We start from the raw sequence: 144,179 nt of genomic DNA on the forward strand, positions 1-144,179 counted from the left end.
AAAATTCAACATTAAAGATTTAGGAGACCTTAAATATTTCCATAGTTTTGAAATATGAGGATCATCCATGTGTTATCGTTATGCAAAAGAACAATATTGTTTAGATCTTTTGCAGGACACGAGTTTATTGGCAGCAAAACCAGCCTTAACACCAATGGATACACCACACAAGTTATATTATGATTATGCAAATTTCCTTCCCAACCCAACTCAATTTAGAAAATTAATTGATAACTTAATTTTTCTCACTCATTCTTTACTTGACATCAACTACTTTTTATGCAGGCTAAGCCAATTCATGTCTAAGCCAACAACAACACTTCCAAGAATTCTTCTGTAACTGTCCTCCTCTTCAAATGAAAAAAGCATTAAGTTGTCTCATGTTCATTCAAAAAGAGATGTGAACCAGTTTTGTCTTTAGCAAAACAGTGAGGGAAAATCAAATCATGTGTGTCGACCAAAATATGTTAGCAAGCTAATTTAAATCTTGTTGGCTGGATATTCCGCATTATTCATCACCCTGTAATACCCCAAAATTTACCCTTCATTTTTCCTGGAAGCATGGGATTATGTTTTACACTTCATTAGCATCATGTTAGGTCATACTCATTGCATACTGCATTAGTGACATGGAGATCAGGTTTTGATCGACCACTCCTTAACAGAAGGAGCCCACACAAAGCAAGATTGAGAATTTGACTTCATTTTCTAAGTATACAAGTCTCAAGGGTCTCAGGGGGGTCCAAGTATCTTATTATGGTCCTCAGTTCATCAGTGAAGGATTCAAAGCTATCAGAGTGTTCATCTGGATTTAATCAGAAATTAGGGTTTCATGGCTACCTGCAACAGGCAATGTTTGGTTGGAATTAGAGGATCTCATCCATGTCATGATTAGAGAGGCATCTTGGCCTAGGAAGATTCACAATTATCTCAGAAAGATCCATTGGTAATCAGTGCAATCAGTTCCTGATCATTTTGCCCTAAAACTAGGGTTTGGTATAAAATCAATTTATTTCTGATTCTTTGGGTGAAACTCTTTTCCATGGCCCTCCATATGTCCACAAGGGTCTACATACAAAAAATCAGCTCTTTATTTGAGCTAGAAGTGCTTCAATTGATCAATGGAATCAGGAATCAGATAGTTTGTGAAAAGTCAACTGTGGGGCCAGAAAAGTCAACTCCTGACATTTTGAGAGTGGAATCTCAAAATCCATTCCTAGGGGATCCTACATGTGAAACTTGATCAAGGTTGGATCATGGATTCATCATTTAATCAGGAATTGGAAAAGTTACTTAATTTGGAAATGGTTGACTTTCCATTTAGGGCAAGTTTTCATGATCGTTGCACTCACTTTAAGCCCATTTTGCATCAAGATAAAAGCTCCATTTGAAAATTTCTCCAACATGAAAGTTGTTCCTCTTGTTCCAAGCTTTCTAGAGATATAAAGTTTTCTCCATTTGGATTAGAATTGATAAAGTTATGCTTAGTCAAAGTGAGACATTTTTTTAGGACACTTAGAAAAATTTCTAAGTCCAAAATCTTCAAAATTTGTCAAGACTTCTTGGCCAGTTTTCTTGCACTTCAAGGCATTATTTAAAAATACTTTCTTCATAACAATTGTACCTTGCCATGTCCTCTTTCACATCCTTTTGGAATCATCTCATTTAGATCCATGGTTTGAGAGATACATTCATTTAAAGTGGGCACCATGACTTGATTTTCTAGGCAGATTTTGGGCCTTGCTGGCCCAATCAGATTTTCTAAGCATGCTGCACAAACCAGTCAAGTTTTTTTTACCTCTTTTGGCCATGCATTGGACATCCATTCACTTAAGTTTGACCTAAAATAACAACATTTTACACCTCACTTCACACTTTTATTCTTATGGATAAATCACTTATTAAAAAGCCCATGAGAACACCTAATCCACCCTATTTAAGAAGCTGAAACCCTAACCCTAAAAGAGCATTGGAATTTCGTGGCAAGGAGGCAAAGCTTCATCACATATCAGATTCCATTCCACTTCTATTTTCCATTAGGTAATCATCTCTTCCATGGCCATGTTTTGATATATCTACGCTTGCTTACCATGTTCATCACCATTAATCCTTCCATTTTCATATTTCTTTTTCTTATCTAAAATATTTTCTTCGTCCATAAAATTACTCACAAATATTTTTCACTTTTCTTAACATTTTATTTAATTTTATATAATTTTTATTTTCGTATTTTTTAATATTAATATTTATTTTAATTATTTATTCTAAATGGTCCATTTTAACACACTTTTTTTAATTGATTTTATTTTTATGACTTAAAATTATTGTTAGCATTTGATTTTTGGGATGAAGGTTTACCACTGTCTCATGGTCAACCTGACCTTTTCTTGGAATTTTATTTCACATTTTCAATTTATTTTGGATTTATTTTTGACCTAGTTTGGTTGGTGGACTTTTAATTTGATTTCTGTTTTATTTTAATTAACCCACGTACCAATTTTCATTATTTTAAAAATCATTTTGGGGGATGATGATGTCCAGACCCCACCTTATTTAGTTTAATTTTTCATAATTTTCTTGACTAATTTACTATTTATTCTTGATTTTTTTCTAACCTAGTCTTATTAATTGACTTTTAGTTTGACCTATGTTTTGTTTTAATTAATTCACGTGCCAATTTTCATTATTTTAAAAATCTTTTTGGGGTATGATGATGTCCTGACCCCACCTTATTTAGTTTAATTTTTCATAATTTTCTTGATTAATTTGCTATTTATTTGTTATTTTTTAAGTTGACTTGAATTTTCAGTTGACTTCTTTATGATCGATGTTTGACTTAGGGATTGCTTATGGCAATTGAAGAGATATTTTGATCCTCCCTTGTTCATCTCATATGACATGTATTAGAGGCCTTTTATCTTGATTTTATTTGGTCCTTACCTCATTTCCTGATTAAATTATTCAGTGGACCCTTCGTGTGTATATTTTCATCTGTTTGATTCATCTGTTGTATTTTATACTTGTTTCTCTCATTCATTCTTTCTATTGCTTGATTATTTAACATGTTCATACTCCCATGCATTGTTTAAATACTCCATTATTTAATTCTTTGGTTTGATTATATATTGTTTATTTATCCGATCTGATTGATAACTATTGCCTACTTGTATGATGTATGAGGCATATATTCTTTTTGTTTGTTTGCCATGAACAATCCCCATTCATAACAAATGTACCCCTCTCCCATAAAGTGTATAATATTTATTTCTTTATTTCTTTAGTCACCTGTTAATACAAGAATTAAGACGAACATCCAATAAACATTTCAAAATAAGATCAAAAGCTCGATCCAACGTCGAGTAATCATTTTCAAAACTTAACAGAACCAACACGCATTCATCCATCCTCTTGTAAGTCGATTGCCTCAGGCATCGCCATCTACCTGTAAGTCGATTGCCTCCAGCATCGCCATCTACCCTTATCCGTAACTCCTCTCCGCGCTCCATCCGTCGACTCTTGTTCCGTTTAGGTAGCACCCATTAGGTAGAACCCTTTGTATGATAACATAGGTAGAATTCCCCTATTCTTTGCATGATAACATTAGGTAGATGTTCCCCTTTGTAAATCCTAACACATAGGTCCATATTGCATGACAACTCTAGAGCAGAGCCTCCCGACTTTTAGACCTTCCGTGCGTCTCTGATCTTGTGGCATGTCAGTCCGTTCTATTGCAAAGAGGTAACTGCCTAAGACTCGATTCAGCGAGCTGCGACACCTACTGCTAGGACGTTGAACACACTGCCCACCCTCCTTTGACACAGCTGGTGTCCTCTTTTGTAAGTCCATGTTCAGATGGCAATCCTTAACCCCTAGTTAGCCGAACTACGTTTTGCTCTGATTCTCATTCCAGATGAGATACGTAGGCATAAGACGCGACGTCTTACCGAGCACACTTATCTTTAACCCATAGGTAGCCGAGCTACGAAGACTCTGATTCTCATACTCAGATGAGATACGTAGGCAGTGGATGCGACATCCTTGCGAGTCATTTTCTTTTAACCTTCCTTTTAGTAAATAGTACTTTAGATATACCTACACCCTTTAGACTAGAACAACACTTATGAAAAGGGCTCCCTAGGAGTACCTAGGATGTTTTGGGTGCTTAAAACCTTCCCATTGCATAACCAACCCCCTTACCCAGATCTTTGACATTTTTACTAGTTTTTGATTCGATAAAACTTTTAGGTTTTTGTTCGCTTTCTAACCATTCCTTTGGATAAATAGAAGTGCGGTGGCGACTCGACTTGTATGGCTTACCTTGGATTTAGTCAATATCTCTAATGGTAACGAATACCCCGCTACACACCCAAACACAATAAGTTTTCTCGGATCTATTAGTTCACATAAGTTGTCCAGCCCATGATGTAACATAGCCGAAATCTGGGTACTTGCATTGAAAAAACAAGCCAACCACACATAGCAAGATTTAACTGAAAAACTGTTTGGGTCCCTCCCCCTGATGAACTCTTCTCCCAATGCGACAAAGAAACCCCTTGCAAAATTTCCAATAGATTCGCTGATGACAATCCGTCATTGCATGAATTCGTTCGAAGAAACAGATCAAACAAGTTAAAGAGAAGCAAAAATAAAGAAGAAATATCAAAGAATGAGTTAAAAATAGCTAAGTGTGAAGAAATAAAGATTTAGTGAAAATCAAGTGAAAAGGGAAGCAAAAGTGTGCAAGTACTAGAATAATCACGAGAAGCATCGCACGCGTGATAGGGATCTTGTAGCACCTCAAATTTTCACCTCCCATTTTGTACATACATTTTCATGTTTAGGTCATTAGCATTGCATTGTCCACTGCATAGCATTGCATTGTCCATTGCTTAGTGCAAGTCATCAGTCAAGACTGGTCAGGAGACCCAGTTGTGCAAGCAAGCAAGTGCATTTTCTATTGAAGAAAAGCCCTAGGGTTGGGATATTGTGTTCATGGGACCTAGGGATCATTTTGAAGTGGTTTGGCCAAAGGTTGGATGTTCAGAGATCATCAGTCAATGACCAATTCATCTGAAACCATAGAAAGTCAACCAAAGTCAACTGTACATTCAACCATGGATTTGAAGGTGGGAGATGGTTAGAGAGGCCTCATTAATGTCCATACAAGTCTCATTTGACATTTCAAACATCAACAATGAAGAATTTGAGGTCAGATGAAAAGTTTCCAAAAATAGTAAGTGACCTGTAATTTGAAATTGCCAAAAATGGAAAGGTTTTCTCCTCAAGATTACATCATCAAGAAAGCTTCAAATGAAATTTTGTACAACATTAAAGTTGAAGATCTTTCTCTCCCCTTTCCAAAAAGTCCAAGATACGAGTTTCTCATGTATGGTTGAAAAGATATGGATCAATCATGGCCAAATGAATTTGAACTTCAAGAAGGCATAACTTTCACACCATAAGGCCAAATGAAGTGGTTCTTTTTTGTACATTCATGTCTTGACATGCACTATCCAAAACATGCATCACATACCATGCATTTTGATCACAAAAATATTTGACTTTTCATTTGAATTTTGGAGGGAAAGTTCAAATTCAAAAATTGTGCACTGTCTTCACTTCCTAGCATTGCATTTGGCTTCTACATAGCATTTTAAGTGAATTTCCACATAATTTCGTGTACTGTTCCATCCATCTCATGCATAAAGGGTGCATTGGTCAATTTGCATAAACACTTGGTTTCAATAATTACACTTGCATTGCTTAATGGTGATTAACAAACAGGATTAAGGCATCATATATAAGCTAAAGCATAACAGAATTCATGATTAACACTTCATAATTTCCAGATCTGAAATTTTCTCCACTTTGTTCTCTCACTTTTTCTTCAATTTTCTTCATACACATTGCTATTTCCTTGATTGAATCATCATCCACAAGCATAATTGAGCTGGATTGAAGCAGGATTCGAAGGATTTCATGCAGATTTGAGGATTGTTGAAGCTTACATCCGTTAATGGCAGTTGGAGTTTCTGGCCAGATCGAGCAAGATTAAGCTATTTTTCTTCATCCATTCATCTATCTAAGCATTGGAGATCATCTGTTTGAGCTGTTCAGGACCTGATTCGAGCGATTTCACTTCGGTAGCTTCATTAAGGTCAGAATTCGACTCTCATAATTCATGAAATTGATGTATGCATGTTGTAGATCCTTTAATGCTGATCACACTGAACTTTAGATCATTGATTTTCATGAAGAGATGAGTGAGATAGGTTAGATCTAAGTTTGGCATGTGAATGTTCTTGGCTTCGAGTCTTTTGATACATGTGGAATTAGGTTAAATTGGATGTGGATTAGTGATGTACGTGGAAAGATGAACATGATGATATAATTGTTTTGCATTTCTGGACACACGTGTTCTTGACCTGGAAAATCATGAAGAACACGCATGAATGTTAGGGTTTATATTTCCAGAACTGTGTTTGATCTATGCCTGGCGTTGGTTGCATGCATTTTCGTGTTATTAGCCATGCATTGGTCCAGCGTGTAGCATGCCTGGCGTATTGATTGGATGATATTCATTTGCCTTGCCACATCATTAAGTGAAAGGGCGCGTTTCACTGCTAGCGCGTTTCAATTTAAATTCTCCCTCACTTCGAATCCGGGCGAAGGCATTTCCAATTAGGCCTTTAGCATTTTATTTCATTTCTTCATGTATCCATGTGCTATGCTCTTTCATGCTTTTTAAATTTTTCATCCACTTTGAAAATTCATAAATAAATAATGGATGACCCAAATGGCATGGGAATTTTTGAATTGTTCTGCTCCTGATGTCTAGTATTTTCTGACTATTTTTACACAATTTGTGCCTGGATGAAAAATGTTTTGGCCTAGGGATTGTTCACATGTGTGTCTTCTTGACTTACCTTGCCATATGCTTTGTGAAATGATGAGTTTTCATCCAATGCTTTTGAAATTTGGTATGCTTAAAATAGACATCTTGCTGGACATTTTGGTGTTGAGTTTGCATTTTTAGCATTTATGGTTGTTGAGATATGATCTGGTTAATGTAGGTGTGACAATGTGTGTCACACCTTTGCTTGCTTGACTTGTGTATTTTCTTTGCCATTCCAAATAAATGCCAAATGATGTGATTTTTTGCATGTTGCGTCTTCTGGATGTTGGGATTGCTCATGAAATTTTGTGGAATTGTTGTATTGATTTCTGATTTGTTTGGGATTTTTCTTGCTGGATGATCATTTGTGCACTTTTGAATAGTCATGAACTTCAATGATTTGTGAAATGCTGGTTGTGTATCATATGGATTTCAAATTTTGCACATTGTTTATAGACACATTGAAGTTTATTGTGGCTTTGGTTTGAGGTCTTTATCATTTGCCAATTCTGTTTTAGGCTTGTGCTAAGTGGATGTATCATTTTGTGCCTATTTGAGCTTGTTTGTGCTTACCTTCCCTTATGGAATTTTATTGCCATGCTTAAACTTTTCCAAATGCCTTGATTTTTGGTGTGTTGATCATGTGATGTGTTCTGTTTAGCCATGATTTTTCTTGATATTTATTGAATCATTTTGGAATTAATATAAATTTGTTCATGTTGTTGCTTCAATGTGCTTTCAATTTGCATACCTTGCCATGATTGATTTGTAAAATGAATTTGGTTGATGCTATGGACATGAGACCTTTTGGATTGTGTTCTAATTTAATTGAAGTTGATTCATGTTTATTTTCGTGTTCTGTTTTGAATTATTTCTCCATCTTTGACCCTAGGACTTGTCCTAGTGGGTTGTGCTTATGTTTGAGCTTTGTTTTCAGGATAAGAAGCATATGGCCTTGAGGAGATTGGTTCACATTGCTTAAGTTGGTTTGTTTGGTTGATGTTGACTAATCTTGACTTGTTTTGTAGGTGGCTATTAGCTCATTTGAGTTGAGCTTGTGCCTTGCACATGGTTGCTTTGCTTGTTTGACAATGTCTGTTGACTGTTAACCATTTAACTGTCTGTTTGACTTTTTGAGTTGTGTACTGACTGAGTTAGATTGTTTCCAGGTACATTAGTTGCTTAAGTTCATTGTGAACTTGCTTTTGCTTTGCTTGGTTGCTTAACCATTTGAGGTATACCTTCTCTGACTTCATGTAGTCTGGAAGACCTGCCCTGTTACTTGGGCAGGCACCTGTCTGAAGTCCTCCTTAAGAGGCAATGCTTGTGTTTGTTTATCTTTGTCCCCTGTACATATCAAAGACCTCCTAAGTGAAGAGGCATTGGCAGATAAAAGAGATGTGCAATCCATCTCCTGCTATTTAGTGTGACATCCCTTTGCTCACATTACATGTTGATGCATTGTGGATATTAACCCAAGATCTCTGTTGTGTCAGTCACATGTGGATAGAAGAGTTCCCACTTTCTGAACTCCCACACCTTCTATTTAAGTCAAGCTCTCCCAGGCCAGGGATAAGAGCTGTGAAGTCTTATCTTCACTTCCCATTTCATCTGCTTCACCCTAACTCTCAATGTTAGGGTTAAGAGCTAACATCACCTTGTTACAGTGGCTTGTTTGTCGAGGTTGACATGACCCCTTGACTAAAGCCTAGCCTTGTGTGAGCCCACTTTGTTTGTATATAATGTGTGCTATTTGTGTGTATGTTGACTTTGCTTGTGCTGTTTAAGATAGCTTGCTCCCGGTGCGAGTTAGATAGAAACTTCAACCTAGGACCATGGTGAATTTACATGATAACTATTAGGCTCGAGTGAGTATCCCTTCTAGTTTGTCATTTCCCAGTCTCTGGTTAGGTTAAAAGTTCTTTCCCTGCGTAGGGGAACTACGTCGCCCTGATCCTCATACCAGATGAGGTACGTAGGCAGAAGATGAGCTGATCTCTCCGGGCGCCCTTTTGTTTTGTTTGTGTGAGTTGTTTCTCCTTTTCTGGTTGGAGTCCGATGTAAGTCCAGCGATTGGCATTCGGTTTCCAGTTTCTTTGTTGGAGTCTGACGTAAGTCCAGCGATTGGCAGTTGGTTTCCTGTGTGTGTTTGTTGGTTCGGAGTCTGATGTAAGTCCAGCGATTGGCATTCGGTTTCCATGTTTGCCTGTTTGTGTGGAGTCTGACGTAAGTCCAGCGATTGGCAGTTGGTTTCCTGTGTGGTTTTGTTTGGCGTGCGTTAGCCGAGCTACGAGTGCTCTGATTCTTCTTTAGTCCGAGAAGATACGTATGCATAGGATGCGACATCCTAGCGAGCACGTTTCCCCCTGTCCCGAACTACGTCGACTCTGATGTCTGTGCCTGACAGACTATGTAGGCCCAGGATGCGATATCCTACCGAGTTAGTTTCTCTTGTTTTCCTGTTGTAAGACCCCAATTTTGGGCCCTAATATCCCTCATGGCCCATATCATTCATATCATAACCTCAAGGATCATTGCATGCCTTTGTCCCCTCCTGGTGGGTTGGTTTGCCTTGTAGGTTTGTTTCTTGATCACCAAGCATACTTTGCATTTGTATATCTTTGCTTTCATATGTTTATCATTCAAAAAGTACAAAAATATTGTCAGTCTAACCTTGTTGCTTGCAGTTGAAGCAACCATCAGAAATTAGGTCAAGGATGGTCAACAGTCAGTCAAAGCAATGGATGATGGCCATTCCTGCAGAATTTGGGCATCATGATCATTAATCAAAGGTTCATACAACTTGAGACATCATTTGAAGTCAAGTTCTCAAGGAATTAGGGTTTGGAATTCATCAGAAGAGGTCCAGTCATCCAAAACCCTAGAAAAGTCAAACTTGGTCAACAGTTGATTTAATCAGAGATTTGATGGATAGAATTGATTTGAAGAAGTTCATTCATGCTTGTATAAGCCTCATCTATCATGTTCAACATCATCATGGAAGAAATCAAGTGAAATCAGAAATTTTTCCAGAAATAGAAAGTGGACCTGTAATTTCAACTGCCCAAAATGGAAACTTCTTGATCCTAAACTTACATCATGATACAAGCTTCAAATGAATTTTTGCCCAACATGAAAGTTGAAGATCTTGTCTTCCCATTTTCAAAAAGTCCAAGAACATCAAAATCCCATGTGTGGTTGTCAAGATATGATCAAATCATTTTCACCAATTTTTGAACTTCAACAAGCCATATCTCTCAAACCATAAGGCCAAATTTGGTGGGGTTTTTTCCTACAAACCACATTTTTCATCCTCTTTCCAAAAATATAAATTTCATGACCTAAAACCTTACCATTCAAAATGGCATTTTTGGACCTTTTTCATTCAAATTCAAAGTTTGACCAAACTTTGACTTTTTGAGTTTTTGACTTTTTCTTGATTTGGTCAATTGGGAAATGTTCCATATCACATTTGTGATTTGTTCCAAGCCATAAACCATCATCATACCACCTTTACACCACCATTTGAGATCAAAAGGCAAATTTGGCAAAATGTGCAAAAGGTGTGAAAAGAGTAAGAAGCAAGTACAGCATTCTGCAGCAGTCCAAAGCAACAACAAGCAGCAGGGATTTGGTCTGCTAGCAGCCTGATTGCAGGCCCATTCAACCACAAGTATACACCCTCCATTCCATTTATGTGAAAACAAGCAAAATGCAATTACCCCATTTTGAACAAAGCAAAGTACAACCTTACACAAGCAGACCACAAGCAGCATTGGCAAAAGTCTGTACAGCCTGTCCAAGCCCATAATCGAGCAGCTCATACACCTCCTCATTCACTTGTTCCTCAATTAGCAAAAGTGCAAATCACTCCACCAAGACTAAACCAGTTTAGCATTTGATTAGTAGAGATAAAACAGACAATATAAGCTGCATTCTCTGACATTTGTGGAACCCTAGACACACAGCAGCGCAGCAAAAAACCTCTCACTCTCCCATTGTGCATTTTGGCAAGAATAGAATTTCTGAGCAAAACACCAAAAAACCTTGAAACACCTTCATTATTTCTTCATCTGGACTCTGTTTGGAAGTGTTTTGCCGCATCAAATTTCATCTACACAGCCTTTCCTTGTTCTGTTTTTCTCAAGAACTAACAATGGCCAAACATGAGCTAAGCATTTTCAAGCAAGTTTGAGCTGGAATTCTTCAAGGTTCCTTCATTTCCAAGCATAGTCAAATTCTGTTGGAGCTTGCATCACTCAAAACACAGCTGTTGCTCGATTTTCCTCACAACCAAGTAAGGATTCGACCTCAATAACTTGCTATGCTACGATATGCTTTAGATAGTTCACTTGATGCTGATTCTAATGGATGTTAGTTTGCTTGAAATGGTTGACTATATCGTGTTAAATCTGAACTTTCATTTTCAAGTGTAAATGCATTTTTCTTCGACTTGGCTTGGACATGATGAGTTAATGAAATATGATACCACATTCCTGTTGTTTGATGCTTGATGAAGCGATTGGCATGCTTGGTTTCATTTTCTGGGCATGTTGATTCAGGATGATGTTGCACGAACTTGATGAATACTGTTGCATTAAAGCCCTAATTCTGTCCAGATTTCCACAGGGTTAAAATGTTGTTTTGTGGTTGGTTGATGTTAAATGATGATAGTTGTTGCATGGCTTGTTGGATTATTGCTGCTGGATGTATTTGTTTGCGCATAACTGTCGCTTGTATGTTGAAGCTCATGTTGCTGTTGGTTAAACCCTAGGGTTTATTGCATGAGAACCCAAAATTTATGCACATGCTTGATCATTGTTGTTTCTGTTATATTTGTTTGTTCATGATTGGTGGTTTGAATGATGATTAGTGATGAATACATGTTACCATGCTGCCTACCCTGCACCAGATTTTTCCCATGATCATGCTTATGTATTGCTGAATGATGTGCTGTTGTTGTTTTGCTTGCTATGAGAACATGATACCAATGCCCTGCGGTTGTGATTGTATGATAGAAACTGGTTTATTTGATGTTAGTTGTTGACATGCTGTTATGATTGTTGTTCGAAACTTTGTTTGATGATTGATGAACTTGCATGAGGTTGCCATGAATGCTGTGCTGCTTAAACATAACCTTGTCCAGAATTTGCTCATGATCTTGTTGGGATTGTATGCTGTATGAGAAACCTAGTATTGCATGAAAACTCATAAAATTCAAAGTTGATTGACTACTGTTTGTGTGTTACATGAATCTGCTGTACCAAGGCCATGACATTGTGTGTTCTGTGCTTGAAACGTGTTTAATGTTGATGAACCATAAACATGAAACTGATGTTGATAATGCCTTGCTGTGGTTTGTTTTTGTTTGGTTGAATGATGATGATGAGGAATGTTGTTGCTGCTGTTACATGAACCTAGTCCTGCCCATGAAAATTCTTTCGAATTGTTGGTTTGTTGTGATTATAATGGCTGGTCGATTTTTGTGTTGCTGCTGATTACAAATGCCAATGTTGCTGCTAAAACCCTCATACTGTTTCCAGAAGTCCAACTCATACATTTTGGTTGCTGTGTGTTATATGTCGTATAAGCATATTGAGTGTATTATCATGAGTGTACATATGCCTTGCCATTGAGTTGATTTTGCTCAAAACCTGTTTGATGCTAATGATGAACATGAAGATGATATTGCTTGCTGTTATGATGAGCTGTCCAGAAATCCTCATGCTCATTTTGTTCCGCTGTTATGTTATGAAGAATGTTGATAGCTGCTATGCTGTTGCTTGATTTTGTTTATGATGATTACATGATGATGAATACCATTGCTGCATTTGCCCTGCTGATTGAAAGCTTTAAACTTGTTCATAAAATCCATATGCTGTTGTATGATGTTGATGCTGCTATTGCTGAACCTTACTGCAGTTTAGAAAACCTTCATGAATTGCATCTGGTATGTGGTTGTTAGATGCTAGTATCATGCTGCTTGCTATGATGTTGTGTCTTTGCTTGGTTTGATTTTAGTTTGATGATTTTTTTAAACGTGATGAGCATATGATAATGATGAATGTTGCTGTGAACCTACTGTGCTATACCATGCTGCTAACCATGCTGTTATGCCCTACTGTTCATGAGCCCTCATATTTTCCATAACTCCTATCCATGATGTGTTGGCTGCTTAAAAAATCCATGAAACATGTTGTGTGCTGTTGTTTATTTTGTTTGAATGTTGATGAACAACCATTGGCCATGCTGTTCCTTGTGTCTGTTTGAAGTTGCCTGCATGATGATGAGCACATGATGATGAATATTGGCTGCTGTTGTCTGTTTTAATTGCATGAGCCACTACCACTTGCTATGCCATATACCTTGCTGTTCACCATGTTTTTTTTTTTTTGAATTTTCGACTGATGAAAACATGTGGATGCTGTTGTTGCTGCTACAACCAAACCATGCCCATAACTTTTCCTGTTTGTGTTTGCCTTGTTGTTCATGTCATGATTAACCTTGTTACCACCTTAATGTTTGCATGATGGTTGCATGATAATGTATGGACCTACTGCAATGCCAATGTTGCTGTTATTGAACCCTGCTGCTGTCCTGTCCAGACTTTGGTTGTAATGTTGGTTGTTGGTGTTGGCTTCCATTGCCTTGCTGTTTCTAAAACCCTAGTGGCTGCCCAGATTTTTGAATGCTATGCTGCTATGTGCTTTTGTTCATGTGTTGGGTGATTTAAATAATGAACATGATGCTGCTAGTTAAAACCTGCTGTTGTTATTTAAACCATGAACCATGACTAGAAACTCCCATGATTATGTTGTTTGCTGTTAGCTAGGCTTGCTAAAATGATAAATGATCATTACCATTGCTGTCTGCTTGATGCTGTTATGATAAGTACATGATGATGAATGCATTATGCTGCTGTTGTTGGTATATGCTGTTGTTCATCTTGTTTGGTTTAACATGATGATGAATGTTTACATGCTGCTGTGTGAAACCTACCATGCCCAGAGTTTCCTATGATTGTGTTTTGTTTTGCTGTTGATTGATGTTACTGCATGATGACAGTACTTCCTTGCCATGATTAATTGTTAATGCTTTTGACTGCTTGCTATGTGATCATTGCCATGCCGTGCGTTTGATTCAATTCGAATGTTGATTGCTTAATGTTGGATGAACATGAGTGCGGCTGTTGTTGAAACCTTGTTTTTTTCCAAAAATCGTATTTTATGAAGATTGTCTATTCTTGTTGCTCATGCTGTTTGAAATATTTTCAATACCATGCTGCTGTTAAACCTCAACTGTCCAGTATTTTCTTTCTTGCTGTTGGTCTGTTGGTGCATGAGTCGTGCTCATGTGATTTGTCAATACTATGCTGTTGTGTTGGTGTTGAACATACTGAATGCCATGGCTGCATAATCCTGCTGCAGTATTGAATTGTGTTGTTGGCTGTTGTTTGGGTTGCAGCATGAACATCCCCATACCTTGCTTGTGAATGATTGTTTGGTTTGAATTTTTGTTTGAGTGATAAATGATGCTGTTATGATGAGTATGCGGAATTTTTTTCATGATTTGTTTTAGTCTGTTGCTGTTGTGATCAAAAACTGAGTGCCATGCTGTTGGTTGTTTTGTTTTATGATGATGATGGACATCGAACATGATGCCTTGGCCTTGCTGTGTTAGAAACCCCTAGGGTTTTAGAAAACTCAAAAATTCAAGATGGTTGGCCAGGTTACTGTTTGATTGGCTGAGAGCCAATCAAAACATTTCGTTTTGCCTTGCCAAAACGCGGTAGTTTTGATTAATGACTGCAGAATTACCAGAATGCCATCCGTTGACTTGTGTTTGACCATTAATCATGCTATGTGTTTCATACTTTGTTCAATTATTCATCAAAATTCAACAATTCATTTTTTGCTCATTTTAATTCCAAAAATTGTGAGATTTTTTGCATTTAACTCATGAATGTGTCTAGTATTTTATGGTGAATTTTAATTAATTTTTCATGTTCTGGATTTTAAATGATAATTGATTTTCCAACATGTATGCCAAAATGATACATTGTGCCATTCCTTTTGTGAAATTCTCATGTTGCATCCAATGAGCTTGAAATTTTTTGTGGTGAAACTAGACACTTTGACCTTCATTTCCATATAAAGTTTGTGCATTTATCATTTGTGGATTGAGAGCTTTGATTTTTTGAAGTTGTGTGTTGCATTTGGTGCTATACCATGATCATGTATTTTCCCAATTTTTGTTCACACACTTCCCCACATCCAAATCACTTGAAATTTTGCATGAATGTTCTTTCACATGTCTAGTTTGTGTATGAATTTTCTTGGAATTAATCTTGCTGTTTTCCATTTGATTGTGAATTTCCTTCCATGCTTAGTCATTTGTTGACTTTTTGTGCTATGCATTGCCAAATCTTTTGTGAAATTCTCAAATCTTATTGTATGATCATGAAATTTCATATGTGATAACTAGACACTTCAAGCTTTGCATTGGTGTTAATCTCATTCATTTCTCTTCTGTTTTCAAATTGATATGATTTTTTGAAGTTGACCCATGCTTGTTGACTTTCACCATGCTTACTTGAACTTGGTTTGACTTCATGATTTTACTTGACTGCCTTCCTCTCATCCAAATGCATTGAAATTTGACATGTGTACCATGTTAGATGTTAGGATTGAGTGTGATTTATTTCATAATTTTTGAGGTTGTTTGAGTTGACTTTTGAATGAAGTCTTTGCTGTTGACTTTTGTATGCTTCTCTTGCCATGCTTTGCATTATTTTGCATATGAAATGACTATGATGCATGATATAATTATGAATCCAATTGAGAATGCTTCTTGAATGTTTAGAATTGGTTTGGGTTGACTTTTTCTTGCTGCCTTGACTTCTCCTTTCATCTTTGACCCTAGGCTAGTCCTAGTGGTCTTCTAAGCTTATGTTGAGTTCATCTGTTTCAGGTTGAGCACCAATGCCTCAAAGACTTTTCAATTTTGTTTGAGTTGGTTTGTTTATCATGTGCTAACACTTGTTTTGTAGGTTGACTCATGTAACTTGAGTCTTTGTGCCTTGCACAAGTGGTCCCTCTGTGGTTGCCTATTGGGTTATTTCCTTTTGATTTTGACTGTTGAGCTGTTTACTAATAAGTTTGACTTTTTCAGGTACTTTAGTTGTCTAAGTTCTTTGAACTTGATTGCTTGCTTTGCTTTTTAGCATTTGCTTTGAGGTATAATTACTTCTTCTTCATGTAGTCTGGAGACCCGGTCTGTTATTTGACCGGGCAAATTGTCTGAAGTCCTCCTTAAGAGGCAATGCCTGTGTGTGTTTATATTTGTCCCAAGCAGGAAAAGTCCTTCAAGTAAGGCAATTGGTGGAAGGTAGGGATAAGCAATCTATCCCCCACTATTCAGTGTGTCCTCTCTTTGCTCCCATTTCATGGTTGAAGCAATGAGATAAATACCCAAGATCTAATCGAGTCAATAATGTGGAGAGAGTTCCTACTTTCTGAACTCCCACACTTTCTGTGATGCTCTCTCTTATTTGAGATAGAAGCAATGAGGCATACTCCTCATTTCCTTTTCATCTGCTTCACCTGAGCCCCTCAATGGCCAGGTTAAGAGCGACCTTTACCCATTACAGTGGACTTTTAAAGTCAAACCCTCTTGTGTGAGCCCCCCATTGTTTGGCTATAGAGTGTGCTGTTTGATATTCATTGATTGATTGATTGCTTCATGTGCACTTGTTTGCCTGTATGCTATGCATTTATCATCATCATCAATTGCCATTAGTGCATGATCATATCATTTGTCTGTGTGACTTTTGTTATTGTTGTTTACCCATTGAGGGCAATTGTAAGTCCATTGCTTTGGCATTTGCTCCTGTGATATGGAAGGATAGAGTGTAAGACCTCATTGGTCACTCATATCATCTGTTTATCTGTTTGTATGTGAGGATACAGTTATAAGTCCCTGTAAGTTGGCATCTGTTATCCTGTGATCATAATATGATCTGTTTGATGTTGTATGTGAGGTTGCAGTTATAAGTCCCTGTAAGTTGGCATCTGCTTTCCTGTGATCATAGTTGTTTATCTGTTTGCATGATAGGTTGCAATTATAAGTCCCCGTAAGTTGGCATTTGCATTCCTGTGATCATCTTATTGCTTTTGTTCTTGTATGTGAGGATCCATTATAAGTCCCAGTAACGTGGCATTGGATTTCCTAGGACCATACTGTGGAGTTAACCTAAGTCCAGATAGATTGGCAGTTGACTTTCCATATTTTCATTCCTTTGTTTTTCTTTTGAGGAGATTAGTATAAGACCATTGAGTGGCATCTGATATCCATTTCTGTTTTAGGAGACTGGTGTAAATCCATCTATTGGTATCCAGTATCCGCTTTTTATTTCTTTGCCTGTGGAGATTAGTGTAAGACCATTGAGTGGCATCTGACATCCCATTCTGTTTTAGGAGATTGGTATAAGACCATTGATTGGCATCCGATATCCGCCTTTTGGATTTCATCTTTGTTTGTTTTCTATTATCCATTGCATTCCAAAGGATACACTTGAATCATCTGCTATATGATCTCAAGAAGTGAACCTTCTAAGAAGTTTTACTTTCCATCTTCATCCATTCATCCTCATTATGTCCTAGACTTTTCACACTTTATCTTTCAAACTTGACATAAGTGTTGTGCAAACATCTTCATGTTTTCTAACCAAAAACCTGGACTCAAGTCCTTGACCTTTTTTTCAAAACTCCATTTCATAATACTTATTTGAATTGATCTTAATCATACTTTGACTTCATTTTCATAATCATAATCAATAACTCCACTCATTCACTTGTTTTGGCTTTGTCCATTAATGTTTTCATACATGAGCTATAGGTTTGATTTATCTTAGTGGTTGATGTTAATCTCACCTTCTGTCTTTAGTGATTGAATTGTAAGCCTTCCTTGCCTATTATAGGGTTAACCCCTCCCTGGCAAGTTGAAGCTGTTCTCACATGGTGGACGTTGTTGTTTGTATAAGGTTGAGTTTTCTCCCGTGGATAACGTAAGACCTAGGGTTTGTGTTTAAAATTGAACCTAACCCACTTTTGGAAATCTTTTAGCCGAACTACGGCGTTCTGATCCTTACCTTTGATGGAAGGTACGTAGGCAACGGGTCCATCCGTTCGAACCCAATAACAAATAAAAAATTGTATATTCTTTTCTCATCATCCCAATCATGTTTGCACAATCTTTATGTCATAACAAATAATAATTTTTGCATAACAAGTGTGAAAAGGGCTCCCTAGGAGTACCTAGGACGTGATGGGTGCCTAACACCTTCCCATTGCGTAATTTACCCCTTACCCAGACTCTCTGATCTTTTTATTAGTTTTCTACGTGTAAAACTTCTTAGGCTTTTGTTCGCTTTTTAGCCAGTCCTTTGGATAAATAAAAGTGCGGTGGCGACTCGAAATTTCAACGTATCTCTTAGCTTATGGTTTAATCGATAGATCATATAGCGACGAATACACCGCTACACCTGTGTCTCTTTTCTGCCAGTGTTTGATGTTTGTGAGCAGTTTTAGCAACCTTTATCCTTCCTTTTGTGCGTGGATCCCGTCGAATACGACGGATGCGTAGGGGTGCTAATACCTTCCCTTCGCATAACCGACTCCCGATCCTATCTCTCTCTGGTCGCGAGACCATGTCTTTTCCAGGTTTACTTCGAGCGTTTCCTTTCCCTCTTTTGGGATAAATAACGCACGGTGGCGGCTATGTTGTTTTCGTTTCCCGCCGGTTTTTCGCGTAATGCGACAGCTGGCGACTCTGCTGGGGATAAAGAGAAGTTGACCTCTTGCTGGTCCATCTTCCCTAAGCGAGTCTCTCCTAGCGCTCTCTAGGATATGGTTTAGGTTGCTTGTGTTGCTCTATTTATTGCATTTATGATTATTATGTTGTATATATGTGCATATCTGTTTGCATGCATCATACTATCATTTTGCTGTCCTCTGTACAGGTGGTTCCTCTGATTGGGGGTGGGTGTTCTGAGTGGGGCTAAAACCCAGGCCCGAGTATACACCTAGGATTAGTGTGGTCTCACGTTCCTCACATGTTGGTTGGACATGATTGTTGTGACGTGACATACCACAAGCCGGACGAGGTTCTTCTGAGAGGGATCTTCCTTGTGGAATCTCCACTATGGTTGAGTTTTATCTCTTTTGAGCTGTTGACTTCGGTGACCGATCTTTCCCGGATCTTTGGTTTAGACGATCTTAAGAGAGCTACAACGGCACACCCGAAAGGGCAAACCCGTTGAGTATCTTTGCCCGATTGTCGAGACCATTGTCCACCTTAGGACGACCTTGTTAGAATTCACCTATGAGGGGAGGGTTTGATTCTTGCAAGTACAGGTTTCTTCCAGTGATGCTGTGTTGGTGATCTTAAGTCGGATTTATGGATCTTTATTTTTGGACGCCGGAGGTTTGACCCTGGTATTGATCAGAGGGTTCCGTTTATTTCGGATCCCTGGGCTGAATTTGAGGGTACCTGCTCAGATGGTGACTTGGTTCAGCAGTATGGGTTCAGATGACTTTGGGTTTCAGATGATTTGTGGTTCCGAGTTCAAGCCGAAGCTTTGATCCTGTGCCGCGTGATACTCAGCCAACCAGTCATGTTCGCATCATTTGCATCATAGCATGTTTATTTTCAAAAAGATAATGCCTAAAGAAAAAAGTTAACTCGCATGTGCATATCCTTTCCAGGATCATTCATGATAAAATAGCATCCGCATCATGCGCATATCATGCACATATCATCCTTGCATTACAGACATGCTTGGGAGAGATTTCTCACTCTGGTCCCTGACTGGGACAGGATTGCTGATCGACGACCGCAGCGATACTCAACCCGACTCAACCATCAGAGAAACATGGACCAGGTTCAAGCAAAATTGGCCGAGATGAGGGCAAACATGGCCCAGTTTATGACAATGATGCAAGGGGTCGTTCAAGGGCAAGAGGAGCTGCGTGCCTTAGCCCAGAGACAGGAAACCGTGATTCCGCAGTCCAACCATGCGTCACCAGTGGGTGTACCCGTTCATGATAATGTTGCGGCTGCTGCTCCCGTCAATGACTATGCCGTAGGGGATGAATTGAGGGGTATCAGGATCAATGGACAACCTCTTGCTGCAGAGACTGTCAATGTCAGAGCAACCCGTGCTCCTATTCACCATCCTGCTCCGTTGGTTGACAGACAGGAGGACATGTTCACTATCCTCAGTGATGATGACGAGGTTGTAAGAGTTGAAGAGAGGGCTAGAAAAGTGGATGCCCTTGCTGAGAAAATCTGTGCCATGGAGTGTCAGAACTCTCTAGGGTTCGATGTAACTGATATGGGTTTGGTTGATGGGCTGAGGATCCCCTACAAATTCAAGGCGCCGTCCTTTGACAAATATAATGGCACTTCTTGTCCTCGCACTCACGTGCAATCCTACTACAGGAAGATCTCCGCATATACTGATGATGAGAAGATGTGGATGTACTTTTTCCAAGACAGTTTGTCTGGAGCGTCTTTGGACTGGTACATGGATCTGAAGAAAGAATCAGTTAGAAGCTGGAAAGATCTGGGTGAAGCCTTCCTGAGGCAGTACAAACATAACATGGATATGGCGCCGAGCCGAACCCAACTGCAGAGCTTGTGTCAGAAGACTGGGGAGAGCTTCAAAGAGTACGCCCAGAGGTGGCGTGAGCTAGCCGCAAGAGTGCAACCTCCTATGTTGGAGAGAGAGCTGACTGACATGTTCATCGGGACCTTGCAGGGTGTGTTCATGGACCGCATGGGGAGTTTCCCGTTCAGTAGCTTTTCTGATGTTGTTGTCTGTGGGGAGAGGACTGAGAGTCTTATCAAAGCAGGAAAGATACAAGATCCTGGCTCTTCAAGTTCTTCGAATTCTAAGAAGCCATTTTCTGGGGCACCCAAAAGGGGAGAGAGTGAAACAAATGCTGTGCACCGTCGGAGGAATGTGAACAGAGGACAGTATCGTCAGGCTGCTGCTGTGACCATTCCATCTACTCAACCCCAACAACAGAGAAGGCCAACTCAGCAATATCAGCATCAACAACATCGTCCTCAGCAGCAGGCTTACCAGCCTCACAATGGTAATCAAGCCAGTACAAGTAATGAGAGGAAGAAGATCATTTTTGACCCGATTCCTATGTTGTACGCAGAGTTGTATCCCTCTTTGATAGAGCGAAACTTGATTACTCCCAGAGACCCGTCGGCTATACCCGTCAACCCTTGGTGGTGGTATAGGCCTGATCAGCATTGTGTGTATCATTCGGGTGCTCCTGGTCATGATGTGGAAAGCTGCTTTCAGTTGAAGAATAAGGTGCAGGACCTTGTCAGATCAGGGATTCTGAGCTTTAAGGACTTAGGTCCCAATGTTAATCGAACTTGAAGATAACAAGTCCCGGGCTGGCGTTGACTTGTCTTCTGAGGTCTTCAACGAAAAAGGTTGTTCAAGAGCAGAAGCTGCTGATGCAAAGGATTCTGACATTTGTCGTCCCTGGAGGGATCTATCTCAATTGGGTCACTGTGGGTGTTCCTACAATTGTTCATAAGTCAGAGTAATAATCACTTTGTTTAAAAACCCTTCTCCCATGCCAAAAGGAGAAGTGATGACATTGTTGGCAACATTTGAGCAATGATATTTTCATTCAAATAAAAGCATGTTAAAACATTTGTTTTTCCAATTGTTTTCCCTTTTCGCTTTTGCATGAAATTGGTGATCACAAAAAACCCTAAAAACAAGAATAAAAGCAATCTTTTCATCTGCATAACAATTGTCTTGTTTGATTTCCAAAAAGCTTTTCATACTCAAAATCATTATGCAGGTTGATTCTTAAACCCATTGAACATAATGATCCGACGTTATCTCCCAATTTTGAATTCCCTGTATTTGAAGCGGAAGAAGATGATGTTGAAGGGATTCCTGACGAGATTTCCCGACTTCTTGAGCTAGAAAAGAAGATCACTCAGCTGCATCTCGAGAGTCAGCAGAACAGCCAACTGGGGCATTAAAAAAAAAGAGGAAAAAAAGAAAGAGGAGGGTGCAAAATCAAAAGAAATCAAAAGAAATCGAAATCAAAAGAAAGAAAAAGAAAGAAAGAAACAAAAGAAAAATAGCACCCTCGAAGTCCCAAGTTGACTGATGCTGAATGGATTCAGAGTCGTTACGACCAAGTGAATCTGATCGAAAAGAAGAGATTAACTGCCATGTGTCATGGTCAGTTATATCAGCAGAGAGTGAAGAAAGCATTCAACAAGAAGGTCAAGCCTCGTGTGTTCCGAGAAGGTGACCTTGTGCTCAGGAAAGTCTTGTCTTTCGTGCCCGATTCCAGGGGCAAGTGAACCCCAAGCTATGAATGTCCATATGTTGTCAAGAGAGCCTTTTCAGGCAGTGCTTTGACACTCACAACAATGGATGGAGAAGTTCACTCGTCCTGTGAATTCAAATGCAGTCAAGAAATACTTCGCCTAAAAAATAAAAAAAATAAAAAGAAGCAGAATAGCTCGCTAAGTCGAACACCCCAAAGGGCGACTTAGGCAAAAAAGAGCGTCTCGGTGGATTGAAAACCCGAAAGGGCGATCCAGGCAAAAGTTAGAGACATTGAAAAAAAGAATTTGCATCCCGCTAGATTGAGCACCTCACACTGGGGCAATCTAGGCAAAAATTAGGGATTTGGCAAGTAACTGCATCCTGACAAGACTGTGTTCTACATCTGTCATCCGCCAGAAATTCTCGATTCGTCGTCGACTGAAGCTCCGGATACATCGAAATTCGGAATGGTAGAGAAAAGGTCATTATGTTCAATGTAGCCCTCTTCCAATATATATCACCGATTTCAAACTTGTACAGATCCATGGAGTCTTGCCATTTGCAGACTACCATTCCATCACATCAGTTTAAGCTTTTATCCAATTATTTGCACTCTTATTTGTTTCAACTCAACAAATGTTTTGCATGTTTTAATTGATAAAGTATCATTGTTTTCAAAATAAACAAATCTTTCACAAAATTGTTCTTAAACAAAGTGAATATTCACAATGATGGAAGGATACTTAGGAGATCCGCAGTGCTCTCCCAAGGGTGGTATGATTACCAACAAGTAAGATATTTGTTCGTATCTCGAGCATAACTGTATCTTTTTCCTGTAGAACCTCTTATGGTTTCTCCTCAGCGAGGTTGCTCAGTGCAGTGTTGGTTGAAGTTGTTCATCTTCATGTCCCCGGCAGTGCAGCGTTCTTCCTCCAAGTCCCTGTTAGCTCTATTGTGGTGCATCCCCAGTAGAGTGCTGTTTGAGCCCTATTGTGGTGCATCCCCAGTAGAGTGTTGTTTGAGCCCTATTGTGTGGCATCCCCAGCAAGTTGCTGTTCGAGCCTTTTTGTGAGCCAGTTCCCAAGCAGAGTGTTTACTGAAGACTTTAGCTTTCGTCTCTCCAGCAGGGCAGTCTTCTCCTCTCCCCAGCATGGGTGTTTTGTTTTTGGAAGATTCGGTATTTGGTGGATTGACATCCCAGTAATCCGGCATTCCCTCGGATAGATTCCTCAGCGGAGTTGTTGGCATGATGAGCTTTATCAATGCCTGTCTATCTTCATCAGAGATTTGGTTGCTTCTTGGTATTTCTGATCTCCAGCATGAGTTGTTGTTGTGGCGTATCTGCCTGTACATTGAACTCTTTCATCCGGTTGTGATTGATGATCCCTCCGGAAGCCTCTTGTGGCCTTCCTCCCCGGCAGGATGTTGTTGTTCCCTGATGTCCTAGTCTCCAGCAGGATTTCTTTGCTCTCTGGTGATTTTGGCTTTCCCTCTGGAAGAGTAGCACCGGATGGTTGATTCCTGGACCTATGTGGGTTAACATGTCTGTTTGTCAGCATTCATCATACATTCATCATGCATAATGCATACATGCATAATCATAGCATTCAGATACTCATGTTGCATCTGTTGCCATGTATCTGTTGATGGTTATCTCTTGCTATTGGCGATACAGATCTCCCCAGTAGATCCTCCCCTAGCAGATGTGGGTGTGTCTAATCTTTCCATATAGAGTCGACCCATTAAGCAGAAAGTGTCTGTCATTTCCTTCTACGCTCCCCACTGAGTTATATCCTCGTGGATGACGGTTGTTTCCGTTCCCTCCCTGCACACATAACGGGATGGGTTTTCCCTATTGAGTTCTTTCCTCATTAGGGTGAGTCTTGATTCAGTATGCCTTTTTGGATCGATCATAAACTGGCTTCCTTGTGGCTGTTTCTTGTGCTTCCCTGTGGTATAAATGAATAGTTGCTCACTAACCGACACTCATTCATCTTATCCTCAGCGGAATTCGGTGGCTTCTACCTACGAACCGGTAGTTGTAAGTCCTATCTTTGCGGTCTTCTACCTACTACCTGGTAGTTGTAAATCCTTTTTTCTCACTCTGTTCCTCAGTGGAATTTGGTGGCTTCTACCTACGAACCGGTAGTTGTAAGTCCTATCTTTGCGGTCTTCTACCTACTACCTGGTAGTTGTAAATCCTTTTTCCTCACTCTGTTCCTCAGCGGAATTTAGTGGCTTCTACCTACTAACCGGTAGATGTGAATCCTCTGTTCTCCCCTTTGTGGAGTCAACCCTTGTGCTCATCCTAGTCGATGACGGTTACTTGTCTGTGGTTTTCTACCTACTAACCGATAGATGTAATCCCCTCTTTGTGGTTATCATTATCCAGTTTCGGTATTGATATTCCTTTCACCTTTCGGATATTTGCTTCGAGTAAGCAACTTTATCCCCAGCGGGTCCTCTTTCATTCACCGTTTGTTGGTAATGTTTGTGGTTTCCCCTTTTGATTGGTCATCTTTGCATACCTAGTCCTGGTATCCCGATGCCTTTCTTTTTCGGTCGATTTATCCATTTAACAACCTATAACCCGGTTATGGATAATCTTCCATGCGAGTGTATTATCTACGTTTTGACGGCTATAGATAATATATCTCATGCACTCTTGGGTCGAAGTTTTGTCCTCCCCAGTCGAGTAAGATTCGTATTCCTTGTGGAATCGAATGTCCATCCTTTAACAAGTTTGCTTTCGCTCTCTTCAGGATGTTGAGTGTTTTGGAACACAAACCAATTCACGTTTTCGGTCGATTTATCCATTTAACAACCTACAAACCGGTTATGGATAATCTTCCATGCGAGTGTATTATCTACGTTTTGACGGCTATAGATAATATATCTCATGCGCTCTTTGGTTGAACCCTTTGTTTGCTTCCCAACTGAGTAAGATTCGTATTCCTTGTGGAATCGAATGTCCATCCTTTAACAAGATTGCTTTTCTAGCCGTCTTCAGGATGATGAGTGTTTTGGAACACAAACCAATTCACGCTTTGGTCGGTCACCTGTTTCATGCCCACAACCCGGTATCCTTGGTGTTCCTTCCTGTCTGCTCCCTGTCGTGACCTTGATCCCCAGTGAGCCACCTCTCCGTTGGTTTCGATAAACGTTGAGTTTTTCCTATGCGTCCGTTGACGTATAGTTGTATTCCTTCCCCAGTGAAGTTTCTCCTCTCCGTTGGTGTCGATAAACGTCGAGTGTTTCCTATTCGTCCGTTGACGCATAGTTGTATTATCCCCGCAGGTCATCCATTGATGTCTGTTTACCTCTCCGTTGGTTTCGATAAACGTCGAGTTTTTCCCAATCGTCCGTTGACGTTTGGTTGTGATTAACTTTTCCCCGGTGGGTCTCCTTCTCCATTGGTGTCGATAAACGTCGAGCTTCTCCTTCTCCGTTGGTGTCGATAAACGTCGAGCTTCTCCTTCTCCGTTGGTGTCGATAAACGTCGAGCTTCTCCCGTTCGTCCGTTGACGTTTGGTCGAGTGTTCCCCAGTAGAGCTTCTCCTTCTCCGTTGGTGTCGATAAACGTCGAGCTTCTCCTTCTCCGTTGGTGTCGATAAACGTCGAGCTTCTCCTTCTCCGTTGGTGTCGATAAACGTCGAGCTTCTCCTTCTCCGTTGGTGTCGATAAACGTCGAGCTTCTCCCGTTCGTCCGTTGACGTCTGGTCGAGTCTTCCCAGTTCATCCGTTGATGTCTGGTTACCTCTCCGTTGGTTTCGATAAACGTCGAGTTTTTCCTAGTTGTCCGATGACATCTAGATGTATTTCTTTCCCATTCATCCGTTGATGTCTGGTTACCTCTCCGTTGGTTTCGATAAACGTCGAGTTTTTCCTAGTCGTCCGTTGACGTCTGGTTGTATCCCTTTCTTTCCCATTCATCCGTTGATGTCTGGTCACCTCTCCGTTGGTTTTGATAAACGTCGAGTTTTTCCTAGTCGTCCAATGGCGTCTAGTTTTGATTTCTATTCCCATTCATCGTCCTTCGATGTCTGGAGGTGGTTTCTTTGAGAAAAGAAAAATCAAAATCCCCAGTGAAGTCGTTGGTAGGCATCTTGACTGGTTCAGTGACAAATATCAGTTCCCAGTGGAAGCGTCCGTTGGTGAATTTTCCTTTCCTTGGATCCCCTGCGGAGTGCAAATTTCTACGGTTCTTTGGTATTCAATCCCTGTTTACCCTGAAGGTCTGACAACCATTGCTCTCATCCATTCGGGTTCCCAGTTGATTGAATAGGGGCAGCTGTAGCACCTCAAATTTGCACCTCCCATTTTGTACATACATTTTCATATTTAGGTCATTAGCATTGCATTGTCCACTGCATAGTATTGCATTGTCCATTGCTTAGTGCAAGTCATCAGTCAAGACTGGTCAGGAGACCCAGTTGTGCAAGCAAGCAAGTGCATTTTCTATTGAAGCAAATCCCTAGGGTTGGGATATTGTGTTCATGGGACCTAGGGATCATTTTGAAGTGGTTTGGCCAAAGGTTGGATGTTCAGAGATCATCAGTCAATGACCAATTCATCTGAAACCCTAGAAAGTCAACCAAAGTCAACTGTACATTCAACCAGGGATTTGAAGGTGGGAGATGGTTAGAGAGGCCTCATTCATGTCCATACAAGTCTCATTTGACATTTCAAACATCAAAAATGAAGAATTTAAGGTCAGATGAAAAGTTTCCAAAAATAGTAAGTGACCTGTAATTTGAAATTGCCAAAAATGGAAAGGTTTTCTCCTCAAGATTACATCCTCAAGAAAGCTTCAAATGAAATTTTGTCCAACATTAAAGTTGAAGATCTTTCTCTCCCCTTTCCAAAAAGTCCAAGATCACGAGTTTCTCATGTATGGTTGAAAAGATATGGATCAATCATGGCCAAATGAATTTGAACTTTAAGAAGGCATAACTTTCACACCATAAGGCCAAATGAAGTGGTTCTTTTTTGTACATTCATGTCTTGACATGCACTATCCAAAACATGCATCACATACCATGCATTTTGATCACAAAAATATTTGACTTTTCATTTGAATTTTGGAGGGAAAGTTCAAATTCAAAAATTGTGCATTGTCTTCACTTCCTAGCATTGCATTTGGCTTCTACATAGCATTTTAAGTGAATTTCCACATAATTTCGTGTACTGTTCCATCCATCTCATGCATAAAGGGTGCATTGGTCAATTTGCATAAACACTTGGTTTTCAATAATTACACTTGCATTGCTTAATGGTGATTAACAAACAGGATTAAGGCATCATATATAAGCTAAAGCATAACAGAATTCATGATTAACACTTCATAATTTCCAGATCTGAAATTTTCTCCACTTTGTTCTCTCACTTTTTCTTCAATTTTCTTCATACACATTGCTATTTCCTTGATTGAATCATCATCCACAAGCATAATTGAGCTGGATTGAAGCAGGATTCGAAGGATTTCATGCAGATTTGAGGATTGTTGAAGCTTACATCCATTAATGGCAGTTGGAGTTTCTGGCCAGATCGAGCAAGATTAAGCTATTGTTCTTCATCCATTCATCTATCTAAGCATTGGAGATCATCTGTTTGAGCTGTTCAGGACCTGATTCGAGCGATTTCACTTCGGTAGCTTCATTAAGGTCAGAATTCGACTCTCATAATTCATGAAATTGATGTATGCATGTTGTAGATCCTTTAATGCTGATCACACTGAACTTTAGATCATTGATTTTCATGAAGAGATGAGTGAGATAGGTTAGATCTAAGTTTGGCATGTGAATGTTCTTGGCTTCGAATCTTTTGATACATGTGGAATTAGGTTAAATTGGATGTGGATTAGTGATGTACGTGGAAAGATGAACATGATGATATAATTGTTTTGCATTTCTGGACACACGTGTTCTTGACCTGGAAAATCATGAAGAACACGCATGAATGTTAGGGTTTATATTTCCAGAACTGTGTTTGATCTATGCCTGGCGTTGGTTGCATGCATTTTCGTGTTATTAGCCATGCATTGGTCCAGCGTGTAGCATGCCTGGCGTATTGATTGGATGATATTCATTTGCCTTGCCACATCATTAAATGAAACGGCGTGTTTCACTGCTAGCGCGTTTCAATTTGAATTCTCCCTCACTTCGAATCCGGGCGAAGGCATTTCCAATTAGGCCTTTAGCATTTTATTTCATTTCTTCATGTATCCATGTGCTATGCTCTTTCATGCTTTTTTAATTTTTCATCCACTTTGAAAATTCATAAATAAATAATGGATGACCCAAATGGCATGGGAATTTTTGCATTGTTCTCCTCCTGATGTCTAGTATTTTCTGACTATTTTTACACAATTTGTGCCTGGATGAAAAATGTTTTGGCCTAGGGATTGTTCACATGTGTGTCTTCTTGACTTACCTTGCCATATGCTTTGTGAAATGATGTTTTCATCCAATGATTTTGAAATTTGGTATGCTTAAAATAGACATCTTGCTGGACATTTTGGTGTTGAGTTTGCATTTTTAGCATTTATGGTTGTTGAGATATGATTTGGTTAATGTAGGTGTGACAATGTGTGTCACACCTTTGCTTGCTTGACTTGTGTATTTTCTTTTCCATGCCAAATAAATTCCAAATGATGTGATTTTTTGCATGTTGCTTCTTCTGGATGTTAGGATTGCTCATGAAATTTTGTGGAATTTTTGGATTGATTTCTGATTTGTTTGGGATTTTTCTTGCTGGATGATCATTTGTGCACTTTTGAATAGTCATGAACTTCAATGATTTGTGAAATGCTGGTTGTGTATCATATGGATTTCAAATTTTTCACATTGTTTATAGACACATTGAAGTTTATTGTGGCTTTGGATTTAGGTCTTTATCATTTGCCAATTTTGTTTTAGGCTTGTGCTAAGTGGATGTATCATTTTGCGCCTATTTGAGCTTGTTTGTGCTTACCTTGCCTTATGGAATTTGATTGCCATGCTTAAACTTGTCCAAATTCCTTGATTTTTGGTTTGTTGATCATGTGATGGGTTCTGTTTAGCCATAATATTTCTTGAGATTTATTGAATCATTTTGGAATTAATATAAATTTGTTCATGTTGTTGCTTCAATGTGCTTTCAATTTGCATACCTTGCCATGATTGATTTGTAAAATGAATTTGGTTGATGCTATGGACATGAGACCTTTTGGATTGTGTTCTCCTTTGATTGAAGTTGATTCATGTCAATTTTCGTGTTCTGTTTTGAATTATTTCTCCATCTTTGACCCTAGGACTTGTCCTAGTGGTTTGTGCTTATGTTTGAGCTTTGTTTTCAGGATAAGAAGCATATGGCCTTGAGGAGATTGGTTCACATTGCTTAAGTTGGTTTGTTTGGTTGATGTTGACTAATCTTGACTTGTTTTGTAGGTGGCTGTTAGCTCATTTGAGTTGAGCTTGTGCCTTGCACATGGTTGCTTTGCTTGTTTGACAATGTCTGTTTACTGTTAACCATTTAACTGTCTGTTTGACTTTTTGAGTTGTGTACTGACTGAGTTAGATTGTTTCCAGGTACATTAGTTGCTTAAGTTCATTGTGAACTTGCTTTTGCTTTGCTTGGTTGCTTAACCATTTGAGGTATACCTTCTCTGACTTCATGTAGTCTGGAAGACCTGTCCTGTTACTTGGGCAGGCACCTGTCTGAAGTCCTCCTTAAGAGGCAATGCTTGTGTTTGTTTATCTTTGTCCCTTGTACATATCAAAGACATCCTAAGTGAAGAGGCATTGGCAGATAAAAGAGATGTGCAATCCATCTCCTGCTATTCAGTGTGACATCCCTTTGCTCACATTACATGTTGATGCATTGTGGATATTAACCCAATATCTCTGTTGTGTCAGTCACATGTGGATAGAAGAGTTCCCACTTTCTGAACTCCCACACCTTCTATTTGAGTCAAGCTCTCCCAGGCCAGGGATAAGAGCTGTGAAGTCTTATCTTCACTTCCCATTTCATCTGCTTCACCCTAACTCTCAATGTTAGGGTTAAGAGCTAACATCACCCTGTTACAGTGGCTTGTTTGTCGAGGTTGACATGACCCCTTGACTAAAGCCTAGCCTTGTGTGAGCCCACTTTGTTTGTATATAGTGTGTGCTATTTGTGTGTATGTTGACTTTGCTTGTTCTGTTTAAGATAGCTTGCTCCCGGTGCGAGTTAGATAGAAACTTCAACCTAGGACCATGGTGAATTTACATGATAACTATTAGGCTCGAGTTAGTCTCCCTTCTAGTTTGTCATTTCCCAGTCTCTGGTTAGGTTAGAAGTTCTTTCCCTGCGTAGGGGAACTACGTCGCCCTGATCCTCATACCAGATGAGGTACGTAGGCAAGAGATGAGTTGATCTCTCCGGGCGCCCTTTTGTTTTGTTTGTGTGAGTTGTTTCTCCTTTTCTGGTTGGAGTCCGATGTAAGTCCAGCGATTGGCATTCGGTTTCCAGTTTCTTTGTTGGAGTCTGACGTAAGTCCAACGATTGGCAGTTGGTTTCCTGTGTGTGTTTGTTGGTTCGGAGTCTGATGTAAGTCCAGCGATTGGCATTCGGTTTCCATGTTTGCCTGTTTGTGTGGAGTCTGACGTAAGTCCAGCGATTGGCAGTTGGTTTCCTGTGTGGTTTTGTTTGGCGTGCGTTAGCCGAGCTACGAGTGCTCTGATTCTTCTTTAGTCCGAGAAGATACGTATGCATAGGATGCGACATCCTAGCGAGCACGTTTCCCGCTGTCCCGAACTACGTCGACTCTGATGTCTGTGCCTGGCAGACTACGTAGGCCCAGGATGCGATATCCTGCCAAGTTAGTTTCTCTTGTTTTCCTGTGTCTCTTTTCAGCCAGTGTTTGATGTTTGTGAGCAGTTTTAGCAACCTTTATCCTTCCTTTTGTGCGTGGATCCCGTCGAGTACGACGGATGCGTAGGGGTGCTAATACCTTCCCTTCGCATAACCGACTCCCGATCCCATCTCTCTCTGGTCGCGAGACCATGTCTTTTCCAGGTTTACTTCGAGCGTTTCCTTTCCCTCTTTTGGGATAAATAACGCACGGTGGCGGCTCTATTGTTTTCGTTTCCCGCCGTTTTTTCACGTAATGCGACAGATGTCTCAGCTACATCGTGCACGCGATGTAGGTCATGACACGCGTGATGACCCTTTTTTCCTTGGCTTTTCTGACGTGTTCTGATCTATTCTGAAGGCTTTTTAATGGGTATTTTAACACTTTTTCAAAGGTTACGAAATTTGGCACATCAAGTACGAGTTTTACAGCACCATAAGTGATTTTTGAGAGCATTTAAAACCATTTAAGGCCAATACTTCAAGGGATCTCATATAAAATTCTTATTAAATGTTTTTGGTATTGTATTTTGAATTATGATTACCTAAATATATATAGGTTAGATTGTGTTTGATGAACCTATTTCCATATTATGAAGACATATGTTTCATTTGATATTGCATAAGTATTTTGACCTATAATTATATTCAATTGTTTCTTGTTTGTAATACTTTTAATGTGAGATACTCTTTTAATATGATTTGGGGCACATAGGTGTCATACCCTAAAATTTTACCCTGAGTTTTTCACTCGCATAAACATAGCATGAATCGATCCATTTTGTCATGGATTTCATCAGTTAAAAAGAATTTATCAGGATTTTAGATGAAAAGTCAGGAGTTTTGGCATTTTATCTTATCTTAATAACCTTCATTCATCATATGTTGATTAAGAAGTCGAAAGACTTGATTTCTCGATCTCAGTGCACCATTCATTCAATTACATCTTGTTTCATAGGTTCAGAAGGTGAGAATCAAGAGCGTTGTCGCTGTCTAAATATATATAGGGTTTTGTTTGTGCTTAAAAATGAGAAGTAAATGGTCCAATGTCGATTCACTTACGTCTGTTTGTTTGTTCGTATTTATTCAATTAGTGAATCAATGCATTCACCAAACATTTGTATTTTATACTTGTCACAACATACATTTTGTTCCGCATAATGTTAAAATGTCAGCCAGATAATTTTTTCGGATCTACAGACAAACTGATCAAATTGTTTCTTAACTGTACTTTGATTTAGCGGGCGAAAAATTTCAAAATCGAGTTCTCAGATGTCAGTTTTGTTAATCTACGTTCTGCGTAATTTAACTTGGTGTGCTCATTTTAATTTTTTGAATACTTTTTAAGTCGTATTTTCCCGCCAGAGCCTTTTAACCGATCATTTTTTATTTAAAAATTTGATCAAAACCTGTATGTTTTCGAGAAGTTCATTTTGCGCTGATCATTTTTATAAGTTCACTTTATTTTTCGGACATTTTTACACCCGATTTTTATTTGTTTTTTTATCCGATTATTTTTTATCTTTCGCCAAAATAATATGATGAATTATTTAGAATTATCTATGTTTGTCAATTTGATTTTATTCATATTTGTTTTTTTTTTAAATTTAAATAGTAAGAATAAAATTATTTAATTTTTTTACCAACGACTCAGTAAGTCATTTATTTTTATTTTAAAATCATTTAAAAAAAAAAACTCCTTTAGCCATTGGTGGAGTACCATTTGGTTTTCTAGGGATGAAAACCCACCAATCATGTTGGGGATGAACAACAAACTGTTGTGGAGGTAACGTCACCAAACTAATGCTCGGGGAAGACCAACAATGCTTCACATATCAAGACTTACCGTCCTTGAGATTGTTAATGACATTCCTTTTTGGAATCGATTATTCTTAAAGTAAATGCCTTATTCTTTTAAGAAAAATGATTGTTCATTGATTTATTTATTTCAAGATTATCATCATAAAAATTCAATTTTAAAACAGAAACAAATAAGAATACGAAATAATTGGATTACAGCTCAACTTTATTTAATAGAATGGTAGTCCGCAAATGGAGGGACTCCATGGATCTTTATAAAGTTTGAAAATGGTAATTTACATGGAAAAAGGCTACATTAAATACAATGACCACCACTCTTTCTACCAACTTCGAAATCCAATGTGTGCTTGTCTTCGGTTGAGAATGATGAATCAGAACCAACCGGATCCAGTTACTTGCAATAATCCCTATTTTTTTTCCTATATTGCCCCAAGATGGGGTACTCAATCTACCGGGATAATTTTTTTGTTGTATGTCTCTAAATTTCGCCTAGATTGCCCTTACGGGTTTTCGATCCACCAAGACGCTCATTTTTGTCTAAGTCTCCCTTTTGGGTTTTCAAATTAGCGAGTTGTTCTTTTCTTTTTTAGGAGAAGTATTTCTTAACTGCATCGGCATTCACAGGACGAGTGAACTCTTCACCATCCATAGTTGTAAGAATCAAAGCACCGCCTGAAAAGGCTCTCTTAACAACATATGGGCCTTCATAATTAGGAGTCCATTTGCCCCTAGCATCGGGCTTGAAAGATAGAATCTTCTTGAGCACGAGATCACCTTCTCTGAACACACGAGGCTTGACCTTCATATTAAATGATTTCTTTATTCTCTGCTGATATAACTGACTATGACACATGACAGTCAACCTCTTCTCTTCAATCAAATTCAAATGATCATATCTGGTCTAGCACCATTCAGCTTCTGTCAACCTGGCTTCCATCAAGACACACAATGATGGGATCTCAACCTCCATGGGGAGCACAACTTCTATGCCATAAACAAGATAGAAATGGGTTTCCCCTGTTGAAGTGCGAACAGAGGTACGGTACCCATGCAAATTAAATGGGAGCATCTCATGCCAATCTTTATAAGTCACAACCATATTCTGAATGATCTTTTTGATATTCTTGTTCGTAGCTTCAACAACCCCATTCATCTTGGGTCTATAGGGATAAGAACTATGATGTGCAATCTTGAAGTCTTTGCAAAGAGCTTCCACCATATTATTGTTCAGGTTCAATCCATTATCAGTAATGATCTTACTTGGCACACTATAACGACATATAATCTGATTCTTGATAAATCGGACCACAACTTGCTTGGTCACATTTGCATGTGAAGTCGCTTCAACCCACTCTATGAAGTAATCAATTGCCACCAGAATGAAACGATGTCCGTTCGAAGCTTTGGACTCAATTATGCCAATCATATCAATTCCCCACATGGAGAAAGGCCATGGAGTGGAAATGACATTCAACAGTGTCAGAGGAACATGAATCTTATCTGCGTATATTTGACACTTATAGCATTTCTTCACAAACTTGCAACAATCGGAATCCATTGTTAGCCAATAGTATCCTGCTCTCAACATCTTCTTTGCCATAGCATGTTTATTGGAATAAGTACCAAAGGAACCTTCATGGACTTCAGTCATCAACAGGTCTTCTTCGTGTCTATCCATGCATCTGAGCAAAACCAAATAAAAATTTATCTTATAAAGCACATCACCGTTCAGGTAGAAGTGACTAGCTAATCTTATCAAAGTCTTCTTATCTTTCAAAGATGCCCCAGACGGGTAAATCTGACTTTGGAGGAAACATTTCATATCATGATACCATAGCTTTTAATCTTTGACTTCTTCAACAACAAACCCATTAGCTGGCCTATCAAGACACATCAAAGTCAGATTGGGAGCTTCATTCCAAAATTTCATCACAATCATGGAAGCCAATGTTGCAAGAGCATCTGCCATCTGGTTTTCACCTCGAGGGATATGATGAAACTCAACCTTTGTAAAGAAAGTTGATATCCTCCACGCATAATCTCTATACGGTATCAAACCGGGTTTATTCGTCTCTCGTTCACCTTTGATCTGATTCACAACCAACTAATGCAAGCTTCTTCAAGCCCCATAATGCAAGCTTCATACTCAGCCATATTGTTCGTACATTTGAAGGTCAATTTAGCTATAAATGGAACATTAGTTCCTTGAGGAGTAATAATCATTTCCCCAATGCCATTACCATACGAATTAACAGCTCAATGAAATACCATGCACCAACGGGAACCAGGTTCTGGCCCTTCTTCAAGCAAGGGTTCATCACAATCTTTCATCTTCAAGTACAAAATCTCTTCGTGAGGAAAATCATATTGCACTAACTGATAATCTTCAATAGGTTGGTGAGCCAAATGTTCAGCCAAGACACAACCTTTAATAGCTTTTTAAGTTTGGTATTCAATATCATACTCAGATAACAACATTTGCCAATGGGAGATCCTCCCAATTAAAGCAGGCTTTTCAAAACTGTACTTAATTGGATCCATCTTGGATATCAACCAAGTAGTATGACTCAACATATATTGGCGCAAACGCTTAGCATCCCAAGCCAATACGCAACATGTCCTTTCAAGCATAGAATATTTACTCTCACAGTCGGTGATTTTTTTACTGAGGTAGTAGATTGCATATTCTTTCTTCCCATATTCATCTTGCTGAATAAGAACACAACCCATACTTTCTTCAACCACAGTCAAATACATGATCAAAGGTCTTCCTTCAACAGGCGGAGACAAAATCGGAGGCTCAAGTAAATATTCTTTGATACTGCCAAAAGATTTTTGGAAATCCTTGGTCCAATCACAAGATTGATGTTTCCGAAGAAGCTTGAATATAGGCGCAGATGTGGCAGTCATATACAATATAAATCTTGAGATATAATTCAAGCGGCCGAGAAAACCTCTGACTTGCTTCTTAGTTTTGGGCACAGGCATCTCTTGTATTGCTTTGACCTTGGCAGGATCAACTTCAATACCCTTCTCACTGACAATAAAGCCCAAAAACTTACCAGAACGAACACCAAATGTACACTTATTGGGATTCAGGAAGAGTTTATATCTCCTCAAATGCTGGAATAACTTCAACAAATGCTCAACATGCTCTACTTCGTAACTTGATTTAGCAATCATATCATTAACATAAACCTCAATCTATTTATGCATCATGTCATGGAAAAGAGTGGTCATAGTTCTCCGGTACGTTGCACCGACATTCTTTAAACCGAAAGGCATCACTCGATAACAGAATGTTCCCCCAAGGTGTAATGAATATGGTCTTATCCATATCTTCAGGTGTCATCTTACTATGATTATAACCAAAAAATCCGTCCATAAACGAAAAGACATTGTATTTAGCTGTATTGTCTACCAACATATCAATGTGTGGTAGAGGAAAATCATCTTTCAGACTGGCTTTATTCAAATCTCTATAATCAACATACATATGGACTTTTCCTTCTTAGGAACAGGCACAATATTGGCCACCCATTGCGGATACTTGGAGGTAACAAGGAAATCAACATCAATCTGCTTATGCACTTCCTCCCTAATCTTCACTGCCATGTTAGGATGAGTTCTTCTCAACTTCTACTTGACCAACGGGCATTTTGGCTTTAAAGACAATCTATGTTCCAAAATCTCATAATCCAAACCAGACATATCTTGATAGGACCAAGCAAACACATCAGAATATTCTCAGAGAAGATCAATCAACCCCTTCTTAGCTTCTGGACACAGTTAAGACCCAATCTTGACTTCCTTCACATCATCATCGGAACCCAGGTTGACTGATTCAATCTGCTCTTCAAAAGGATGAATGGATTTTTCCTCATGCTCAAGCAAACAAGATAACTCATCAGATACTTCTTCATCATCATTCTCTTCCTCAACTTCAAACACAGGGAAATCAAAGTTTGGAGAGGGAGTTGGATCATTACATTCAACGGGTTTGAGAACCAACCTGCATTATGATTTGATAATTTTGATTTTAGAGAAGTGGAGTGAAAACAAATATTATGCAGTTGGAAAGATTATTATTTATTTATGATTTTTGTGATTACCATTTTCAGAAAAAGCATAAAAGTAAAAATAAACATCATAGATGTGGATGAATAAAATTGTATTTTATTGATGATAATATTGAAAGCGCCTAACAATGTTTCACATCTTCCTTAGGCATAGGAGAAGAATTTTTCTTAAAATAATAAAAACAAATTACTTTGAACGGTGCATAACAACAGGAACATCAACAGTAACCCAATTGTTGCAAGTCTGGTTGTGTGTTACAAAATTGACACAAGCCTCGTCTTCATCATTGTCTTCAACAATGGCAGTTGAGTGTTGATCATCCTTGTGAATAAACCCTCCACTGTGGAAAACTTTTTGCATAGCCTTGATATTAGCGTTGAATGACCCTTGCTGAAATCCCAGCCCTGCTCTATTCTTATTCTCAATAACTTTCACAACGCGACCCCATCTATCGGTGCTACCAACCTGAACAACCTCTTTGGCATCCTTCAGAGAAGACATCGGTGCCCCAGCCTTATTCTATTTATTAGCAATAGATAAAGATTGGAACGACATTCCAACTTCCTCCTCAGCATCTACATATGTAAAGGATGCGAAATGGCTTACCAACAGTGCTTTCTCCCCACCAACAACGACAAGCTTGCCGTTCTTCACAAATTTCAACTTCTGGTACAGAGTAGACGTTATAGAGCCAGCTTCATAGATCTAAGGCCTTCCCAACAAACAGTTGTAGGCCGGGTGAATATCCATTACTTGAAAAGTAATTTGAAAATCACTCGTACCTATCTTAACTGGAATGTCCACTTCTCCAATGACAGTTTTTCGAGAACCGTCAAACACTTTAACAACCACGCCACTTTTCCTCATTGGGGCGCCTTGATAAGAAAGTCTTGATAGAGTTGATTTGGGTAACACATTTAATGATAAGCCAGTATCAACCATCACATTGGACATAGCTCCCTCCTTGCAGTTCATTGAAATGTGAAGCGCCAAGTTGTGATTTCTACCTTCCTCAGGAAGTTCTTCATCATAAAAGCTTAGGTTGTTACAAGAAGTGATGTTGGCAACAATATGGTCAAACTGATCCACAATAACATCATGTTCTACGTAGGCTTGTTCCAATACCTTATACAAAGCCTTCTTGTGTGCCTCATAATTGACAACCCAGAAATTTTTGACGGTGTTTGAAGCAACTGCTTCACAATGTTGAATTCACTTCTCTTAATCAGGCGCAATACCTCATCATCATCATTAGCCTTCAACCCGATGGATTCACCAGACTGACAAATTGGGGCGCTAACCAGACTAACTGCAGGAACTTTTGCCTTCTTACTCACTGAAACATCCTCTACAACCTTAGGAAATACTAGACTGAACACATGATCACTACGGGTCACCTTCACTACGTCTGCGATACTTACCACCAAACCTACAACTGGAAGAGGAACTCTTGACGCTTCTCTATCATGGTGGAATTATACTTGTATGGCACAACTTTATCGGATGAATAGGGGACGGGGCCTGCTAAATGTATAACCAACGGTGACACGTATCTGTTTTCTTTCTTACCGCAACTATCAAATTGAATAACTACCCGTCCAGGGGTTTTGAATACCGACACAATGACGTTCACATCATTTCCCATATACACCGACTGTTGAATCTGAATAACATTCTCATCCATCAACATTTGAATATCCCTTTTAACAATTACACACCCTCGAGGGTTAACGCTACAAATAACACAACCATCATGGTCATGTTCACAATGGCTTACCAGGCACAAGTCTCTGTGAATCTCTACCAACGACCTCCGAATACGTCGCACATCAAATACCTTGAAATTCCCAGGATAGCCGTCTACCATGTTCACAGAAGCGTTTCCATGAGTGGGTAACGGGTTATCTTTAACATTCGGCACTCTGTCCTCAAAGGACACCATACCTCTCTTGACCAGCTTTTGAACCTCGTACTTCAGGGGATAACAATTTTCAATATCATGACCAGGATCTCCCTGGTGAAAAGCACAATGTAAGTCAGGTTTGAACCACCATGGAAATGGTTCAGGAATTTATGGAGGATTCCTTGGTTGGATCAGATTCTTAACTACCAAAAACGGGTATAATTCTGCACATGTCATAAGAATAGGGTCAAAAGATACCTTCTACCTTTCAAAGTTCTGATGATGATTGTTGTTGTTGTAGTTGGTACATTGTTGCGGTTGTTGTTAATGTTGTTGCTGAATAGGACTTGATTGATTTATTGAGTTATTGGTAAAGACTGGAATTATTGATGATACTTGATGTTGATGTTGACTGTAGTACCCCGATTTAATTTCCGTATTTATTTATTAGGTGTTTATTTTAATTAATCATTATTTGATGTAATAATTAATTAAATATGTGTTCTGGTGATTATTTGAATTATTTGAATATATGTGTTATTTGAATATTTGAATTTTATGAATAGAAATATCAATTGTCTAGTAATGGGCCTAATTTATTAGAATGGATGGATAAGTGGGTTAAGCCCATTATGAGTTAAAAAGATAGTAAGGGTTTTAGAGATTAGAGTTAGTTTGTTAAAACAAGAGAAGAAGAGAGAATAGAAAAGAAGAGAAGAGAAAGAGAAAAAGAGGAAACTAGAATAAGAAGGACCTAGAGATTTCATCTATACTAAGGTAAGGGTGGGATATCAAGTAGTTATGGGTAAACATAATGTATGTAATGTATGCGGGTTAGATATCATGAACTTAGGATTTGAGAATTTTGATTTTTGAGAAACCCTAACATGTATTTATGTTTTATTCCATGAAATTGATGTTTATGTTATGTTATGATGTTTCTATATTGAATTCCAAGAATGGGTATGTGTATAGAACATGATTTGGTGTATAATTGCATGTTTGAGTTTCACTTGAAAATGGTTGATTTGGGATTTTGGTGAAAATTTGTGGAACTTAGAATCTTGTTTCTATGATCCTAATAGTTTCTATATGATATATATAGGTTGTATAACTATTTATTTCATGAAAAATGATGGATTAATGTGGTTTTATGATGAAAATTCGTGTTGGACAGCAGCATTTTCGCAATAGCAAATTTTCTGGTTTTTGACAGCATTTTCGCAACAGTAAATTTTCTGGTTTTTTGACAGCATTTTCGCAACAACACATTTTCTGGTTTTTGACAACATTTTCGCAACAACAAATTTTCTGGTTTTTGACAACATTTTGAAAAACTTGTAAATTCAATCACTTTTGAACCGTAACTCCGTTTGAGGCGCCGTTTAGACCATTACGAAGCTAAGAATATTATCTATAATGTGATATTCATTTTGATAATAGTAGATTAATATTTTATCATAAGAATCCTAATATGGATGTATGTTGTATGTGTGGTGAATGTGAGTGACATGTTTTCTATTGTTTGGCATGTATTGGATGGTTTTAGATGGATTTTGTGAAGAAACATAACACTTTAAATTATGTATGTGATGATATGAATTGATGAATTTGATGAATAACATGAATTGACTTGTTTTCTTTATGTTAATGTGTAATGATGAGATGATGAATGCTATTTGATGTATTGTTTGGGATTGAAGTCATGTTAGGTGTATGTTGTGCAAATGTTGGATGTGGTATGCCTATGTATGATTAAGGGGTTGCGATCGTCGTAATTGCACGAGTCTTGTTGTTGTTGCACACTTACACTAGCATGAGTATATGAAAGATACAATGTTGGGTAATCTTGCATAGATTATTTGCTTGTCCGAAACCTAACGCCGAATGGGGTTTGAAAGCTTAAGGCCGAATCAAGTTTTAGAGGTGGTTATCTAGTCTATTTGAGAGACACTCGGCAAGTCAGAAATGATAATGGATGGGATCCACATGCATATCGCGTTGAGTCACACATTGAGTCACACATTGAGTTACACATGTCGGTGTGAATTGTTGTTTGTGTGTGTCGCAACGCGAAAAACAACTGGCGAAAAAAAAACTGTTTACAGAGCCGCCGCCGACGCTATTCATCCTACGACGGAAAGGAAGCGCAGGACTAACCTAAGAAAGGGAAAGGAAAGGTCTTACGACCAGAGATTGCAAGGTACGGGAGTCGGTTACGCAAGGGGAAGGTATTAGCACCCCTCACGTTCGTCGTACTCGACGGGATCCACGCTCAAAAGAATAGGAAAAGAATAGAATAGGGTTGCTAATAAACTGGTCAAAGAAAATGCATAAACTGGAATGATAAAGCAGGTGAAAGAAAATGGAGGAAGGGGACTCGGCAGGATGTCGCATCCTGGGCCTACGTAGTTTGTCAGAAACAAACATCAGAGTCAACGTAGTTCGGGGAAAAGGGAGACATGCTCGCTAGGACATTGCATCCTATGCCTACGTATCTTCTCTATCCAGAGGAAGAATCAGAGCACTCGTAGCTCGGCTAACGCAGCCGAAACAAAACACCAAAAGAGACGCTGAGACGTCAAAAGAAACACTCAAAAGGAAACAGAATTCCAATACATGGACTTACATCCGACTCCAAACAACAACAAAAACAAGGAAACAGAATACCAACACATGGACTTATATCTGACTCCTAACAACAACAAACAAAAGGAAACAGAATGCCAACACATGGACTTACATCCGACTCCTAACAACAACAAACAAAAGGAAACATAATGCCAACACGTGGACTTACATCCGACTCCAAACAATAGCACACGCTAACCAGCGAACACCAAAGAAAAAGGTTATCAGATTGACAAACTAATAGGGAGTCTGGAACTCGAGCCTAATAGTTGTCACACAAACACAAAGAGACACTGAGACGTCAAAAGAAACAAAAAGGTTGAAAAATAAAAAAGGGCGCCCGGAGAGATCTCGCTCGATCTCCTGCCTACGTATCTCATCTGGTATGAGAATCAGGGCGACGTAGTTCCCCTTAACAGGGGAAAGGAGACACTCTCCTAACCAGAGACCAAGGAAGCAACAAACTAATAGGGAGACTAAGACTCGAGCCTAATAGTTGTCATGCAAACAATAATCCCTAAGTTGAGGTCTCTAATCAGAACCTAACTCACACAAGAAGCAAGTCAGCTCAAAAACATCAACATCAGTGAACAAGTATCACACACTATATACATACAAGAGGCCCAAACAATGGGTAGGCTTTAGTCAAGAGGGGTCATATCAACCTCGACAAACAAGCCAAACTGTACGGGTAAACAGGAGCTCTTAACCACTAACATTAAGAGTTAGGGTGAGCAGATCGAAATGGTAATGAGGATGAGACCTCATGCTCTTAACCCTGACCAGGGTGAGCTCAATGACAAAGAAAGCGTGGGGATCCAGAAAGAGGGACCCTATTCCACTTGACTGACCCTATACAAAGATCTTGGGTACATGTTCTAGAGCATCAGCACGTAGTGCGAGCATAAAGAACGACTCACTGAATAACAGGGGATTGATTGCTAATCCCTTCTATCTGTCAATTGCCTCTTCACTTAGGAGGACTATCAAGTAACATGCCTCATTTAGAGGTCTTTGGCACAAATGTAAACAATCACAAATAGAGCCTCATAAGGAGGACTTCAGCCAAAATGCTTGCCAAAAAGGTGTCAGGACTTCCAGACTACATGGAGTAAGAAGGCTAAACTACCTCAGTGGTGTATCAACCACAATCCAAAGCTTAAGCAAAAGCAAAGCTAGCAAGCAACTATTGTACCTGTACAAAAGCTAACCAGTTAGTATCTCAGACAGAAAACCAACAGACAAACAGTGGAACTATTCAACAGTTTTACACAATGCAAGGCACAAATGCAAGCACTCAAATGAGTTCATCACATCAATTGACCTACAAAACAATAATAGTTAGTGCTCAAAGGCATTTGTATCTCACAAAGTGAGATCAAATCCAACCATCAATGCTAAATGTCCAAACCTGAAACACAAAGCACAATTAGCTTATGTACAAAACACTAGTTCAAAGACTAGGTTCAAAACCAAACCAAATGATAAAACAGAAGTCAACCTTTTGCACAAAGAAATTTCAAACATGTCATAAGATGTCCTCAAAAGGACCAATATCAATGCACAAGGCAAATGCATCAAATGATCAATGTAAAGCAAAGGCAAGCAAGTGTACACAAAATGGACAATCAAATTAGAAAATCCAAATCAAAATAGAAATACATCCAATGGCTATGAAATTTTTATGCAAGCTACTCATGTTATGAACAAACATCATGCCAAAAATTAAATCCAGAAGAGCTCAAATGATAGGTGATCAAAAATGCACAAATGCAACATCCAAAATGTGACACAAATTGTCACACTACATCATCATGTGTCAAAAACAGTGATAGCATATGATAAAAATTCCAAACCAATTCTCAAAAATCATATCACATGTGAAGATCAAGCATGCAAAATTTCAGATCAATTGGATTAAAGATGAGCATTTCACAAAGCAATGAATGTAGCATATCAATTTGGCACAAGGTTCAATCAAAAAATCACAATTAAAAATCCAGCAGCAAACAAATCATGAAATAAATGCTATAAAAAACTAGAGCTCAAAACAAGAATGTGAAAAAAATTTGGGATCAGTTTGAAGCATTTTTCAATTTTTAATGATTTTTTAAAGTTGAACAAATAAAATGAAATAATAGGAAATAATGGAGGGAAAATGAAATTTGAATAAAATCAGCAATATGCAACATCATAGGATCGAACACACGCCCTAAGGAATGAGAATTCAAATTTAATTCAGAAACATTCCTGGCCGGGTATCGAACTCACGCACGCCAGGTCCAGAAGTGCCTATGAAACACATTGTTTCATTAAGTTGCGTGGCAGCCACATCACCAAGTCAATGCACACGCAGACACGGTCAAACGAAGCATAACCAATGGAATCGCCAAGCACGCGCACACGTGGCAGATGACAGAGCAAAACCCTAGGGCAAGTTTCAGACGGCGGAGATAACTCTCCGGTCGTCTTCTCCGACCATATCCACGACGGAGATTCAATTTTTTTTCCAGAAATGAACGTATCATACACCGTTGGAAAGCTCTTCCAACACACATTCCAAATATCATATTCACTAATCCTAATTCTTCCTATATTTTCTAGACCGAAGGCAAACATTTTCATGAACAAAACTTTAATTCATCACCACATGCTCATTTCTTAACCGTTTTCAAATCTAAACATACCAGCATCATCTACGAAGCAAGATCTACATGATTACGTACATAAAATTGCAAAAAGAGAGGATGAAAATTTCGCTTACTTGAAATGGCAGTGGTTGAAATCGTGTCCTCACGTGCCCTAGAGCTCTAGATCTTCTCCAATAACCTTGCCTTGAAGCTTTAATCCAAAGTGAATGGTTGAATCCTCTCAGATCTTGCTTAATTTTCAAGTTCCATCAACATGTTCAAACTCATGAATCAGCACGAATCTTGCTCAATTCCTCAAATAGATGGTTGGATCTTGCTCAGATTTACACAAAGATCATGAATATGCAAAGAGAATGAAGGTTTGTGTGAAGAAATTTGAAATTCAAGGAGAGAGAATTTTTTGGAGGGAAATGGAAAATTCTAGATCTCAAATTCTGTTATGAGAAAAATCAGTTAGGGTTTGGCCTTTATACTTCATGTTAATGATGTTGAAAACCAAATTAACCATTTACTAATCAGGCTTAGTGAGTTTTTAATCCATTTGCAAAAATTGATAAGTGAACCATTATGGCCATGTTCCACGTGAGTTTCCCATGCAAAAGCTTGAATTTATTTAAAATCAACCTATAAACATGATGTAAGTGGTATTTTGCTTGTACCATAAGCCAAATTCAAATTATGAAATTTCCCTCCATTTTGCACATGTATGAACAAGTGATCATATGAGCTTCTTCCATGCAAGGAAATGATTCATTTGAAAAGTATTGGTCACAAGGAGCATTTTGCAAAAAGAGTGGACCAATTTGGAGTTTTGAATCAAAAGTTATGCCACTTTGAAATTCCATATATACATTGTGATCATTTGGCCATAACTTCTCAACCAATCATCAGATGATCATGAAATAGGACTTTTTGAAAAGGGGAGAGAAATATCTTCAACTTTCATGTTCACCAAAAATCCATTTGAAACTCCTTTGATGTTGGAAAATCAAGTTGAATGTGAACCAAAAACTTGCCATTTTTGGAAACTTGAAATTACAAGTCACTTTCCATTTTTGGAAACTTTTGCCACGACTTCAAAATCTTTAAGATAGATGTTAAGAATGAAAAATGGACCTCTTTTGGACATGATTAAGGTGTCTCAACTCATTTCCCCACCTCATAGCCCTCAGTTGACTGCACAGTTGACTTTTTGGTCTTCAGATGACCTTGAAATGCCCTGATCAGCTTGAGCCTCTACCACTTGGGGAAATTGCTCAAAAATGAAACCCTAGATCATGTAATATCCTTATAGCAATCATGTGATCCTCATCCCCAACAAATACCTCATCTCCTTGAGAAACCCTAGTTGGAAGAAAGTCATTGATTAGGGTTGACCAGAGGTCAAAACCCTAATCTAAAGGAACTTGAGCATGAACAATGAAACCCTGGATGATGATAGAACCATGATGATGGTAATATATCCTTGCAAACAAGATAATGCTCAAGACTCTTGAAGGATCAGGAAACCCTAATTGAAGTGCAAACCCTCAGATGGTTGATCATCAATTCATAGAAACCCTCAGGCTTGAATCATGTAACTTCTCCATCTTTTGAAAAGACTCTGGAGGATGATCTTCTTATTTTCAGATGAAATGCAAAAATGAAATGCCTAATGCTCTAAAATATAAAATTCAATATGTCAAACTAGTCTCAAGAAGAGGAGGGAAAATTTTGAGGTGTTACAGCTGCCCCTATTCAATCCACTGTGAACTTCTCGATATGAACAGCCTCGGCTTTCAGATGATCGGGGTGAAGAGTGGTTGAATACCAAGAACAAACGAACAATTTGCACTCCGCTGGGAATTAATTAACAATGCCTGTCAGAATCGGCAAAAAGGTAGTCTTGAAAGAAAAATCCGTCTAGTACGGTGAGAGTCGGTCTGAATACCGAAAAGAATGTTAATCTGGATACCAAAATAAATGGTAACACAGAAATAACCATGGCCTGAATGCCGCTCATCAGTCTGAATACTGGAAATGGCTTTGATCTGAGCATCAAAATATATGAGATGATTAATATCGGTCTGAACACCGAGAAACTGGCCCGAGTGCCACAAGTTGTGTCGACCTGAACGTCGGAAACTTCTTCGATCTGAACCTCAAAACATTGGCCTGAGTGCCTCTTCGGTCAGAATATCGGGAAACTGGCCTGAATGCCACATCGGTCTGAATACCGGAAAATTGGCCTGAGTGCCTCTTCGGTCTGAATACCGGAAACTGGCCTGAATGCCACATCGGTCTGAATACTGGAAAATTGGCCTGAGTGCCTCTTCGGTCTGAATACCGGGAAACTGGCCTGAATGCCACAAGTGCTTCGACCTGAACGTCGGAAACTTCTTCGATCTAAGCATCGGAAAAATTGGCCTGAATGCCATTTCTGCTGGGGATTTTCTCCTTGTCATTATTGCTATTTTTATTTTTTCTTTTCTTGAACCCCAAAACTTCTTTGATTTTTTTACTGTCAAAGAATGAACCCCGTTCTCCATTTGAACCCCGCTCTCCAGAAGACACTCTGCATCTCCTTCTCTCCTGAGGGACCCCAATCTCCGCGCTGATCGCGTAACGTTCTTCAATCTTTATTTCCATCTCCGCACGACGGAAAATTTTCTTCCTCCAATATCGCACTATTGGGGAATATTGTGGATTCAAAAATCATGATGCCAAACTCCTCAGAGTAACATCCTCACCAACCGGCTAAACCAATTCTCAAACGGTAACCACGGCTCGAGACTAGTTCTATGCTTACAATGTTGATGCATGATTTTTTACAACGTAATGCTCTATAACCATGGAAATGCTACGCAATGAGTTATGCGATATGCTATGCTTTTCTAAATGATGAATGTATAAGAAATATCCCCCTCAGGGGACAACACGATCAACTCTGCTGAGGAACTCGATATCGCTCCACTCTCCACCCTGCTGGGGAATAGCACTGCTGCTGGGGAAAGGATAATCCTCACTGGGGATGACCTCCACTTGTAGCGGTGTATTCGTCGCTATATGATTTATTGATTAAACCATAAGCAAAGTATACAATGAATCGAGTCGCCACCGCACTTTTATTTATCCTAAGGACTGGTTAAAAAGCGAACAAAAACCTAAGAAGTTTTACACGTAGAAAACCAATAAAAAGATCAGAGAGTCTGGGTAAGGGGTAAATTACGCAATGGGAAGGTGTTAGGCACCCATCACGTCCTAGGTACTCCTAGGGAGCCCTTTTCACACTTGTTGTATAAAAACATTTATTTGTTTTGACATATTGTGCAAACATGAATGGGATGATGAGAAAAGAATGTACAAGTTAATTATTTTTGTGTTTGAACGGATGAACCCGTTGCCTACGTACCTTCCATCAAAGGTAAGGATCAAAACGCCGTAGTTCGGCTAAAAGATTTCCAAAAATTAGTGAGTTCATTTTAAAACACAAGCATTAAGGCTTTTCATTACCAATGGGAGAAAACTCAACCTGAATTCAACAATCCACCATGCGAGGACGGCTTCAACATACTAGTGAGGGGTTAACCCTATAATAAGTATGGAAGACTTACAATCAACTCACTAAGGATAAGGTAAGATTTACATCAACCACTGTGGTAATTAAAACCTAAGGCTAATGCATGAAAACATATTAACAGTGGACAAGGCCACAAAACAATTGAATGTGTGAGGTTAATTGATTATGAGTATTCACAAAATATGGTCAAGGTATGATTAAGATTGATTCAAAGAAGTGTTATGAAAAGTGAAGTTTGAAAAGTCAAGGACTTATGGTCCAAGTTTCTAATTTGAAAAGAGATGAGAATGTTTGCACAACATGCATTTACAAGTTTTTTTAAAAGTCAACAAGTGAAAAGGGGTTTTGAAACAAAAAGGGTGTGGATGAAGGAGTGTAAAACTTCCTAGAAGTTCACCTCTTGAAATCATATAGAAGATGATTCAAGTGTGTCCTTAGGAATGAGGCAACAAAGCAAGTAAGCAAATAAAAACAAGGTGATACCGGATGCCATCAATGGACTTATACCAATCTCACAAACAAAAGCGGATACCGGATACCAATAAATGGATTTACACCAATCTCCTAAAACAAAACAATGATACCGGATGCCATCAATGGACTTATACCAATCTCACAAAAGCAAAAGCGGATATCGGATACCAATAAATGGATTTACACCAATCTCCTAAGGTAAAACAAAACTTGGATGTCGGACGCCAATCTACCTGGACTTATACCAACCTCCAAAGGATGATCATAGGAGTACAAATGCCAACAACATGGTCTTACAATTGCATCCTCACAAAGCAACAAACAACAATGCACTAAGCAATGGACATGAGTGACCAAGTGAGATGGTCTCACACTCTATCCCTTCCAAATCATAGGAACAATGGCCGATGAGTGGACTTACAGTTGTCCTCAATGGGTAAACCAAACATGGATCACAAAGATACGCAATGATGATCATGCAATAATGAACAATCAATGATGATAAGTGCACAAAGGCAAGCAAGCAAACATGTACAAATGCAACAAGCAATCAATCAAACAAAGTCATTTAGCACTCACTATAACCAAACAATTAGGCTCAATCAAAGGGTTAGACTTAAAAAGTCAACTGGAATAGGGTAAATGGTGCTCTTAACCTTGACATTGAGAGCCAAGGTGAAGCAGATGAAAGGATATGAGGGGTGTGCCTCATCACTCTTATCCCTGGTCAGGGAGAGCATTGAATATCAGAAGGTGTGGGAGTTCAGAAAGATAGAACTCTCTCCACAAGTTAAGACTCGATAGATATTGGGCTTTTACTCACTATGCATCAACACATGTGGTGTGAGCAAGGTGAGAGACTCACAGAATAGTAGGAGATAGGCTACATATCTCTTTTGTCTACCAATTGCCTCACATGAGGTCTTTTCCTGCTTGGGGACAAAGTTAAACAATCACAAACATTGCCTCTTAAGGAGGACTTCAGACAGTTGCCTGGCTAAGTAACAAGCCAGGTCTTCCAGACTACATGGAGACAAGAGATTCTACCTCAATGCTTAAGCAAAGCAAAGCAATAGCAAGTTCTCAAAGGAACTAAAGCAACTATTGTACCTGAAATCAATCAAATATAATCAGTATTCAAGTCACAAAGTCAAAACAGACAGGTTATGAACCAACAGTCAACACAATCAATCACATGTGCAAAGCACAAACTCAAATCAAATGAGTTAGCATCCTACAAAACAAACCAAGTTAGTTCATCACAATCAAGTAAACCAAACTTAATCAACTTGAATTAATCTCCTTAAAGCAATTGCTCCTTAACCTGAAAAACAACTCAAACATGAGAAGTAAACCCTTAGGCCAAAGCCTAGGGTCAAAAGAGGAGAAAAAATTTAAAACAGAACATGAAACTTGATCAAAATCAAGATTTATCAAATAAGAACAAATTCCAGTTGGTCTCATACCAAAACTATTCACCAATTGCATTTCATAAGCAAATCATGTCAAACTAGGCAAGTTAAGAACTCAATGATGTAAACAGAATGTACACAAGCATATCAATACCAAAATGGCTCAATAAATTCCAGGAAAAATCATGCTTAAACAGAACACATTCAATGAGCAGCACACCAAATTTCATGGCATTTGGATTAAGGGAAGCAAGTCAATTAAAATCAACAAGTCAAAGCATATTCATACAAGCTCATACAAGACCACAAATCATGTATCAAATTTATGCAATCATAAAACAGGAATTAAACATGAGAAATGAATGAGATCAAAGCCATGGCAACCTTTAAGATGTCTACAATACACATGCCAAATTTCAAAGTCATCCAACAAATCACAAGGATTTCACAAATCATGTAAATTGAACACTCAAGAAAAGTTCACAAATGACCAAACAGAGGGAAAATTATCAAACAAATTGAAAATACATTCCAAAATTCCAGGAAAAATCACAAGCAAACTAGACATCCATAAGTATTATCATGCAAAAATCCATGGCAATTGACATAACATAAGCATAGAAAATAAAAAATCAGGAACATGAACAAGACATGGTTTAACATACATGGTCACACCTTCAAAGATTACATCATATCTCACAATCCAGAAATGCAAAATTAGCAAACCATATACCAAAATCACCAGGAATGAGTCTAGATCATGCATATAATATTTCAAGCCTTTTGGAGCAAGCATCAAGATTTCATGAATGAAATGGCAAAACCTATGCAAAAAGCATACATGATCAAAGACGTTAGACAAAATAAAAAAATCAACCGTGCATAACTTGTGTTATCATGCCTATAAAAAACTAGATGAAAAATGGAGATGAATTCAAAAATTCCCAACCAATTTGGATGCTCCATGAATTATTTATGATTTTTTGAAGTTGCATCATGAAATGAAATAAACATTTAAGAAAATTAAATGAAATAAGTGGACGAATGGCATTGTTGTAATTACAGCGCTCACTTAATGAAACGCTGCGTTTCATTAAGTGAGGTGTCACGCGGCTATTGGTGGCATGGCGGAAAAACAGCAGAACAACATGCAAGGCAAGGCGAAATGGATCGAAACACAATCTGGAGAATTTTTTTGAAGAACTCATCGTGTTCTTCAGCATTCATCATCATCAAGAACACATTCACACAGAAATTGGCAAATCATACATGGATCGATTCGTCTTTCAACATAGATCAACAATATAACCTTGATTTATCCTAATTCTATGCATGGCAAGAGATTTGATCAAAAGAAGTTTTGGTGTCCAAACTTAAAATCAAGATTTCTTCATCAGTACTTAATGAAAACGCACGATTCAAGCTGCAGTGTGTTCTATGTTGCAAGATCTACCTAAACCACATGCTAATTTCAAGATTTGGAAGGTTTGAATTCCTACCTCTTGGAGATGCAACTCCGGTTTTCGTGCAAATCAAGCCTCCAATTGCAAAAACAGATGGCCTATGATGTTGTAGAGGATGAATGCAAGTGGAATCTTAGCTCAGCAGTGCTTGATGATGAAGAAACTTCAAAATGCCATGGATGAGCAAGGTTCCAACAGTCGCGACTTAGCCAAGTTCTTCCGCAATTCTCCTTCAACAGTTGTCCAATTATACCTGCCAATGATAAACACTACAAGAACAAGCACGAAGCACAGTGAAATTTGATGAATCAAAGTGAAAAAAATGTGAGAAAAATTGAGAGAATTTTGGAGATTTTTGATTTGGATCTGAAATTCTGATTGTGGATCCCGAATTTCTGTTATGATTAGGCTCTTATAGTACCTACTAATCCAACTGTTAAACATGATTAAGCAAATTGGAAATGGATTAGTGAGATGCTTATGTTATGTCATTTGGCCAAAATGCCCCCTTTTCAATTTGAACCAATGGAACAGTGCAATTCATGTTTAAGCAAACCCAATTTTCTGTTTGAAAGCCATTTGAATTGATTTGGCATGAAAATTGCATGTACTTTTCAAATTCATTATTTTTCCCACCAAAACTTAATTGGTTCACTTGAAAAATGACCTTTTTATGTGATGCTTTTTGATGAAATGTGATGATGGATCATGATAGTTCATGTCAAATGGGATTTTCTCAAAAAAGAATCACCCAATTTGGCCAAATGGTTCAAGAGTTATGCCTCCTTGAAGTTCAACTTTTTCTGAAAATGATTTGATCATAACTTGCCAACCACACATGAGAAATGAGTGTTCTTGGACTTTTTGGAAAGGTGAGAGCAAGATCTTCAACTTTCATGTTGGACAAAATTTGATTTGAAGCTTGCTTGGACATGTAAATTTGAGGAGAAGGACTTTCCATTTTGGGCAGTTGAAAATTACAGGTCTTTACTATTTTGGGAAACTTTTTGTCTGACCTCAAGTCCTTCACTGTGGATGTTTGACATGTTATATGAGGCTTGTATGGACATGAATGAGACCTTTCCAACCATCTCACACCTTCAAATCCCTAATTAAATGCACAGTTGACCACAATTGACTTTGCTAGGGTTTTGGTTGACTGAGCCATGTTCTGATGAATTTCAAGCCTCTTTCTCTTGAGATCTTGATTCCAAATGATATCACAACTCATATGAACTCTTGATGAATGATCATGGTGCCCAAATTCTCCAAGAATGGCTACCATCTATTGCTCAATGAATGATTTGACTGTTTGACCTAGTTTGCTTCATCTGCAAGTAACAAGGTTAGATGACAATATTTTTGTACTTTTGGTTAGTAAACAAATGAAAAGCAATGATATACAAATGCAATACATGCTTGGTGATCAAAAATCACACTCACAAGATAGCCCACCCACTAGGAGAGAAGCAAAGGTGCACAATGATCCTTGAGGCAATGATATGATATGATATGATATGATGAGGGATCTTAGGGCAAAAATTGGGGTCTTACAGATGCCCCTCTTTAAGGTCATTCTAGCCGGAGAAGTGAAGTTTAGAAATCTTCACCTCGACGTGGTAGAATGGGCTTAAATAACAGTAATGAGACAAATTTTGGTCCCTAAGAGACCTCATGATGTAAATGTATGCATGCAAAAGACGCAAACTCTGTGGGGAATAGGGTCCGCAAAGAAGAAAAAACGATCCATCGGAGTAATTCACTCACCAGGCACAGAGACTCTAACAGGACTCTTATGGGGATAATAAAAAGAATGCGTGAGCAGGACACGACTTTGATTTGGGGAACACAGAAAACAGACTGGAGACCTCACTGGGGAAGTGAAAGGACTCACACCGGGGAACAAAGATTCCAAAGGACAAACCTCCATTGGAAAGATAACAAGCTGACTCAAACTATCCACAAAGGATACTTCGGATAAAAATCTGGACTCGGACTAGGAAAATATCCACAAAGAATCTTCCTGCCGGGAAAATGCATGTATTGGGGAAACGCCAATATAGCAAAAGGGTAAAATCACAACAGGAAATCCACCGGGAAAATGTCTAACAAAGATACCTTCCTGGGGAAAAGTAACAAGATGAGGTGTTACCAGTATAAGGGTAACAAACTCAGGAAGAATGAATATCTAACCGGTATAAGGGTGAGAGATATCAATCAACCAAACATCTGAGAAAGACTGTAAAAAGGTACATAAACTCAGGGAAATCTGACTCCGCAAGGGACCAAGGTCATAATAGGGAGCAGAAAGGAAGGAACACCAGGGATACCGAGGTATATAATAGGCGACCGACCAAAGCGTGAATTGGTATATATGCCAAGACACTCATCATCCTGAAGAGAGAGAAAGCAAACTTGTTTATAGTATGAACATTCGATTCCACAAGGAATATGAATCTTACTCTGCGGAGAAAACAATCAAAAGATTGATCCAAGAGTGCATGAGACATATTATTCATTACCGGCAGACCGTGAATAATATACTCGAAAAGGAAGAGACACCAGAGATACCGGAGTATATAATAGGTGACCTACCAAAGACGTGAATTGGTATATATGCCAAGACACTCATCATCCGAAAGGAGGGCTTAAAAAAGCAAATTGACTTACAGGATGGACATTCGAATCCACAACAGGAAAACGAATCTTACTCAACTGGGGACACAAACCCAAAGAGTGCATGAGATACAATATCCATTACCGTCAGAACGTGGATAGAATACTCGCATGAGATATATCATCTATTACCGGCGGACCGTAGATAATACACTCGCATGGTAAGAAACACCAAGGATACCGGTTACTGGGTATATAATAGGTGATCTACCGAAAACGTGAATTGGTATATATGCCAAGACACTCATCATCCAAAACACAAACTGGTTAAAGGATGGATATTCGATTCTACAAAGAATACGAATCTTACTCTACTGGGGATAATCAACAAAGGATTCCACCCAAAGAGTGAAAGAGATATATTATTCATTACCGGTAGACCGTGAATAATATACTTGAAAAGGAAGAGGCACCAGAGATACCGAAGTATATAATAGGTGACTAACCAGAAAAGAGAGACAATCGATACCAGGCATCCGGGTAAACGAAAGACAACTCAAAGGGATAAATTGCAAGCATCCGACAATTATCCGAAACAACAAATATTCGACTCCGCAAAGGGAATAACGAATCTTACTCGACTAGGGAAACACAAAAGGCTTCGACTAAAGAGTGCATGAGATATATTATCCATTACCGTCAGAACGTGGATAACACACTCACATGGAAGATTATCCACAACCGGTTACTGGGTTAACAAAGGATAAATCGACCGAAAAGAAAGGCATTGGGATACCAACCAGGTATATAATGATGACCAATCAAAGGGAGCAACAACCATTACCGAGCAAACGGGTAAATGAAAGGCGATCTGCTGAGGATGAATTGCAAGCATCCGGCAATTATCCACAAAGACTAGCTGGGGATGTATTGAGAATCAATCAATAATCCGGGGAACAAATCACTAGCAATCGGTGAAAAGACCCACTGGCAACTTCAAAAGGGATAACATTGCGAGCATATGGCAATGATCCAGAAGACTTGCTGAGGATAAATTGCTAGCATCCGGCAATTATCCACAAGCAAAGAGGAATATCAATCATCGAACAACGAATGAAGATAACCACAAAGAGTAACCGTCATCGGTTAGGATGAACAACAAGGTTAACTCTGCAAAGGAGAAATTAGGGTTTACAACTACCGAATACTGGGTAGAATACCAAAAATCTGGCTGAGGAAACAAGAGGTTAACACTACAGGCTACTGGGTAGAAATCAAAGACTCAGCTAGGATAAAATTGCAAGCAACTGGCAATTATCCACTCGTACCATAAGGCACAAACTCCGTTGGGGAGAACAAACACAACATGGGATTTATAACTACCGAATACGGGGTAGAAGATCGCAGACTCCACTGGGACGGGGTGAATGAAGGCCAAATACTGAGCACTTATTCAACTCTTTCCACAGGGAAACACAAACTTCCGTTAGGGATCAAACCACAACAACAGAACATCCACCAACAACCAGAACGAACCACAATGGTTACCTCTGCTAGGGGAAAATAGATAGGACTTACGACTACCGAATACGGGGTAGTAGCCATACTCTGGTGGGAATATCCACAAATTAGGGTTTACATCTACCGAATACTGGGTAGAAAACCAACAACTCCGCGTGGGGATGGAACGAATCACAAATCCGAACGGGAAACAAAATAGGGTTTATAACAAACCACAAACTGCTGGAGAGCAGGCAAATAGGATTTACGACTACCGACTACTAGGTAGAAGACCAACAACTCTTGCTTGAGGAATAAAAGGTATATAACCACAAATTCCGCCAAGAAGCAAGAACATAGGACTTACAACTACCGGATACTGGGTAGAGGCCCAACAGAACTCCGCTGGGGATAAATGAATTGATGCCGGTTATTGGGCAAACCATTCATTTCTTCCACAGGGAAGCACAAGAAATAGCTGACACAACGCCGATTCGGGATTGATCCGAAAAGACAGACTGAATCAAAACACGTCCTATGAGGATATAACTCAATAGGAAAATCCATCCCAATATATGTGTTGGGGAGGAAACGGAAGAAGTCGTCCTCCACGAGGACATATCTCAGTGGGGAACTGCAGAAGGAAAGACAAACACTTTCTGTTTATGGGCTGACTCTATATGGAGAGATTAACCACCCAACATCTGCTTGGGAAGATCTATAAAGAGATCTACAAAACCCATAGCAAGAGATATATGGAAAAAAATGCAACATGAATAGCTGAATGTTTTATGATTATGCGTGAATATGCGTGATTTGTGTTTGATAAATGCTGACAAAACAGACATATCTAACACAAACAGGCCCAGGAATCAAACGCCCGATACTATACTTCCAGGGGAACCAACTGCAAAGCCAATCTGCTTGAGATCCACATGCTGTAAAGCAAAGATCTGCGGGTACTGCAGGGGATCAGGAGAATCCTGAGGATATCTGCAGGGGATCCCAGCATCAACTGAGAAACAAAAGTTCATGGCTCAACCAAGAACTGCTGCAAAAGCAACTCCAAACAACTCCGGGGAACAACCCACTGCAGGAGAATCATCCGAGTAGAATCTAACTGCACAAGCAACTCTACTGGGGAAAGCTGTTAGCTATCCTTTCGGAGAACAAATCAATGAGGGAGAAAGCACCACACAAGTAGATTCTGCAACAAGCCACTCTACTCGGGGATCAAAAGTAATCAGGAAATCACTCCAATCTTTGGGATGCTAGAGCCACCAACCTACCCTACCGGGGATTTAAATAGCTTTCAACAGGCAGAAACTGCCACAACAACCGTTCTGCAGACTAAGCTGGGAAAAATGGAAAGCAACCATGCTGAGGAGAGACACAACAACTCCGCTGGCAACTGCACTGGGGAGAGACTACTGCTGGAGAAGAACGCGAAGTCTTCAACAACATCTCTGCTTGCGACTATACTGGGGAACAACCCCACCAATAGCTCTGCTTGCGACAATGCTGGGGAAATCGGTAAAGTACCGGGATATCAATCCACCAACCACTGAATCTACCACAAGGAGAACACCCATGCTGGGGAGATTACTGCTGGAGAAGAAACTGAGTCTTCAACAACCACCTTTGCTTGGGGAACAACCCCAACAACAACGCTGCTTATGGAACAATCCCAACAACAAAGCGGGAGAAAGAGGATACAACCAAATGCCAGGAATATGAACTAATGTCTTACCTGTTGGGAATCATACCACCCTCGGGAGAGCACTGAGACATTCTTGAGTATCCTTTTGTCATTGTGAATGTACACTTTGTTTAAAAATTTGAAAAATGTATTTGTTTAAAACAATGACATTTTATCAATTAAAACATGCAAAACATTTGTTGAACTGAAACAAATGGGAACGCAAATAATTGGATAAAGCTTAAATTTATTTGATGGAATGGTAGCCTGCAAATGGCAAGACTCTATAGATCTGTACAAATTTGAAATCAGTGATATATATTGGAAGAGGGCTACATTGAACATAATGATCCTTTCTCTACCAATTTGAATCTCGATGTATTCGAAGCTTCAGTTGACGACGAATCGAGAATCTCTGACGAACAGACGGCTGCGGAACAGAAAGTCTTATCAGGATGCAGTTACTAGCCAAATCCCTAATTTTTGCCTAGATTGCCCCAGGGTGAGGTACTCAATCTAGCGGGATGCAAATATACTTTTTTTTTCAAGTCTCTAATTTGTGCCTGGATTACCCTTGCGGGTTCTCCACCGAGATGCTCATTTTTGCCTAAGCCGCCCTTTCGGGTTTTCAACTTAGCGAGCTATTCTGTTTTTCATTTGCATATACTTTTTTTACTAGGCAAAGTATTTCTTGACTGCATCTGAATTCACAGGACGAGTGAAATCCTCCCCATCCATTGTTGTAAGCATCAAAGCACCGCTTGAAAAGGCTCTCTTGACAACATATGGACCCTCGTAGTTTGGAGTCCACTTGCCCCTGGAATCGGGCACGAAAGACAAGACTTTCTTGAGCACGAGGTCACCTTCTCGGAACACACGAGGCTTGACCTTCTTATCGAATGCTTTCTTCATTCTCTGCTGATATAACTGACCATGGCACATGGCAGTCAATCGCTTCTCTTCAATCAGATTCAACTGGTCATAACGACTTTGAATCCATTCAGCATCAGTCAACTTGGCTTCCATCAAGACTCTCATTGATGGGATCTCCACCTCTACTGGGAGCACAGCCTCCATGCCGTAAACAAGAGAAAACGGGGTTGCCCCTGTTGAAGTGCGGACAGATGTACGATAACCATGCAAAGCAAATGGCAGCATCTCGTGCCAATCTTTGTACGTAACGGTCATCTTCTAGATGATCTTCTTGATATTCTTATTGGCAGCTTCAATAGCCCCATTCATCTTGGGTCTGTAGGGAGAGGAATTATGGTGTGCAATCTTGAATTCAGCGTACAACTCATCCATCATCTTATTATTCAGATTAGATCCATTATCAGTAATGATCTTATCTGGCACACCATAACGGCAAATCAGCTGGTTCTTGATAAACTTCACAACCACCTGTCTGGTCACATTCGCGTACAAAGCGGCTTCAACCCATTTGGTGAAGTAGTCAATTGCTACGAGAATAAACCTGTGTCCGTTGGACGCCTTCGGTTCAATCATGCCAATCATGTCAATTCCCCACATAGAGAAAGGCCATGGTGATGAAATCACATTCAGAAGTGTCGGAGGAATATGAATCTTATCCGCGTAAATCTGACACTTGTGGCATTTCTTCACATACTTGCAGCAGTCAGACTCCATTGTCAGCCAATAGTAGCCTGCTCTCAACATCTTTCTAGCCATGGCATGTCCATTGGAATGAGTACCAAATGAACCCTCATGGACCTCAGTCATCAACAGGTTTGCTTCGTGTCTATCCACGCATCTGAGCAAAACCATGTCAAAATTTCTCTTATACAGCACTTCACCACTGAGGTAGAAACTGCTTGACAACCTTCTCAAAGTTTTCCTATCTTTCACAGATGCCCCAGGCGGGTAGACCTGGTTCTGGAGGAAATTCTTGATATCAAAATACCAAGGCTTGTCATCATTTACTTCTTCGACTGCAAATACGTGAGCTGGTCTATCCAGGCGCATCAAGGCAATATTATGAACTTCATTCCAATACTTGACAACAATCATGGAAGCAAGCGTAGCAAGAGCATCTGCCATCCGATTATCCTCTCGAGGAATATGATGAAAGTCAACTTCTGTAAAGAATGTTGAAATCCTTCTCGCGTAATCTCTGTACGGAATGAGACTTGGCTGGTTCGTCTCCCATTCACCCTTGATCTGATTGACAACCAGGGCCGAATCACCATATACATCAAGATGTTTGATTCTCAAATCAATACATTCTTCAAGTCCCATAATACATGCTTCGTACTCTGCCATATTATTTGTGCATTTGAAAGTTAGCCTTGCTTAAGCGGAATATGTGTGCCATGAGGAGTAATGATTACTGCCCCAATACCATTTTCGTACTAATTTACAGCGCCATCAAACACCATCGTCCATCTGGAACCAGGTTTCGGACCTTCATCAAGTGTAGGCTCATCGCAATCTTTCATTTTCAAATACAGAATCTCCTCGTCAGGGAAGTCATACTGAACAAACTGATGATCTTCAATCGGCTGATGCGCTAAATGGTCAGCCAAGATACTACCTTTGATAGCTTTCTGAGCTCGATACTCAATATCATACTCAGACAACAACATCTGCCAACGGGCAATCCTCCTAGTTAAAGCAGGCTTCTCGAAAATATACTTAATTGGATCCATTCTGGATATCAACCAAGTTATATGATTTATCATGTACTGGCGGAAATGCTTAGCAGCCCAAGCTAAAGCACAGCACGTCTTCTCAAGGGTAGAGTACCGAGACTCACAACCAGTAAACTTCTTACTGAGGTAGTAGATAGCAGATTCTTTCTTCCCTGATACATCTTGTTGACCGACGACACAACCCATCGAGTCTTCAAGTACAGTCAAATACATAATCAGAGGTCTTCCTTCCACAGGCGGAGACAAGATCGGAGGTCCGGACAAATACTCTTTGATACTGTCGAAAGCTTTCTGGCAATCCTCGGTCCAATCATGAGACTGATCTTTCCGGAGGAGCTTGAATATCGGCGCACATGTGGCAGTCATGTGGGATATAAATCTGGAAATATAATTCAAGCGACCAAGAAAACCTCGGACTTGCTTTTCAGTTTTGGGCGCAGGCATCTCTTGTATTGCTTTGACCTTGGAAGGATCAACTTCAATACCTCTTTCGCTGACTATAAAACCCAACAACTTGCCGGAACGGACTCCAAACGTACATTTGTTCGGATTCAGGCGAAGTCTAAACTTCCTTAGACGCTGAAAAAGCTTCAACAAATGCTCAATATGTTCAATTTCCGTTCGGGACTTAGCAATCATATCATCAACGTAGACCTCTATCTCCTTGTGCATCATATCATGAAACAAGGTAGTCATAGCTCGTTGGTACGTGGCTCCGGCGTTCTTCAAACCAAAGGGCATCACTCGATAACAGAATGTTCCCCAAGGTGTGATGAATGTTGTCTTCTCCATATCTTCGGGTGCCATTTTGATTTGATTGTATCCGGAAAATCCATCCATAAAGGAAAAGACTTTGAATTTAGCTGTATTATCTACCAACATATCAATGTGTGGTAGAGGGAAATCATCTTTCGGACTAGCTTTGTTCAAATCTCTGTAATCAACACACATTCGGACTTTTCCGTCCTTCTTAGGAACAGGCACAATATTGGCCACCCATTGAGGATATGTAGAAGTCACCAGAAACCCCGCATCAATTTGCTTATGAACTTCCTCTTTGATCTTCACTGCAATATCTGGATGAGTTCTTCTGAGCTTCTGCTTCACAGGCACACACTCAGGCTTCAAAGGCAGGAAATGTTGCACAATATCTGTATCTAGACCCGGCATGTCTTCATATGACCAAGCGAAGATATCTGAATATTCTCGTAGCAAATTAATCAAATCCTTCTTGACAGACTCTTCAAGAAGTGCCCCAATCTTCACCAGACGAATACAATCCTCAGACCCCAAGTTGACTGTTTCCAGATCTTCAAGGTGCGGCTGAATGATCTTCTTCTCGTGCTCCAGGAGACGGGAAATCTCATCAGGAATTCCTTCAACATCATCTTCCTCTGCCTCGAATACAGGGAATTCAAAATTGGGAGATGGCGTTGGATCATTATGTTCAATGGGTTTTAGGATCAACCTGCATAATGATTTTGGTTAATGAAAAACTTTAGAATTTAAACAAGTAAATCATTATGCAGATGAAAAAATGTTTGCTTTTATTCTTGTTTTTATGGGTTTTTTGTGATCACTGATTTCATGCAAAAAGCAAAAAGTGAAAACAAATGGAAAAACAAATGTTTAACAATGCATTAATTGAATGAAAATATCATTGTATAAATGCTGCCAACAATGTCATCACTTCTCCTTTTGGCATGGGAGAAGGGTTTTAAACAAGGTGAACAATTACTCTGATCTATGGATGACTGTAGGAACATCTACAGCGACCCAATTGTGGCAGACACCACCAGGTATGACGAAGTTGTTCAGATCCTCTGCATCCTCTTCCAAGATAGCAGCAGCTTCTTCCTCAGGTTGATCGTCATGGATGAATCCTCCACTCGTGAACAACCCTTGCTCATTAAACGCCCCAGAACAGTAGCCAATGCCAGCCCGGGATCTGTTGTCTTCAAGCTCAATCACCTTCCCTAAACCAGCTACTGCACCACATTCAATGGCCAGTTTCGCATCTCGGTAGGAAGTGAATGAAGGAGACTTCTTCTCGATTGGTTCATCAATAGATAAAGCTTGGAACGGAGTCCCAACTTCATCCTCAGCGTCAATATACGAGAAAGAAGACAAGTGGCTAACCAGGAGAGCCTTTTCTCCCCCTACCACAACCGGTTTCTTGTTTTTCACAAATTTCAGCTTCTGGTGTAGGGTGGATGTCACGGCGCCAGCCTCGTGAATCCATGGTCTGCCTAAGAGACAGCTATAAGATGGGTGGATGTCCATTACCTGGAAGGTAACTTGGAAATCACTTGGTCCAATCTTGATTGGGAGGTCAACTTCCCCAATCACGGTCTTACGCGACCCATCAAAAGCCTTCACAACAACCCCACTCTGCCTCATGGGAGGCCCTTGATATGACAACTTGGAGAGTGTGGTTTTTGGCAATACATTCAAGGATGACCCAGTGTCCACCAGCACGTTGGACATGGCATCAGATTTGCAATTCAGGGAGATGTGTAAAGCCATGTTGTGGTCTCTTCCCTCCTCGGGGAGATCAGCGTCACAAAAACTCAAGGTGTTGCAAGCAGTAACGTTTGCAACGATACTATCAAACTGCTCAATCGTGACGTCGTGATCGACATATGCCAGATCCAATACCTTCTGCAGAGCCTCCCTATGGGGTTCTGAATTCAACAGCAGAGATAACACGGAAATCTTGGATGGCGTTTGTAGAAGCTGGTCTACAATATTGTACTCACTCTTTTTGATGAGCTTCAACATCTCATCAGATTCTTCATTCATAATGCCACTCGGGCCAACTGAGGAATCAAGAGTCTTTTGTACAGAGGAGGAGGGTTTGGCAACAGATGCCGGATTCTGAATATTAACAGCAGTCCCAACTGGACGCTCAACGGTATCAGAAGCAACAGGAGCCTTGAGAGGTGCGGAAAACACACGACCACTACGGGTCAACCCGCTCACATCAGCGATATTAGTTACAGACGTTGAAGGCAAAGGCACTTCTACCCCATCTTGCACAGCAACAGGATTGTACCTGAATGGCACAGCTCTATCTGAAGAATAGGGCACCGGGCCTGCAGGCTTAATGACCAACGAAGGAGAGACCTTCGGCTTGCTGCTATCATAGCGAATAACAACAGGCTCTGGTAGCTTGAACACTGGCGATATAACGTTCACCTCCGGCTCATCCTCATCAACATTGCGATTTTGCAAAATCTCAATGGTACCTTCATCCAGCAATTCTTGAAGCTCTCCGCGTACCTGGTTGCAACCCAGACGGTTGACCGAGCAAATACGGCACTTGTCGTGGTCATGCTCCATGTGGCTGTACTGACACAACAACCGATGTAATTCGACCAGCGATTGTCTAATATGGCTTACATATTTGACCTTGTACTTCCCAGGGCACCCCTGGACCATGTTCACAGATTTCCCATGTGCGGGCAATGGGTTCTTGGTAACATTCGGGCCTGAATCTTCAAAGCTCAAAATTCCACATGTCATAAGATCTTGAACCTTAGTCTTTAGTGGATAGCAATTCTCAATGTTGTGACCCGGAGCACCGGAATGATAAACACAATGCTGGTCTGGTTTATACCACCATTGGGGATTTGCAGGCACGACAGGAGGATCCCTGGGAGAAACCAACTTCCTTTCCAACAAGGAAGGATAAAGCTCTGCATATGACATAGGAATTGGATCAAAGCTGATCTTCTTCCTATCATAATTCAAATTAGCTTGGTTGGTTGTACTTCCACGAGGCTGATAAGCCTGTTGCTGTGGGCGCTGCTGTTGCTGATACTGCGGTTGCTGTGGATGCTGATGCTGATGTTGAGGTTGCTGGTATTGAACACTGTCTGAATACAGGTGCTATATGAGCCACTTGGTGCTGATTGCTGTTGCGCCGTGCGGGCTTCCTCTGAACAGATGGTCTCTTGGATTTGGCATGAGACTGCACAACATGTGCCTCCCCTTCCTTCTTCTTAAACGCCCCATACCGTTTAGAAGAAGAGCTCTCGTCCTTGGCTAACCGTCCTTCACGGACACCTTCCTCAAGTCGCATCCCCATGTTCACCATCTCGGTGAAATCAGAGGGAGCGCTTGCTACCATCCGCTCGTAATAAAATGAGCTAAGAGTCTTTAAGAAGATCTTAGTCATCTCTTTCTCCTCTAGCGGTGGAGTAATTTGAGCAGCCAGCTCTCGCCACCTCTGGGCGTACTCCTTGAATGTTTCCTTTTCCTTCTGGGACATGGCCCTGAGCTGATCACGGCCAGGAGCCATATCAACGTTGTACTTATATTGCTTAACGAAGGCTTCGCCAAGATCGTTGAAGGATCGGATATTAGCGTTGTCCAAACTCATGTACCATCTGAGCGCAGCACTAGACAGACTGTCCTGAAAATAATGGATCAGAAGCTGATCATTATCAGTTTGGGTTGACATCTTCCTGGCGTACATGACCAGGTGAGCAAGAGGGCAGGTGTTCCCTTTATATTTTTCAAAGTCAGGCACTTTGAATTTGATCGGTATCTTGACTCCGGGAACAAGGCACAACTCGGCAGCAGACTTGCCGAACAAATCTTTACCTTTGAGGGGCTTCAATTCCTTCCTCAGCTCAAGGAATTGGTCATTCATAGCGTCCATCTTCTCATTAACGTCCGGGCCCTCAGACGGCTCGGAATGATAGATGGTGTCGTCTATCCTCGGCATGGTATGCACGACAGGAGGAGCAGCAACAGGGACCGGGCTAGATGCCGGCATGTGAGCAAAGGTTGGAGCAGGGATATCAGGCATGAAACTTGGAGGCATACCCCAAGGAAACCCGGCTGGCATTACATGGGATGCAAAATGAGCACTGACGGCTGGCACGGCCGGAGCTACAATCTCAGAGATGACAGTCCTCTGAACAGGAGTTGCAGGCGGTTGAGCAGGTTGATTCTGAGCAGCGAGAAGTTGCTCCATCAAAGCGCCAAGTCTGGCGACCTCTTCTTTCAGTTCTCTGTTCTCTTGTTCTAGCTGATCCATAACTCTTGCAGAATTGGCTCGAGTATAGTACCGGTGAGTCAGCTTGTCTTCAAAATACATGAAGAACACAGAGTCAGAACGAGAAGACCAGAAACAAGGTACCTGCTTATGCAAAATGATGCATGTAATGCTCGTGCATATGCTTTGTTTATTTTCAAGGAACCCTTAGGGTATTATTTGCAATTTTGAAATTTTTAAAGCATTTAACTTCATTATGGAAAATATCTCATCCAATATAATCGAGACAAAGAAATACAGCGTTTTTGATCATATTACAAAGAGAAAAGGAAAATGATATCCTATGGATCCCTAATAGCTCGGGACACTGGAAGACGAGAAGTGCACAGCTTCTTGATCTCTCTCTCATAGGCTGCTTCCATATCCGCTTTCTCCTTCGCAAGCCGATCATACTTCCTCTTCCAGAATTTGGAAGACTGAGGAAGCAAGGAAGTCCACGTGTCGTTGGGATCGTCGATCACCCGATGCTCGAGAAACTCAATTAGAGCGTCCTTCTCCTTAAGCTGCTGCAGCAATTCCTCTCTTTCACGGATCTAAGCACGTGAAAGGTATTCTTCTCTTAACTCCTCTACACGTTGGGTAGGGAGGGTTGAAGGCCCAGCCACATCCAAAGGTGTAGGTCTCGGATGATTATATGGCATCAAGTACACAGAAGCTCTCTGTCTGACCCAAGAGGTATAGGGTTCCAAAGCAATGCAATTTTTCGGACCCAATTCGTTCCTACTCTTCTTGCAGATCTTGCGCCAAGCACGGACAAATCTGGCTTTCAGGCCTTGGGGATCTTTACCCTCCTGAAAGAATACACCTTCTAACAGAATGTTATGAGGTTTATCCTTTAGGGGGAACCCAAGCTGACGACGTGCGAGAATAGGGTTGTAGCTGATCCCACCACATGTACCAAGAAGAGGCACATTAGGGAATTCACCACAATAGTCAATGATCTGGACGGTATCATACACGCGATCATACCAAGAGATATCGTCATTAGTGAGAGACATGAGTCTCTGAGACCACCGTAGACATCCCTTGTTCTCCTTGAAGGCAAGAGTCTGCGGCAAGTGCGAAATAAACCACTTGTACAGCAGAGGCAGACAGCAGACAATAACTCCTCCACCCTTTGCATTCCTCAGATGCAAAGAGACATAGGCATCACCCAACAAAGTCGGAACAGGATTAAGGACTGAGAAGATCCTAATGGCGTTCATGTCCACAAATTTGTCGAAGTTGGGGAATAAGACCAATCCATAGATGAGCAGCACAAACAAAGCCTCAAAGGCGTCCTCACTCATGGCCTTCCCATAGATGGTAGCTTGAGCGACGAGGAACTCGGAAGGAAAACCCTGAATTCCACCTTTGGTAGTCAGATTAGCTTTAATCAAAGTTTCATCTATGTGCAACAAATCTGCAATCTCTCGAGCAGTCGGAATACTCTCTAAGCCACTGAACGGCACCTGATCGAGAATCGGGATCCTAATAAGGTGAGAATACTCCTCCAAAGTAGGCAGCAACTGGAAGTCCGGGAATGAGAAGCAGTGATACAGAGGATCGTAGAACTGAGCCAGAGTACTCATCAAACCCTCATCAACCTGAGTAATCAACAGAGGCAGAAGCTTCCCATAGCGAGCTTTGAAACCCAAGGGATCTAGTACATAAGATGTCAGATTCCTTAACTCTTTCACATCGGGCTGTCTAAAGCTGTACTTCTTTGTATGCCTTTTTGGTCTTTCCATGTCTAAATTTTTTTGCAAATAAACCCTTTAAGTTCCTTGAAAATTTTCTCTTTTCTGATGACATGAAATGCAGATGAATGCATGAATGCAACAATCACACTCAAGGATCAAGCAAGTCACACCAAACGAAGGTCGTGGGAAAGCTCATTGTATCCCTAATATCAATCATCCATTTTGGTGGATTTAGGTTTTCACCTTATCGACACCCAAGTTCCATTGATATTAACGGTACATGAACCGGCTCTAACATCCTTAATATCAATCATCCATTTTGGCGGATTATGGTTTACACCTTATCGACGCCTAAGTTCCATTTATATTAACGATGTTTGAACGACTCAACCACGAATCAAGGGTTTGCTGAGAGTCACGAGCATGGAGTCTCGGTTAAGAACCACCCAAAAGGGAGTGTACTAGGGTTTAAACCTGCCGGACATGTTCTACCAGAGGTTCCCATAATCATCGTCCCATCTCTCGGATATTATCGGAGAAACGAATACTCGTATTCCAAAAATATTCTCAAGAGAGACTCTCATGAGTGTAGTATCGCGTAACAATCGCATCAGATCTTACATCTGAACGACCTCCGCACTACGTCCTAAAAAATAGGCCAAGATGGGTTTGGGAAACTACGGTCCTTGGCTTCTAAGGCACATGATTGAAGGAATAATGCCTAACCACAAATAACTTGTGTGACATTATTAATCCAACATGACCTCCACCAAGTGAATGGACTCGCAAGTCAACTGGCTAAGGAATACTCCACACCATTCAACAAGACTATGCCATTCTCCTATCCTAGAGTGCACTCGAGTTCGGGTATAGAACTCATCTCACAGAGATCACCAAAGCAAACAACAATTGTATATCAAGCAATTCAAACATTACAATCAATACAGTTATCCTAAATTGTACAAAAATATGTCAAATAACACATAAACAATTATCATACAACAAGGGTGAAAAGTAGGCAATACCGCCAGGGAAGGTCTAATGTTGTCCCCAGCAGAGTCGCCACTTTTCTGTAGCGGTGTATTCGTCGCTATATGATTTATTGATTAAACCATAAGCAAAGTATACAATGAATCGAGTCGCCACCGCACTTTTATTTATCCTAAGGACTGGTTAAAAAGCGAACAAAAACCTAAGAAGTTTTACACGTAGAAAACCAATAAAAAGATCAGAGAGTCTGGGTAAGGGGTAAATTACGCAATGGGAAGGTGTTAGGCACCCATCACGTCCTAGGTACTCCTAGGGAGCCCTTTTCACACTTGTTGTATAAAAACATTTATTTGTTTTGACATATTGTGCAAACATGAATGGGATGATAAGAAAAGAATGTACAAGTTAATTATTTTTGTGTTTGAACGGATGAACCCGTTGCCTACGTACCTTCCATCAAAGGTAAGGATCAAAACGCCGTAGTTCGGCTAAAAGATTTCCAAAAATTAGTGAGTTCATTTTAAAACACAAGCATTAAGGCTTTTCATTACCAATGGGAGAAAACTCAACCTGAATTCAACAATCCACCATGCGAGGACGGCTTCAACATACTAGTGAGGGGTTAACCCTATAATAAGTATGGAAGACTTACAATCATATCACTAAGGATAAGGTAAGATTTACATCAACCACTGTGGTAATTAAAACCTAAGGCTAATGCATGAAAACATATTAACAGTGGACAAGGCCACAAAACAATTGAATGTGTGAGGCTAATTGATTATGAGTATTCACAAAATATGGTCAAGGTATGATTAAGATTGATTCAAAGAAGTGTTATGAAAAGTGAAGTTTGAAAAGTCAAGGACTTATGGTCCAAGTTTCTAATTTGAAAAGAGATGAGAATGTTTGCACAACATGCATTTACAAGTTTTTTTAAAAGTCAACAAGTGAAAAGGGGTTTTGAAACAAAAAGGGTGTGGATGAAGGAGTGTAAAACTTCCTAGAAGTTCACCTCTTGAAATCATATAGAAGATGATTCAAGTGTGTCCTTAGGAATGAGGCAACAAAGCAAGTAAGCAAATAAAAACAAGGTGATACCGGATGCCATCAATGGACTTATACCAATCTCACAAACAAAAGCGGATACCGGATACCAATAAATGGATTTACACCAATCTCCTAAAACAAAACAATGATACCGGATGCCATCAATGGACTTATACCAATCTCACAAAAGCAAAAGCGGATATCGGATACCAATAAATGGATTTACACCAATCTCCTAAGGTAAAACAAAACTTGGATGTCGGACGCCAATCTACCTGGACTTATACCAACCTCCAAAGGATGATCATAGGAGTACAAATGCCAACAACATGGTCTTACAATTGCATCCTCACAAAGCAACAAACAACAATGCACTAAGCAATGGACATGAGTGACCAAGTGAGATGGTCTCACACTCTATCCCTTCCAAATCATAGGAACAATGGCCGATGAGTGGACTTACAGTTGTCCTCAATGGGTAAACCAAACATGGATCACAAAGATACGCAATGATGATCATGCAATAATGAACAATCAATGATGATAAGTGCACAAAGGCAAGCAAGCAAACATGTACAAATGCAACAAGCAATCAATCAAACAAAGTCATTTAGCACTCACTATAACCAAACAATTAGGCTCAATCAAAGGGTTAGACTTAAAAAGTCAACTGGAATAGGGTAAATGGTGCTCTTAACCTTGACATTGAGAGCCAAGGTGAAGCAGATGAAAGGATATGAGGGGTGTGCCTCATCACTCTTATCCCTGGTCAGGGAGAGCATTGAATATCAGAAGGTGTGGGAGTTCAGAAAGATGGAACTCTCTCCCCAAGTTAAGACTCGATAGATATTGGGCTTTTACTCACTATGCATCAACACATGTGGTGTGAGCAAGGTGAGAGACTCACAGAATAATAGGAGATAGGCTACATATCTCTTTTGTCTACCAATTGCCTCACATGAGGTCTTTTCCTGCTTGGGGACAAAGTTAAACAATCACAAACATTGCCTCTTAAGGAGGACTTCAGACAGTTGCCTGGCTAAGTAACAAGCCAGGTCTTCCAAACTACATGGAGACAAGAGATTCTACCTCAATGCTTAAGCAAAGCAAAGCAATAGCAAGTTCTCAAAGGAACTAAAGCAACTATTGTACCTGAAATCAATCAAATATAATCAGTATTCAAGTCACAAAGTCAAAACAGACAGGTTATGAACCAACAGTCAACACAATCAATCACATGTGCAAAGCACAAACTCAAATCAAATGAGTTAGCATCCTACAAAACAAACCAAGTTAGTTCATCACAATCAAGTAAACCAAACTTAATCAACTTGAATTAATCTCCTTAAAGCAATTGCTCCTTAACCTGAAAAACAACTTAAACATGAGAAGTAAACCCTTAGGCCAAAGCCTAGGGTCAAAAGAGGAGAAAAAATTTAAAACAGAACATGAAACTTGATCAAAATCAAGATTTATCAAATAAGAACAAATTCCAGTTGGTCTCATACCAAAACTATTCACCAATTGCATTTCATAAGCAAATCATGTCAAACTAGGCAAGTTAAGAACTCAATGATGTAAACAGAATGTACACAAGCATATCAATACCAAAATGGCTCAATAAATTCCAGGAAAAATCATGCTTAAACAAAACACATTCAATGAGCAGCACACCAAATTTCATGGCATTTGGATAAAGGGAAGCAAGTCAATTAAAATCAACAAGTCAAAGCATATTCATACAAGCTCATACAAGACCACAAATCATATATCAAATTTATGCAATCATAAAACAGGAATCAAACATGAGAAATGAATGAGATCAAAGCCATGGCAACCTTTAAGGCGTCTACAATACACATGCCAAATTTCAAAGTCATCCAACAAATCACAAGGATTTCACAAATCATGTAAATTGAACACTCATGAAAAGTTCACAAATGACCAAACAGAGGGAAAATTATCAAACAAATTGAAAATACATTCCAAAATTCCAGGAAAAATCACAAGCAAACTAGACATCCATAAGTATTATCATGCAAAAATCCAGGGCAATTGGCATAACATAAGCATAGAAAATCAAATCAGGAACATGAACAAGACATGGTTTAACATACATGGTCACACCTTCAAAGATTACATCATATCTCACAATCCATAAATGCAAAATTAGCAAACCATATACCAAAATCACCAAGAATGAGTCTAGATCATGCATATAAAATTTCAAGCCTTTTGGAGCAAGCATCAAGATTTCATGAATGAAATGGCAAAACCTATGCAAAAAGCATACATGATCAAAGACATTAGACAAAATAAAAAAATCAACCGTGCACAACTTGTGTTATCATGCCTATAAAAAACTAGATGAAAAATGGAGATGAATTCAAAAATTCCCAACCAATTTGGATGCTCCATGAATTATTTATGATTTTTTGAAGTTGCATCATGAAATGAAATAAATATTTAAGAAAATTAAATGAAATAAGTGGACGAATGGCATTGTTGTAATTACAACGCTCACTTAATGAAACGTTGCGTTTTATTAAGTGAGGTGTCACGCGGCTATTGGTGGCATGGCGGAAAAACAGCGGAACAACATGCAAGGCAAGGCGAAATGGATCGAAACACAATCTGGAGAAATTTTTTGAAGAACTCATCGTGTTCTTCAGCATTCATCATCATCAAGAACACATTCACACAGAAATTGGCAAATCATACATGGATCGATTCGTCTTTCAACATAGATCAACAATATAACCTTGATTTATCCTAATTCTATGCATGGCAAGAGATTCGATCAAAAGAAGTTTTGGTGTCCAAACTTAAAATCAAGATTTCTTCATCAGTACTTAATGAAAACGCACGATTCAAGCTGCAGTGTGTTCTATGTTGCAAGATCTACCTAAACCACATGCTAATTTCAAGATTTGGAAGGTTTGAATTCCTACCTCTTGGAGATGCAGCTCTGGTTTTCGTGCGAATCAAGCCTCCAATTGCAAAAACAGATGGCCTATGATGTTGTAGAGGATGAATGCAAGTGGAATCTTAGCTCAATAGTGCTTGATGATGAAGAAACTTCAAAATGCCATGGATGAGCAAGGTTCCAACAGTCGCGATTTAGCCAAGTTCTTCCGCAATTCTCCTTCAACAGTTGTCCAATTATACCTGCCAATGATAAACACTACAAGAACAAGCACGAAGCACAGTGAAATTTGATGAATCAAAGTGAAAAAAGTGTGAGAAAAGTTGAGAGAATTTTGGAGATTTTTGATTTGGATCTGAAATTCTGATTGTGGATCCCGAATTTCTGTTATGATTAGGCTCTTATAGTACCTGCTAATTCAACTGTTAAACATGATTAAGCAAATTGGAAATGGATTAGTGAGATGCTTATGTTATGTCATTTGGCCAAAATGCCCCTTTTTCAATTTGAACCAATGGAACAGTGCAATTCATGTTTAAGCAAACCCAATTTTCTGTTTGAAAGCCATTTGAATTGATTTGGCATGAAAATTGCATGTACTTTTCAAATTCATTATTTTTCCCACCAAAACTTAATTGGTTCACTTGAAAAATGACCTTTTTATGTGATGCTTTTTGATGAAATGTGATGATGGATCATGATAGTTCATGTCAAATGGGATTTTCTCAAAAAAGAATCACCCAATTTGGCCAAATGGTTCAAGAGTTATGCCTCCTTGAAGTTCAACTTTTTCTGAAAATGATTTGATCATAACTTGCCAACCACACATGAGAAATGAGTGTTCTTGGACTTTTTGGAAAGGTGAGAGCAAGATCTTCAACTTTCATGTTGGACAAAATTTCATTTGAAGCTTGCTTGGACATGTAAATTTGAGGAGAAGGACTTTCCATTTTGGGCAGTTGAAAATTACAGGTCTTTACTATTTTGGGAAACTTTTTGTCTGACCTCAAGTCCTTCACTGTGGATGTTTGACATGTTATATGAGGCTTGTATGGACATGAATGAGACCTTTCCAACCATCTCACACCTTCAAATCCCTGATTAAATGCACAGTTGACCACAGTTGACTTTGCTAGGGTTTTGGTTGACTGAGCCATGTTCTGATGAATTTCAAGCCTCTTTCTCTTGAGATCTTGATTCCAAATGATATCAAAACTCATATGAACTCTTGATGAATAATCATGGTGCCCAAATTCTCCAAGAATGGCTACCATCTATTGCTCAATGAATGATTTGACTGTTTGACCTAGTTTGCTTCATCTGCAAGTAACAAGGTTAGATGACAATATTTTTGTACTTTTGGTTAGTAAACAAATGAAAAGCAATGATATACAAATGCAATACATGCTTGGTGATCAAAAATCACACTCACAAGATAGCCCACCCACTAGGAGAGAAGCAAAGGTGCACAATGATCCTTGAGGCAATGATATGATATGATATGATATGATGAGGGATCTTAGGGCAAAAATTGGGGTCTTACACCACTGAACCCGATCTGCTTGGGGACTTTGCTGGGGAAGAATCCAGTAATGCACACCTCCGCTGGGGAAACAGCAACCTTCAGACTTGCTGGGGAAATAACAATCTCACCCTGCTAGGGGAAACAACACACTTTCAGGCCTGGCTGCCGAGGAAACACCGACCTCGAATCCGCTGGGGAAAAACGGAATAATTGATACGGAACACCTGTCGACTCGTCGAACACTGGTACTCACCCTCTAACCAAAGTGTTAACTTTCCCCTTTTACAGACTTTGAAGAGTCTTCTTGATTAATCCTCAAGGATCGTCGCAATTCTTTTGCCGTCTTTACACCATTCCTCAACTCCTTTCCCCTGATTGGACTCGAAGGAATCTTTCGTCAAAAAGCTTCACATCACAACCTGCAAGTGAATGAAAATATCTAACAGCACCTGCAAAAGAGATCGTTAGATAAAAACGTGACCCAGACGTGCCAAAATTTCAACACCCAGGTCACTCTACCTTCCAAATAAGATTTCAAGTTTTCAATCCTATAAACATGCATTGGAAGGGACCCGTATGTCCTAAAATGCAAAGATTCTTTATCAAAATAAACGGATGTTTTTGCAATCAAAGCGGTAATGAAAACAAAAACAAAATTATTTGACTGAATATGCATTTTATTGATTGAAAAAGGTGGCTCGTAACTGAGCAATACACAGGGAGCAATTCCTGAAAGAGGTAATTGCGCACAAAAGGAAAATCTATCCTAATGGCAATGTGAACCCGTGATCTCATCGAGTTCCAACCCGGTTACAACCCATATATCCTCAAGACTCTCCGCGCTTTCTGCCTTCTGAACAAGACGCTTCCGACCAATCTCCGCCGGGGATTACCCATGTGTCATATCCACAGTACAAACGATTATGCTAGACGCAGTTGTTCGCTTCATTCCCTCTTTTGCCTGGACCGCCCTTTCGGGTTTTCAGTCCACCAGGATACCCTTTTTTGCCCGAGCCGCCCTTGTGGGGTTTTCGACTTGCCGGGTGCAAAGTTTTTCTTTTATCCCTAATTTTTGCCCGAACCTTTTTCATTCATTTTTTTGGTTCGCCGGGATGCCCATTTTTGCCTGGACTATTTTATTCTTTTCGTCCAGCGGGTCTCTTATACGAAGTATTTTTTAACTGCGTCCGCATTTACAGGGGATGGAAAATCCTCGCCATCCATGGTCGTCAACAACAAGGCTCCGCCAGAGAAAACCTTCTTGACCACGAATGGACCTTCATAATTAGGTGTCCACTTGCCCTGACGATCGTTCTGAGGAGGAAGGATCCTTTTCAACACCATATCTCCCACATGGTATACACGAGGTCGCACCTTTCGGTCAAAAGCATGCTTCATTCGCTGTTGGTACAACTGCCCATGACAAATGGCCGCCAGCCTCTTTTTCTCAACGATGGAATCTGGACCTCAACCGGTAGCACGACTTCCATCCCATACACAAGCGAGAAAGGCGTTGCCCTAGTAGATGTACGCACCGAGGTTCGATACCCATGCAACGCAAACGGCAACGTCTCATGCCAATCTTTATAGGTCATGACCATTTTTTGCACAATCTTCTTAATATTCTTATTAGCCGCCTCGACCGCCCCATTCATCTTTTGACGATAAGGAGAAGAATTGTGATGCTCGATCTTGAACTCACGGCACAGTTCTGCCATCATCTTGTTGTTGAGATTAGAACCATTATCAGTAATGATTCTTTCGGGAACCCCATATCTGCAAATGTCTCTTTTCAGGAACCTGGCCACGACCTGTTTCGTCACGTTTGCATAAGACGCCGCTTCCACCCACTTGGTGAAGTAATCAATAGCCACTAATATGAACTGGTGCCCATTCGAAGCCGTAGGCTCGATCTTTCCAATCATATCAATGCCCCACATAGCAAACGGCCACGGAGATAACATTAAACTCAACGGGTTTGGAGGTACGTGCAACTTGTCAGCATAAATCTGACATTTATGACATCTCCGCACGAAGTTGAAACACTAGGCCTCCATTGTCATCCAATAATACCCAGCCCTTAACAACTTTTTCACCATTGCATTCCCGCTGGCATGGGTACCAAACGACCCTTCGTGCACTTTTTTCATCAATTGGCTTGCTTCTTTGTCATCGATACATCTAAGCAAAACCCAATCAAAATTCCTCTTGTACAAAACCCCATCTTTGTTCAAATAGAACACCATGGCCAACCTCCTCAGAGTCTTTCGATCTTTTTTAGACGCTCCCTCGGGATACTCCTAGGTCTCCAAATATCGTTTGATGTCATAATACCACGACTTTTCATCATCAGGTGCTGCTTCAACAGCAAACACATAAGCCGGTCTATCCAACCGTCCCACCTCAACATTAGGGAATTGATTCCACCACTGCACCTCAATCAAAGCGGCCAGAGTAGCCAAAGCATCTGCCAAAGGATTTTCTTCTCTCGGCACATGGTGTAATTCCACCTTGGTGAAGAACGTCAACAATCTCCTCATATAATCCCGGTATGGAATTAAGGGAGATTGATGTGTATACCGCTGTAGCACCTCAAATTTGCACCCCCATTCATGCATTCATTTCATTTTTTTAGGTCATTAACATTGCATAGTACATTGCATCTTATCAGTCAAGACTGGCATCAAGAGAATTCATCTGTGTAGAGAGAGCAAGTTTTTCCTTGAAATGAAGGCCACATGATTATTCACAAGAGCTTATATGATCCAAGGGTTCATTTTAAAGCAACTTGACCAAGTGTTAGAGGCTCAAAAGTCATCAGTACATGTCCAGGTCATCTGGGCCCCATAAAAGTCAACTGAAAGTCAACTGAGGGCTAGGAGGTGGAGAAATGGTTTGAGACACTTCATTCATGTCCAAGAGAGGTTCATTCATCATGTCAAACATCTACATTGAAGGTTTTGAAGCCATATCAAAAGTTTCCAAAAATGGAAAGTGACCTGTAATTTCAAGTTTCCAAAAATGGCAAGTTTTTGGACCACTTTCAACTTGACTTTCCAACATCAAAGAAGCTTCAAATGAAATTTTCGTCCAACATGAAAGTTGAAGATCTTTCTCTCCCATTTCCAAAAAGTCCAAGATCATGAGCATCTGATGAATGGTTGAGGAGTTATGAGCAAATGATCACCAAGTGTGCATGGAACTTCCAAGAGCCATAACTTTTGATCTAAAACTCCAAATTGAGTGCCTCTTTTTGCATTATGCTCCTTATGACTCATATTTTCCAAAACCCTCATGGCATTGCATGAATGATCATCACATGATCATTGGTGCATACATGTGATTTTTGGAGGGAAAATGAAGAATTTGAAAATTGGCACATCATATGAGTTTTTTAACCATTCTATCATGTGCATGGGATCATTTTAAGTGAGAATACACCATGCATGCTACTGTTCACATTCATAATGGCCATGCATAGGGTGAATTTCCAATTGTGCATAACACCTTATTTCTCACTAATCTTTCATTAGCCAAGCCTAAGCATCATTAGCAATGTGATTAGGACATGGTATAAAAGGCTAATCCTAACAGAATTTTTCAGTTTTTGAAGATTCTAGATCCAAATTTTCTTTTCCCTCCAAATTTTCTCCAAATTAAAACTTCAATTTTCTTCACATAAGCCATTGATTTTATTGCATATTGTTGTTCTCTGATCATCATTGAGTATAGATCAAGCTCTTGATTGAAGAATTTGGACCAGAATCAAGGTGTGCAAGCTCAAGAACATGACAATGGAAATTGAAATCTGAGCTAGATCCAAGCCATCTCAAGCCTCAATTCACGTACAAAGCTTCATAATATCATCTCAGGACTGGATTTGGATACTTGCAAGAGCTCAAAGCCACGATTTCATCATTCTGCTCTTCAAGAGGTTACAATTCGATCATCACCTTTCTTGATTCTATGCACATGTTTATGTAGATCCTTTCATGCTGATAATCATGATGCTTTCAGAACTAAAAATGGTTGAGTATTGGTTGAGATATCTGGAATTGAAATTTTGAATGCATAAATGTTTTTCTTCGATTCTCATTATTCATGGATTGTTAGGACTAATTAATGATGGATTTGGATTGTGCTTGTGATGAGCTTTCGTTTGGTATGAAGTTTGTGCAATTCTGCAAAATTTTTTGATGATGATTACTGTAGCGCCACCGTCTTCATGAAGAAGACGGTGGAAACCACCACGTACCGTACGCGTACAATACGCTAGGGTTTGTCTGGTTCAGAGCGCCAATTCCACAGTTTGGACGCTATTTGCCAAGGCCTCGCATGTTCGATCCTCCCCGCGTGCAATTCTTTATTTTTGTTTTATTTTCCTCATTTAACAAAACGCAGCCATTTTGATGCGCCACAGTTGGATTCTGGCCTTGTGCAGTTTCTGATTTCTCATTTCATTTTCATTTTATCTCATGATTTGCATTTTATTTCATTTTATTCTCCAACTTTGAAAAATCATAATAAATTGAAATTTAATCCAAATAATTCCAGATTTTTTGCTACATGATCATGAGAATGTCTATTATTTTGTGGTGTTGATTTTTGGATTTTATCATTTCTGGAATTTTAATTGTGTTGGATTACTTGAACATGTATGCAAATGTGACATGCTTCATTCATTCTATTGTGAAATGCTCATACATTGGCCAATTGATTTGAAATTTGGTATGATGATTCCCAACATGTTGCATGATTTTTGAGGCTTGGTTGTGCATTTTTCTCATTTTTCATTTCTGTTTTAGACACATGATTGCATGGTGTGACAATGTGTGTCACACAATTTGATGTCATACTTGTGCATTTTCATTTCTAGGCCAAATGACCTCTATTGATTCTAATTTTTGGCATGATGATTGTGTTTGACATGTTGTATGCTCATGAAAATTTCCAGGATTGTTTGATTCATTTCTGTTTTAATATGGAATTTTCATTCTTGATGACCAATTGTGTGCTTTGAAATTGTCTTTGCCATAGCTTGCTCATGAGATGACTTTGCTTAATGCTTTAGACTTGGTTCTTTTTAGGACATATTCTCAATTGAATAAATGTGCTTCATGTTGAATATTGGCTGCTGTTTTGACTTTTTACTTTGCCTTTGACCCTAGCCTTGGTGCTAGTGGTTTGTACTAATCTTTTGAGTTTTGCATTTCCGGTTCAAGCTCCTAGTCTTGATGGTTGATGTTGATCTCATGAATTGAGATGCAAAATTCTTTGTCCACTAACCTTTCTTGTGTTGTAGGTTCCTTGGTGATGAACTCACTTGAGTTGTTGACTTGCATTGTGTATATTGGTTGTCTCACTGTTGACTGTTTGTTGGATTTGTCTGAATGTGAATATTGTCTTGTTTGACTTTCTTACAGGTACTTTAGTCGCTTTAACTCATTGCTTGAGTTGCTTTGCTTTGCTTGTGGTTGGCATACCACCTAGGTAATCTCTCTAACTCCATGTAGTCTGGAAGCCCTGTCGTTTCTGTTTGGCAGGCATTTGGCTGAAGTCCTCCTTAAGAGGCAATGTCTGTGATTGTTTATATTTGTGCCATGTACTTCAAGTCCTCCTAAGTGAAGAGGCAATTGGCAGATAGAAGGGATTTGCAATCAATCCCATGCTATTCAGTTGAGTCTTTCATTTTGCTCGCACTACATGCTGATGCATTTGAATAAACACCCAAGATCCTTGTATATAGAGTCAGTCAAGTGGAGTAGAGTCCCACATTCTGGACTCCCACGTTTTCATTGATTGAAGCTCACCCAGGCCCGGGTTAAGAGCTATGAGGTCCAATCCTCATTACCTTTCATCTACTCATCCTGACGGTCAATGTCAGTGGTTAAGAGCCTCAGATACCCTTCCAGTGCCGGCTTGTTTGTCGAGGTTGATATGACCCCTTGACTAAAGCCTCACCCTTGATGTTTGAGCCCCTTGTTGGTGTGTTTACTTCATGTTATATGTTTGTGTATGGTATGATTGTATCCCCTTAGGATTTCTAGACTTCACATAGTCTCGTTTGCATGTCAATTAAGGTAGCACGGTTCCTTCGTCTAGGACTTCCTTTCTTGCGTGAGCTTTCCTAAAACACAAACAAACTTTATCCCCCCTTAAGGACACGTTAACTCCTTCTACTTCGGGTGAGTAAGTCTCCCAAGGTCGAGCATCCGGTAGATTGCGTAGTAACGTTGTTCACCTAAAAAACACAAAACAAAATAGAAATAGTTTAGCCGAACTACGGCAACTTTGATTCTCATGGGCAGATGAGATACGTAGGCACGAGATGCGATGTCTTGTCGAGTTTGGCTGACAACTAACTTTGATCCTTTTCTCTCGGCCTCGTTGCGATTGAGACCTTCCCTTTCTCTTGCCCTAGTTGCAGTCGAGACCCTTCTGCTTTGTGTGTGTGTTTGGAGTCTGATGTAAGCCCAGCGATTGGAATTCGGTTTCCCGTTTGCGTTTGTGTGTTTGGAGTCTGATGTAAGTCCAGCGATTGACATTCGGTTTCCTGTTGGTGTTTGTTTGTTTGGAGTCTGATGTAAGTCCAACGATTGGCGTTTGGTTTCTTGTTTGCGTTTGCTTGTCTGGAGTTGGATGTAAGCCCATTTATTGGCATTCCGTTTCCAAGTGTGTTTGCTCTGACGTCTCAGCGTCCCATTTTAGCGTTTTGTTTCGGCGTGCGTTAGCCGAGCTACAAGTGCTCTGACTCTTACTCTGGTTAGAGAAGATACGTATGCATATGATGCGATGTCCTAGCGAGCACGTTTCCCGTTCCCCCGAACTACGTCGACTCTGATGTTTGTGTCTGACAAACTACGTAGGCCCACGATGCGACATCCTGCCGAGTTCGCTTTCTCCGTCTTCGTTTATCTGTGTTTTGTTCCAGTGTGTGTGCAGTCTTTGAGCAGTTTGTTAGCAACCTTATTCTATTCTTTCTGAGCGTGGATCCCGTCGAGTACGACGGACGTGAGGGGGTGCTAATACCTTCCCCTTGCGTAACCAACTCCCGATCCTTGCAATCTCTGGTCGTAAGACCATTTCCTTTCCAGGTTTACTTCGAGCGTTTCTTTTCCCTCCTTTGGGATAAATAACGCACGATGGCGGCTCTGTGTCTTTTTCCCGCCGGTTGTTTTTCGCGTATGCGACAACTGGCGACTCTGCTGGGGATTATAAGAAGTTGACCTCTTGCTGGTCCATCTTCCCTAAGCGAGTCAATCCTAGCGCTCTCTAGGATAGTTTTGGTTGCTTTTACTGCTTTATTTATGGCATTTATGATTATTATGCTGTGATTGTATATATTTGCATATATGTTTGCATACATCATATTATCATTGTGTTGGACTCTGTACAGGTTGTTCCTCTGATTTGGGGTGGGTGTTCTGAGTGGGGCTAAAACCCAGGCCCGAGTATACACCTAGGATTAGCGTGGTCTCATGTTGCCTCTCATGTTAGGTCAACATGTTTTTGGCGACGTGACATACCACAAGCCGGACGAGGTTCTTTTGAGAGAGCTCTTCCTTTGTGGAGTATCCACTTTGGTTGAGTCACCTCATCTGAGCTGTTGACTTCGGTGACCGTTCTTTCCCGGATCTTTGGTTTAGATGATCTTATGAGAGCTACAACGGCACACCCGAAAGGGCAAACCCATTGAGTATCTTGCCCGATTGTCGAGACCATTATCCGCCTTAAGATGACCTTGTTAGAATTCACCTGTGAGGGGAGGGCTTGATTCCTACAGATGCATGTTCTGATGGTGACTTTAGTTCAGTCAGATTTGGGGGTCTTTATTTCTAAGACGCCAGAGGTCTGTCCGTGGTATTTATCAGCGGGTTCCGTTTATTTCGGATCCCCGAGTTGAAGTTGAGGACACTTGTTCAGAGGATCTGGTTGTCATCCGTTCAGTGGATGTTCCTGTGATGATGGTGATATCTCCTCCGGTTCCGTTTATTTCGGAACCCATGAGTTGGATTTGTGGATACTCGGGCCCTTAGATGATTGTGACCAGTGCAGAGACAGAATCCAGTACAGTTGATCTTCAGATGACTTGGAGGATGCACAGTGACTTGCATTCATGCATCTGCATCATTCCCATTTTGCATTCATCTGCATCTAACCCATGTCTATCCGTACTCAGGGTCCATTTTTGATTGAGATTCTGGTTGAGAGACATCCTGATGTCAGAATGTTATTGTTAAATTATTATCCGTCTCGATGAAGCTAGAATCAAAGGACAGAATCTTCCTCATACGGATAGACATTGCATTCATGTGTGAGTCATATTAACTTGTTTTCTGTTTTGTAGGTGTAAGTATCTAACCTGTTTGGTTGACAGAAGAATCACTGCTCCCGCACACCGGATCTTCCTCCGCACGTAGCTCGTTCGCTCAGATATCCTACCAGACGCAACAAATCCAAGCTGATGGATCCACCCAACACTGATATTCTCGAGATGAGAGAGAAGATGGGTGAGTTGTTTAACATCATGCAAGGGCTCGACTTGGGGCAGAAAGCAATTGCTGAGAGGGTGGAGAGGATTGAAAGTTGGCTGATAACAGAGAAAATTCAGGGAAATGCTCAGTCGTCTGGAGTAAAGAAACCCTCTGGCATGGGTCAGCACAAGAAGCAGGTTGAATCAAGTGGTGTGCCTACCAGAAAGGAACATGGTAAGGATCGTTACCACCCGTATGCTACTATAGTGACTACTCCTGTTGGTAATCCATCTGTACAACAGCAACAACAGCCACCTCAACAGAGAGCACAGAAAGCTGGGTGCCAAGTGAAGAAGGGGACGACGGATCGTCAGTTTGATAAGCCACCGGTGACTTATACCCTTCTGCTTAAGAGGTTGAGGGATCTTGGGTTAGTTCAGCCGAGGATATTGGTTCCTGTAGAATTACATCGGAGGCCTGCAAATTATGATGAGAACGCCAGGTGCGAGTTCCTATCTGGGGCACCCGGACATCATGTTGAGGGTTGTAGAGCTTTTAAGCATGTCATTCAAGATTTGGTGGATTCTAAAGCCATCAATTTTGCACCGACACCGGATGTTAATGCTAATCCCGTGCCAATGCATGGTCCTGTGGAGATAAACGTGATATCAAAGGACAAGAGAAAAATGGAGGAGACGGATGCGGATCAGATAAAAACTCCAATGTCTGTGGTCCAGAGGCATCTGATGAAGAGTGGAGCTTTCCCAGGTTGTGATAACTATTGTGCGGTTGTCGCTACAAATGGGTGTGCAATGATGAGGGAAACGGTTCAGAGAATGATGGAGGTGGAAATGGACGGTGTAAGAGGTGAAACACCATGTCAGGCAGTTGAAACCGTAAAGGTGGAGAACGCCATTGTCGCTGAGAAAGAGAAAAAGTCATCTATTTCTTCTTACAAACAGGCCATGGAGGTGGTGAAGAACGGCGAAGCCCAAGGCTGGGGAAGAATGGTAGACATTGCGGTAAAAGCTGATAGGTTCGGGGTCGGCTATCAGGAAGGCCAAGACTTGTCGGAACAAAACAGAGGACGTCGTCAACCGTTCATGTTCACCAGTGTGGGAATGCTAAATCCAGATCACGCCTGTGCGAAGGGTGAAGAGATCGACAGTGGCTGCGAGCTCGATCGTTGGATAAAATCGTGCGTACCAGAACTGGAAGACCGAAAAGATCATCACTGTCACTCTACGTGAAGAGTAATATTTCCTGTTTTTCAATTCTGTTTGCATGAAAGCCATACGTTTTGCCCTAAACGTATTGGTTCATTGTAAGGGCCACCTCATGTGTTTCATTTTGCAACATTTTACATCATTAATAAAAGGATGTTTTTTGTAGTAAAAGCGGTGTTCCCTGTTTTTCATTTATTTTTACAGTTTAAAACAAAAATAAAAATGGCAATGTTTTTCCTTCCTTTTTGAGTGGCTTCGTTCCGACTTTTGTGTTCTCCGGATCTCATTGATAACAATTCGGTCACACCTTTGTATGACTTCGACAATCCGATCTATCATGCCGAAGAAGAAGGCGAAGAAGATTGTGAACTGCCTGAAGAATTAGCCAGGTTGTTGAAACTAGAGGAGAAGGTGATTCAACCGCCCGAAGAGCGAGTCGAGATTGTTAATCGGGGCACCGAGGAGGTCTGAAAGGAAGTACAGGTTGGGACCATCTTAGAGGCGAGTGTCAAGAGCAAAGGTGATGCCATTCGGTTTCAAGGACACCGGTGCCACGCATCAAAGAGCCATGGTGACTTTGTGTCATGATATGATTCATCATGAAGTTGAATGCTATGTTGATGACATGATAGCAAAGTCCCAGACAGAGGAGGGGCATCTGGTAGGCCTGGCCAAGCTGCTTGATCGACTGAGACAATTCAGACTGAGGTTGAATTCGAATAAGTGCATTTTCAGAGTGCAATCCGGTGAATTACTGAGGCTTATTGTGAAAGAAAAGAGGAATCGAGGTCGATCCTGCTAAAAAAAAAAGAGGAAAAAAAGGAAAAGAAAAAGAAAGAAAAAAAGCAATACAAGAAATGCCTGAACCGAGAACGGAAAAAGAGGTTCGTGGTTTCTTAGGTAGATTGAACTGCATTTCACGGTTCATATCTCATCTAACAGCCACGTGTGAATCCAGATTCAAGTTGTTGAAAAAAAGAAAGATCAAACGGTCAGGTGAAATAATGATTTCCAAGGGGCATTTGGAAAAATAAAAAGAATTTGCAAGAACCTCTGATTCTAATGCCTCCTGAGGAAGGACGACCGTTAATTCCGTACTTGACAACCCTCGAGGGGTCTATGGGGTGTGTACTGGGGCAGCATGACGAGTCTGGTCGAAAACAGCATGCAATTTACCTTAGCAAAAAGTTTACCGACTGTGAAACAATATATTCACTGCTCGTGAAAACTTGTTGTACTTTGGCATAGGCTGCTCGCCGACTGAGACAGTATATGCTGGTTCATACCACTTTGTGGATTTCCAAGATGGATCCGATCAAGTATATGTTTGAGAAGCCAGCATTGAGAAGCCAGCATTGACCGGACGGGTTGCTCGTTGGCAGATGATTTTGACAGAATACGATGTTCAATATACCTCTCAGAAAGCAATAAAGGGGAGTGTACTGTCTGATTACCTCGTCCAGCAACCCGTTGAGGATTATCAACCGATGATGTTTGAGTTCCCTGATGAGGACATCGAGGTTCTCAAATCGAAAGATTGTGAGGAACCAATCCCGGAGGAGGGGCCTGACCCTGAATCCGAACGGATTCTGATGTCTGATGGGGCCGTTCATGTGAATGGAAGCAGGGTTGGTATGGCTTTGGTTACGCCAAAGGGGGTCCCACGTTTCTTTTGCTGCCCGGCTGACATTTGAATGCACCAACAATGGTGGCTGAGTACGAAGCTTGTACCTTGGTACCGGACCTCGACGCGTACATCTACTGAGGCAACGCTTTTCCCACTTGCGCATGGGATAGAAGCCGTGCTGCCAGTTGAGGTCCAGATTCCGTTAGTGAGAAGTCCTGATGGATGTGAAATTGGAAAAAGCTGAGTGGGTAAGTACTCGGTATGGAGCGTCGAGCCTAGTTGAGGAAAAGAGGCTGGTAACCGTCATGGGGCAGTTATACCAGTAACGAGCGTGCTCTTGACCGAAAGGTGCGACCTCGTGGGTATCGTGTGGGAGACGTGGTGTTGAAAATGATCCTTCCTCCTCAGAACGATCGTAGGGGAAAGTGGGCACCCAGTTATGAACGCCCATTCGTGGTCAAGAAGGTTTCCTCTGGCAGAGCCTTGTTGTTCACAACCATGGATGGCGAGGATTTTTCCATCCCCTGTGAATGCGGACGCAGTTAAAAGATACTTCGTAAAAGAGACCCGCTGGACGAAAAGAATAAAATAGTCCAGGCAAAAAAGGGCATCCCGGCGAACCAAAAAAAATGAAAAGAGTTCGGGCAAAAATTAAGGATAAAGAGGAAAAACTGTACCCCCGGCAATTCGAAAACCCCACAAGGGCGGCTTTGGCAAAAAAGGGTATCCCGGTGGACTGAAAACCCGAAAGGGCGGTCCAGGCAAAAGAGGGAATGAAACGAACAACTGCGTCCAGCATGATCATTTGTACTTTGGTTAAGACACCTGGATAATCACCGGCAGAGATCGGTCGGAAGCGTCTTGTTCAAAAGGCAGAAAGTACGAAGAGTCTTGAGGACATATGGGGTGTAACCGAGTTGGAACTCGATGAGATCGCGGTTTCACATTGCCATTAGGATGGATTTTTCCTTTTGTGCGCGATTACCTCTTTTCAGGGATTGCTTCCTTTGTGATGTTCAGTTACGAGCCATTTTTGGTTCAATCAATAAATGCATGTTCAGTCAAATAATTTTGGTTTTTGTTTTCATTACCGCTTTGATTGAAAAAACATCCGTTTATTTTGATAAAGGATCTTTGCATTTAAAAACATAGAGGTCCCTTCTGATGCATGTTTACGAGATTGAAGACGTGAAATCTTATTCGGAAGCCTGAGTGACCTAGGTGTTGAAATTTTGGCACGCCTGGGGCACGTTTTTATCTAACGATCTCTTTTGCAGGTGCTGTTAGATATTTTCACTCACTTGCAGGTTGTGATGAGAAGCGTTTTACCAAGAGATCCCCGTAGAGTCCGATCAGGGGCAAGGGATAGAAGAACGGTGAAAAGACGGCGAAAGAATGGCGACGATCCGAGAGGGTAATCAAGATGACTCTTCAAAGTCTGAGGATTAAAGAGTTGGCCCGGATCTGAGGAGATCGTTTGTCTCGAAGTAAAGAAAAGCCGAGAACACAACAGAAGAGACCAGATAAGTCTGGAAGCTCTCAAAAGTGGAAAGTTTACACTGTGGTTGGATGGTGAATGCCAGTGTTCGATGAATCGACGAGCGTTTCGTGTTAAATAAGCCTGAGATTGGTCATATCCCCCAGCAGGGTGGAGTTTGGTACCTCCCCAACGGTTCGAGGTTGTCATCTCCCCAGCGGGTTCGAGATCGGTGTTTCCTCAGCAGCCAGGCTTGAAGGTTGTTGTTTTCCCCAGCAAGTTTGAGGACGGTTATTTCCTCAGCCAGGCCTGAAGGTTGCCATATCCCCAGCAGAGGTGTCTGTGGATAGATTGTTCCTCAGCAGCCAGGTCTGGAGGTTGCTGTAATCCCCAGCAGGGCGGAGAGCTTTAATTCCCCAGCAAGTCGGAAGGTTGTTGTTTCCCCAACGGAGTTGAGCATTGGTGGTCTTTCCCCAGCGGAGTCCCCAAGTGGATCGAGTTCAGTAGAGGTCGTCCCTCAGTAAGGATTATTCCTTTCCCCAGCAGCAGCGCTATTCCCCAACAGGGTGGAGATTGGAGTGACATTGAGTTCCTTAGCGGAGTCCCTCGAGCTCCCCAGTGTCGTCCCTAGAGGGGACATTTTTTTATGCATTCATCATTTAGATAAGCATAGCATATTGCATCATTAATTGGGTAGAATTTCCATGAGTATGGAGTATTACGCTGTAAAATTCATGCATTAGCATTGCAAGCATAAGCTAGCCCCAAGCCGTGGTTGCCATTCGAGATTTGGTTGAGCTGGTCGGCGAAGATGTTACTCTGACGAGTTTATCATCGTGACGTTGGGTCATTTGGGTCGATTTCAGAATTGGTTTCCCCAACATGGTTGGAAGGTTGTTGTTTTCCCAACAAGTGACTCCCTAGTTGAGTGGGTTTCTTTACCGTTTCGAGAATGACGAATCAGAAAGCATCCCCAGCAGTGTTATTCCCCACAGAGTTGGGAGGTCGAATCAGAATTGCGAGCTCAACAAAGTGATCACTTGCTTTCCCAGCAGGAGTTTTCCTCCCCTTGCATCTTCCAGGCTTGGATCGTATCCCCAGCAGAGGTGGACCGTTTTGCAACATCTGTATGGCGCATTTGCAGCAGTTGCTCTTGGTAGCATTCAGGATTGGTAACCCCCAGAGAGGTTTATTTCCTCACCCGTCCGCGAAAGGAAAACGTGACTCCCCAGTGTAGTCCCCGGCAAGTGTCTGCCTTATTTTGACATATGTAGATGTCATCCTTACGATGCCAGTAGGTGTCGTGTTGATCCCCGTGTGGGTCTCCTTTCTTTTGGTGTCAGTAGACATCATCTTTCGATGTCCGTAACATCGAGTCTCCTTCCCATTCATCCATTGATGTCTGGTTGAGTTTCTCTTCCCATTCGTCCGTTGGCGTCTGGTCGTGGTTTCTCTTCCCATTCGTCCATTGGCGTCTGGTCGTGGTTTCTCTTTCCCATTCGTCCGTTGGCGTCTGGTCGTGGTTTATTTCTCCCATTCATCCGTTGATGTCTGGTCGAGTTCTTTCCCAGTCATCGGTAAATGTCTGGTCGTTCTTTTTTTGGTGTCGGTAAACACCATCTTTCGGTGTCGGTAAACATCGAGTTCCTTCCCAGTCATCGGTAAATGTCTGGTCGTTCCTTTTTTGGTGTCGATAAACACCATCTTTCGGTGTCGGTAAACATTGGGTTCTTTCCCAGTCATCGGTAAATGTCCGGTCGTTCCTTTTTTGGTGTCGGTAAACACCATCTTTCAGTGTCGGTAAACATCGAGTTCCTTCCCAGTCATCGGCAAATGTCTGGTAGTTCCTTTTTTGGTGTCGGTAAACACCATCTTTCGGTGTCGGTAAACATCAAGTTCCTTCCCAGTCATCGGTAAATGTCTGGTCGTTCCTTTTTTGGTGTCGGTAAACACCATCTTTCGGTGTCGGTAAACATCGAGTTCCTTCCCAGTCATCGGTAAATGTCTGGTCGTTCCTTTTTTAGTGTCGGTAAACATCATCTTTCGATGTCGGTAAACGTCGAGTTTTTTCCATTCGTCCATTGACGTCTGTTTGTGTATCTTTTTTCCCAGTCATCGGTAAATGTCTGGTCGTTCCTTTTTTGGTGTCGGTAAACACCATCTTTCGGTGCCAGTAAACATCGAGTTCCTTCCCAGTCATCGGTAAATGTCTGGTCGTTCCTTTTTTGGTGTCGGTAAACATCATCTGTCGATGTCGGTAAACGTCGAGTTTTTTCCATTCGTCCATTGACATCTGGTTGTGTATCTTTTTTCCCAGTCATCGGTAAATGTTTGGTCGTTCCTTTTTTGGTGTCGGTAAACACCATCTTTCGGTGTCGGTAAACATCGAGTTCCTTCCCAGTCATCGGTAAATGTCTGGTCGTTCCTTTTTTGGTGTCGGTAAACATCATCTGTCGATGTCGGTAAACGTCGAGTTTTTCCCATTCGTCCGTTGACATCTGGTTGTGTATCTTTTTTCCAGTCATCGGTAAATGTCTGGTCGTCCTTTCTTTTGGTGTCGGTAAACATCATCTTTCGATGTCGGTAAACGTCGAGTTTTTTCCCATTCGTCCGTTGACGTCTGGTTGTGTATCTTCCTTCCCAGTCATCGGTCAATATCTGGTCATGTATCTTGTCAAAATCCCCAGTAGAGTCGTCGGTAAACGTCTTGTCTGGTTCCAGTTGTGAACATCTTGTTCCTCCCCAGTCGAAGCCGCCATCGGTAAATGGCCCCGCTTTCCTTGATATCAGTGTATATCAAGTCGACTGTTTTCAAGCCGCCATCGGTAAATGGCCCCGCTTTCCTTGATATCAGTGTATATCAAGTCGACTGTTCCACCAGCCGCCATTGTTAAATGGCCTTGCTTTCCTTGGTATCAGTGTATATCAAGTCGACTGTTCCACCAGCCGCCATCGGTAAATGGCCTTGCTTTCCTTGGTATCAGTGTATATCAAGTCGACTGTTCCACCAGCCGCCATCGGTAAATGGCACCGCTTTCCTTGATATCAGTGTATATCAAGTCGACGGTTTTCTTTGATCATTCCCCGCAGAGTGCAAATTCTACGGTTCTTTGGTATTCAATCCCTGTTTACCTTGAAAGTCTGACAGCCGTTGCTCTCATCCGTTCAGGTTCCCAGTTGATTGAATAGGGGCAGCTGTAGCACCTCAAATTTGCACCCCCCATTCATGCATTCATTTCATTTTTTTAGGTCATTAACATTGCATAGTACATTGCATCTTATCAGTCAAGACTGGCATCAAGAGAATTCATCTGTGCAGAGAGAGCAAGTTTTTCCTTGAAATGAAGGCCACATGATTATTCACAAGAGCTTATATGATCCAAGGGTTCATTTTGAAGCAACTTGACCAAGTGTTAGAGGCTCAAAAGTCATCAGTACATGTCCAGGTCATCTGGGCCCCATAAAAGTCAACTGAAAGTCAACTGAGGGCTAGGAGGTGGAGAAATGGTTTGAGACACTTCATTCATGTCAAAAAGAGGTTCATTCATCATGTCAGACATCTACATTGAAGGTTTTGAAGCTAGATCAAAAGTTTCCAAAAATGGAAAGTGACCTGTAATTTCAAGTTTCCAAAAATGGCAAGTTTTTGGACCACTTTCAACTTGACTTTCCAACATCAAATAAGCTTCAAATGAATTTTTCGTCCAACATGAAAGTTGAAGATCTTTCTCTCCCATTTCCAAAAAGTCCAAGATCATGAGCATCTGATGAATGGTTGAGGAGTTATGAGCAAATGATCACCAAGTGTGCATGGAACTTCCAAGAGCCATAACTTTTGATCTAAAACTCCAAATTGAGTGCCTCTTTTTGCATTATGCTCCTTATGACTCATATTTTCCAAAACCCTCATGGCATTGCATGAATGATCATCACATGATCATTGGTGCATACATGTGATTTTTGGAGGGAAAATGAAAAATTGAAAATTGGCACATCAGATGAGTTTTTTAACCATTCTATCATGTGCATGGGATCATTTTAAGTGAGAATACACCATGCATGCTACTGTTCACATTCATAATGGCCATGCATAGGGTGAATTTCCAATTGTGCATAACACCTTATTTCTCACTAATCTTTCATTAGCCAAGCCTAAGCATCATTAGCAATGTGATTAGGACATGGTATAAAAGGCTAATCCTAACAGAATTTTTCAGTTTTTGAAGATTCTAGATCCAAATATTCTTTTCCCTCCAAATTTTCTCCAAATTAAAACTTCAATTTTCTTCACATAAGCCATTGATTTTATTGCATATTGTTGTTCTCTGATCATCATTGAGTATAGATCAAGCTCTTGATTGAAGAATTTGGACCAGAATCAAGGTGTGCAAGCTCAAGAACATGACAATGGAAATTGAAATCTGAGCTAGATCCAAGCCATCTCAAGCCTTAATTCACGTACAAAGCTTAATAATATCATCTCAGGACTGGATTTGGATACTTGCAAGAGCTCAAAGCCACGATTTCATCATTCTGCTCTTCAAGAGGTTACAATTCGATCATCACCTTTCTTGATTCTATGCACATGTTTATGTAGATCCTTTCATGCTGATAATCATGATGCTTTCAGAATTAAAAATGGTTGAGTATTGGTTGAGATATCTGGAATTGAAATTTTGAATGCATAAATGTTTTTCTTCGATTCTCATTATTCATGGATTGTTAGGACTAATTAATGATGGATTTGGATTGTGCTTGTGATGAGCTTTCGTTTGGTATGAAGTTTGTGCAATTCTGCAAAATTTTTTGATGATGATTACTGTAGCGCCACCGTCTTCATGAAGAAGACGGTGGAAACCACCACGTACCGTACGCGTACAATACGCTAGGGTTTGTCTGGTTCAGAGCGCCAATTCCACTATTTGGACGCTATTTGCCAAGGCCTCGCATGTTCGATCCTCCCCGCGTGCAATTCTTTATTTTTGTTTTATTTTCCTCATTTAACAAAACGCAACCGTTTTGATGCGCCACAGTTGGATTCTGGCCTTGTGTAGTTTCTGACTTCTCATTTCATTTTCATTTTATCTCATGATTTGCATTTTATTTCATTTTATTCTCCAACTTTGAAAAATCATAATAAATTGAAATTTAATCCAAATAATTCCAGATTTTTTGCTACATGATCATGAGAATGTCTATTATTTTGTGGTGTTGATTTTTGGATTTTATCATTTCTGGAATTTTAATTGTGTTGGATTACTTGAACATGTATGCAAATGTGACATGCTTCATTCATTCTATTGTGAAATGCTCATACATTGGCCAATTGATTTGAAATTTGGTATGATGATTCCCAACATGTTGCATGATTTTTGAGGCTTGGTTGTGCATTTTTCTCATTTTTCATTTCTGTTTTAGACACATGATTGCATGGTGTGACAATGTGTGTCACACAATTTGATGTCATACTTGTGCATTTTCATTTCTAGGCCAAATGACCTCTGTTGATTCTAATTTTTGGCATGATGATTGTGTTTGACATGTTGTATGCTCATGAAAATTTCCAGGATTGTTTGATTCATTTCTGTTTTAATATGGAATTTTCATTCTTGATGACCAATTGTGTGCTTTGAAATTGTCTTTGCCATAGCTTGCTCATGAGATGACTTTGCTTAATGCTTTAGACTTGGTCCTTTTTAGGACATATTCTCAATTGAATAAATGTGCTTCATGTTGAATATTGGCTGCTGTTTTGACTTTTTACTTTGCCTTTGACCCTAGCCTTGGTGCTAGTGGTTTGTACTAATCTTTTGAGTTTTGCATTTCCGGTTCAAGCTCCTAGTCTTGATGGTTGATGTTGATCTCATGAATTGAGATGCAAAATTCTTTGTCCACTAACCTTTCTTGTGTTGTAGGTTCCTTGGTGATGAACTCACTTGAGTTGTTGACTTGCATTGTGTATATTGGTTGTCTCACTGTTGACTGTTTGTTGGATTTGTCTGAATGTGAATATTGTCTTGTTTGACTTTCTTACAGGTACTTTAGTCGCTTTAACTCATTGCTTGAGTTGCTTTGCTTTGCTTGTGGTTGGCATACCACCTAGGTAATTTCTCTAACTCCATGTAGTCTGGAAGCCCTGTCGTTTCTGTTTGGCAGGCATTTGGCTGAAGTCCTCCTTAAGAGGCAATGTCTGTGATTGTTTATATTTGTGCCATGTACTTCAAGTCCTCCTAAGTGAAGAGGCAATTGGCAGATAGAAGGGATTTGCAATCAATCCCATGCTATTCAGTTGAGTCTTTCATTTTGCTCGCACTACATGCTGATGCATTTGAATAAACACCCAAGATCCTTGTATATAGAGTCAGTCAAGTGGAGTAGAGTCCCACATTCTGGACTCCCACGTTTTCATTGATTGAAGCTCACCCAGGCCCGGGTTAAGAGCTATGAGGTCCAATCCTCATTACCTTTCATCTACTCATCCTGACGGTCAATGTCAGTGGTTAAGAGCCTCAGATACCCTTCCAGTGCCGGCTTGTTTGTCGAGGTTGATATGACCCCTTGACTAAAGCCTCACCCTTGATGTTTGAGCCCCTTGTTGGTGTGTTTACTTCATGTTATATGTTTGTGTGTGGTATGATTGTATCCCCTTAGGATTTCTAGACTTCACATAGTCTCGTTTGCATGTCAATTAAGGTAGCACGGTTCCTTCGTCTAGGACCTCCTTTCTTGCGTGAGCTTTCCTAAAACACAAACAAACTTTATCCCCCCTTAAGGACACGTTAACTCCTTCTACTTCGGGTGAGTAAGTCTCCCAAGGTTGAGCATCCGGTAGATTTCGTAGTAACGTTGTTCACCTAAGAAACACAAAACAAAATAGAAATAGTTTAGCCGAACTACGGCAACTCTGATTCTCATGTGCAGATGAGATACGTAGGCACGAGATGCGATGTCTTGTCGAGTTTGGCTGACAACTAACTTTGATCATTTTCTCTCGCCCTCGTTGCGATTGAGACCTTCGGTTTCCTGTTGGTGTTTGTTTGTTTGAAGTCTGATGTAAGTCCAACGATTGACATTCGGTTTCCTGTTGGTGTTTGTTTGTTTGGAGTCTGATGTAAGTCCAACGATTGGCATTTGGTTTCCTGTTTGCGTTTGCTTGTTTGGAGTTGGATGTAAGCCCATTTATTGGCATTCCGTTTCCAGTTGTGTGTTTGCTCTGACGTCTCAGCGTCCCGTTTTAGCGGTTTGTTTTGGCGTGCGTTAGCCGAGCTACGAGTGCTCTGATTCTTACTCTGGTTAGAGAAGATACGTATGCATATGATGCGATGTCCTAGCGAGCACGTTTCCCGTTCCCCCGAACTACGTCGACTCTGATGTTTGTGTCTGACAAACTACGTAGGCCCAGGATGTGACATCCTGCCGAGTCCGCTTTCTCCGTCTTCGTTCATCTGTGTTTTGTTCCAGTGTGTGTGCAGTCTTTGAGCAGTTTGTTAGCAACCTTATTCTATTCTTTCTGAGCATGGATCACGTCGAGTACGACGGACGTGAGGGGGTGCTAATACCTTCCCCTTGCGTAACCGACTCCCGGTCCTTGCAATCTCTGGTCGTAAGATCATTTCCTTTCCAGGTTTACTTCGAGCGTTTCCTTTCCCTCCTTTGGGATAAATAACGCACGGTGGAGGCTCTGTGTCTTTTTCCCGCCGGTTGTTTTTCGCGTATGCGACAGCTGGAGACTCTGCTGGGGATTATAAGAAGTTGACCTCTTGCTGGTCCATCTTCCCTAAGCGAGTCAATCCTAGCGCTCTCTAGGATAGTTTTGGTTGCTTTTACTGCTTTATTTATGGCATTTATGATTATTATGCTGTGATTGTATATATTTGCATATATGTTTGCATACATCATATTATCATTGTGTTGGACTCTGTATAGGTTGTTCCTCTGATTTGGGGTGGGTGTTCTGAGTGGGGCTAAAACCCAGGCCCAAGTATACACCTAGGATTAGCGTGGTCTCATGTTGCTTCTCATGTTAGGTCAACATGTTTTTGGCGACGTGACATACCACAAGTCAGACGAGGTTCTTTTGAGAGAGCTCTTCCTTTGTGGAGTATCCACTTTGGTTGAGTCACCTCATCTGAGCTGTTGACTTCGGTGACCGTTCTTTCCCGGATCTTTGGTTTAGATGATCTTGTGAGAGCTACAACGGCACACCCGAAAGGGCAAACCCGTTGAGTATCTTGCCCGATTGTCGAGACCATTATCCGCCTTAAGATGACCTTGTTAGAATTCATTTGTGAGGGGAGGGTTTGATTCCTACAGATGCATGTTCTGATGGTGACTTTGGTTCAGTCAGATTTGGGGGTCTTTATTTCTAAGACGCCGGAGGTTTGTCCATGGTATTTATCAGCGGGTTCCGTTTATTTCGGATCCCCGGGTTGAAGTTGAGGACACTTGTTCAGAGGATCTGGTTGTCATCCGTTCAGTGGATGTTCCTGTGATGATGGTGATATCTCCTCCGGTTCCGTTTATTTCGGAACCCATGAGTTGGATTTGTGGTTACTCGGGCCCTTAGATAATTGTGACCAGTGCAGAGACAGAATCCAGTACAGTTGATCTTCAGATGACTTGGAGGATGCACAGTGACTTGCATTCATGCATCTGCATCATTCCCATTTTGCATTCATCTGTATCTAACCCATGTCTATCCGTACTCAGGGTCCATTTTTGATTGAGATTCTGGTTGAGAGACATCCTGATGTCAGAATGTTATTGTCAAATTATTATCCGTCTCGATGAAGCCAGAATCAAAGGACAAAATCTTCCTCATACGGATAGACATTGCATTCATGTGTGAGTCATATTAACCTGTTTTTTGTTTTGTAGGTGTCAGTATCTAACCTATTTGGTTGACAGAAGAATCACTACTCCCGCACACCGGATCTTCCTCCGCACGTAGCTCGTTCGCTCAGATATCCTACCAGACGCAACAAATCCAAGCTGATGGATCCACCCAACATCGATATTCTCGAGCTGAGAGAGAAGATGGGTGAGTTGTTTAACATCATACAAGGGCTCGCCTTGGGGCAGAAAGCAATTGCTGAGAGGGTGGAGAGGATTGAAAGTTGGATGATAACGGAGAAAATTCAGGGAAATGCTCAGTCGTCTGGAGTAGAGAAACCCTCTAGCATGGGTCAGCACAAGAAGCAGGTTGAATCAAGTGGTGTGCCTACCAGAAAGGAACATGGTAAGGATCGTTACCACCCGTATGCTGCTACAGTGACTACTCCTGTTGGTAATCGATCTGTACAACAACAACAACAGCCACCTCAACAGAGAGCACAGAAAGCTGGGTGCCAAGTGAAGAAGGGGACGACGGATCGTCAGTTTGATATGCCACCCGTGACTTATACCCTTCTGTTTAAGAGGTTGAGGGATCTTGGGTTAGTTCAGCCGAGGATATTGGTTCCTGTAGAATTACATCGGAGGCCTGCAAATTACGATGAGAACGCCAGGTGCGAGTTCCATTCTGGGGCACCCGGACATCATGTTGAGGGTTGTAGAGCTTTTAAGCATGTCGTTCAAGATCTGGTGGATTCTAAAGCCATCATTTTTGCACCGACACCGGATGTTAATGCTAACCCCGTGCCAATGTATGGTCCTGTGGAGATAAACGTGATATCAAAGGACAAGAGAAAAATGGAGGAGACGGATGCGGATCAAATAAAACCTCCAATGTCTGTGGTCCAGAGGCATCTGATGAAGAGTGGAGCTTTCCCAGGTTGTGATAACTGTTGTGCGGCTGTCGCTACAAATGGGTGTGCAATGATGAGGGAAACGGTTCAGAGAATGATGGAGGTGGAAATGGACGGTGTAATAGGTGAAACACCATGTCAGACAGTTGAAACCGTCAAGGTGGAGAACGCCATTGTCGCTGAGAAAGAGAAAAAGTCGTCCATTTCTTCTTACAAACAGGCCATGGAGGTGGTGAAGAACGGCGAAGCCCAAGGCTGGGGAAGAATGGTAGACATTGCGGTAAAAGCTGATAGGTTCGGGGTCGGCTATCAGGAAGGCCAAGACTTGTCGGAACAAAACAGAGGACGTCGTCAACCGTTCATGTTCACCAGTGCGGGAATGCTAAATCCAGATCACGCCTGTGCGAAGGGTGAAGAGATCGACAGTCTGTTAGCAACCTTATTCTATTCTTTCTGAGCGTGGATCCCGTCGAGTACGATGGACGTGAGGGGGTGCTAATACCTTCCCCTTGCGTAACCGACTCCCGATCCTTGCAATCTCTGGTCGTAAGACCATTTCCTTTCCAGGTTTACTTCGAGCGTTTCCATTCCCTCCTTTGGGATAAATAACGCACGGTGGAGGCTCTGTGTCTTTTTCCCGCCTTTTGTTTTTCGCGTATGCGACAACCACTTCCCGTTAACCTGGTTCACAACCAAAGCTGAATCTCCATAAATGACAAGGTTCTTGATTCGCAAATCAATCGCCTCTTCGACACCCAAGATACAAGCTTCGTATTCAGCCACATTGTTGGTGCATTCAAACGTTAGCCGTGCGGCAAAAGGAATGTGGGATCCCTTCGGCGTAACCAAAACAGCACCAACTCCACTACCATTCACGTTAACGGCCCCATCAAACATCAGAATCCATTCGGATTCAGGGTCAGGCCCCTCCTCCTAGATAGGTTCCTCACAATCTTTTAATTTGAGAAACATGATGTCCTCATCAGGGAACTCAAACTTCATTGGTTGATAATCCTCAATGGGTTGCTGGGCGAGGTAATCAGACAATACACTCCCCTTTATTGCTTTTTGATAAGTATATTGAATATCGTACTCAGTCAAAATCATTTGCCATCTCGCAACCCGTCCGGTCAATGCTGGCTTCTCAAATATATACTTGATCGGATCCATCTTGGAAATCAACAAAGTGGTATGAACCAGCATATACTGTCTCAGTCGGCGAGCAGCCCATACCAAAGCACAACAAGTTTTCTCGAGCAGTGAATATCTTGTTTCACAGTCGGTAAACTTTTTGCTAAGATAGTAAATTGCATGCTCTTTTTGACCAGACTCGTCATGCTGCCCCAGTACACACCCCATAGACCCCTCGAGGACTGTCAAGTACATGATTACCGGTCGTCCCTCCACAGGAGGCATCAGAATCAGAGGCTCTTGCAAATACTCTTTTATCTTTTCAAATGCGGCTTGGCAATCAGTATTCCACCTAACCGTTTGATCTTTTCTCAACAACTTGAATATGGGTTCACACGTGGCTGTTAGATGAGATATGAACCGTGAAATGTAGTTCAATCTACCTAAGAAACCACGAACCTCCTTCTCTGTTCTCGGTTCAGGCATTTCTTGTATCGCTCTTACTTTGGCAGGATCAACCTCGATTCCTCTTTCGCTTACAATAAACCCCAACAACTTACCGGACCTCACTCCGAAAGTGCACTTATTCGGATTCAACCTCAATCTGAATTGTCTCAATCGGTCAAACAACTTGGCCAAGTCTACCAGATGCCCCTCTTCTGTTTGGGACTTCGCTATCATGTCATCAACATAGCATTCAATCTCATGATGAATCATATCATGAAACAAAGTCACCATAGCTCTTTGATACGTGGCACCGGCATTCTTGAGACCGAATGGCATCACCTTATAACAAAAAGTGCCCCATGGTGTGATGAACGTTGTTTTCTCCATATCATCTGGCGACATTTTAATTTGATTATAGCCAAAAAATCCATCCATGAAGGAAAACACCGAGAATTTAGTTGTATTATCTACCAACACATCAATGTGAGATAATGGGAAATCATCCTTCGGGCTAGCTCTGTTCAAATCCCGGTAGTCCACACACATCCTCACCTTTCCATCCTTCTTCGGCACTGGCACAATGTTCGCGACCCAAGGCGGATAATTAGTGACAACTAGGAAACCAACATCCAACTGCTTTTGCACTTCCTCTTTAATTTTCATGGCCATCTTGGGTCGAGTTTTGCGCAACTTCTGCTTCACTAGAGGACAATCTGCTCTCAATGGCAACCTGTGCACAACGATATCGGTATCCAACCCTGGCATATCCTGATAAGACCAGGCGAAGATATCAACATACTCTTTCAACAGTGCTACCATTCTGCTCTTGACATTCGCCTCCAAAGAAGCCCCAACCTTTACTTCTTTTCTGACCTCCTCGGTACCCAAATTGACAATCTCGACTTGCTCCTCGTGCGGTTGAATCACCTTCTCCTCTTGCTTCAACAACCTGGCTAATTCCTCCGGCAGTTCACAATCTTCTTCGCCTTCTTCTTCGGCATGATAGATCGGATTGTCGAAGTCATATGAGGGTGTAACAGTATTGTTATCAATGAGATCCGGAGAATGATCGCATCTGCATGAATGTTGATTCATGCATTGCTTTAGAGTCGGGACGAGACAAATTGAAAGGAAGAAAAATGAAAATAAACATTGCCATTTTTATTTTGTTTTTATTAAACTGCAAAAATAAATGAAAAACAGGGAACACCGCTTTTAATGAAAAAACATCCTTTTATTACTGATGCAAATGTTGCAAAATGAAACACATGAGGTGGCCCTTAGAGTGACAGTGATTATCTTTTCGGGCAAAACGTATAATTTTCATGCAAACAGAATTGAAAAACAGAAATATTACTCTTCACGTAGAGTGACAGTGATGATCTTTTCGGCCTTCGAGTTTTGGACCTCCATCCCTGGTACGCACGGTTTTATCCACGAGTCGAGCTTGCAGTCACTGTCGATCTCTTTACCCACCGCATAGATGTGATCTGGATCTAGCATTCCAGCATTGGTGAACGTGAACGGTTGACGACGTGCTCTGCTCTGTCCAGACGAGCCCTGGCCCGGCTGATAACCAACCCCAAACCTGTCTTCTTTTGCAGCAACATCTATCATTCTTCCCCATCCTGGGGCCTCTCTATTCTTCACCACTTCCGCAGCCTGTTTGTAAGAAGAAATGGATGGCTTTTTCTCTTCCTTAGCAAAAATGGCATTCTCCACCTGAACGGTTTCGAACGCCTGACTTGGTGTTTCAAATATTTCGCCGTCCATTTCTACGTATTTGAACGACGACAAATGGCTGACAAAGATATCTTCCTCCCCGCAAACTGTTACGACCTGCCCATCACAAATATACTTTAACTTCTGGTGCAAAGTCGAAGTTACTGCCCCAGCAGCGTGTCTCCATGGTCGACCCAACAAGCAACTGTATGCCGGCTGAATGTCCATGACATAGAACACAGACTTAAACACCTCGGGCCCAATCTTCATAGGGAGTTCAACTTCCCCAAACACAACCCTCTTAGAGACATCAAATGCTCTTACCACCAGATCAGTAGGCCTCAACACTACTATTTCACAATCCAACTTAGCCAGGGCATTCTTAGGCAACACATTGAGTGACGAGCCGGTATTAACCAGAACGTGCGAGAGCACTGCTCCTTTACACTCCATCGAGATGTGTAATGCCTTATTGTGATTACGCCCGTCCACAGTAAGATCGAGAACAGTGAAACCCAGCCCATGGCTGGCATTGACATTAGACACCATTGTCTCCAGCTGATTGATCGTTATCTCCTGCGGGACATAGGCCCTCTTCAGGATTTTCAACAAAGACTCTCTATGCCCTTCTGAGTTCAGCAGCAATGATAGGATCGAAATCTTTGCTGCAGATGGTCAACAAGTTTGTACTCAGACTTCTTGATGATCCTCAGAAACTCCTCGGCTTCATCATCAAGTTCTTTTTCCGACCCAACAGGCGCGGTGCCGCTATAGGAGTACCCTCACTCACCACCTGCTTACCTCTTGCCCTGGCTAAAGCCTCGGCCTTATCTCTCTTTTCTTTTTCTGCCTCCCCACTCCTCAACGTGTCAGGCGCAAATAACCTCCCGCTGCGAGTGAAACCACTAAGTCCGGCATTATCCATCTTTGATACGGTGGTATCACCCGCAGCCTGATCCTCCTGCTTCTCTCCATTGCAATATACTTCCCCACCATAGTCCTACGGCATAACATCATCATTTTCATATGGTATGGGTCCCGGTACCGTGATGGTAACGGGAGCCGCATCTGTCGGCGCTGACAAGTAGACAGGGTCAAAGTAAATGGTTATGGTGGAAACATCCTCCTTCTTCAAATCAACTTTCTCAAACCTGAGACTTCCCTCGTCCATCATCCTCTGAACCGTCTCCCTCAACATCACACATCCATTTGGAGCAACGGTACAAGCAGCACAACAATTATCACAACCCGGAAAAACTCCATTCTTCAACAATTGTCTCTTGACCTCAGCCAATGGAGTTCTTAACTGATCCACGTTCATCAGCCCAATTGTCCTCCTATCCTCCGAAATCGCATTCACCCCCATCTGACCATGCGTCGGCATGGGATTAGCATTAACATTCGGCGATGGTGCAAAATTGATGGCCTTGGAGTCTACCAGATCCTGAACAACATGTTTGAAAGCTTTACAATTCTCAACATTGTGTCCAGGGGCACCAGAATGGAATTCACACTTGGCATTCTCATCATAACTGGCAGGCCTCAAATCCGGTCTCACTGGAACCAATGTTCTCAGTTGAACCAACCCCATATCTTTCAACTTTTTTAACAAAAATGAATACGTCACGTGTGGCCTATCAAACTGACGATCAGTCATCCTTCCTCTCACTTGATACCCGACCCGTTGTGTTCTCTGCTGAAATGGATGCCGTTGATGTTGTTGTGGCTGTTGTTGTTGTTGTTATTGTTGTGCAGATTGATTATCAGCAGGAATCGTTACTGCAGCAGCATGCTGGTAGTAACGATCCCTACCATGTCCTCTCTGGGCATACACAACACTCGTGTCACCCTCCTTCTTACGCTGACCGTTCCCAAATGGCTTCTTCGACCCAGACGACGAAGCATTTCCCTGTATCTTCCCCATTTTCAGCCAGCTTTCTATTCTCTCACCAGCCACTACAATGTCCGCAAAACCATTGACGGGACAACCCACCATCCTCTCAGCGAAAGTCCCCTGAAGGGTACCCATGAACAGATCAGACATCTCCCGATCTACCAACGGAGGTTGAACTCTGGCAGCCAACTCCCTCCACCTCTGTGCATACTCTTTAAACCCTTCATTTGGCTTCTGAGACATACCCTGCAACTGGGTACGGCTAGGCGCCATGTCAGCATTGAATTGGTACTGTTTAAAGAAAGCATCTCCCAAATCCTACCAGCTCTTGATATCTGATGCTCTCAACTTGGTATACCACTCAAGAGACCCACCATATAAGCTATCTTGGAAGAAGTACATCCATAGCTTCTGGTCCATAGTGTAGGCAGATATCTTCCAGACAAAGGCCTGAAGATGAGTTTCCGGGCAAGAACTCCCATTGTATTTATCAAACGTGGGCGCTTTAAACTTCTGTGGGATCACAATCCCCTCAACCAGCCCCATGTTTGTCATATTGATAGCCCCAGGAGAGGTATGGCTTTCCAGAGCCCTGATCTTCTCTGCTAGTACCTGAATCTCTTTATTCGGTGGTTACACACCATATTGACCAAATTGCTCGTTCAGCACAGAGAACCGATCTTCTTCTTTATCCTCCATAGCCCCAAAGAAAGGAGGAAACTGATTATCCTTTAGATTGTTGCCCACAGGACCTGGCCCACCGCCTGCAGCAAAACCAAAACCTCCACCATTGTTGATGACTACACCAGCAGTAGTTGCCTTCCTTCTGGGATCACCACCATCCCTGGAACCACCAAGACCATTGTTGGAGACACCCTCTTGATTATTGCCATTATTGGCAGCCGAAGCCCGCTCAAGCCTCTCCACTTTCTCAACAAGGGCCTTCTGCCCCAAGGCGAACCCTTGCATGACGTTGATCAACTATCCCATCTTCTCTTTCAGCTCGAGAATGTCAGCGTTGGGTGGATCCATCAGTTTGGATTTGTTGTGCCTGGTAGGGTATCTGCGCGGACGAGCTACGTGCAAAGGAATGATTCTACGTGCGCGAGCAATGATTCTTGAAACAATCAAACACGTTAGAAACCGACACCTGCAAAATAGAAGACAAGTTATTATGATTCATGCATGAATGTAATGTCTATCCATATGAGGAACACTCTGTCTTTTGATCCTGGTTTCCTCGAGATAGATAATAATCCGACAGCAACATTCTAACGTCAATCAACTGGTTTCACCATACAGATCAGAGAGTTATGATTTAGCAAAGATATCACCCAACCATGTGTGTGTTATGTGAGTGTACACAGAAAAGCAAATAAAGCTTGAAGATCAATCATTGAACTGATAATAACCAATGTATATCAAAAGTGCACTACACGTGCAAGAGTCATACATCACGTTTAATACAAACCAACAGTACAATTCTCCAGAATCGGAAAGAAATACAGGGAAGTGAATTCCGTCAACATGCCTGACGGTAATCCAATACATGATAGTAACTGCAATAAAAGCTAATCTGAAGAAGGTCCCACAGAAGGCTCTGCATCATCAACCATCCTGGTAAACTTCACAGCGAACCTGAGCTCCATGTTCTCCAGCCGAAGTCTTCCCACCTCTTTCTGATGAATCTTCATCTGTCGGAAATAATGGTCCCTCTCGGCAAGATAATGATCTCTTTCGGCCATAATCTTCGCTTTCTCTTCTTCCTTAACCTTCAGCTTCGCCTCCCATTCTGCTGTAAGGGCTTTGGCTCTAGCTTCCTTCTGGGTCTTCACAAGGAATTGTCTCCTCTTCTCATCTTCAGTAACTTTCAACGCTCTAGCCAACTTCTCTTTGGTAATGTCATGCTCCTTCGTAGACGACTCTAAAGCTTGGCTGATCTTACAGTAATAGGCGGTGTCTATCTCAAAATGTTTCACCTCCAGAGCATGTCTCTTAGCCTGGTCTTCTACTTTCCCCTTGACTTCCCGATTGGCCATTTGAATTCTAGCAACACTCATTTCCAACTCAGTCTTCTCTGCTTGCAGTTGATCTTTTTCCCTTTTCATCTCAAGGAACTCTTCCATACTGACAGAAGAACGTGGCTCCTCAATCAACGGATACCAAGGATCACCCACAGGAAACGGTAGATGCGTGAGCTCAACCCTCTTTCTGAGCCAATCATCAAACAGGGGGAAAGACCTGTTATTAGCTCTACCAAAAGGAATCTTGCCTTTCCTTTAAATGTTACGCCATGCCTCAGACACTAGCTCCAACGATGACTGATACCCTCAACCGGGAAGTAACAAGACTCCTGAATCTCACACTCGAGAGGAGGAACCTCCATAGTAAACCCCATTTGCCTCTTAAGAAGCGTCGGGTTGTAATTAATACAACCTTGAACTCCCATAAGAGGTACATTGGGAAAATTCCCGCAACTGTAAATAAAGTCTCTTCCAGCCTCATCAATGTGAGTCCAAGCTATGTCCTTGGCTCTCAAACCCATCAGCTTGGTTGCCCAACTAACCGTATGGTCAAGAAGAACAAAGGCACCCCTGGAAGGCAAATATCTCATGAACCATTTATATAACAGTTGAGCACAACATCTAACCAATCCCCCACGTCGCTTCTTGTTCCGATTATGGACCGAGTAATAAACATCCCTGATCAAGGTAGGAATGGGATTCCTTTGAGCAAACACCCGGATGACATTAATGTCCATAAAGTTCTTCTGATTAGGGAACAAAACAATTCCATAAATTCTTACAGCTAGGAGAGCACAGACAGTCTTCCAATCACCCAAAACAGCATGCTCCTTGGCTTTGGCCTCCAAGAAACTCAAATGAAAACCGGGCAACTTTGCTTTCTCCTTCAAACTCCCCTTAGTCACTTCTGGGCTCAAATAAAGAGCACGAGAAATCTCACCAATATCAAGTTCTTCCTTAGTGGCATATAAAGGAATCTGGTTCTGACTAGAATACCCAAGATACTGGTATAGTCCTCCATCAAAGGTCCCAACAAGTAATCCGGGAAGACGAAACATCTCAAACCCGAATCATAAAACTGGAGAAGAGTATGGATGACGTCCCTACCCCCATCTGTGAGCCTGAAAACCATCTTCGGAATACCACCATAAGCCTCACGGAACATCCCCACATGGTCAGGTCTAATCAATGCTATCATACCCTTTAGCACGCTGATCTATGGATCGAAGAAACTGTATACAATATCAGCTTTCAAGTCGGTCCTCACATCTGGAACAAGGATGCCTCTCAACCAGGATCTCAATCGAGAATGTACCCTGCATATGGATAAACATGAGTTTGATGCGGATAAATGCAAAATGGGAATGATGCAGATGCATGAATGCAATGCATAATGCCATCCTCCAAGTCATCTGAACATCAACTATACTGGAGTCCGGCCTCTGAACTGATCGCAACCATCTGAGGGACTAAGTAACCATAAATCCAACTCGGGGGTTCCGAAATAAACGGAACGGAGGATACATCACCATCATCACAGGTAAATCACTGACCAAATAGCAACAAGATCCTTTGGACAAGCAACCCCAAATTCAACCCGGGGATCCGAAATAAACGGAACCCGCTGATAAATACCACAGACAGAACTCCGGCGTATCAGAAATAAATATCCATAAATCCGACTTATAAATAGAACACAGATCACAAACCGAACCAAAGTCACCATCAAAGAGTCACCAACAGAACTTGTATCTGTAAGAATCAAAACCCTCCCCTCACAGGTGAATTCTAATAAGGTCATCCTAAGGCGGATAATGGTCTCGACAATCGGACAAGATACTCAACGGGTTTGCCCTTTCGGGTGTGCCGTTGCAGCTCTTATAAGATCATCTAAACCAAAGATCCGGGAAAGAACGGTCACCGAAGTCAACAGCTCAAAAGAGATAAACCCAACCATAGTGGAAACTCCACAAGGAAGAGCTTCTCTCAGAAGAACCTCACCCGGCTGTGGTATGTCACGTCGCAACATCATGTTAATCCAACATGTGAGGAGACATGAGACCACGCTAATCCTAGGTGTATACTCGGGCCTGGGTTTTAGCCCCACTCAGAACACCCACCCCAAATCAAAGGAACAAAACCTGTCCAGAATCCAGCACAGTGATAATATGATGCATGTAAACATATATGCAAATATAATCACAGTATAATAATCATAAATGCCATAAATAAAGCTGTAAAAGCAACCCAAACTATCCTAAAAACTACCCTAGAGAGCGCTAGGATTGACTCGCTTAGGGAAGATGGACCAGCAAGAGGTCAACTTCAGAGTCCCCAGCAGAGTCGCCAGCTGTCGCAACGCGAAAAACAACCGGCGGAAAAAAAAACTGTTTACAGAGCCGCCACCGACGCTATTCATCCTATGACGGAAAGGAAGCGCAGGACTAACCTAAGAAAGGGAAAAGAAAGGTCTTATGACTAGAGATTGCAAGGTACGAGAGTCGGTTACGCAAGGGGAAGGTATTAGCACCCCTCACGTCCGTCGTACTCGACGGGATCCACGCTCAAAAGAATAGGAAAAAAATAGAATAGGGTTGCTAATAAACTGCTCAAAGAAAATGCATAAACTGGAATGATAAAACAGGTGAAAGAAAATGGAGGAAGGGGACTCGGCAGGATGTCGCGTCCTGGGCCTACGTAGTTTGTCAGAAACAAACATCAGAGTCAACGTAGTTCGGGGAAAAGGGAGACATGCTCGCTAGGACATCACATCCTATGCCTACGTATCTTCTCTATCCAGAGGAAGAATCATAGCACTCATAGCTCGGCTAACGCACGCCGAAACAAAACACCAAAAGAGACGCTGAGACGTCAAAAGAAACACTCAAAAGGAAACAGAATGCCAATACATGGACTTACATCCAACTCCAAACAACAACAAAAACAAGGAAACAGAATGCCAACACATGGACTTATATTCGACTCCTAACAACAACAAACAAAAGGAAACAGAATGCCAACACATGGACTTACATCCGACTCCTAACAACAACAAACAAAAGGAAACAGAATGCCAACACATGGACTTACATCCGACTCCAAACAATAGCACACGCTAACCAGCGAACACCAATGAAAAAGGTTATCAGATTGACAAACTAATAGGGAGTCTAGAACTCGTGCCTAATAGTTGTCACACAAACACAAAGAGACACTGAGACGTCAAAAGAAACAAAAAGGTTGAAAAAGAAAAAAGGGCACCCAGAGAGATCTCGCTCGATATCCTGCCTACGTATCTCATCTGGTATGAGAATCAGGGCGACGTAGTTCCCCTTAACAGGGGAAAGGAGACACTCTCCTAACCAGAGACCAAGGAAGCAACAAACTAATAGGGAGACTAAGACTCGAGCCTAATAGTTGTCATGCAAACAATAATCCCTAAGTTGAGGTCTCTAATCAGAACCTAACTCACACAGGAAGCAAGTCAGCTCAAAAACATCAACATCAATGAACAAGTATCACACACTATATACATACAAGAGGCCCAAACAATGGGTAGGCTTTAGTCAAGAGGGGTCATATCAACCTCGACAAACAAGCCAGACTGTAAGGGTAAACAGGAGCTCTTAACCACTAACATTGAGAGTTAGGGTGAGCAGATCGAAATGGTAATGAGGATGAGACCTCATGCTCTTAACCCTGGCCAGGGTGAGCTCAATGACAAAGAAAGCATGGGGATCCAGAAAGAGGGACCCTATTCCACTTGACTGACCCTATACAAAGATCTTGGGTACATGTTCTAGAGTATCAGCACGTAGTGCGAGCATAAAGAATGACTCACTGAATAACAGGGGATTGATTGCTAATCCCTTCTATCTGTCAATTGCCTCTTCACTTAGGAGGACTTATCAAGTAACATGCCTCATTTAGAGGTCTTTGGCACAAATGTAAACAATCACAAATAGAGCCTCATAAGGAGGACTTCAGCCAAAATGCCTGCCAAAAAGGTGACAGGACTTCCAGACTACATGGAGTAAGAAGGCTAAACTACCTCAGTGGTGTATCAACCATAATCCTAAGCTTAAGCAAAAGCAAAGCTAGCAAGCAACTATTGTACCTGTACAAAAGCTAACCAGTTAGTATCTCAGACAGAAAACCAACAGACAAACAGTGGAACTATTCAACAGTTTTACACAATGCAAGGCAAAAATGCAAGCACTCAAATGAGTTCATCACATCAATTGACCTACAAAACAACAATAGTTAGTGCTCAAAGGCATTTGTATCTCACAAAGTGAGATCAAATCCAACCATCAATGCTAAATGTCCAAACCTGAAACACAAAACACAATTAGCTTATGTACAAAACACTAGTTCAAAGACTAGGTTCAAAACAAAACCAAATGATAAAACAAAAGTCAACCTTTTGCACAAAGCAATTTCAAACATGTCATAAGATGTCCTCAAAAGGACCAATATCAGTGCACAAGGCAAATGAATCAAATGATCAATGTAAAGCAAAAGCAAGCAAGTGTACACAAAATGGACAATCAAATTAGAAAATCCAAATCAAAACAGAAATGCATCCAATGTCTATGAAATGTTTTATGCAAGCTACTCATGTTATGAACAAACATCATGCCAAAAATTAAATCCAGAAGAGCTCAAATGATAGGTGATCAAAAATGCACAAATGCAACATCCAAAATGTGACACAAATTGTCACACTACATCATCATGTGTCAAAAACAGTGATAGCATATGATAAAAATTCCAAACCAATTCTCAAAAATCATATCACATGTGAAGATCAAGCATGCAAAATTTCAGATCAATTGGATTAAAGATGAGCATTTCACAAAGCAATGAATGTAGCATATCAATTTGGCACAAGGTTCAATCAAAAAATCACAATTAAAAATCCAGCAGCAAACAAATCATGAAATAAATGCTATAAAAAACTAGAGCTCAAAACAAGAATGTGAAAAGAAATTGGGATCAGTTTGAAGCATTTTTCAATTTTTAATGATTTTTTAAAGTTGAACAAATAAAATGTAATAATATGAAATAATGGAGGGAAAATGAAATTTGAATAAAATCAGCAATATGCAGCATCATAGGATCGAACACACGCCCTAAGGAATGAGAATTCAAATTTAATTCAGAAACATTCGTGGCCAGGTATCGAACTCACGCACGCCAGGTCCAGAAGTGCCTATGAAACACATCGTTTCATTAAGTTGCGTGGCAGCCACATCACCAGGTCAATGCACACGCAGGCACGGTCAAACGAAGCATAACCAATGGAATCGCCAAGCACGCACACACGTGGCAGATGACAGGGCAAAACCCTAGCGCAAGTTGCAGACGGCGGAGATAACTCTTCGGTCGTCTTCTCCGACCATATCCACGGCGGAGATTCAATTTTTTTTTCCAGAAATGAACGTATCATTCACCGTTCGAAAGCTCTTCCAACACACATTCCAAATATCATATTCACTAATCCTAATTCTTCCTATATTTTCTGGATCGAAGGCAAACATTTTCATGAACAAAACTTTAATTCATCACCACATACTCATTTCTTAACCGTTTTCAAATCTAAACATATCAGCATCATCTACGAAGCAAGATCTACGTGATTACGTACATAAAATTGCAAAAAGAGAGGACGAAAATTTCACTTACTTGAAATGGCAGTGGTTGAAATCGTGTCCTCACGTGCTCTAGAGCTCCAGATCTTCTCCAATAACCTTGCCTTGAAGCTTTAATCCAAAGTGAATGGTTGAATCCTCTCAGATCTTGCTTAATTTTCAAGTTCCATCAACATGTTCAAACTCATGAATCAGCACGAATCTTGCTCAATTCCTCAAGTAGATGGTTGAATCTTGCTCAGATTTACACAAAGATCATGAATATGCAAAGAGAATGAAGGTTTGTGTGAAGAAATTTGAAATTCAAGGAGAGAGAATTTTTTGGAGGGAAATGGAAAATTCTAGATCTCAAATTCTGTTATGAGCAAAATCAGTTAGGGTTTGGCCTTTATACTTTATGTTAATGATGCTGAAAACCAAATTAACCATTTGCTAATCAGGCTTAGTGAGTTTTTAATCCATTTGCAAAAAATGATAAGTGAACCATTATGGCCATGTTCCACGTGAGTTTCCCATGCAAAAGCTTGAATTTATTTAAAATCAACCAATAAACATGATGGAAGTGGTATTTTGCTTGTACCATAAGCCAAATTCAAATTATGAAATTTCCCTCCATTTTGCACATGTATGAACAAGTGATCATATGAGCTTCTTCCATGCAAGGCAATGGTTCATTTGGAAAGTATTGGTCACAAGGAGCATTTTGCAAAAAGAGTGGACCAATTTGGAGTTTTGAATCAAAAGTTATGCCACTTTGAATTCCATGTATACATTATGATCATTTGGCCATAACTTCTCAACCAATCATCAGATGATCATGAAATAGGACTTTTTGAAAAGGGGAGAGAAAGATATTCAACTTTCATGTTCAACAAAAATCCATTTGAAACTCCTTTGATGTTGGAAAATCAAGTTGAATGTGAACCAAAAACTTGCCATTTTTGGAAACTTGAAATTACAGGTCACTTTCCATTTTTGGAAACTTTTGCCACGACTTCAAAATATTTAAGATAGATGTTTAGAATGACAAATGGACCTCTTTTGGACATGATTGAGGTGTCTCAACTCATTTCCCCACCTCATAACCCTCAGTTGACTGCACGGTTGACTTTTTGGTCTTCAGATGACCTTGAAATGCCCTGATCTGCTTGAGCCTCTACCACTTGGGGAAATTGCTCAAAAATGAAACCCTAGCTCATGTAAGCTCCTTATAGAAATCACGTGATCCTCATCCCCAACAAATACCTCATCTCCTTGAGAAACCCTAGTTGGAAGAAAGTCATTGATTAGGGTTGACCAGAGGTCAAAACCCTAATCTAAAGGAACTTGAGCATGAACAATGAATCCCTGGATGATGATAGAACCATGATGATGGTAATATATCCTTGCAAACAATATAATGCTCAAGACTCTTGAAGTATCAGGAAACCCTAATTGAAGTGCAAACCCTCAGATGGTTGATCATCAATTCATCGAAACCCTCAGGCTTGAATCATGTAACTTCTCCATCTTTTGAAAAGACTCTGGAGGATGATCTTCTTATTTTCAGATGAAATGCAAAAATGCAATGCCTAATGCTCTAAAATATGAAATGCAATATGTCAAACTAGTCTCAAGAAGAGGAGGGCAAATTTTGAGGTGTTACAGTGTGATTATGTGATATGATTGTGTGGATATGATTTTGGTAGATATGCATATACGTGGATTTTAGGTGATCCATTTGATATAAATTATTGATGTGTTGTTGATGTGATATGTGTGCATATTTGTGATATATGTGATGAAATGGTTACTTGTATACATTATGGAATCATGTGAAAGTTGTATACATATTTGATGATGATTTATAAATGATGATGGATGATAATATGTACATGAAATCGATATATTGTGAAATATGACTTTTGTACATCGTTAGGTATTTATAAATGAATACTTGTGGATTGTTGAGCCATGTCGTATGATGATAAACATGTGATTCTTTAATAAGATGATATGATGCAAGTTTGTATAAAGTGTGACGAATTCTAATTATATATGTATGTTTGTTATACATTTCATATTATTATGTTTTTCTATAATTGTTGATTCTAACTGTTGGCAGCAATTTTGGTAAAATAAAGAGTGTTCACAAGATGTTATGTGTGATGTCTTAACATGAGATATCCTATGTACTTGCTGGAGTTCAAGAACATGTTCATGCAGGATTGTTTCAGAATGCCACATACAATGCCATGGCTTCTGATATTGCATGTACCTGCTGGAGCTTAAATGAAAGACATGTTCATGCAGGATTGTTTCAGATGACGTACACAAGGCCATGGCATCTGATATGGCTATACCTGCAGGAAGATAGAAAAGGAATTATTGGATTATGCAGGATTTTCCAGGATGTCAGACCCGATGTCATGACATCCTGTACACAGAACATTCAGTATGAATGTCTGGTGTTTTGTGATTGCACAATTAATGGCAATCTTTGTATGATTGAAGATATGATTAGCTGGCGCATTCAATCGTGGATTACAACCAGATTTACTTATTTTCCAAGGAGATCTAACCAGCTGTTATAAAAAGATTTGATTGGAAAATAGATTTAGGGTTTTCAAGATGTCCAAGCCCAGCTGGATGCTTCTATAAAAAGGGACTTAGAAAACCTGTTTGAACACACAACCAATACTGAGCGAAATATAGAGAGAGAGCTAGGGTTTGTGTCTGTTTAGTCGTGAGACTTGTAAGCCATTCAAGTCATCCATTGATGATTGAGTTGGACTGATTTGTGGTTGTAATTTGTCACTCTAAAGCTGTTAAGCAAGAGTGTGTGTCTTCTTGATCAAAGTTGTGAAGCAAGATCAAGAGTGTGTCTTCTTGATTGAAACTGTGAAGTAAAATCAAGAGTGTGTAATTGAAAAGTATTTTCTTTTCTTAAGGGATTGTTGTTTAAAACCACTGGTGTGTGATTGTAGGGAAGTGAGTGGGTTCTCATATCTAAGAGTGCTTAGGTAGAAATTGCACGGGTAGAGATTAGGTGAGAAAGACTGTAACTTGTTGAAGTGTACGGAGAGTCTTTGAACTAATTCTATTTTAGTGAATTTCCTTCCTGGCTTGGTAGCTCCCAGACGTAGGTGAGTTGCACCGAACTGGGTTAACAATTGCTTGTGTTATTTGCTTTACCATTATGTATCTTTATCCTATCTGTGTTAACAGATATTAGTGTCGTGACATTACCTTCGACATCTTATATCTGATACCCGAATTTCAATTGGTATCAGAGCAGGCATCCTGCTCTGGTTCTGGGTGAGATGTAGGGGCAATACTTTCTAGTACAATGGAGAGAGATAGAGGATCTGTTCACAGGCCACCAATTTTGGATGGTTCTAACTATGACTATTGGAAACCTCGAATGGTAGCCTTTCTAAAATCTCTTGTTAACAACGTTTGGAAGGCTGTATTGACAGGGTGGGTGCACCCTATAGTCACTAAAGAAGGAGAAGCCACTGCTGAGAAAAAGCCTGAAGAACAATGGTCCAAGGAGGAGGACGACCTAGCCCTTGGAAATTCTAAAGCATTGAATGTCATCTTCAATGGAGTGGACAAGAACATCTTCAGATTAGTAAACACTTGTGAAGTAGCTAAAGATGCTTGGGACATTCTCAAAACCACTCATGAAGGCACCTCTAGATGAAAATGTCTAGACCACAGCTGCTCACCACCAAGTTTGAAAACTTAAGGATGAAAAAAGATGAAAATATTCATGAATTCTACATGAGTATCCTTGAAATTTCCAATGCCTCTGGAGCCTTGGGTGAGAAGATGTCAGATGAAAAATTAGTAAGAAAAATACTCAGATCACTCCCCAAGAGATTTGCTGTGAAAGTAACAGCCATAGAAGAATCTCAAGACATCTCAAATATGAGAGTTGATGAGCTAATTGGATCCCTCCAAACATTTGAGATGGGAATATGTGATGGAGCTGAAAAGAAAGCCAAGAGCATAACATTTATGTCAAACACTGAAGAGGAAGATGAGGAAGGTGGTCAAGATATTGATGAAGACCTGGCAAATGAGATAGCAATGCTGGGAAGACAGTTCAACAGACTGATAAAAAAGGTAGATGTGAGAGCAAAGGGCAATGTCAAGAACATCACATCTGACATCAGTAAATCCAACAGCTTTGGTAAGAAACCAAAGTCTGAAGAAAATCCCAAAGAAGTTCAGCACTATGAGTGTAATGGGTATGGTCATATTAAAACTGAATGTGGGACCTACCTCAAGAAACAAAAGAGGAGTCTTGTGGCCTCTTGGTCTGATGGAAGTGAAACAGAAGAAGCTACAAACCATGTGACTGCATTGACAGGAAGATGGGGGTATGAGGAAAAGTCAATTGATGATGAAAGAACCCTTAAAGAGTTGTGCCACAGAAGTGCAGGAGTGTGCAGACAAGTTGAAAGCCAGAAGAAAGTGATAGCTCAACTGGAAAATGAAAAGGAAGAGCTTGTGGAAACCATCTCAAAATTGAAGATTGAAGCTGTATTCTTGAATTCCAAACTAGATGAGATGACTAAGTATGTAAGAATGCTTAATAATGGATCTGCCATCTTAGACAAGATTCTCCAGACTGGCCAAATAACAGGAAACAAATTTGGCATTGGATTCAAGGCTGAGTGCAGTTACACTGGTTGCAAACCAAAATCCAAACCTAAGTGCAGCCATGTTAAAAGCAAACCTAAGATGTCACATCAGATGTCACAACAGCAAAAAGGGAAGCATCAAAGATGGAAATTCCAATACTGTGGAAAATTTGGCCACCTGAAGCCCTTCTGCTATAAGCTATGTGGCTATCCTAGCCCTGTTCAGTCTCAATACCAATCAAGGTCCAAGCATCACAAGACTGACAACAAAAAGCAATGGGTTCCTAAGACAAAGGTCACAAGTCTAATAGCTCACACTTCCCTCAGAGTTTCAGCCAAAGAAGATTGGTATTTTGACAGTGGTTTCTCCAGACATATGACTGGGAACAAAAATCTGCTAACTGAACTTCATCCTCATGCCATGAGTTATGTTACCTTTGGTGATGGTGCAAAGGCTGAAATCAAGGGAATGGGTAGGCTGCATTGCCCTGGAGTTCCTGACCTTGATGATGTCCTACTTGTTAAGGGATTAACTGTTAATCTTATAAGCATCAGTCAACTGTGTGATCAAGGTCTGAATGTAAACTTCACCAAAACTGAATGTCTGATTACTAACAAAGAAAATAAAGTAATCATGAAGGGAGTTAGGTCCAAAGACAACTGCTACATGTGGAGCTCTAAAGAAACTGGATACTCTTCAATGTGTACCTTAGCCAAAGAAGAAGAAGTGAAGATATGGCATCAAAGATTGGGCCATCTGCACCTTAAAGGTATGAAAAGGATCATATCAGTTGAAGCTGTTAGAGGAATTCCTAACTTAAAGATTGATGAGGGAAAAATCTGTGGAGAATGTCAGATTGGAAAACAAACAAGGATATCACACCAGAGGCTCAGACATGACACAACTACCAAAGTCCTGGAACTACTTCATATGGACTTAATGGGACCCATGCAAGTAGAAAGCCTTGGTGGAACGAAATATGCATATGTGGTGGTGGATGATTTCTCCAGATACACCTGGATCAATTTTATAAGAGAAAAATCTGATGTATTTGAAGTCTTTAAGGAGCTTTCTTTGAAACTTCAAAGGGAAAAAGAAAGTCCTGTTGTCAAAATTAGAAGTGATCATGGGAAGGAGTTTGAGAATAACAAATTTGCTGAATTCTACTCTTCAGACGGAATTCATCATGAGTTCTCATCTCCCATCACTCCCCAGCAAAACGGTGTGGTGGAAAGAAAAAATAGGACTCTTCAAGAATCAGCCAGAGCTATGATTCATGCTATGAAATTGCCCTATCATTTTTGGGCTGAAGCCATGAACACATCCTGCTATGTTCACAACAGAGTGACATTAAAGAAAGGAACTCCCACAACCCTTTATGAAGTCTGGAAAGGAAGAAAACCTACAGTCAAATACTTCCATGTATTTGGTAGCAAATGCTATATCCTGGCTGATCGTGAGCAAAGAAGGAAGATGGATCCCAAAAGTGATGAAATATTTCTGGGCTATTCAACAAACAGTAGAGCTTACAGGGTCTTTAATTCCAAAACTAATGTATTGATGGAATCCATTAATGTTGTGGTTGATGACCAACAGACGGATGTCACAGACGATGTTGAGACATCTCTGAATGATTCTCCAGTTGACTTCTCAGACAAAAATAAGGAAGAAGAACCTCCTCAGGCTGAACCTGAAGATAACAAAATCAACAAGGGACCCTCTATCAGAATTCAGAAGGATCATCCCAAAGATCTTATCATAGGAGATCCAGATAAAGGAGTCACTACTAGATCAAGGGAAGTGATCTCACATGGTTGCTTTATGTCAAAGATTGAACCCAGAAATATCAAAGAAGCCTTGACTGATGAGTTCTGGATCAATGCAATGCAAGAGGAGTTAGGCCAATTCAAGAGGAATGAAGTATGGGAATTGGTTCCTAGACCTGAAGGAGTAAATGTCATAGGAACAAAGTGGGTATATAAGAATAAATCTGATGAACAAGGGGTTGTTACTAAAAACAAAGCTAGATTAGTAGCTCAAGGATATACTCAAGTTGAAGGAGTAGACTTTGATGAAACATTTGCTCGTGTAGCTCGCCATGAGTCCATTGCTTGGAGTGGCATGCATTATGAAATTCAAGCTATTTCAAATGGATGTAAAAAGTGCCTTCTGTAAGACCCCAATTTTGGCCCTAAGATCCCTCATGGCATCATAACATTGCATTTGCAAAACCTCAAGGATCATGAGCATCTTGGTTCCCTTTGACTTTGGGTGGGACCTCTTGTGAGTGGTTTGAGATCACCAAGCATGCTTGAATTGCATATCATTGCTTTTCTCATCTTTATTTACTAACCAAAAGCACAAAAGTATGTCACTAACATTTCTTGTTTGTAGCTTGAGCAATCACAAGGTCTAAAAGCTTCAAGGAGATCCTTTGTGCAATGAAAAGGTCAAGAGGAGATGAAAGTAAGCATGGTAATAGTTCCCAAAGCTCTCATCCATCAAATATGCCTCCAAAGTATCTCAATTCATCATTTTGATCAAAGCAAGTCAAGGGATTTAAGGTTTGTTTCCCAAGGAAACCCTAATTCATCTTTTCATCAATAATGCCTTGCCTATGAAGCAACCTCAGCCCATGGTCAAATACAATCAAGGGAAGTTATTTAATTCATAATTAAATGCATATTTGAACTTATTTGAGTACCCTCAAGCATCAATTCATCAAGATATGAGTTGTAGACTTGAGAAGTTGATCAATCAATTCATCTAGCTATCTTGAAATACACTGAGACCTAACTTTTTATGTGTTGGTCAAATGGAGATGACCCCAAGAGAAAAACTGTTCTTAAGAACAATATGAACAACTTTAATATTCATAAAAAATTGATTTGAAGCTTGGAAAGTCTTCATCCATTCCAAGACATTATAGGTCATTTTGACTGAAACCCTAATTTTGGGTCAACTTCCCAAGAACATAACTCATTCATTTTTTATGATTTTGAGGTGGGACCAAATGAATTGGAAAGCTTATTGTGTCCACTTAAAATGTTATATTGATAAAAATTGAAAAATCTCAAAAGAAATACATGTGATAATGCAAAACATTATAGGTCACTTTGGGTCAAATGCATTGAAATGTAAAACAAGTCCAACTTCAAGTGCCCATAACTTCTTCATAAAAACTCCAAATTATGCAAAATTTAAGTCCAAATTGATTTTCTTGAAAGGATCTACAACTTTCATGTTGAAGGTTTTATCATTTGGAGCTTGCATAATTGGGATAGAAGGGCTTGAACATTGGCCAAATTTGGAAACTTCACTTATGCATGTTTTGCACCCTACACTTCAAGCTCCAATTTCAATAATTTCCAAGGCCCAATTGGAATTTTGATCAACATATCATTTGTTCCTTATGCAACCAGCTTTCCAACCATTACTTATAAGGTTGCATTTGGAGTTTGGAAGCATTATTTTCGAAGACATGAAGAATCAAGTACATTTTGTGAAATTCAATTCAATTGCCATGCATAAGCTGATTACACGTAATGTACACGTCCATTTGCCCTTCACATGAACTCAGCAAGATATTTCAGCCTTCATTGGGCCTTCCACATGATCACACAAGCCCATGCAATGCAAAATCCATTTTCCATGCACACGAGTTAGCTCATGCATTCATCTCTCTCCATCTATAAATACCATGCCTTACCTTCATAATTCTCCAACCTGAAGGCGCCTGAAATGCTGCAAGATTGAATCCCTAGCCATACCTAAAGGAGCAAGTTCATTTTTCTCCAAAAATTCAGATCTGAAATTCAATTGCATTTGGTTGAATTTTCAGATCTAAAGTTCCTAGACCTTCATCATTTGATCCATTGAAGCTTATATTTGCAAAAGGAACCAAGGAGAGTGACTCAATTCTTCACAATCCAAAGGTTTTGATCAACTGATTTTTGCTTCGAATCTCCTTATACTTTACTCCATTTGCCTTGATATTGTGTTGTCTGAAGTCCTCTCTATAGAGGCATCATTATTGTGTGTTTAATTGTTGGAATCGAGCAAGTTCAGTTGAACACCACCAAACTTTCATTTCTGATTTCTCTCTTAATAGGAATCTAGAGTGGAATTGAGTGGCATAGGAGTGATGTACATCACTTCACCTTTCGAATGGTGCCTGGATCGTGCATTTTGATGCACGTTTGAATCTCTGCAATTTTTGGTCTCCACCGGAGAAGACGGTGGCGCTGGCCACCGTCTCATTGCCAGATTGATTGTGAGCCCTTGGATCTGATCTCTAGTTTATATCATAGCCATCAGATCTTTTGACTTTATTTAATTCATTATGTTTCTCATTGACCTTGGACTATGGTACGCGCGCAACTCATTGCCATTAGATCCTCCACGTCAATTAATGAGAATCCATCCAACGCACGTGGTTTTTTCTAATTTCTGAATTTTCCATTTTTATTTTTTAATTCTATCTCATTTTCAAAAATCCATATCTCTTTTATTATTTGTCCAAAAAATATGGGACCAATTACATTATTTCTCTTTTAATTTCTAGTTTCTAAAAATGATTTTTACTTTTTTTTTTATCATTTGCTATTTTTTAATAATTTTCTCTTTTCTGGTAATTTTTAATTCATTTTAAATAGTTTTTGATATTCAAAAAATACAAAAATATTTTTCTAACTTCTTTGAATGATGATGGATCTATGAAAAATATTCTCATCAATTTATTAATTGATTTGAGATTTATTTGAGATTTTAGTTCAATTAGGTTATTTTTCTTCATTTTTAATTGATTAAAAATAGTTCCTGACTTTTAAAAATGCTGAAATTTTTTTGTCAAACTTTGTTTGACCTTGTTGAACTTGGGATAATTCACTTGGACTTTTCAAAGTTGATTTGAAGTGAATTTGAAGTTTGACATTTCTTTAATATTTTAATTCAAGTTTATTTTCAAATATTAAAAATGCCAAAAATATTTTGTTTATTTCTTGACCTCCAATCTTCATCTCACTTCTTTCTTTTGTGGTTTGACCTTGATCTTCCCTATCTTTGGTCAACATTTGTGGATTGGTACATTCCATTTTCACTTAATGCACTTTATTTTCTTCATTTCCATTATCCATCTTCTTCTTCTTCTTCTTCTCTTTTTGATCAATGAGTTAAAGGTTGATAAGTTAGCATTGATTAGGGAGGTTTAATCTTCCTTGATTCAAATCTAATTCATCTTGGTCAATTGATCAAGTGAATGGCTTTGCATTAAGGATAAGTTGCTTCTTAAATCATGCAAAGGACTTAAACCAATACAAGATCATTTATCATCTTCTTTTTGGCATGGCAAGTTGTTGGAACCTGGTTCACTAATCAAGGCTTCTAACTTGTGTTGTTGCCTACATTATTATTGATCGGCCTCAGATAGTTGTGACTTCTACATAAGTCCAATTACGATTGCCTAACATAGCGCTAAATTTGCCTTATGGCACACTAATTACTAACATTAACCATTAACATTTACTTTTTGCTATTTACATTTATGCAATTTATTATTCTTGTACATATTATTCATTTGCTTTTCCCTTTGCTCATTTGAGCACATGTTTATGTTAATGCAAATTGCCTTTTGCTCACTTGAGCACATAATTGTGTATATATCATTGTGCTTGTGTTTTATTTTGATTGTTGTGGACCAAATGCAAAGAAATGAACAATTGGACTTAGTTTCTAGGACTTTCCCTATGCAAACTTGGTGTAAAAGGACCTTAATGTGAAGATGAATGAGAAGGACCAAAGCTCTAAACTCATTCTTGTCCATTCTTGAATTTACTTCTTGGAACTTTTAATGTGTGTGCTTTTGTGCTAGGGAATTCTATGAGAGCTCAAATTGAAGAACCATTGCCATGTTCATCCAAAGAGAAAGATACAAGATGCATTGAGGATCTCTTAAGAGGCTTGTTTGATTGATTGCTTAAGCTCCCTATTATTTTGCTTGCATATTCCAAAGAATGGGAGCTACTTGGATCATCAATATGATCTCAAGAGAGGAACTCCATTTGTGGTCTTGTGTCTTATCCCTTATCTCTTGTATGATTAGGACTTTAGCCCTTCTTCTTATTCCCTCCACTCTAACCCAAGCCAAAACTTTTATGCAAAAATTTAACACTTCCTTTCAAACATTAGAAACCTAAGCCTTATGCTTTTGATTTTTAAACCTTCTTTTCATAATCCTTATTTTGAATTGAAATTCTAAGTCAACTTTGACCATATTTTGTACATACTTTTCATTGGTAAATATAACCCATTCAAATGCCTTTTTGTGGTTTCAATGGCCACTTTCTTAATCAAATTTTTCATAACCTTTAGCTATTAGGTTTGAGTTATCCTTGTGGTAGATGTAATGCTTACCTATATCCTTAGTGATGGACAATGAGTCTTCCATGCTTATTATAGGGTTAACCCCTCACTAGCATGTTGAAGCTATCTTCACATGGTGGATTTATGGTTTTAGGTTGAGTTTTCTCCCTTGGATAACAAAAGACCTTAAGGCTTTTGGACCAATCAATTCACCAACTCATTTTAAGATTTTTACCCCGAACTACGAGGTTTTGATCCTAATCTTTTTTTTAAGATGGTACGTAGGCAATGGGTTTATCCATTCAAACACAAAATGTAAATAAACTTGTATATTCTCTTCTCATCTCTTCAATCATGTTTGCACAAATAAATTTTCACAAAATACCAACCTTACAACAAGTATGAAAAGGGCTCCCTAGGAGTACCTAGGATGTTTTGGGTGCTTAAAACCTTCCAATGTATAACCAACCCCCTTACCCCGATCTCTGACATTTTTACTAGTTTTTGATTCGATAAAACTTTTAGGTTTTTGTTCACTTTCTAACCATTCCTTTGGATAAATAGAAGTGCGGTGGCGACTCGACTTGTATGGTTTACCTTAGATTTAGTCAATATCTCTAATGGTAACGAATAACCCGCTACACCTTCCTGAATGGCTACTTAAATGAAGAAGTATATGTTGAACAACCTAAAGGATTCACAAATCCAAATCTTCCACAACATGTGTACAAATTAAAAAAAGCCCTCTATGGGTTGAAGCAAGCTCCCAGGGCTTGGTATGAGAGACTCACAGTGTTCCTCACTGACAATGGATACAAGAAAGGAGGTATTGACAAAACTCTGTTTGTGAAGAATGAAGGAGGAAAGCTCATGGTGGCACAAATATATGTAGATGACATTGTATTTGGTGGGATGTCAGAACAGATGGTTGAACATTTTGTTAGACAAATGCAATCTGAGTTTGAGATGAGCCTTGTTGGAGAACTGACCTACTTTCTTGGGCTACAAGTCAAACAGATGGAAGAATCTATCTTTCTATCTCAAAGCAAGTATGCCAAGAACATTGTGAAGAAGTTTGGCATGGAAAATGCAAGCCATAAAAGGACACCTGCTCCTACTCATGTGAAAATCTCCAAAGAAGAAAATGGTGTCAGTGTATATCAGAGTCTATACAGAAGCATGATAGGAAGTCTGCTATATCTCACAGCAAGCAGACCTGACATTGCATTTGTTGTAGGTGTTTGTGCTAGGTATCAGGCTGAACCAAAAGTCAGTCACATAAACCAAGTGAAGAGAATATTGAAATATGTCAATAGCACCAGTGACTATGGGATGTTGTATACTCATGGATCTGGATCCATGTTGACTGGTTACTGTGATGCTGACTAGGCTGGAAGTGCTGATGATAGGAAAAGCACATCTGGGGGATGCTTCTTTTTGGGGAACAATCTGATTTCATGGTTTAGCAAGAAACAAAACTGTGTATCTCTATCCACTGCTGAAGCTGAATCCATAGCAGCTGGGAGTAGTTATTCTCAACTGGTCTGGATGAAGCAGATGTTGTCTGAATACAATGTCACACAAGAAGTCATGACATTATACTGTGATAACCTGAGTGCCATAAATATTTCCAAAAATCCTATTCAACATAGCAGGACAAAGCACATTGACATTCCTCATCACTTCATCAGAGAACTTGTAGAAGAGAAGATCATAACTCTGGAGCATGTTACTACTGAAAAGCAATTAGCAGACATTTTCACTAAAGCTTTGGATGCCAATCAATTTGAATGTTTAAGGGGGAAGTTGGGGATCTATGTTCATGAGAACCTATAGCAAGTAAAGGAGTTTGTGGTTATCCCAGAGGATATTTCTGACTGGGTAAACTGTGTTGTGGCAAGGACTAGACTGTGTGGCTGGAAGTTAATCTGATGCTGATGTTTGAAAGATTGAAGTTTTATTGATTTTGAAAAAGGTCACCTTTGGTCAATTTTGACTAAAAAGGGGGAGAAGTGCTGATATGGAAGCTGTTGTGGAAGTTGTGAGATGTATATAGCTGGAGGACAACTATTTTTAAAGGAAGTGCACAGGTGTTAAAACAGAATGTTGTTCTGATTACAGATGTCAAAGAGGATGTCTGATATGGTGCACAAGTGTTGTTGTTGAAGCAGATGTCAAAATGACATTCTGGCTGGTACAAGTGCTGGAGTTACAGTAGCTGTTATGTTCATGGAGACTGTTTGTTGTGTGCACAGATTTAGGGGGAGAAGAAGTACCGTTGTACATTTGTGTGTCTTACTAGTTACATCCATAACTAGTAATTCTGTTTTTGTTGCACAAATTTAGGGGGAGGAGAAGTACCCTTGTGCATGTGTGCATTACTAGTAGCCATAACTAGTAATTGTTTTGCTTCTGCTGCTGATTAAACTACTGTTATGTTGTTTAACTGCTAATAGTTTACCTTGTGAACAAAAAGGACAGATATATGTTTTAGCCAAAATTTGCCAAAGGGGGAGTTTGTTGATTCCAAGTGTTGGCAGCAATTTTGGTAAAACAAAGAGTGTTCACAAGATGTTATGTATGATGTCTTAACATGAGATATCCTATGTACCTGCTGGAGTTCAAGAACATGTTCATGCAGGATTGTTTCAGAATGCCACATACAATGCCATGGTTTTTGATATTGGATGTACCTGCTGGAGCTTAAATGAAAGACATGTTCATGCAGGATTGTTTCAGATGACATACACAAGGTCATGGCATTTGATATGGCTGTACCTGCTGGAAGATAGAAAAGAAATAATTGGATTATGCAGGATTTTTCCAGGATGACAGACTCGATGTCATGACATCCTGTACACAGAACGTTCAGTATGAATGTCTGGTGTTTTATGATTGCACAATTAATGGCAATCTTTGTATGATTGAAGATATGATTAGCTGGCGCATTCAATCGTGGATTACAACCAGATTTACTTATTTTCCCAGGAGATCTAACCAGCTGTTATAAAAAGATTTGATTGGAAAATAGATTTAGGGTTTTCAAGATGTCCAAGCCCAGCTGGATGCTTCTATAAAAAGAGACTTAGAAAACCTGTTTGAACACACAACCAATACTGAGCGAAATATAGAGAGAGTTAGGGTTTGTGTCTGTTTAGTTGTGAGACTTGTAAGCCATTCAAGTCATCCATTGATGATTGAATTGGACTGATTTGTGGTTGTAATTTGTCACTATAAAGCTGTTAAGCAAGAGTGTGTGTCTTCTTGATCAAAGTTGTGAAGCAAGATCAAGAGTGTGTCTTATTAATTGAAACTGTGAAGTAAAATCAAGAGTGTGTAATTGAAAAGTATTTTCTTTTCTCAAGGGATTGTTGTTTAAAATCACTGGTGTGTGATTGTAGGGAAGTGAGTGGGTTCTCATATCTAAGAGTGATTAGGTAGAAATTGCACGAGTAGAGATTAGGTGAGAAAGACTGTAACTTGTTGAAGTGTACGGAGAGTCTTTGAACTAATTCTATTTTAGTGAATTTCCTTCCTGGCTTGGTAGCCCCCAGACGTAGGTGAGTTGCACCGAACTGGGTTAACAATTGCTTGTGTTATTTGCTTTACCATTCTGTATCTTTATCCTATGTGTGTTAACAGATATTAGTGTCGTGACATTACCTTCGACATCTTATATCTGATACCAGAATTTCAATAATGATTTGAATTCTCACCCTTCTGTTGGAGTGATATTCTATCGCGACATCGCTCAGGTACCGAAGATAGTGGTGCTTCGCATAAGGGTTAGATTCGGAGGCTAGTTCTTGTTGTGTTTTGACTAGGTAGTTTAAAGTGCTCTAGTCATGTAACACTTGGATTTATGGGATTATTTGTATTTGTTTTGATGTTGAGAGATATTGTTGTGCTTTCTTTTATCTTGTTATTTGGATATGTTGGTTTTGATGTTGAGTGGCCTTAGAGCCCAAAACGATATTTTGTGGTAGATGATTTATGGGAATCATCACTATTTACCATTTATGAAGAAATATGCTATTCCGTTGTGTGAGTTTGCATGTTGGTTATTTGGTTTTGATTTATAATCCATGTTACTTGTATGTGACCATGGCATGTGTTGTTTCTGGAAGAAGTAAATTTGATGCCTTCGTGTATGCATGCTTTAAGTTACTCTGATTATGCAATTGTATGATGTATTTGAGTAGTAGTATTTTGGGGGGTGTTACAGTGACGGGACTAGGAACTCTTCCTCACATGAGGCGTCCTCTGCCTCCCTGTTGATACTGCATTAGTTTCTACTTCCTTCTTTTTGGAGAAGCTACCAGCGTACTTCTTGCTCGTTGACGCTTCACCTTTGGATAATTGTCGCTCCCTGACTCCTTCTTCCAATCTCATCCCCATGTTCACCATTTTGGTGAAATCATTACGGGCGCTTGCGATCATATGTTCATAGTAAAATGAACTCAGCGTCTTCAAGAATATCTTAGTGTAGCACCTCAAATTTGCACCTATCATTGTACATACATTTTCATATTAGGTCATAACATAACATGGTCCACTGCATAGCATTGCACTGTCCCTTTTGCTCAAGTGCAAGCCAATCAAGAGAATTAGGTCAAACTGATCAGGAGATCAGTCAACCAAGCAAGCAAGTATGTTTCTCAAGGAGCCAAGGCCTCAGGGTTGGTCCAACATGTTCACATGACTTGGGGATCCATTTGAAGTGTTTAGGTCAAGGATTGGATGTTCAGAAGTCATCAGTCAATGCACAATCAGTCAGAAACCCTAAAAGTCAACTGTTGGTCAACTGTCCATTTAATCAGTGATTTGATGATGGGATTTGGTTTGAGAGAGCTTATTCATGTCCCAATAGGCCTCATATATCATGGAAAACACCATCATGGAGGAATTTGAAGCCAGATCTGAAATTTCCAAAAAGGGAAACTTGACCTGTAACTGAAATTTACCAAAAATGGAAAGTCTTGATCCTCAAACTTACATCATGATACAAGCTTCAAATGATTTTTTGCCCAACATGAAAGTTGAAGATCTTGTTCTCCCATTTCCAAAAAGTCCAAGAACTCTCAATTCCCATGCATGGTTGGCAAGTTATGATCAAATCATTTTCAGAAATTCTTGAACTTCAAAAGGCCATATCTCTCAAACCATTTGGCCAAATTGGGTGGGGTTTTTTGCTACAAGTCACATTTGATGCCATCTTCCCAAAAATGTCATCACCATTCACCAAAACATCATAGATCAAAATGGCATTTTTTAACTTACTTGAATTAATTTCAAGTGAAGTGAAATTTTGACTTTTTGAAATAACCATTTGTAATCACTTTGGCCATTGGAATATGTTCAGAAATGATATTTGAGACTTGTTGGAAGCCCATTTTCATGCAGTACACACACCCATCACCTACTTGCTTGAAAATTGGCCAAAAGTACACTTTTTTTACCAACTCCATTCCACATTTTCATGGACCTTGATTCAGTATCACAAAACAGCAGATATATATCATTTTTTCTGCCATTTGAAAACCCTAGTAGCAGCCACTTGGTCTAAACAGAAAAAACTCATATTCTCTAAAATCCATTTTTTTGCATTTTGGCATTTTTCTTGAGAAAACCTCAAAGAGCTCGAGCCACACTTGCTTGTGCCATCATTCACAATCATGTTGGAAGCCATTGCAAGCATGGAGGCGCAGCTGTAACAACCATTTCACTACTGTTTTCTCCAAGCACTCATCCATGGCAGATTGGGATTCGAGCAAGAACAAGCTACATTGAGCCACAGCATCTTCACTATTCATCATTGGGAGCACAAATCTTCATCTGTTTGAGCTCATACTGACCAAACAACAACTGTTCCATCACTTTCTTCGAAAACAAGTGCCTTTAGTTGCTCAGTTCCTTGTGAACTTTTGCCTTGCTTTGCTTGTATAAGCAATTTGCATTGAGGTAACTTCCTAACTTCATGTAGTCTGGAAGACCTGGCCTGTTACTTGGCCAGGCAACTGTCTGAAGTCCTCCCTAAGAGGCAATGTTTGTGGATGTTTAATTTTGTCCTTGCATAGAGTCAAAGACCTCCTAAGTGAAGAGGCAATCGGCAGAACCCAAGGGATATGCAATCTATCCCCTGCTATTCTGTGTGTCATCTGCTTTGCTCACACCACTGTGTTGATGCATTGCAGATACAAACCCAAGATCTCGTACAATCGTACAGTTGAGTCAGTATCAAATGTGTAGAAGGGTTCCCACTTTCTGAACCCACACATTCTTGTCTTAAGCTCTCCCAGGCCAGGGATAAGAGCTGTGAAGTCTTATCTTCACTCACCTTTCATCTGCTTCAGCTTAGCCCCTCAATGGCAAGGTTAAGAGCATATTCACCCAGTTCCAGAGGTTTGTTTGTTGAGGTCGATATGACCCCTCGACTAAAACCTAGCCTTGTTTGAGCCCCTTGCTTGTGTATAGTGTGTGCTACCTGTGCTTGTATATTTGTTTGACTTGCTTCCTGTGCAAGTTAGGGTTAGTTTAGACTTGCTTCCTGTGCAAGTTAAGTGTGTGTGTGGCTTGCTTCCTGTGCAAGTCATGTTTAGGATAGGCTTGCTTCCTGTGCAAGTTAGCTAGAAACCTTAACTTAGGGATGAATTTGCATGATAACATCTAGGCTCGAGTCGTAGTCTCCCTAGTGTTGTGTCTCCCTCTGTTATCTGGTTAGGCTAGTCCTTTTTCCCTCCGTAGGGGAACTACGTCGCCCTGATCCTCATACCAGATGAGGTACGTAGGCAGGAGATTGAGCTGATCTCTCCGGGCGCCTGTGTCTTTGTTTTGTCTTGTTGTGTGCTTGGAAGCTGATGTAAGTCCATCGAGTGGCATTTGGGTTCCAGTGTGGGTTTGTTGGTTCGGATGCTGATGTAAGTCCAGTGATTGGCATTTGGGCTCCATGTTTGCCTTCTTGTGTGTGTTCTGGTTCGGATGCTGATGTAAGTCCAGTGATTGGCATTCAGGCTCCACGTTTGCCTTTGCCTGTGTTTGTTTGTGTGCGTGTCAGCCGAGCTACGAATGCTCTGATTCTCCTTCGTCCAAGGAGATACGTATGCATAGGATGCGACATCCTAGCGAGCATGTGTCATTTCCCCAGTCCGAACTACTTCGACTCTGATGTCTATGCTTGATAGACTAAGTAGGCCCAGGATGCGATATCCTGCCGAGTCCGTTTTGTTTGTTTCTTGTGTCTCTTTCAGCTAGTGTGTGTGTGTTTGTGAGCAGTTTTTAGCAACCTTATCCTTCCTTTTGTGCGTGGATCCCGTCGAGTACGACGGATGCGTAGGGGTGCTAATACCTTCCCTTCGCATAACCGACTCCCGATCCCATTTCTCTCTGGTCGCGAGACCATGTCTTTTCCAGGTTTACTTCGAGCGTTTCCTTTCCCTCCTTTGGGATAAATAACGCACGGTGGCGGCTCTGTTGTTTTGTTTTCCCGCCGGTTTTTCGCGTAATGCGACAGCTGGCGACTCTGCTGGGGACATTAGAGAAGTTGACCTGTGCTGGTCCGTCTTCCCTAAGCGAGTCTCTCCTAGCGCTCTCTAGGTTAGGGCTTTGGTTGCTTTGTGCTGTTATTTATTGCATTCATTTGTATATATGTGCATTTATCGTTTGCATTTATTGTTTGCATTAATGTTTGCATTCATATTCATTATTCATCTAGCTGGTTGTCTGTTTCTCTCTGTTGGGATGGGAGTTACATGAGGTAAAAGGCCCAATACCCAGGCTATGAGTGAAATCTAGGATACTTAGGAATAGAGTGATTCATGGGAAGCGGGTGGTATTGCGCCACTTAGCGGAACATTGATATCACGAGCAGTTCAGACCCTGGTGGGACATTATCGTTACATACTTCGGGTGTGTATATGATGATGTTCTGCGAAAGGTTATTTATGCTGCGTTTCTCTCGACCTTACCCTGGCCTAGATGACACCCGTGAGTGGGGAGGGAATGATCATTATTACAGGTACAGTTGGTGACTTGTTGGTGACTTGTTGGCGACTTGTGATCCTGTTGGTGACTATTGGTTCAGAATTTTGGGGTCTCAGATGACTTTGGGTTTCAGATGAATTTGTGGTTCCGAGTTCAAGCCGAAGCTTTGATCCTGTGTTCCGAGAGACACAGCCAACCAGTCGTGTCTGCATCATTTGCATCATAGCATGTTTATTTTCAAAAAAAAATACGCAATAAGAAAAAAAAAGAGAAAAGGAAAGAAAAAAAAAAACTAATCCCTGCATGCATATCATTTCTCAGGTACATTCCAGAGCTTGTTCAATGATAGAGATGGCAACAGTCCCAGAGTTGAAGCGGAAGACTTGTTCCTACAGCTTTCACCGTGAATCTTTGACGTCTCTGATTGAGTTGAGTAACCTTATGACCAGTGGTAACCAGAAGGGGTTTGTTGACCAGTATGGAGATATTCTGACACTGTTGAAGATGGTAGTCGATCCGGTGCCGTTGCAGACCCTTCTACAGTTCTACGACCCAGAGCTTCATTGTTTCACCTTTCAAGATTATCAGTTGGCGCCTACTCTTGAGGAGTACTCCATTCTGCTGAGTGTCCCGGTCCGGTATCAGGTTCCTTTCTTGGATGTGCCCAAAGAGGTTGATTTCAGAGCTGTTGCCAGAGCTCTCCATTTGGGTATCAAGGAAGTCAGTGATAGTTGGAAGTCCAGTGGGGATGTTGTAGGATTGCCTTTGAAGTTTCTGTTGAGGGTAGCTAGAGAAGAAGCAGAGAAGGGAAGTTGGGAAGCCTTTCATGCTCAGTTGGCCGTCATGATCTATGGGATCGTCCTGTTTCCGAGTATGCCCAATTTTGTTGACTATGCTGCAGTCAGTATTTTCATTGGAGGAAATCCAGTTCCTACTCTATTAGCTGACACTTACTATGCTATTCACAGTAGGCATGGTAAGGGTGGGGCTATCAGGTGTTGTCTCCCGCTTTTGCTCAGATGGTTCTTGTCTCTCCTGCCAGTCAGCGGACCTTTTGTGGATGCTCAGAGCACGCATAAGTGGACTCAGAGGGTTATGTCTCTTACCTCCTATGATATCAGGTGGCAATCTTACCGGATGGATGTGCGTAACGTCATTATGAGCTGTGGAGGATTCCGTAATGTGCCACTCGTAGGGACTAGGGGTTGCATCAATTACAACCCGGTTCTTTCTCTCCGCCAGTTGGGGTTTGTGATGAAGGGAAGACCACTTGAGGCTGAGGTAGCAGAAAGTGTGTATTTTGAGAAGCAGAGTGACCCGGCCAGATTGGAGCAGATAGGGAGAGCTTGGAAGTCTATTGGTGTGAAGGATGGATCTGTCTTAGGGAAGAAGTTTGTCGTTGCTATGCCTGATTACACTGATTGGGTCAAGGAGAGAGTAGAAACTTTGTTGTTACCCTACGATAGGATGGAGCCGTTGCAGGAGCAACCACCTTTGATCCTTGCTGAGAGTGTGCCTGCGGAGCACTACAAGCAAGCCCTGATGGAGAATCGCCGTTTGAGAGAGAAGGAGCAAGATACCCAGATGGAGTTGTACAAAGCCAAAGCTGATAGGTTGAATTTGGCTCATCAACTCAGAGGAGTGCGAGGAGAAGATGCTAGCAGACTGAGAAGCAAGAAGAGATCCTATGAGGAGGTGGAGAGCATGTTAGATGCATAACACCGGGAGTGCTTGAGGTTGCAGAGAGTTGAGGTCAGCTATCAGAAGAAGATCAGAGACTTGGAGAAGCAACTCAGAGATAAAGACATCCAGTTGAAGAAGGAAGTAGACTTGAGACAGGCATCAGAGAACCACCTTGGAGGAGAAGTGGTAGAGCTTAGACGACAACTGAAGGAGAAGATCACTCTTTTGCCAGAATGTTCAGAATGTGACCTGTTGATAGACCAGTGTCAGTACTTGAAGACTCTCATTCCGGGAGGCCGTTTGTCTTAGCTTGTATCTTTGATATGTATGTTGAGAATCACCTCCAGGCTTGTTGGATGGGATTCATTGTTGTACTCCGATTGTTTGGATTTTCTTTGTCGACTTTGTTGTATGATCCTGTTACTCATATAGATGAGGTTGTTGGTTTCACCTTGTACTCATCACTCTTGTGTATGTTGTTTCTGTGCTTCTATGTTGTTCTTGCTGCAGGTTGCCATCTTTTGAGGATGACTCAGGCTCTTTGAATGCCTGAGAAATGAACATATCATGTGCATCATACGCATCATTAGCACCATACTCATATCATTTTGCATAACAGGTGTTCTTGGTCGTGACTTCTCACTCTTGGTTCCTGTTCAGGCAGGATAGCTGATCAACGTCCGCACCGCTACTCAACAAGACTGAATCAACAGAGAGGTATGGATCAAGTTCAAGCTGAGTTAGCTGAGATGAAGGCTAACATGGCCCAGTTTATGAATATGATGCAAGGGGTTGCACAAGGTCAAGAAGAGCTTCGAGCCATGGTTCAGAGACAAGAGGCTGCAATTCCACCGGTCAACCATGCTCCGCCAGAGGGAGGCCCGGTCAATGATAATAATGTTGCTGCTGCTGTACCCATCAACAACTATGCTGTAGGTGATGAGTTGGGGGGTATTCGAATCAACGGTCAACCTATTGCTCCAGATGCCGTTAATGCCAGAGCGGTCCGTGCCCCGGCCCGTAATCCTGCTCCGATTGTTGACAGACAAGAGGATATGTTCACTCTGCTCAGTGAAGACGAAGACATTCTGGGAAGGGTTGATGAGAGGGATCGTAAAGTTGATGCCCTTGCTGAGAAGATCCGGGCTATGGAATGTCAAAATTCTCTCGGTTTTGATGTTACCAATATGGGGTTGGTGGAAGGTTTGAGAATCCCTTACAAGTTCAAAGCACCGTCCTTCGATAAATACAACGGTACTTCTTGCCCTCGCACCCATGTGTAGGCTTATTATCGAAAAATCTCTACGTATACCGATGATGAAAAGATGTGGATGTATTTTTTCCAAGATAGTCTATCTGGGGCTTCTTTGGACTGGTACATGGAATTGAAGAGAGATTCTATCCGCTGTTGGAGGGATTTGGGTGAGGCCTTTTTGAGGCAATACAAACACAACATGGACATGGCGCCTAGCCGGACTCAGCTGCAGAGTCTATGTCAGAAATCCGGAGAGAGCTTCAAGGAGTACGCCCAGAGGTGGCGTGAACTAGCTGCTAGAGTTCAACCCCCTATGCTGGAGAGGGAGTTAACGGATATGTTTATCGGCACTCTTCAGGGTGTGTTTATGGACCGGATGGGGAGCTGCCCATTCAGTAGTTTTTCTGATGTTGTCATTTGTGGAGAGAGGACTGAGAGTTTGATTAAAACTGGGAAGATCCAAGATGTTGGTTCCTCTTCTTCTAAGAAGCCATTTGCTGGGGCACCTCGTCGAAGAGAGGGTGAAACTAATGCTGTTCAACACCGCAGAGATCAGAACAGAAGTCAACGCTGTCAGGTTGCTGCAGTGACCATTCCGGCACCTCAACCTCGTCAACAACAACAACAAAGAGTTCAACAACCGCAACAACAACAACAACAGCAACGTCCGTATCAGCCCAGACAGAGGATGCCTGATCGACGTTTTGATTCGCTACCCATGTCGTACGCCGAACTGCTGCCCGAACTACTCAGATTGGGGATGGTTGAGTTGCGTACAATGGCTCTGCCTACAGTATTGCCTCCTGGGTACGACGCCAACGTCCGTTGTGACTTTCACTCTGGGGCACCAGGACATCATACTGAGAAGTGTCGGGCTCTCCAGCACAAGGTCCAAGATTTGATCGATGCCAAAGCAATCAACTTCGCTCCAGTGCCTAACGTCGTAAACAACCCTATGCCTCAGCATGGTGGGCATAGAGTGAACAATATTGAGGGGAAAGAAGCTGAAGATCTGGTTGTTAATGTTGATGATGTTCAGACTTCTCTGCTAGTTGTGAAGGGCCGTCTGCTGAATGGGGGTGTCTACTCGGGCTGTGATGAGGATTGTCTGGGCTGTGCAGAATCTGAGAATGGTTGCGACCAGTTAAGGGCCGGTATCCAGGGTATGATGGATGAGGGTTGTTTGCAATTCAGTAGGGCTGTAAAAGATCGTGGAACAGTGTCAACTATCACCATTTACTTTAAACCGTCTGAAGAACGTGGACAAAGGATCGTTAGTGCACCTGCAACAAATGGTACCCCAGTTACCATTTCCGTGCCTGTAACCATCAGTGCTCCAACTACTATCGCCGCGTCTGGAAGAAGGGCTGTTGAGAATAGTAGAGCCGTGCCGTGGAAGTATGATAATGCTCACCGCAGTTACAGAAGGGCTGAAAGTCAGACGAGACCAGTGAATCAAACTCCAGTGACAATTGGTTTACCGAATAGAGTTCCTGCAACTGTTGGTCCGGCTGTGGATAATGTAGGGGGTCCAGGAGGTTTTACCAGAAGCGGTCGTCTGTTCGCACCGCAGCCTTTGAGGGACAATAATGCTGAGGCTCTCGCCAAAGCAAAGGGTAAGCAAGCTGTGGTTGAGGAAGAACCTGTCCAGAAGGAAGCGCCCGAGGGGACATTCGAGAAGGACGTGGAGGAGTTTATGAAGATAATCAAGAAGAGTTACTACAAGATTGTAGATCAGTTGAATCAAACTCCGTCCAAGATTTCTATACTTTCACTGTTGTTGTGCTCTGAGGCACACCGTAATGCCTTGCTGAAGATGTTGAATCTGGCTTACGTGCCTCAGGAGATTTCTGTCAATCAACTGGAGGGCGTGATGGCCAATGTGAGCACCAGGCATGGTGTAGGTTTCACCAACCTGGACTTACCGCCTGAAGGGCGGAACCATAACAAAGCCTTGCACATCACCATGGAATGCAAGGGGGCAGTGTTGTCTCACGTTTTGGTAGACACCGGGTCGTCGCTGAATGTGTTGCCTAAGCAGATTCTGAAGAAGATTGATGTGGAAGGGTTTGTGCTTACTCCCAGTGACCTGATCGTTCGTGCTTTCGACGGCTCCAAACGTTCTGTGTGTGGGGAAGTTACCTTGCCTGTGAAGATAGGTCCTGAGGTATTCGATATCATCTTCTATGTTATGGACATCCAGCTTGCCTATAGTTGTTTATTGGGGCGTCCATGGATTCATGCAGCAGGGGCAGTCTCGTCGACTCTACATCAAAAACTCAAGTATGTCTGGAACGGTCAGATTGTGACTGTGTGCGGTGAAGAAGAGATTCTGGTGAGTCATCTATCCTCGTTCAAGTATGTTGAGGTGGATGGCGAGATCCACGAAACCTTATGTCAGGCGTTTGAGACTGTGGCTCTTGAGAAAGTGGCGTACGCTGAGCAGAGGAAGCCAGGTGCTTCAATTACTTCTTACAAGCAGGCTAAGGAGGTTGTTGATTCTGGCAAAGCTGAAGGCTGGGGCAAGATGGTGGACTTGCCTGTTAAAGAAGACAAATTTGGCGTTGGTTACGAGCCTCTCCAAGCAGAGCAGAATGGTCAAGCGGGTCCGAGTACCTTTACCAGCGCTGGGCTGATGAATCATGGCGACGTCTCTGCAACCGGTAGTGAAGACTGTGACAGTGATTGTGATTTGGACAACTGGGTTCGCCCGTGTGCACCATGGGGGTCTATCAACAACTGGACGGCTGAAGAAGTGGTTCAAGTTACTCTTCTGACAGAGTAATTTTCTGTTGTTTTGTCATTTTGCATGAAAATCCTACGATCTGCCCAAGGCGTAGTGATTCATTGTAGGGCCTCATCATGTTTTAATGATTATCATTAATGAAGGACATTTTTTGCAATCAAACTTTGTGATCCCTGTCTTTCTATTTTTTGTTTTCATCTTTTTTCAAAAACAATAAAAATGGCAATGTTTTTGTTTTTTGTGACTTTATTGAACTCTTTTTCTAAAACAAAGCATTAAACATGCAGAAGCGATCTTATGGCATTCACTATGAACAGTTCTGTTATGGCTCAGTATGATTTCGACAATCCCATCTACCAAGCTAAAGAGGAGAGTGAGGAAGACTGTGAACTTCCTGCAGAATTGGTCAGATTGCTGAAGCAGGAGGAAAGGGTCATCCAACCTCATCAGGAGGAGTTAGAGGTTGTTAATTTGGGTACTGAGGACGCCAAAAGTGAAATCAAGATTGGGGCTGCTTTAGAGGACTCTGTCAAGAGGAGGCTGATTGAGATGCTGAGAGAATATGTGGAGATATTCGCCTGGTCATATCAAGATATGCCTGGGTTAGATACAGACATTGTGGTGCATCGATTACCTCTTAGAGAAGGATGTCCTTCGGTCAAGCAAAAGCTTCGTAGAACGAGTCCTGACATGGCAACTAAGATCAAGGAAGAGGTTCAGAAGCAGTGGGATGCGGGTTTTTTGGCTGTTACAAGTTATCCCCCATGGGTGGCCAACATCGTTCCTGTGCCGAAGAAGGATGGTAAAGTCAGAATGTGTGTCGATTACCGGGATTTGAATAGAGCGAGTCCGAAAGATGATTTCCCATTACCTCACATTGATGTATTGGTTGATAATACGGCTTAATCCTCGGTATTCTCTTTCATGGATGGTTTCTCCGGATATAATCAGATCAAGATGGCGCCAGAAGATATGGAAAAGACGACATTCATTACACCTTGGGGCACGTTCTGCTATAAGGTGATGCCATTTGGGCTAAAGAATGCTGGTGCTACCTATCAGAGGGCAATGACGACTCTCTTTCATGACATGATGCACAAAGAAATTGAAGTATACGTAGATGATATGATTGCGAAGTCGCAGACAGAAGAGGAGCACTTGGTTAATTTGCAGAAGCTGTTTGATCGGTTGAGAAAGTTCAAGCTGAGGTTGAATCCGAACAAGTGCACGTTTGGGGTGAGATCAGGGAAGCTTTTAGGTTTCATTGTCAGTGAGAAAGGGATTGAGGTTGATCCAGCAAAAGTCAAAGCTATTCAAGAGATGCCTGAACCGAAAACGGAGAAGCAAGTCCGTGGGTTTTTAGGGAGGTTGAACTACATTGCAAGGTTCATATCTCACCTAACTGCCACATGCGAACCAATTTTCAAATTGCTAAGAAAGAATCAAGCGATCAAGTGGAATGATGATTGTCAGAAAGCTTTTGACAAGATTAAAGAGTACTTACAGAAACCTCCAGTCCTTATACCTCCAGTTCCAGGGAGACCTCTGATAATGTACCTGTCAGTGACTGAGAACTCGATGGGGTGTGTATTGGGACAGCATGACGAGTCTGGTCGAAAAGAGCATGCCATATACTACCTTAGCAAAAAGTTTACCGACTGTGAAACAAGATATTCACTGCTCGAGAAAACTTGCTGTGCTTTGGCCTGGGCTGCTCGCCGACTGAGGCAGTACATGTTGAACCATACTACCTTATTGATTTCTAAGATGGATCCAGTGAAGTACATCTTTGAGAATCCGGCTCTCACCGGGCGCGTTGCTCGTTGGCAGATGATTCTAACAGAATATGATATTCAGTACACGTCACAAAAGGCCATCAAAGGTAGTATTCTGCCAGACTACCTCGCCGAGCAACCGATTGAAGATTATCAGCCTATGATGTTCGAGTTCCCTGACGAAGACATCATGTATCTTAAGATGAAAGATTGCGAAGAGCCTCTTGTCGAGGAAGGACCAGATCCGGATGACAAATGGACACTGATGTTTGATGGGGCTGTGAATATGAATGGTAACGGTGTTGGGGCAGTATTGATCAATCCTAAAGGCGCTCATATACCTTTTTCTGCCAGATTGACGTTTGACGTCACCAACAACGAAGCTGAGTATGAGGCTTGTATCATGGGGATAGAAGAAGCCATTGATTTGAGGATCAAAACTCTTGATATATTTGGAGATTAAGCTCTAGTGGTCAATCAAGTCAATGGAGATTGGAATACGAATCAGCCGCATTTGATTCCGTATAGAGATTACACCAGAAGAATACTGACGTTCTTCAAGAAGGTGAAGTTGTATCATGTCCCCCGGGATGAGAATCAAATGGCTGATGCCTTGGCTACGTTGTCGTCAATGATCAAAGTTCATTGGTGGAATCATGTGCCACATGTTGCGGTGAATCGACTTGAGAGGCCTGCGTATGTGTTTGCAGCCGAGTCTGTTGTGATTGATGAGAAGCCGTGGTATTATGACATCAAGAACTTCCTCAAGACTCAGGAGTATCCTGAAGGTGCGTCGAAGAATGACAAGAAAACCCTGAGGAGGCTAGCTGGAAGCTTCTATTTGAATCAGGATGATGTGCTGTATAAGAGAAACTTTGACATGGTCTTGCTCAGATGCGTGGACAGACCCGAGGCGGACATGTTAATGCAGGAAGTTCATGAAGGCTCCTTCGGTACTCATGCCGGCGGGCATGCAATGGCTAAGAAATTGTTGAGAGCGGGTTATTACTGGATGACTATGGAATACGATTGTTTCAAGTATGCTCGGAAGTGCCATAAGTGTCAAATTTATGCTGATAAAGTGCATGTGCCACCAAGCCCTCTGAATGTCATGAATTCGCCTTGGCCGTTTGCCATGTGGGGCATTGATATGATTGGGAAGATTGAGCCCACTGCTTCGAATGGACATCGCTTCATCTTGGTTGCGATTGACTATTTCACCAAATGGGTGGAAGCAGCTTCCTATGCTAACGTTACCAAACAAGTGGTTACCCGGTTCATCAAGAAAGAAATCATCTGTCGTTATGGAGTTCCGGAGAGAATCATCACTGACAACGGTTCGAATCTCAATAACAAGATGATGAAAGAGCTTTGTAAAGATTTCAAGATTGAACATCACAATTCTTCTCCTTACAGACCGAAGATGAATGGTGCTGTAGAAGCGGCGAATAAGAATATCAAGAAGATTGTGCAGAAGATGGTCGTTACGTACAAGGATTGGCATGAGATGCTGCCTTTCGCTTTGCATGGGTACCGTACCTCAGTACGTACGTCGACCGGAGCAACCCCTTACTCCCTTGTGTATGGTATGGAAGCTGTCTTACCTGTTGAAGTGGAGATTCCTTCTCTGAGAGTTTTATTGGATGTCAAGCTGGACGAAGCCGAGTGGATTCGAACAAGGTTTAACGAGTTGAGCCTTATCGAGGAGAGACGGCTAGCAGCTGTATGTCATGGACAGTTGTATCAGAGAAGGATGAAGCGAGCCTTTAATCAGAAAGTGCGTCCTCGAAGCTATCAGATCGGTGATCTAGTTTTGAAGAGGATCCTCCAGCCCGGTGCAGATAACAGGGGCAAGTGGACTCCTAATTATAAAGATCCATATGTTGTGAAAAAGGTCTTCTCCGGTGGAGCCTTGATGCTTACAACTATGGATGGTGAAGACTTTCCGTCTCCTGTTAACTCAGATGTAGTCAAAAAATACTTCGCATAAATTGACCCGCTGGACAAAAAGAAAAGAGTCCAGGCAAAAAAAGGGCATCCCGGCGAACCAAAAAACAGAAAGGAAAGGTTCGGGCAAAAATTAGGGATAAAATGAAAAGAATTTGTACACCCGGTAAGTCGAAAACCCGCAAGGGCGGCTTAGGCAAAAATGGGTATCCCGGTGGATTGAAAACCCGAAAGGGCGATCCAGGCAAAAGAGGGATTAAAGCGAAGACTACAGTCTGAGTTGTCTGTACTTCATCGAGCTTTGTCGTCTGCGATCTCGAAAGATGTGATCCGTCCAGTCATTCTTCTCATAGGCAAGGAGTTGGGAGGAAAACTGATGATCTGTGAGTTATAACAGAATTGGGAAATAGTGGATGCCGTGTTCACATTGCCATTAGGATAGATTTTTCCTTTTATGCGCAATTACCTCTTTCTAGGAATTGCTTCCCAATGTATTTGCCTTTTCAGGCACATTTTCAATCAATAAAAGTCGTTATTCAGATAAATAGCTCTTTGGTTTTTATTTTTACTGTTTTGTTTGCAAAAATGTCCGAATTTTTGATAAGCATTGCATATAAGAACATGAAGGCTACACAATAACGTGCAAAAGGATGAAACATTTGAAAATCATTTTGAATGTTGAGGACACTTGAGCGTATCTTGTCCATGTATCCCCTGGGGGCATTTTGTTGTGCTGTTTTTCAGGATTGGCATCTGTGAGGACGTTTCCTCAACAGATATTTTCCCCAAGAAAGTTTGGAAGCTATCAGAGCTATGTTCCCCTGCGGAGACGTCTGTGGATAGTGCCTTCTATTCCCCAACAGATCTAAGGATTGCCTATCCCCAGCAGGCCTGTATTTGCCGATTTCCTCCCGAGCGAGGCAAGCTCATTGAAATTTATCTCCAGCATTTATCCTATCTGTGGACTGAAGGATATCCCCAGCGGAGTTTACCTTTCCCCAGCAGCAGTGCTATTCTCCAACATGAGTGAGAAGTCGTTGCTCTCCCTGCAGAGTCTCCCCGCAGAGTTGGAGTACCCGATCAGTTTTGGCTCCCCAGCCGGAGTTTTTCATCATTTTTGCATCTTACATGTAGTGATCATTGCATCCTCAAACTGCGTAGCATTCCCATTCAATATGGAGCATTACGCCATAGAAAAATTCAAACATATGCATTCATGTGTTAACCTCACCAGACCGTATCCCCGGCAGAGGCGGGTCATTTCATTCAACATCAGCACAGCAAGTCTGCTACAGTTGCTCTTGACAGCATTCAGGATTGATATCCCCACAAAGGTTTATTACCTCACCCGTTGGTGACAGAAAGTTTGTTTCTCCCTAGTGAGACCCCCAGCAAGTGGTCAACCTTGCCTTGACATATCTAAGATGTCGTTCTTGCGATACTGGTAAGTGTCATACTAGCACTCGCTTGTGTTTCTTTGTTTGGTGTCGGTAAACACCATTGTTTCGGTGTCTGTAAACATCGGGTATTCTCTCCAGTCATCGGTAAATGTCTGGTTATCATTTTTTGGTGTCGGTAAACACCATTGTTTCGGTGTCTGTAAACATCGGGTTTTCTCCCCAGTCATCAGTAAATGTCTGGTCATCATTTTTTGATGTCGGTAAACATCATCTTTCGATGTCGGTAAACAATCGAGTCCTTCCCTCAGTCATCGGTAAATGTCCGATAACTCCCCAGCTAGAAATCCCCAGTAGAGTCATCTGTAAATGTCCTGTCTGGTTTCCGGTTGCGAATATTTGTTTGTATCTCCCCAATAAATTTCTCATTCCCAGTCATCGGTAAATGTCTGGTCGTTTTTTTTGATGTCGGTAAACATCATCTTTCGATGTCGGTAAACGTCGAGTCTCATCCCAGTCATCGGTAAATGTCTAGTCATGCTTTGTTTCCTTGTTGATAAAATCAAGATCCCCAGAAGTCGTCAGGTAAGCGTCTTGTCTGATTACGCCACAAAGATTTTGTTCCCCCCAAGTGGAGACGCCATCGGTAAATGGCCCTGTATGCTTCGATATCGGTAAATATTGAATGCCCAGTTTTATCCGCCATCGGTAAATGGCCCCGTTTCTTCGATATCGGTAAATATCGGATCCCCAGTTGCAGTAGCCATCGGTAAATGGTCGAGTTGAAGTTGATATCGGTAAATGTCAAGTTTCTTTGAAGCCACCATCGGAAAATGGTCTTGCTTCCTTTTACATCAGAGTTGTTTCCCAACAGCCATCGGTAAATGGTCTTGCTAAAGTTGATATCGGTAAATATCGAGTTACCAGTTTCTAACCATCGGTAAATGGTTTCGCCTTTCTGAAGTTGTCAATTGCAGGCGTCATCAGTAAATGACGTGGTTCTTCTTGTATCATATCTGGCAGAGTGCAAATTCCTACGGTTCTTGGTATTCAATCCCTGTTTACCCCGAAAGTCTGACAGCCGTTGCTCTCATCCATTCGGGTTCCCAGCTGATTGAATAGGGGCAGTTGTAGCACCTCAAATTTGCACCTATCATTGTACATACATTTTCATATTAGGTCATAACATAACATGGTCCACTGCATAGCATTGCACTGTCCCTTTTGCTCAAGTGCAAGCCAATCAAGAGAATTAGGTCAAACTGATCAGGAGATCAGTCAACCAAGCAAGCAAGTATGTTTCTCAAGGAGCCAAGGCCTCAGGGTTGGTCCAACATGTTCACATGACTTGGGGATCCATTTGAAGTGTTTAGGTCAAGGATTGGATGTTCAGAAGTCATCAGTCAATGCACAATCAGTCAGAAACCCTAAAAGTCAACTGTTGGTCAACTGCCCATTTAATCAGTGATTTGATGATGGGATTTGGTTTGAGAGAGCTTATTCATGTCCCAATAGGCCTCATATATCATGGCAAACACCATCATGGAGGAATTTGAAGCCAGATCAGAAATTTCCAAAAAGGGAAACTTGACCTGTAACTGAAATTTACCAAAAATGGAAAGTCTTGATCCTCAAACTTACATCATGATATAAGCTTCAAATGATTTTTTGCCCAACATGAAAGTTTAAGATCTTGTTCTCCCATTTCCAAAAAGTCCAAGAACTCTCAATTCCCATGCATGGTTGGCAAGTTATGATAAAATCATTTTCAGAAATTCTTGAACTTCAAAAGGCCATATCTCTCAAACCATTTGGCCAAATTGGGTGGGGTTTTTTGCTACAAGTCACATTTGATGCCATCTTCCCAAAAATGTCATCACCATTCACCAAAACATCATAGATCAAAATGGCATTTTTTAACTTACTTTAATTAATTTCAAGTGAAGTGAAATTTTGACTTTTTGAAATAACCATTTGTAATCACTTTGGCCATTGGAATATGTTCAGAAATGATATTTGAGACTTGTTGGAAGCCCATTTTCATGCAGTACACACACCCATCACCTACTTGCTTGAAAATTGGCCAAAAGTACACTTTTTTTACCAACTCCATTCCACATTTTCATGGACCTTGATTTAGTACCACAAAACAGCAGATATATATCATTTTTTCTGCCATTTGAAAACCCTAGTAGCAGCCACTTGGTCTAAACAGAAAAAACTCATATTCTCTAAAATCCATTTTTTTGCATTTTGGCATTTTTCTTGAGAAAACCTCAAAGAGCTCGAGCCACACTTGCTTGTGCCATCATTCACAATCATGTTGGAAGCCATTGCAAGCATGGAGGCGCAGCTGTAACAACCATTTCACTACTGTTTTCTCCAAGCACTCATCCATGGCAGATTGGGATTCGAGCAAGAACAAGCTACATTGAGCCACAGCATCTTCACTATTCATCATTGGGAGCACAAATCTTCATCTGTTTGAGCTCATACTGACCAAACAACAACTGTTCCATCACTTTCTTCGAAAACAAGTGCTTTTAGTTGCTCAGTTCCTTGTGAACTTTTGCTTTGCTTTGCTTGTATAAGCAATTTGCATTGAGGTAACTTCCTAACTTCATGTAGTCTGGAAGACCTGGCCTGTTACTTGGCCAGGCAACTGTCTGAAGTCCTCCCTAAGAGGCAATGTTTGTGGATGTTTAATTTTGTCCTTGCATAGAGTCAAAGACCTCCTAAGTGAAGAGGCAATCGGCAGAACCCAAGGGATATGCAATCTATCCCCTGCTATTCTGTGTGTCATCTGCTTTGCTCACACCACTGTGTTGATGCATTGCAGATACAAACCCAAGATCTCGTACAATCGTACAGTTGAGTAAGTATCAAATGTGTAGAAGGGTTCCCACTTTCTGAACCCACACATTCTTGTCTTAAGCTCTCCCAGGCCAGGGATAAGAGCTGTGAAGTCTTATCTTCACTCACCTTTCATCTGCTTCACCTTAGCCCCTCAATGGCAAGGTTAAGAGCATATTCACCCAGTTCCAGAGGTTTGTTTGTTGAGGTCGATATGACCCCTCGACTAAAACCTAGCCTTGTTTGAGCCCCTTGCTTGTGTATAGTGTGTGCTACCTGTGCTTGTATATTTGTTTGACTTGCTTCCTGTGCAAGTTAGGGTTAGTTTAGACTTGCTTCCTGTGCAAGTTAAGTGTGTGTGTGGCTTGCTTCCTGTGCAAGTCATGTTTAGGATAGGCTTGCTTCCTGTGCAAGTTAGCTAGAAACCTTAACTTAGGGATGAATTTGCATGATAACATCTAGGCTCGAGTCGTAGTCTCCCTAGTGTTGTGTCTCCCTCTGTTATCTGGTTAGGCTAGTCCTTTTTCCCTCCGTAGGGGAACTACGTCGCCCTGATCCTCATACCAGATGAGGTACGTAGGCAGGAGATTGAGCTGATCTCTCCGGGCGCCTGTGTCTTTGTTTTGTCTTGTTGTGTGCTTGGAAGCTGATGTAAGTCCATCGAGTGGCATTTGGGTTCCAGTGTGGGTTTGTTGGTTCGGATGCTGATGTAAGTCCAGTGATTGGCATTTGGGCTCCATGTTTGCCTTCTTGTGTGTGTTCTGGTTCGGATGCTGATGTAAGTCCAGTGATTGGCATTCAGGCTCCACGTTTGCCTTTGCCTGTGTTTGTTTGTGTGCGTGTCAGCCGAGCTACGAATGCTCTGATTCTCCTTCGTCCAAGGAGATACGTATGCATAGGATGCGACATCCTAGCGAGCATGTGTCGTTTCCCCAGTCCGAACTACTTCGACTCTGATGTCTATGCTTGATAGACTAAGTAGGCCCAGGATGCGATATCCTGCCGAGTCCGTTTTGTTTGTTTCTTGTGTCTCTTTCAGCCAGTGTGTGTGTGTTTGTGAGCAGTTTTTAGCAACCTTATCCTTCCTTTTGTGCGTGGATCCGGTCGAGTACGACGGATGCGTAGGGGTGCTAATACCTTCCCTTCGCATAACCGACTCCCGATCCCATTTCTCTCTGGTCGCGAGACCATGTCTTTTCCAGGTTTACTTCGAGCGTTTCCTTTCCCTCCTTTGGGATAAATAACGCACGGTGGCGGCTCTGTTGTTTTGTTTTCCCGCCGGTTTTTCGCGTAATGCGACACTTAGTCATCTCCTTTTCCTCCAGAGGTGGACTAATTTGAGCAACTAACTCCCTTCATCTTTGAGCATATTCTTTGAATGTCTCTTTGTCCTTCTGAGACATTGACCGAAGCTGGTCATGATCCGAAGCCATATCAACATTGTACTTGTACTGTTTGACAAAGGCCTTGCCTAAGTCGTTAAAAGTACGGACACTAGCACTGTCCAGGACCATATACCATCTGAGGGAAGCACCTGTCAGACTATCTTGGAAGTAGTGAATAAGCACCTAATCGTTGTCGATTTGAGTAGACATCTTTCTAGCATACATGACAACATAACTCAGAGGAAAAGTACTCCCTTTATATTTTTCAAAGTTTGGGATCTTGAATTTCGCCGGAATCTTGACATTGAGAACTAAACACATCTCAACGTCACTCTTCCCAAATAAATCCTTCCCTCTTAGGGTCTTTAATTCCTTGCGCAGCTCAAGAAACCGATCCTTCATTTTATCCATCTTTTCATATACGTCTAGACCTTCAGGAGGATTAGAGTGGTAAATGGTTTCCTCGACACGAGACAAAGTATGTACAATAGGAGGAGGCACAGACATGACTGGGCTAGATGCCGACACGAAAGCAAATGTTGGCATGAAAGCAAATGTTGGTTCTAAGCAGCTATCATAGACTCCATCAAGGTTGTGAGTCTGGCAATCTCATCTTTAAGCTCTATGTTCTCTTGTTCAAGGTGCTCCATTCTTTTCAGTTGATTAGCTTGGGTTTTATAGTGATGAGTCAGCTTGGCTGATACATAGAAGAAAAACTAATAAGACATCTGGCGGAAGAAACCTGTTATGCAAATGATGCATGAAATGCAATATTTTTGATTATTTTTAACTTCAAGGAACATATGAAGCCTTATTTGCAAATATTTTCAATTAATAATAATTAACAATAATAATTCTATTGACCATAAAATCTCTTTTTATTCATAAAATTTAGAAGGATCACATAGAGTACAATTTCAGAAACCAAAATACAAATACAAGAGAAAAAGGAAACTATCATCCTAAGGATCCCTATCAACTGCATCCGATGATATGGCCAAGGGAGTGTACTTCCTTCGAATGCGTCAAATCTCTGACTCAAAGGACGTCGTCATCTGAGCCTTCTCGAGGACAAGCTGATCAACAATCTTCTTCCAAGCACCGAAAGGTGGGGGCATACTAGAGGAAAATAAATCATTTGGATCTCTCTGTCTCTTCACTGCGCACTCCTTAAGAACCTCAATAAGTGCATATTTGTCTTTCGACTCAAGTTGCAACTCCTCATGCTTTTGGTTCAAAGCATGGAACCGCTCTTCCCAGATGTCTCTCTCTCTCTCTCTATTGCTTTATCTTGGCAAGTGCATCTTCTAACTCCTCTACATCTTGGTTAGGGAGAGTTTATGGCTCATCCATAACCATAAACATAGGTCTTTCACAAGCGTACGATATCTTGAGATTCAAAGATCTCTTCTTCATCCAAATAGTGTAAGCTTCCAAAGCTACACAGTTGCATGAACTCAGCTCGGATCTTCCTTTCCCATGCACATTGTGCCAAGCACGCACTGTTCTACTCTTCAAAAGTTGGGGATATTACCCTCCTGATAGAATAGAACCTCTAACTGAACGTTATTAGGCTTACCTCTCAAGGGGAACCCAAGCTGAGGACAGTCCAATGTTGGCTCGTAGTTGATTCCTCGTTGCGTACCAATGAGAGGCACGTTAGAGAACTCACCACAATTGTCAATAAATTATATACTACTCAATGCAGAAACATACCAAAGAATATCATCATTAGTGAGAGACATAAGTCTTTAGGAGCATCGTAGACATTGTTGGTTCTCCAAGAAAGCAGGTGTCTGAGGCAAGTGTGAAATAAACCAGTTATAAAGAAGAGGAACTCAGCATACAATAGTCCCACAACCTTTAGAATTCCTCAAATGCAA

The sequence above is a fragment of the Lathyrus oleraceus genome, chromosome 3 (genome assembly GCF_024323335.1).
Source record: "Lathyrus oleraceus cultivar Zhongwan6 chromosome 3, CAAS_Psat_ZW6_1.0, whole genome shotgun sequence".
Lineage (NCBI taxonomy): Eukaryota > Viridiplantae > Streptophyta > Magnoliopsida > Fabales > Fabaceae > Lathyrus > Lathyrus oleraceus.